At 43.7% G+C, this 137940-nt stretch overlaps 5 protein-coding genes across 10 annotated transcripts; all 5 read right to left on the minus strand.

Moving 5' to 3' along the window:
- Nucleotides 1-12659: 12659 nt before the first annotated feature.
- PLXNA3 (plexin A3) lies at nucleotides 12660-75909 on the minus strand. Of its 4 annotated transcripts, XM_063294199.1 has the most exons (32): nucleotides 75801-75909; nucleotides 71346-72587; nucleotides 70833-71015; nucleotides 61106-61234; nucleotides 59530-59630; nucleotides 57923-58046; nucleotides 56215-56365; nucleotides 55527-55626; nucleotides 48134-48248; nucleotides 45969-46169; nucleotides 39197-39293; nucleotides 37405-37595; nucleotides 36277-36422; nucleotides 33958-34078; nucleotides 33336-33472; nucleotides 32456-32629; nucleotides 31039-31132; nucleotides 29845-30084; nucleotides 28665-28808; nucleotides 27542-27776; nucleotides 25656-25798; nucleotides 24710-24966; nucleotides 24376-24442; nucleotides 23890-24036; nucleotides 22979-23138; nucleotides 22726-22829; nucleotides 21630-21726; nucleotides 19805-19998; nucleotides 18102-18271; nucleotides 17569-17781; nucleotides 14970-15120; nucleotides 12660-14218 (listed from the first exon to the last, which is right to left on the minus strand). In XM_063294199.1, exons 2-32 carry the CDS (start codon nucleotides 72528-72530, stop codon nucleotides 14123-14125), a joined length of 5667 nt encoding a protein of 1888 aa, XP_063150269.1. In that variant the 5' UTR covers nucleotides 72531-72587; nucleotides 75801-75909; the 3' UTR covers nucleotides 12660-14122. The 4 variants fall into 4 exon arrangements, with proteins under 4 accessions (XP_063150269.1, XP_063150270.1, XP_063150271.1 ...); XM_063294200.1 differs by lacking the exons at nucleotides 21630-21726; nucleotides 22726-22829; XM_063294201.1 differs by lacking the exons at nucleotides 19805-19998; nucleotides 21630-21726.
- Nucleotides 75910-84062: 8153 nt separating this feature from the next.
- On the minus strand, nucleotides 84063-96691 carry FAM50A (family with sequence similarity 50 member A). The gene is made up of 14 exons (XM_063294204.1): nucleotides 96612-96691; nucleotides 96142-96266; nucleotides 93935-94019; nucleotides 93694-93793; nucleotides 92428-92567; nucleotides 92188-92264; nucleotides 91822-91888; nucleotides 91632-91693; nucleotides 90706-90782; nucleotides 89527-89581; nucleotides 88650-88698; nucleotides 88363-88433; nucleotides 87746-87856; nucleotides 84063-84227 (listed from the first exon to the last, which is right to left on the minus strand). Exons 2-14 carry the CDS (start codon nucleotides 96250-96252, stop codon nucleotides 84219-84221), a joined length of 1014 nt encoding a protein of 337 aa, XP_063150274.1. The 5' UTR covers nucleotides 96253-96266; nucleotides 96612-96691; the 3' UTR covers nucleotides 84063-84218.
- A 2936-nt stretch (nucleotides 96692-99627) lies between these two features.
- Nucleotides 99628-112756, minus strand: GDI1 (GDP dissociation inhibitor 1). Its single transcript, XM_063294205.1, has 11 exons — nucleotides 112618-112756; nucleotides 109414-109521; nucleotides 107898-107997; nucleotides 107318-107452; nucleotides 106166-106364; nucleotides 105576-105707; nucleotides 104716-104815; nucleotides 102461-102632; nucleotides 101955-102099; nucleotides 101364-101418; nucleotides 99628-101220 (listed from the first exon to the last, which is right to left on the minus strand). Exons 1-11 carry the CDS (start codon nucleotides 112660-112662, stop codon nucleotides 101068-101070), a joined length of 1344 nt encoding a protein of 447 aa, XP_063150275.1. The 5' UTR covers nucleotides 112663-112756; the 3' UTR covers nucleotides 99628-101067.
- A 3877-nt stretch (nucleotides 112757-116633) lies between these two features.
- ATP6AP1 (ATPase H+ transporting accessory protein 1) lies at nucleotides 116634-127936 on the minus strand. Its single transcript, XM_063294206.1, has 10 exons — nucleotides 127788-127936; nucleotides 125863-125989; nucleotides 125133-125207; nucleotides 123048-123241; nucleotides 121969-122009; nucleotides 121464-121549; nucleotides 120187-120422; nucleotides 119569-119616; nucleotides 118187-118421; nucleotides 116634-117809 (listed from the first exon to the last, which is right to left on the minus strand). The coding sequence occupies exons 1-10, from the start codon at nucleotides 127883-127885 to the stop codon at nucleotides 117600-117602; spliced, it is 1350 nt and encodes a 449-aa protein (XP_063150276.1). The 5' UTR covers nucleotides 127886-127936; the 3' UTR covers nucleotides 116634-117599.
- A 2308-nt stretch (nucleotides 127937-130244) lies between these two features.
- Nucleotides 130245-137689, minus strand: TAFAZZIN (tafazzin, phospholipid-lysophospholipid transacylase). 3 transcript variants are annotated; one of them, XM_063294209.1, is made up of 10 exons: nucleotides 137563-137689; nucleotides 136323-136451; nucleotides 134169-134214; nucleotides 133967-134052; nucleotides 132657-132737; nucleotides 132459-132500; nucleotides 132316-132378; nucleotides 131642-131694; nucleotides 131425-131502; nucleotides 130245-130892 (listed from the first exon to the last, which is right to left on the minus strand). In XM_063294209.1, the coding sequence occupies exons 1-10, from the start codon at nucleotides 137624-137626 to the stop codon at nucleotides 130791-130793; spliced, it is 744 nt and encodes a 247-aa protein (XP_063150279.1). In that variant the 5' UTR covers nucleotides 137627-137689; the 3' UTR covers nucleotides 130245-130790. The 3 variants fall into 3 exon arrangements, with proteins under 3 accessions (XP_063150279.1, XP_063150277.1, XP_063150278.1); XM_063294207.1 differs by having other exon boundaries at nucleotides 137535-137689; XM_063294208.1 differs by lacking the exon at nucleotides 132459-132500 and having other exon boundaries at nucleotides 137535-137689.
- Between the last annotated feature and the right edge of the window lie 251 nt (nucleotides 137690-137940).

Here is a 137940-nt window from a genome sequence, read left to right on the forward strand (position 1 = left end):
ACTCAATTTATTGCCTCAGCACCCTCTTTTTACCTCTCTGCTATGTTTATTTAACAATATTTTGAATATACATAGCTGCTGTTGATGCAGTTTGTTTGCAATTTGGACTTTATTGCTTTATTTTGCATTCAATTTGTGCCACTCAAGGAACCTCTTTAGAGTCCCAAAGAAGAGTACAACATGCCTTATTTCTCTACGTAGAATGAGACCAAGTGTAGTTGAAAGCCACGTTTTAGTGTTTCAATCTGTTCCAAGGCAGCTAAAGAGTCTCTAGAACATTCCTACTACTTTTTCGAAAGGATTTGTTCCTCCAATATTTAATCCTTTCTTTACAGTTAGATCCTAAGTTATAGCATACCCAGAGCAGTGTTTCTGAACTCTGGCAACTTTAAGATGCGTGGACCATGCTGGCTGGGGAATCCTGGGAGTTGAGGTCCACGCATCTTAAAGTTGCCAAAGTTCAGAAACACTGCCCTAGAGGCCTGGAGTTGAAGATTTGACTGATTCTTTCAAATCAGCATGCAGATGTTGGCCTTCCTATCACCAGTGCAGCTGTTGTCCACGCAACTCTCCTCCCCTCTCCAACCTGGAATTTCAATCTTCTGCTGAGTCTTCTCTGTCCAACTAGTCCCTCAGATAACCAGAGGTCCTATTGGCAGAGGACACTTGTCTATCTGAAGGCATCAATTCCAAGTCTAAGCTAAAGATGAAGAATCATAAGAGAGGTGGGAGGAGTCTTGGAAACATCTGTCAAGAGGCAGCCCCTGGAAAGCAGATTGAGCAGGTACACAAGACACCTCATCAGGCTTCTCCACAGGAGGGAGTCATACTGTGTTTCTAGGTGAATTAGGCAAGGCCATCTTTCCTTCCTGGAGAGGGGAGGGGGGACCCCAAGTTACTAGGCAGTGTGGAGATTTGGGCTCTTCCCTGGTGTTTTGATGTGGGTGTGGGAGGGGGGAGGGTTATTTATTTTTTCTAACTGAATTTTAACCAGCAATACCTTATTTGCATGCTTCCTACTTCCAAATGGCAGGAAACTGTTCTGCTGATTTTTGGCAATTGCTCTAGACAAATCCAGTGAAGAACTATATCCTCCATTTTTTTAAAGTGATGCACTTCCTTTTTTTTTTTTTTTGCCTATGTGTAAGTAGAATCTCTCTTTCTTTCTTCTCCAACTCATTCCTCCAGAATGCTTCCACCATTGCCCGAACTATTTCACTGCTTGAAGTCCAAAACTCTTCCCTCCCTCAACATAAATGACATGCTAATGTCTCATTCCTTTAACTTCCCCCCTAATCAGAGGCACCCCACTGTGAATAGGCTGAGGGCCACATTAGCATCATTCCGGCAGCTATCAAAGGAGCCACATCACAAAAAGCCGAGGCAACCAGGCCCAAAGTGGGTGGGTCCACTGGAAGATTAATGCAATGCTTAAATTCTGTGTCTGCCCTACAGCAACCTACTTTGTGTTGCTACATGGCCAGGCCAGTCCTGAACCTGCTCACTGTAAACAGACCTTCTTTTCAAGGCTCTTTTGTCTCATCTTCTCAAGACTATTTTCTACCACCATTTTACTGTCATCTAGTCAGAGGAGATATGCTCAACCCCATTCAGACCACGGGTGATATAACTGCAGATCAAATGCATACAGTGCGCCTAGTCTCAGTCCTTTGCTTGGTTTGGATGGAGGGAGGGCAACAGGCAACATTTGCTAAGTCACCCTCTCTGGAATGCTCCTCCTATTTCGAGCAAAGCAGTGGTTGAGTTTTGGCAGATTGTGGTGTGAATCGTACCATTAACTGGTGAGGAAAGAGGAGCAGAATAGCCAGGGAAACATAGGCAGAGTGCAGGGATGGATGGGAAGAACTGTCCAAGGAGTTCAGCCTCCAAGCCCCACCATTCCTTTGGCTGCTACCACCAGGTCAAAAATCCTCTTGTGCAACACTGTTGCTGCTTTTGGCTGATGCAAAAGACTTCCATCTCACTTCCCTGGCTCTTTACTCATTGTCCCAGCTTTCTGCAAGAGAGTCTGGTTTTATTTTGCCAATCTCACCGCAGTGAAGGATTTGATCATTTCAGACTGGGATCCGCTGTAATAATCAAGCGTCTGGCTGACTTGGATTTGCATTTCCCACTTGACTGCCAGGGCTGGGAGGGAGAACCCTGAATTTCAACTGTAGAAACCTGAGCTTCACTGGGGTTTGGGTTGCTGCTCCACTGGTTAGTTAGAACCTATTATAGGCCAAGGAGCAAAGATGTCGCAAAGCCAGCTGTTTCCACTTGGAGCCCTGGATGCTTTGCAGGGAAGACAGTGAGGTCTTCCTTCTGATCCAGATTAATCTCTGCCTTTTCCCAGATGGGGATTCTGTCTCAGTAAAGTTGGGAGCAGGGAGGGAGAGTTGCAATCCATGACAGAACGCCCTCTCCTGAAATAAGCTGTAGCTAAAGAGCAGGAAAGTGAATTCATTCTTTCTTCCCCGTCCTTAGTCTTATTCTGAGATCATTGCCCCCTCCCCCCTCCCCTTTGCAGGATTTATATCTTGGCTCTTTTTCTCTCTGGATTTTTTTGAGACAGAAACAATAAAATTTCATTTACGAGGCCATTAGCAGTGGCTGGTGGGTGAAATCACCGCTGGGGTGAGGGGAGAGGGAAGGAGGGCTATGACAGGCCTTGGGTGGGATTGATGCTCCCCCCCCAGACACCCTGCTTTCTGCTCTTGATAAAATGTTATGTGTGGTGCTGCCAGCCACTAATGGACACCAGCAACTGGTGATGGCATGAATCACACATTGTGGCAATTCGGGAAATGTAACTACACAGCAACTCTTTTCTCTCCCCCCTCCCCTCCCCTCCCCTCCCCTCCCCAGGATGAAATAGACAGACTGTGAGTTTAGGGAAAGTGTTTTTGGAAAGGCTGACTCAGATGACGGAGGCCAGGTGCTCCTCACAACACCTTTTGCAATCTTCTCTGGCAAGGCCTGGCTCAGAAAGAGAATACTATATAAAGCAGGGAAGAGCAGCCAGCACAAAATTCCGGGGAACACTGTCTAAATCAGGGTTATCATATCTGAACAGTTCAAACTCAGAAAGTTTTGAGAGACAGAACAGCCACACTAGAAAACCTTATCAAAGCTCTGTGCTGCGTCTGGAACAACTTGCTCACCTCTCCCATGATTAAGAAGAGCAGGCATAGATTCTCACTCCTCACAGGGGACAGTAGGCTTGCCGAAGCTGCATTTTCTTCACTTATCCAGAAACCAATAAGGGTACAACTTAACCGTAGAAAGGTAACAACTTAACATTGAAAACTGTCTTTAAAAAATGTTTTAAGCCTATTGTGCAGGTTATGCTACTATTTTTGTGTGCTTTCTGCCTTAAAATCTAACATCTCATATCTGTTATACTTCAGCTTACCAACTGAGGCAGGACTCTTTATTCAGCTAACCAAACATCTGTCTTTATTCTTCAATTATTTGATTTATATCCTGCTTTACACTCAATCTGAGCACTCAAGACAGCTCAAACTGAATTCACATTCCCAGTGCACCCATGCGCACTACATCAGCTATAACCCACAGTATGTATACTCCCTCAGTTCATGAATAGGTGTGGTGACAGCATCTGCAGCCACGCTAGTACAAAAATGGGCTACTGTAATTTGCTCTGCTTTGGACTACCCCTGGAGACCAACTGGAACCTTCCGATGGTGTTATATTGTCATATAACACCAGCATTATAGGAACCTGCCAGTTTGTTTCTGGATGCAGTTCAAGATGTGAGTAGTAACTTCTAAAGTTCCATATGGTCCAGGGCCTGTGGTACCTTAGTCTACCCCAAGTTACAGTAACATCTGTTTACTGCTGCTCTCCTCTTTTCTACAGCTGCCCAACCTATCTATTGCCAAATTCCTGCTGGATCTATGGCAGCATTTCTCAACCTTGGCAACTTTAACATGTGTGGACTTCAACTCCCAGGATTCCCCAGCCAGCCATTGGTACTTAGAAGGTTCAAACATACAACCTGTAAATACAATTTGTCCATTAGTTGGGAACATGAAAGCAACCCTTAATTATGCCTTCTTTTTGCTTTTTGTTTATTTTCCCAAAGGGACAGGGCAATTCTACAGAACCGGAGTTAAGAGGAGAAATTCAGGCTACAGAGTCCAACCTTATTCTCAGTGCAGGAATCCAAATTAAAGCATCACTGGCAGCTGCCTAGCTTTCCCTTGAATATATCCAGCCCAGGGAAGCCTACCATCTCTCTGGGCAATAGTCCCATGGTCAAACTGTTCAGAGCTTTTTCCTAATATTCATCCAGAATCTACCTTTTCACATCTTAAATCCATGATTCTGTGTTGTGCACTCTGGAACAACAGAGCAAGTCCTGATCTCCTTCTGACCTCCTTTTTGAAGAGTGCTATCATATCTGCCCCCTCCGCCCGCACAACTTCTCAAGCCCCTCAGTCTATCTTCATAGTTCTTAATTTCTAGTACCTTGATATCCCTGTTGCCCTCCTCTAAATCTGTTCCAGTTTGTCTGAATCTGAACTGGTGCCCATATCTAGAGCCAACACTCACGACTGGGGAGGCTAACCAATACAGAATATAGTGGAAGTGTTACTTCTCATGATTGGAAATCATACCTCTTCTGATATTTACTAAAAGAGTATCTGTTAGCAACATCATGCTACTGATTCATATTCAGTTTGTAATAAATAACTATGTCAATATTTCTTTTCACCAGTACAGTCACCAAGTCAGGTATCCCCCATTCTGTACCTGTGCATTTGCATTTAATTAAATTAAAAGACTTGTATGGCCAACCATCTTAGAACCACACATAACAATTATATAAAACCAAACATCATACAAAAAAATAAAATTAAAAAAAGAACCAAACTCCAATAAAAACAAACCTGCCACCACAGCCAATGCAGCTAGCAGCACTATCTTCCAACTCTGATTTCACCCTGTCCCAGTGCTTGGGGGAAGAAGAGCCAGCTCTTCACAGCTTTCTGGAAGGTTAAGAGAGTGGAGGCCTGCTGGATCTCAAGGGGAAGGGTGTTCTACAGGGTAGGGGCTGCTACAGAAAAGGCACACTTTTCCCACTAGATGGCAACATTGAAAGGAAGGGCCCTGGAGTGAGCCTGCTGTATCTGATCTGGTGGAATGGGCAGATATCCTCAAGGAGAGGTAGTCCTGCAAATAATCTGACCCTGTGCCATGTAGGGCTTTAAGAGTGATAACCAGCACCTGGAGCTGCACCCAGAAGGACACTGGGAGCCAGCGCAGCTCATGCAACAGAGATGTAACATGGGAGAACCCAGCAGCGCCCAACACTGTGTGTCCTGCCACATTTGGAACCAGTTGTAACTTCCAGGTGGTCTTCAAGGCCAGCCCCATGTAAAGTGCATTGCAGTAGTCCAACTGGGACTACTTTGCTTCCCTAAGAAAAGAAATCTGCATTTGCCTTTATTAAATTTCATTTCTTTATTTTTAGTCCACTTCTCCAGCCTAGCAAGATGGTTTGAAAGTTACTTCTCTATTCCAGGTATCTGTATCCCATCCAGTTTGGCCCATCTGGAACTTGATCAGCATCCCCTCCCCCTATTAATTCAAGTAACTGGTTGAGGGCTAACCTTGTGGCACATTGCTCAATATCTCACTAGAGTTTGATGAGAATCCATTGATGAGCACAGCGTGAGACTTTTGAATGAGCTCTGTATCCATTTAATGGCCACCTAGCTCACACCTTTGCCACTAGTACATGATTCAGAAGAAATACTTGTAGGTAACTGCAGTATTATTTTTAACAGTGGGCTGGTAGAGGGAGCCTTGCAGTGCTATAGGAGAGATGTAGAGAGAGTGAGCACCCTAAGATTGTCCTGTTGGCTTCATGCTGGCGTTTCCCAAACATAACCAGTTTAGCCACTGGGTTGTATTTTCTAGAAGAGTGCCCCTTTTCTCTATCTAATATTAGCTCAGCTAAGTTTTTAAAACTGTCAACAGGGAGAGAAAAGGCACAGACAGTGATGAGGTAAGTGCTCCATTAAATAAAGCATAATCCTTTCATTTTCTGTTACTGAGCTAAATTTTGGTTTTCACATCTGATTTTAAAGATGTTCTTAGCCCTTCTATCAAGCAAAAGTAATAATGGTGTAAGAACATAAGAAAGGCTTTGCTGGAAAGCTTCTCACTGTGGCCAGCTAGATGCCAATAGGTGTCCTTCATCTTCCTGAGTCCCACTGAAACCTTGAGACCATTGTAATCTCCTTCTGAAAGCAAGCTCCTTCTCAGAACATGGGAACTTAAGTAGCCAAAACAGCATTGCCCATGAAGAAAAGGGTGATAGGAGCAGACAGACAGACAGACACACACAATACCTTTAAGGGGACAAAATCCTTGAGACACAGCCCAATGAGAACAGAGCATGCTCAGCAGTAATTAAATGATGACTGGGTTCTTGGGGCCTTGTGTATGTTCAGCTCCTTCCACCTCCCCATCCTTGTGTGACCCTAGCAGTTGGAACCAGCACTGGTCCCTCCCTCAGCAACCAACCCATCACTGCCTGCTTCGGCTGGTTATTAATTATTCATCCCCTCTGTGAGTAAACAGCTGACACAAGGTTAATGGATGGAGTCAGCAATGGGATTCCCAGGTCTTCCTCTCCTAATCCTCCACATAAGCCATTGACTAAAGTGTAGCGCAAACTGAATGTTGATACTGAACAGTTGCAGGGGGAAAAGTCTGTCCTGTCAGATGGAAAACTTGTGTTACTGAACCCTGAGTCATTGCATAGCTCTGTGCTCTTTGATGTCACATTGAGGATGAATCCCTGTAAATCTTAGCGAAAGCATGCTTGGGAGCCCAGGGCAAATCATTACACGGCTAATGTGAAGGTGACATTTCCCATATACTCTTACAGCTCTGACATGTCAACACTAGGGATAACCTCAGATTTCTGGTATCTTCTTCCTGGCAAAGCCTCGAAAGAAATGTTGAATTTTACAAGGCAAGTTGGGAGCTGCTTGCTGGGAAGATGGATCCCAGGATCCCAGCTGTACAGGAATGTAAACACATGGGCACAGATACACAATGCCAGTGCACAGCTTCCCTTCTTTCATCTTCACCCTCCCTTGAATTCCATTGTTTTTATAGACCAGTAGGGCTTCCTCTGCTTGGTGGACCTCTTGGAGAACAGAACTAGTAGATGCTGCTGAATGTATTCGAAATTACACTTATCTAGAAACACTCCTGGTATGATTAATGATGCTATTACATTTTTAAAAAGTAAATAGCTATGATTAGTTTATCATCAGACAAGCAAAGAAGAGATTCAGCAATCTTGTGCACATGTATGGAGCCATGCTGGATTCTTCTAGTGAGAAGAGATCGGACAGGCTCATTTTATTGATGAGAATCTGGAAGGTTGTAACAATCATAATTCCTTTGTAACTTAACACTTTGTGGGCTGGCCTCATCTCTTCACCCCAAATGCAATTCCAAGGGTGACTGCAGTTATTTAACATCTCCGCTCCCTTTCAAAACAGAAGTTCCCGCATAGAAAGGACGAGAACTTGGCCCGTAGTTGCAATGTTGTGTTTCCAGGGGGGGGGGCAGAAAGAGGGGTCCAGAGCTCAGCCCTGTCTTCAGCTAATGGGGGTCTTCCCTCTGCCACAAGGCAAAAGCTTTCACTGGCTGCATAGAAAATAACTTCAAAGAGGCTGGATTCAGACAGCTCCTACAGGATTAAAGGCAGAACTACTGCTTCCCCCTAATAAGGGATAATCTTGTGAAGGGAGGAAAAGCAGTGGAGAAGCAGAAAGGGGGAGGGGTTGTCACTGATGGGTTGGAGATGACAAAGAACATGGAAGATTTAAATTCTCTCAGCTCCAAGGATTATAGTATGGATGACTGGGTGGCAGGAAGCAAGGGAGAAGAGGAAGAGACCTCGAAGGAGGCTGCAAGCAAGAATGGAGGAGGCGCTACACGCAAGGAGAGGCATAACTGGGGAGAGGTCTGGGGTGGGAAGGGCATGAGCCACGCGGTAGCTGGATTCAGCTGCAGCCTGTCAGCCGAGCAAGTTTAATGGAACTGAGCATTTCATTTCCCTGAGTGGCCCTTTGTGGGCTGCGCTGTCAAAGCTGATGGATCCAGATTGAATTAGCTGGGGATGGGTGGTGCAGCATGGTGTTTGCAGCTCCCCCTTCCCTTTTAAAGCCCCAGGGCAAGAAGCGACAGGCACTGCCTTCTCGGCTGCACCCCTGGACCTTCTTTTTTAAAACAGGGCAGGTAGATAGCTACTGTTACTCCTCTTCACAGGTGGCACTGCAACTGGAAAACAATCTAGCAGCTACCCAAAGTCTGTTTCTTACAAGGAAATCATTTCCCAGGGTTAAGGGGAGTATCACCATCAGTGATTCTTAACTTATTGCTATAGATGCTGGTTATCCCTTCCTTGAGCCTTCCTAGTCTGGTTCCCTTGTAGGGGTGAAGTACAACAGAGCTGGAGGAAACCCAGTTCCAGGAGGCTGCATACTTAATGTTGATCCTGGGATTGGCAGGCATGCAAGGGAGGGAAGAGAATAGTACTCTTTAGAGGGATGGAATCAGCAGGGGAGTTGCTAGTTGTTAAAGATGTTAAGCTGAATTTTGCTGGGGTAAAGAAAGAAGAGGATAAACATGCACATTTATGGAACAGATCTGTTCCCCAAATATAACCACAGGGTTTTAGCTCAACAATCAGCGATCTCTTCCCTTTGCACCCTTTGAAAATCATAAAATAAAACTCTCCATTTTGCATGCAGTATTCTGTACAATCACCTTACAGATTAAAAAAGGGACACACTTATGCACAGGTAAGAAGGCTGCACCTCTCTTGTGCAGACCCCAGGATGGGTTGGCCAAATCAGAGGTTAAGGAGCAGAATGGGTACCTTAAGTCTTGCAGATACTTAAGACAGCCTTCACTCTGCTTAGAACTCAAACTCCCTTTCTCCCCAGAACTACAGACCATGCCCAGCCCTCTTAGATTATGGATTTTGACATGACGTATGAAACTTGGAACAGCCCTGAAGAACTTGTTCCTTGCCTTACACCACAGATGAATGGCTTACCAGCTGCATGTATCCCTTGATGGCTCTTCCATGGCCCACCAAAGCTATCTATGACTGCTTCCTCCTGCCATCAATTTGCTGCCACTGTTGATAACCGACCATTTTGAGGAAGAGGGTACAGCCAAAAGTCTCTTAGCTTCCTCTTTAGTCTAGCACAGTCCTCAAAGGTTCTCCTTCCTCCCTCCTCCAGTGCGGTTTCCCTGATAACAGTAGCCAGCAAACAACATTTCCAATCAGGGACACTGGAAATGCAGGGAGAAAGTCAGCTCCCATGCTAATGAGCATAATGCAGCCAAGACTGCTGTTTCCCTGGCAGGGGAGGGTGCAGGGGTGGGTAGTTTGGAAAGCTTTCATCCCACCCCTAGATCTCTGCTTGATGGTTTCCTTTTCCTTTCCTCTACCCAGACTGCATGGATATAGCCCAATCTAACATCAAGTCAAAAACATGGCCTGCCACTAGGATAAAAGAACAAAACAAACATTGGAACAAAAGACTCACCAAAACATACACAAAAAAGGAATATTCCTTGTGAATAAGTAATCAATGAACAAGCTTTCACTCCTTTTGTGAATGAAGAAGAGGAAGACAACTGACAGCTACATACCTGTCTGTGTAGTACCCATTTAAGAGAGGGCAGGTTCTCTATCATAGGCCTTCAGACTCCTATATATCCCTTCTTTCCACATGTTCACATTATACCTGAGTTAAAAATCCCATAATTCTCCAAGGCACAATGATACTTTGGAGGCACAATTTTCTTCCTGCACCCTGGAGCTTCTGTTAATGAGGCTCCTGATGCATCCATGACTTATTCATAAACTGCCACCAACAATTTCCTTTTATCTCATTTCTGTCTCCCCTACAGCCACCTTTCTGTGCACTGCTAGTTTGTTCATTCCCACATCCAAAAATAAAAATGCACACCACCTTCTTCCATTGCCACCACCACCACCAGACAGCTACAAGTGCCTGAGGAACCCATGATGCATCCTTCAGCACAATCCCTGGGCCCCATTCCTGAATACCAGTTTTAAAAAATAACGAAGGAAAAAAATGCTCCCAAATCTTCCCTTTTTTCAGAAGGAAGGCCTCAATTGCTCATAACTGCAGAGGCACTGAACCAAATTCTACAGCAGCAGAACTCAAGCTGGTGTCTTCCAAGAGATGGGGGCTATAATCAAATATAGCTGGAAGGCCCCAGATCCAGGAAGGATGTGCTAAGCATACAACTTAAAATGATGCACACTCACACCCTTTGGACACCACCGATTTGAAGTACTCCCAACCCACCCTTGATTCAGCAGGAAGCTGTTCTGGCATGAAATTTGCTCTTCCTTACGCCTATCCTAATCCTGCCTGTATTTCATGTTCCTGCCAGTCCCAACTTCACTCCAAGAGAACGAGTGAAAAGTCCTAAAAGACTTTGCACCTGGAGGCTGTATTTGGACCATATTTTATTTTAGCACGGTACACCTAAGGATGCCTTCAGCCTGTCTCACTGATGGGTTAGGGATGAAGTGAAGCAACGTTATATAGACAAAGCTGCGGGGGAAATGTTGCCAGGGCATGTTTATGCTGAGGTTAGGGGCAAGTAGGGAAAAGCCAGAGTCAAAAGGCAACAGATTTGCATACACTTGCCACTAGTTTATGCAGTACAGTATTGGAACAGCAAACAGAAGAATAGAGGGCAGTAACTGCTCCAGAAAAAGCTCTTTGAGTAACACAGGTTGCCAACTGACTGGAGGAGGAGGAGGAGGAGGAGGGAGGCAACAGACCAAATATTTTTTCCTCCCATTTTTTTAAAAACTGCCACTTCCACTACCAAGCTGCAGACTATAGGCGAACTGGGAGATCAAGTGCTGGATTCTGCTCCGTTCAACTATCAGAACATTTTATTTCAAGAGCTGACAACTATCTGTACAATTTTTGTGGGGGTCCCTGTTTGTATAAGCAGAGGTAGTATGCTTATACCTACTGTCAAGGTGAGCGTGGAAGTGACATTCCTTTCTGTAACATTTCATTTTCTCATTTTGAAACAAGGCCACAGCTTTGCTCTCAACCTTCTACACAGAAGTTACAACTTCACAACTGCCCTGACTCTTTGGTTTCTATAAATCCTTGGGATAGATAATGAAATATCTGTTATGAACCATACTGAAGAGCTGTTAGTTAGCTAAGGTTATCCATCCCTAACTATTCTTGCAAAGTTTGCTCTGTGGTCCTGTGCTCTTAATCGGTCGGGCCCAGAATGAATTGCCTTTTGCTTTTGGTGCTCAAATATTGCCCTTGGACAAACTGAAGAGGAAATTGCTACAAGACAGCTAGCAGTGCTATGCAGGATGAGTAACTGGTGCCCAAAAGGTTTAAGAGGGCTTAAAATTAAGGAAACGCCTGGATAACTAGTTAGCAGGGAAACTGTCTCAGAACTACTAAACAACAGAAGTGATGGCACCCCAGCAGCAATGGGTAACTTTTAATTCAATGGACACTGAACCAGCAAGGAAGTACATAAAAATGCTAGAAAAATAAACATATGGAAGCGCACAAACATCTGTGAGAAGAGATGAAAGGAAGCTACATTTCTATGTAATTGAAACAACTCAGATTGTTTTCACACTCAACCTCCCTAGTGCTACTGAGGAATTGTGTGTGTGTGTGTTTTTGCAGCACATGAAACTGAAATTAAAACAATGGTTCTACAGCACACTTAATTTAGTACTGTACTATATTCTCCCACAACACCAGTTTCTACAGCTTTAATTAGAAGTTTCCTCCTGGCAGTTTCTGCCCAATGTTCCAACTGCTGCAATAACAGTGGCATTATGTCTAAACATTAATTGTCTCTTGGTTTCTGTTTGGAGGTACTTTAACGAATAATTTTATTTTATTTTTTTATTATTATAACCCTATAAATGAACCAAAAGAGAGAAAGAGAAGTCAGCCATGAAGTTCTTCCCCCTTTTCAGGGAATAAATTATTGCTATTGTTCAGTAATGTTATCCTCACGTTGAAACAAGGAGCAGAAGCTGAAAAGGGGAGACTGCTAATTAAAGGCACAAAAGCACAAAGAACCTGCAGCACTTGATCAGTTCATATATCAGATAGGCTGGTCAGGCAATCACATTAAAAAATCCCCAACAACTAAAAGGTCTTTAAAAGGTGGGAGGGCAATGCAGGAATATACTGAAGTGTTGTTGGCAATTTTTATCGTTTGGGTCTCCACAGAAGGAGAGTGGATGACAAGCACCAAATCCAAATACAAGAATGGAAGCAACTTGGTCCCAATGTGAAGCGTCAAGAGTGGTGGAAAGCTGACCTGATAAAACAGGTTTCAGGTAGATGAACACTTTCTAAACCTGTTTTTTTTTTTCACTCTCTTTTTAAAATAACTCTTTGCAAACAGAAAATTAGCCCAGTTGGCAGAGCTAGAACTTTTGCCCTGCTGTGTTAATGTTACATTTTCACAGAGAGGTGTTTTATATATCGAAAGATGTTAATAAATTCCATTGCTGACCAACCATTGGAAGTGGTACAACCCATCTCATCTCAGCCCAATTCATGCAGTACTTGGAGGCCAGTCCAGCACTTCAACAGAGGAATTCCCAGTCCCCCTCAAGGTTAAACAGGCTCCCCGCTTTGTGCAGTGAACATGTAACCCATTCATGACCCATACATATCCTGAAAGATTCTGGCAGACACATTTGGAATGGTGACTAAACAGCCCAAACCAGCCCAGTCAATAGTGGGTATTTAAAGTTATATGTCTTCTTGTTCTGCATATATAAGCAAATTAGTGGCAGCAAACACGTTCAGTGATTAAAAAGGGTTAAGCACCTGGGAGAAAAGAAAAAAGATGATGCAGACAGATGGATCAGCTGGAATTGCACTGCAAAAAAGCAACATTTTTAATGCCTAAATGAATTGGCATTATCCCACACTTTAGGTGCAATTCAAAAGAAACACCATATATTTAGACAGTGAGAAGACTGTACGTGGGGATGTCGTGTCCAACATACCTCCTTATAACACTGGAATTCAAGGATGGGGCCTGTTTCCCTGGGAATCCTCTTTTCTGGCACTTCCCCCAATCCCTCCACATCATATCAAGAAGAACATTTTTTCCAGGCTTTTATTTAGCAAAAGAAAAAGTAATTATAAAATGAACCAATAAAAAGCCCATGCTGCTGCAGGGGCATTCCCCACCCCACCCCGATTCCTTAATCCCTGATGGGGGATTCTTATTCTTATTTTTAATTTATTTTATTTTATTTTTGGGAGGAGTGGGGGACTGAATCCCTCCAGGCTGCAGTGCAAATATTTACACAGACTCTAAGAACGAAAGGGCCAGGGGTGGGTGGGATGGAGGACTTTTTACACTGAAATCTCTACACCCAGGGAATGGAATCATTTACAGCCAATAATCTTAACAAGATGCAATAATAAATTAATGAGTAAGGCACTGCACCCAGTGAGGGCACAACAGGTGGGATAGGAGTGAATGTTTGGGAGGGGGGGAGCACTGTCAGGTAAGATTAAAAATATCCAATTGCCATGGTTACTGAAAACAGAACGAGGGCAGATTCCACCAGCTACCAATGAGGAGTGGGGGATTAGGGGATGATTGGCATGATTGAAGGGAGGGGTCCACAAACATTTGGGGTGAGGGGGTTTCCATTTAGCTGCCAGCTTGAGGGGGAGGGGGCATGATCAGGCTGCACCCCAACCTCATTGCTTATTCTGGGTGGCCCCTCCCAAGTCAGAGGCAGAGGAGTGGGTGCCTGTTATTGCTTCCAGACTGAAGGTTTGGGAGGGGAGGCACCGCAGCGGCTTTCTGCCACCCCAGGGGAAAAGGTCACAGGTTTCTTGCCCCTGGGGAGATTAAAAAGGTCAAGTCTGTTCCCCTCTGTGGGGCCGTAAGCCAAGTTGGAGGTAGAGTCCCTTCAGAGGCACCTATCCCGGATGCCTGCTGCCTCCTCCCTTTGCCCTCCTGCCCCCTCCCAGCATCCTCAGCTTGTTCCAGAAACAAGAGTGGTGACTTGCTCCAGCTTCACCCTCAGTTTGTGTTTGCGGCAGGCAGCATCCCGTTCCAACGCAGTCAGGATCTGGGGGGCGGGGTGGGGAGAGGGGGAGAGATTGGAAACAAAAGGTTCAGTTCAAGGGGAGGAACAGAGAGAGAAAGGCAAAAGAGGCCAGGAGGAGCTAAGCCCCAAACTCCCAGGGGCAAAATGGGATATAAGATCAAGGGATGAGGATGGAGAAATATCCAGCAAAATTGGAAAGGGATGTTGAAGGGCAAGGGGTAAAAGAGGCTGACAAGATTTGCCCGCTTACTATGATGGAGTTTTGGGCTGGTGTCAGAGCTTTAAGAGTGTTGGAAACCAATTTAAGAGAGGCTTCCTTCCCTAGGATAGATCCACAGATTTCTTTTGCTCCTTAGGATTAAACCATCTGTAAAACAAGACCCTCCCTCTAAAAGCTGACATAACTATTTACAAGAGGTGTGATAGACATAGAGGGGAAAGCTAAAAAGAAGAGGGAAATGGGTGGAAGGGTGGAGAGGGTAGAAACGGTACGACTCCATTTGTCACAATGTCTTCTCCAATGCTGTAAATCATCCCTTGGCTATTGAACTAGGAGGACTAATTTTATGAGAGGCATGAGTGTCGAACAAAAATAGAGGCTACCAGAAGTGGTAGCAGAGAACATGTCCAATCAGGCACAAGTTTGGAGGCTATCCGCCCTTGTGAGATGTATAGTTGGTAACTCCCTTGAGAGCAGATGGGGGTTTGCAGACCAGTTTGGAATGGGAAGGGGAGGGGGAAAGGCAAAGTTGTGAGCTAGCAATAGCCTCACCTCATCACGGTACCTTCCCACATAGCTGTAGAGCTCTCCCAGTGCACCCAATGTGTTGAACTCCCCTGCATGCTGACGGGATTGCTCTACTAGGTAGGCATCCATGTCTTGGTCACTAATGGAAGCCATCTTGGTGATGTCCCTGTAGTACCTAGAACATGGAGACAAATATTGTTTAGGACTTCATATACCTGCAGATATAGTAGATGACCCTGCCTAATCGACCCTCTCATCTCAGTAGAGGAAAAAAAAACAACACAGGCATAATCTTAAACAAATTGCTTATGAACATAAATATGACACAATTCTACTTTTCTTGGTTCATCGTAATTGATTTTTGCCTTCAGCACACCAATGGACAGCCAGAATACAAATTTAGCAAACAAACATCCTTGATACTCAGCTGCACTATCTGAAATATTTAGCACAAATAATGCATAAATGGCATATTTGGATAAACATTGATTTTAATAATTAGTCTGGCATGCAAACTTGAGGTGGCGGGGCAGGGGGACAATAGATGCCAAATTTGCTATCTGGCAGGGAGAGCTACAAGAGTGCCAGGAACGTTGGGATGACAGGACAGAAAAGCAGTCAAAAGGAGCATCAAGGAACTACAGTGCCACAACCCGGAATGATTCAATCTTCACTCAGCCCCCCCTACATGTTTTAGGCAATATCAGCTTTGGCCACGGCCAGTTGTCAAAGATAATGGAGGGCGTACTCCAAAAAACATGTGGAAGATACTGCTCTCGGACACATTCTTTCCTGATTCCTTAATCTTTAACACAACGTAGAGCATGCCTTTACAAATCTTTCCATATAGGTCTAAGAAATGAATTGTGTATATTTTTAATATGGTAATTCATTCCCCACCTCAAAATGAAAATTGTGAGGAAGAAATCCAGAGCAGTGTCTAAACCTAAGCAGTTAGCTTTCTCCAGTCATGACACTCTCCTGATCTGTGGAAAGACTTCAAAAATTCTCAGCAACGCCTACACCTGGTTGGCCCAGGCTAGGGAAAGGTGGACAGATTTATCACGGATTATGTGGATAAATTCTTTTGCTATAATTTCTGGACAGTGTCAAGCTTCACACAGCCATAGCTGTAAATCTTGGCTCTCCAGACAAGTAACCCCTTATTCTGTAATTGGCTTATTTGGCTGAAGGCTCACAAACACGACTCGGCAAGATTAATCTCCTTATTGCAGACAAGACTGAAGCCATATATGCGGATAAATCAAAGTTTATATAAATCGATACTCCAAGATTTAAACTCTAGGCTTTCTCGCTCTTACTTTTCTGAGTCAATAGATACTTGGCCTTCTCTTGATGGTCTCAGAAGGCACCTGATCTGTGCTGACATAATAGTTCTTTCTAGCATGGGAATTGTTGACGCCTGCCTTGCTAGCTCCATTCCCTACAAATGGGGTAACCTCTAGATTTGTGTTGGTGGCATTCATCATCCAGTCTGGGATAGGCCTTAGTTTACTGGCAGAAGACAAGCTTTGCATGCAGAAGATCCTAGTTAGCAGCATGTGATAAGAGGAAAACCTTTTGGCCCAAGTTCCTTGAAAAGTGATATTAGTCAGAATAAACCATACGAACCTAAAGGGGTTGTATATATGAGACTGTGTCTGTTGTTTTTCATAAGACTTCCCTTCTATTAGCACATAGAACATATGAACATAGAACAGGTGACAGGTCTGGTCTTTTTTTTTTCTTTGGTCTTCTTTTTTTTTGGTATTTTACAGCATATAGAGTAATTTTCATGTTCCTTATCTCAAAACTGCAGGAAGCCATTCCACTGATTCCTAACAACCATGGTTGGAGGAGGCTTGGTGTGCCACATGTGACTCTCAGGGAAAGGGTCCATGCATTCCCCAGAAACAGTCTTCTTGGATTAATTTTTGTTGTAAGCAGATTTCTCTTACTTAATAGGATGAATATTTTGTACAAACATAGAGAAAACTAACTGGATTGCTTGGTACCTTGTTCCTGTGAAGTCATGTAATGGTCCAGGACTACACAGACCATCAATGGTTACTCAGGAATCATCAGCAAGCTGCTGAGGACACTGAGCACGAGGCAGTACTGCCTTTGGCCAAGACATGAGTCCAGTTATAGTAGCCCAGCACCTCACACCTAATTCTCCTGCCCCGCTGCCTTAATTGCTACTGCAAAAGAGATCCCTTCCTTCTTCTATGCAATGGAAGGAAGAGGAGGCTACATATCACACATCTGTTAGTGATACAATCAAGCAGGATTGGATCTTGTTAAGCAAGCTGGTTGGGTTCACACAACATGACAGACTAAGCTAAATGCAATTGGCTAGTTTGTGATTCAGCATGTTGAGGAAACCCAGCCATTACTTTAGCATGTTGTGTGAACTGGATCATCATATTAATATGTAAGGTAGTCGAACAAATAGTTTGACTAGAACATATAATGTGAACAGAGCAATTGTGTTTTGTTAACCAGGAGATAGTGTGCCATGAAGATGGTACAATTTCCATTTCCTAGAAAGAGAAGTGACCTGCCAACTCTTTGCCAACTGTAGTGTCATCATCCATATTTTCCCCCTCACCCAGCAGCTCACCTTTCCACCCATCCTTTATAAACAGGAATGTCCTTGGCATACAATAGCTTTGTCGAAGGGGAATCCTTGCCCAGGCGGTGCTCAGAGGTAGAGCATGAGTCCATGAAGGTCTGGGCCACAACAGAAAGGCAAGCGTCCGTGATGCTGCTCTTGTGAATATCAAAAACAAATTGTGGGTTCTTGATGACATTCACCCAAAACCTCAAGGGCAAACTAGAATTGAGAAGAAGTAAGAAGTATGAGACATTGATATTGGAAGTACTGCCATCACTCTGAGCCAAAGAATCTATCTCAAGAAGAAGAGAATACAAAAGGGAGTTAGAGGCTGATGTTCAGTTCCATTGTTACACCAGATGCTTCTGAAGGGCAGAGTGGTTTTATTTTGTTTAAAGTTGGGAAACCCCTGCTCAATTCTGGGTTAGGTAGATTGACAGGTACTTACAGCCATGCTAGGCCTGTGAGTTTCCAGCTGTGGATCACTGATTTAGCGCCATAGCATGTGTTGACAAGGGACCAAAATGCAGAATTCTCACCAGTTGCTTTTCCAGGTATGTCGAACATCAGGATCACCAATCTGTCTCCGCTCTGCCTGTTCATCCAGGAAGTCAAACATGTATTTGATGGGCAGGGGAAGGGCACTGGCCCGGTGTGCTGTGCTGAACACTGTCTCAAACAGGTCATCTACAAACTTCTGTAATGTGCCCTGGAAAAGACAAATATTGTTGGAAAATGTCTTTTGAGGTGGTTGGAAAGAACAACTTGTTAAACTTGGGAGATCACAGCTACCTTTCCTAACTTCATCCCCCCATCATTAAGAGGTACCAAAATCCCACCAAACAAGAACAGCAGAAGTGATTAATAATGGTAAATTCTCCCTTAAACTAGGTAGGTGGAACAACTGGCAGAGTAGAGGCTGACCATGGTTTGAATCTAGGAATATCTATCCCAATCTGACTATGACATAAAGACTCAGCTGAGGAGCTCTTCCAGAATCCTGAAAATGGCAGTTTCATTACAAGACTGAAGTCTTCATAACCTTGGATAAAAATGCACACACCTGCTCTGGCAAAGCCAATTTTGCAATCAAGAGCACATTCGATTTGTCACCCGTTACTTCCACCAGATGCCAAACTGGCCCATTTTTCCATTGCTTCCTCAATACCATATGATCTTAATTCCCACACAATGTGTGGATCAATGCATATAAAAGAGCTTGCTAAATTATGCAAGGGGGAAATAATTATTTTTGCAAATTCTAGGGTCCTTTATCCCACAGTAAATAAAAGGAGTACACAGCTTTAAGAGAATAAATTTAATCTCAATATTTCCCAGAAATATAACAAGTCTCAGTATTCTGGTTCAGATATTCTTTCCCAGCTCCTCTTGCACTCTCTTACTAGAGCTTGACTATAAATCCATATCAAAATGTCCCTGATTTGGAACTATAACATTAATTCCTTCAAAATCCACAAGTTTAAATTGCATCTACATTTCAACAGAAGCCACTTTCACATCAATTTAAATTATTGCTGCTTCTCCCAAGGTACCATGGGAATGATTGCTTTGAGAGGATCTTGATAGCATCACTACATATTACCAAAATATATTACAACAAAGTAGCAGATAACAATAATGTAATTAAATCAAGCACAGAGAGTGACAGAACACAAATATACACAAGTACCATCCAGACCTCAAATGATACTTGCTTTTCTTCTTCGCTACCTGATAATTTACAGCTTTGATTTTGCCAGATCTGATGTTGCACATAGTGTCAATAAAGCATCTGAAACTGAATTTAGATGTCAGCCGGCAAGCACTGAAAGTGTGGCAGATTAGCCACAGGGCCCAAAGCAAAGGAACCAATGATCATGCTCCTGCAGCTAGACAGGAGGTAAGTTAAACAATGTTCTGTTCAGAAGGAAAGTTCAGGCTATCTATGTGAAGAGCTTGGCAAGATTGAACAAAAACTGAAACAGGGAAATGGAGAAACGTCTCTTCAGGAAAGTGTTGTTGAAGGCAAGAGTTATGGAGCCAACAGAGGCTGAAAAAACTCCTGGTCAACTATAAAAGGACTGCATCTGAAATTGTGCAATACCTTATCTTCCGAGGAAAGACATCAATTTAAGGGTTGATTTAGACTTAGAATATCTTTACTGAATGCCTTCATTTCAGATGTAGGGTGAAGACTAGACCTGTCTACTAACTCAGAGATCCAGTTCTCCGCCAGCCATACCTTGGTGGCAAGGAGCCGGGTGAGGTAGATCTCAGAAACCATCTTGCTCCCTCGCTCCCCTTCCTTGGGGTCTCCGAGATGCTCATGGTTCTTGACCAGATGCCAGAGACGGGTGCCTGAATCTTGATCTGGAGTGAGGATGGGAGCTCGTGAGCGTAAGCTCTCTGGGCTGCTGGAGGTACGCAACAAACTCTCTGCAGGGATTGGGAGGGTTAAGAAAAGAAGTCACCTTGAGTTTGCTCAGTTCAATCCTGGGCCCAAGAGCCTCATTTCCAGAAATCTTCTTCCAGCCCTGATTATATTTCAAAAAATCCTTCTCTATAGCCAGAAAAGAAAGGAAGGTTTTTTGAAATCTAAGCAGAACCACTTACTACCATCATCCTCACCCTCCAGAGGCCAAGTAAAGTATACCCCTTCCTCTCCAACCACAAAGTGGGAGTGGCTGTAAAATTATAGACATTCCATGCCTGGAATAGCAATGAAAATTACAGCTAGGCCAGGATAATGCTGAGAGGAAGCCCAGGGTTACAAAATTCAGACGTGGCAAGAGCTGCCTGTCAAGGACTGCTCATGGTAGTACTGATACCTCCTTTGGGTTAAGAGAAGAGCAGCAAGCCAGGGAAGATCTCAGGTTGGCAGGGCTGCTAAACACATAGGATGGAGATGGCCTTTCACATACAAAGAAGCATCCCCAGCACCATATAAAGCCTATGTGTATATGACAGAGAGAGCACATGCCTCTGCATGCCAGGTCACATAAAAAGGCAAAGACAGGAGACTTATCTGCACAAGGCTACAATCTCAGTTTATGGGGGCTCAGACAAAAGATGGAGGATAACATCATGAGAGCCAACAGATCAGGAAAGGCTGTATCCTGAAAACAAGTCCCAAATGCCGGAATATACAACAGCAAGGATATTGTTTCCAATTTCAAGGAGGACAAACATGCTGCAACTCAGCAGTAATTAAGAACAAGCCCAGAAGGTGGAGAATACAGCATCCTGGAATCTCAACTTTCTTACTTTCAAGCAAATTTCTAGTGCTTATGGTTATACGAATAGCTTTAAAAGTGTAAAGTAGTATCTGATCAATCTGAAGTGCAACTAAATAAGATTTTCAGTGGTTGCAAAATTACAAAAAATGAGAAAGGATGAAAATTTGCATAATGTATACAGATTGCAGAGTTCAGCTCCTTGATCAGAAAGTCTGGACTGCTCCAGCATACATTTTTAAACAGCTCCTGCAGGTTGTACCACACGTATGGAACATGTCCTGGGAACAGAAGTGGCTACTTTAAAGTGCCCTTAATAGGTGCCACGGGCATGCCCACATTTACCCCCAAGCAATATTTGAATCTGGATCTCTGCATAGTCCTGGTCTCTATCCATCCGCTTAAATCTTAATGGAGGTGGCCACATTCCCTTGGGAACCTGCTGAAAACTCCACTCTGAGTGAGGCCATCTACACCCATATTCCATCCCTCCCTCTGTTACCCATGCTGCTTTCTTCCTCCCTGGGCAAGAAAAACGGACTCTTCCCTTGCCTGGGCATCTTTTGAAAACACGGATAATCTTTTCCAAGAGTGCTTTGACAGGGGAAACCCACCACAGATGCCACTTTGGCAGAGGTCCAGGCAACATATAACTCACAGGCAGCCTTGCTATACTTTAGAGATGGTACCTCCAGACCTGAGCTGGATTAAGCATTTCTTTGCAATGTTATGTTACACTGTTGGAGAGAAATTCAGGGTATGCAAGTCATTCAGGGCAGACATGCATCTCTGTGGTGGTGAAGATCGGGGGGGTGGGGAGGTGCCATTCCTTACCATAGCGACTCAGCGAATGGGTGAAAGTGAAGGAGCTTGCAATATTGTAGCCTGATGCCTGCCTAGGAACCAAGGCCACCGTAGAGCCATCTGTTACCTGCATGTTAAATTGCAGGGATGGCAGGAGTGGAAGGGGGAAAAGGTGGGTTTAAAGATAAGATGGATTTGGGGGGCGGGGGAAGAGAAGAAAGAAGAATGTTGCCCCATTAATAACATTAATAATACTTAGCATTAATATAGCACAATTCAAATTTTCAATGCATTTTGCAGTCATTCTTAACTCTGTAGCAGAATCATTACTCACATACCAGAGTAAATGTTCAGTGGTGAGAGAAATTTTGTGAACTTTTAAGAACTATCTGTAATCATGAAATCAAGAGAATGCACAGCATGCCAATAGTTGTCAATAAATAATAGTTGTCAATAAATACTGTGACCTGCACAATGTGATCGGAGCTTCGTCTTGGCTGTTGTTTGTTTAACCACAGTATCTTTATCTACTACTAGGACTCAGATGACATTGTAGGTGACAGTCCTGCAGGACTGCAGATAGTTCTAAAGAGATCGCTAACTTTCTCTCATCACAGTATCCATGCACTCGCTAAGAGAGGCTAAGAGAACGCTAGTTTGGCCAAAGCCCTCTGATCACGTTTATGATGGAGCCAAAAGCTGAACCGGAGGCTTCTTCGTTCATAACTTAGCACTTCTCTGTTACACTAACTTCTAAGGAAATATGGAAGAACAAACCCCCAGCATGAAGATGATCTCTGAGGCATCTGAAGACTACTAAGGGTAACACCTTGAGGTAAACCTTACTCCAGAGCCAAGTGCCATTCTGTGGTCTTTACTCATAAAGGCTCAGCTTCCCCCTCTTGATCCCAATGGTTCTACTCTAGTGGTGACCAAAGGAGTCTTCATAAAGTGCTGGCTGCTGGCAATGACTACTATAATACAAGCTACTCAGAACTTGAAAAGAAACCTAAAACTGTACACTCACATACACCACTGAGGTTTTTAGTTTTGCGACAGTCTCAAACTGCAGCATGCGTATTAAGATAGTTAATTTAGCCCAAAAATGGGTAAGGAAGGCAAATACCTGATAATGTCCCAATGTGTTGAGCCGTTTCCAGTCTCCCTCAATTTTACTTGTGGCATCTTCATCCTGCAAGATGGTCCGGCCCCCAGCACCCTGACACCACTCTGGGATAAACCAGAAGACCAATGGGAAGACAGTTGGCTTTATTATTCTCTCTTCCTATTTAGCTACAATTTAAGCCAGTGGCTGATTACCCAGGTCCATTCCACGCTCAGAACCCCACCTGCTTTCTGCCACATTCCTGTCTTCATACCTAGCTCCATGTCCTCAGCTCGCGGGCGTTGCGAATAGGGTACCCCTCGATATACGGCATCCAGCAGCTTCTCCTTCACTTGTGTCACCGAGTCACAGTTTAATACTTTGACAGGCACTGCAGGTCCCCCAGGTGGCTCAGGAGGGGTACATAATAATGTCTAGCAGGGAAAATAAAACTGCTCATTTATAGCATAGAAAAGATACACATTTATGCACACCCACAGATCTGGGATCTGGAATGAGGAGTAACTATCCCACTTCTCCCAGCTTCAATAGCGAAGGGAAAATAGCCATTACACATTCAGGCCTCTGCATTTTAATGCAGCTCCGAATGTAGGTCTGAGAAGTTCAGTGTTTTAAAAATTCTACTGCTGCCAAATATGGATTTAGGGAACAGAACTGCATTTGGTGTTTGTGAAACTGAAAACAGAGGAGGCCTGTTAACAGAAGGGCAAAATACTCTGTCACTTTGTTAAAGAGCCTGTTCTGTCCTCCCAACCATTTGTCTGTAAGAAGCACTTGTTGTCTCTACCTTAGCTACAGCCAGCATGAAGCACCCTGCAGAACACCAGTCAAATCCCAATTCTCTGTAGCTTTATGGTATTTTACACAATGTAATTGCTCATGGTACATCACCCATAATTCCCAGCTCTATCCACAGCTCTGCTTCCTCTAGGCTGGTCCCCCATTTTGAAATTAAGTAAGCAACCCACTTAGGAAGGTTTCCAATTGTTACAAAATGAGAATACTTAATCTGGTGGCACAGATTCCTTCAAGCAGGATTGCAAGCTAGAATGACTTAGGTAGCAAGCCCCTTCTTACACATATAGCAATGCTGAAGTGGAATATGTGGTTGGCTCCTGGGCTGCAAGACAGCAAAATGCCTCTGTTGCCACCCCCTAAGCTCACCAAGGTCTTGTAATCAATCTGCTGGCGAATGAGCTTGTCCTCGCTCAACGAGTAGCGCGCCTCGCCTGTGATGGCATCTATTGGGCCTTTCTCCATCTGCTGCTTGATAGCACAGAACAGCATGAATAGTGGCTCCCCAGCACATTCCTAGGGAAGGAAGCGACAAACTTGAAGCAGGAAACCTAGGAATCTGCATACAGCAAGTTGGATCATTTGTACACCTAGTGCTACATTTTCTATTCTCATCAGCTCTTTCTGTTCTTTTTTAAGGGAAGCCCCAAGGATTAAGGTCTTCCACATTCAAGGCATATGTTCTACCACTGAATAGCAGCTGCTTCCCCAACACCCAGAATTTTCTCTCAAATTTCCCTATGTCCCACTGGGCAGAGGCTACCATTAAATTGATGTGGTTAATGATTCCAGGGTTGTAACAGAATAAGTCTGAGGACTCAAAGGTCCATGAACCCAGTTTTCAGGTACTCTTACCTTGAGGAACCTATGCAGCAGAAAAGTAAACCAATTGGTCAACATTTTTTCAGCCACTGACTCTGTCCTGGAACAAGAGAGAGACAGAGCACCGTTGCTTGAGATGGAAGAAGTTCTTTATGCCTGCAGTAGTGTTTTGTGAAGAGGAATAAAGAATCTGATCTCTCCACACCTCTATCACTGTATCTGAAACTTGTGTTCTGACTATCCCAAGAATATGGTTGATAATACAGACTCATGCACTGTTCATTCTTGCTGCCAGTTTAAGTATTAAAGAGCAGCATTTAATGGGACCAGGAGGAGAGGGATGTGGGAATCAAAGAAGGTCTCGCACCGACGGAGCAACAGCTTGGGGTGGGCACGGTTCTGCAGATTCTTCTCAATGAGGTCAGCCAGCAGCTGCTTCAGCACCCCAGTAGCATAGTCAAGCCTGCCCTGCAGGGCCACCATCGTCAGAGAAGCAACAGCACCTCTATCTCGCATGGAGAAACCTCGCTGGCCTTCCAGGGTGTGGATGAAGGTCAGCAGGAAAGGCCGAGTGTGCAGCAACTGCCCAAAGAGACGGAGCCCTTTCTCTGTGCTTGGTGGTGTCTGCAGAGGCAAGAAAACAGAAACCCCTCCCTAAGCCAATATGGCAACATGGCTAGCATGGGCAATGACAAAATATTCCTTGTAGCTTTCCACATGCCATAGGCTAGATGTTGCTCACAACTGGGAAAGTATTTTTATATGACCTCACACCCCTGTTCCACCTCTATGAACTTTGGAACATGCAGACTGCCTTGCTGGATCAGACTGCTTCATTTCTAGTAGCCCTGTGATCAATCTATCAATAGATAGATGATAGATAGGTTGAGAGATAGGTTGTAATATGGTAGCTTTCCCCTGTTTGCCTCCATCCTTTAGTACTATTAAGTATATTGCTTTTGAACACAGCCTTTGTAGTCCTAACAAGAGTGGAAATGACAATCAATAAGAAATTCAGCTTGATAGCTATTATCTACAAACTAGGGGGGTCTCTGTGCTGGTCTATGAAAAGCAGGAAATCCTAGATCCATCATATCAGGAGCAGAATCAGCCCCAATGAGTTCAGGAACAAGCATCTGAACAGACAAGTTCACAAGACAATACCAGAGATATTGAAATGTAAAGTCCTCAGTGTACCTCAGGATAAGCCGATTCCCTATAGCTCAGTTTATCCCCAACTTAATATTATAGTTAAGACAAATATTAAGGGAAACCACATCACCCAGGTCTCCTCCTCCATATCATGCACTCACACTGGTTTCTTGCAGCGCCGGGTGATCATCCACCCCTGGAAAGAGCACGCGCCTTGCATATGTCCGATAGTCCAGGAAAGGGATCTTCACTCCATCCATGTTGTTTGTCAGCTCGTTAATATCTGTCTGCAACTCAGCAAAAGCTGAAGAAGGTAGAAGACTGTTAAAAGTGTTGAGCTATGTGCAGGGTGGGCTGATCCTCTCCACTCTGCCCCTCAACCAGCTTTTGACACTAAAGGAGCCAAAGAATTAACCACCACACCACCCTTGACCTTCAGTAGCCCTGCCTCTTCAAATCAGGCTTGATTCAGATGCAGCAAAAATGAACAGGTATGTTCCACACAGCAAAGACTGTAGATCATCATACTTAATAATTGTATATGCATATTTTGGCAACTCACGGTTACATGTAACAGGCATATGCTAAGCTGCTTTGGCCTAATCGAGACTTCTTGTAAAAGAATATAAATTCTCAGGCTTCATTTCTCCCTTGAGACCACATGGCAACTGCAACCAGTCACATCTCTGAAACTACCATCCTTCCTCTATGCACATTAGGCTGGCTCAGGTACACCTTCTACCATTTCAGACTCGAATAATGGCTCATGCATATAATATTCCTCACAGTCTCTTCTCTGCTTGCTCTTCCTCTACTCCAAAACATTCTGGGCTGAAAATGGAGCCTCATCATTAGGAAGAGCTGCCTCAGACCAATTGTGGTGTCTTTTAAAGAAATTATTAGTGTATTTTTCCCTGCCAAGGAGGGGTATAAAGAGGCTTGTGGGATCTTCTGCCTCAGGCTGTCTAACAGTTGGCCTTGGATACTATGCATCTGAAGTGAGAATGCCATTTGATGCACTCCCTCAGGCAGTCAAGTACCTTGGGTTAGTCTGGTAAGATGTTCTCTTGGGACAGCATGCATGTGTGCGTGCGCGCCTGGGCTCGTATGTGTGAGGCATGAAAATAAACTACTACCATTGGCATTCTGCTTTTCAGTATGTGCTTTTTCCCTCCAAAATACACATTTTTATTTTTCCATGCAAATTTACAACACAGCCATGTCTGTTTTTCTTTTTACAAATTTAAATTGTGCTAGATAGAGATTTTGTCTAAGCAGAACCTTCCCACTGACCCTGCCCCCCCGCCATGATTTTCAGGGAAAAAATTCAAGGCGACATCGGACCATTTATCTCTTGGTATCATCAAAGCCAATTTAAAGGACTATATGCAATTGCATAGTAGAGTGTGGCAGATTTTGCTAGTGAAGTAAAGGTAAAAGCACTGCCACACGGCAAAGAAAAATATATTGGCTTGTCTGTGTTCACTTTGTGAGTCATACCTGCTGCATTTTGCCTACTGTCTAGTTTTGTGGACTGTTCACTTCTGTTAGTGACTGCCACACTGCAGAGAAAAGGATATTGGCTTCGATTTGTCCAATGTGTGAGTCACCTCTGGTACGCTTGGTCTGCTGCATATGCATGCGCATGGAAGTCAAGGCGCCTCTCTCCCCCTCCCCTGCTGAAGTTTAACTCTTGGGAGAGCTGAAGATGGAATGAAATGTTCAGAATTCTTCCAGGACCTTGTGGGTGCATGAAATACATTTTAACGTGGGAATGGAAAAAACAAAGGGTCCCTCCACAAGAATCAAACAAAACTAGCTGGAGGATAAGCCTCTGTGTTATAAGGAGCTGGGAAACATCCTAGACTATTTACTATGATGCATGTGAACTGCATCTATGAATATGACGCCAGTCAGGGCTGTATGCCAACAGAGACATTGATGAAATGCTCCAGCCTTGGAAACAAAGACAAGGCCCTTCCCTCTTTCTCTGACCACTTCTCAACAGTTTTATTGTGTTTCCTTCAACTTCCACTCCCCTCAGTACCTTCCTTGCACTCCAGAGCTACCCGTGACTCTAGGTTGTCCATCTGCAGCTGTAGGCGCTTCAGAGTACGATCCGCATCTCGTGTCTTCCGTTTATAGGCTACCAGCACCCCAATGATAGCCCCCAGAAGGAGGCTTCCTCCTGCCCCTAAGCCAACAAGAGCTGGCAAAGGCAAGGCTGCCTCAGGATAGATGTGGAGGGTGCCTGGAGAGAATGACAGACCTCCCACCAGGATCTGCAAGGAAAGGAGGGCAATATTCAACTTTCCATGAGAATCATCTTACTGGATAGGACCAAGGACCCGTTTATGTGCTTCAATTTCTAACAGTTGGCAGTGAGATACCCTCTGAATCCCACAAGTGGGTTATTGAGTCTTCATTGCTTATTCATCCTTCATCTTTCAACCAGCAACCAGTTCAGGACTCAATACCCACAGTTTAAGTGAGTACCTCAAGTTCCCTGATGACTGTTATTGGCTGCTCATATCGGAGAAGGGACTACCTTATGGAGCACTGCATCATCTCCACATCTAAATGTTTCAAGTACAACATTGCACAGATGTGAGTTTGTGGCTGGAGATTTGTTTGCGTTTGTGTTTATTTGACAGCGGTGGACATGACCGAACTCCCTTGTGTCAATCTGGAACCTAAGCTACATGTCTTTGGGAAAAACTTAGGGACTTTTCTTTCCCAAGAGATTTCTCAGGTTTACAAAATGTCATATAGGTAGTTCTCGCCATCTGAAGTTATGGCAGTGTAAAAAAAAAACAGCTTTGCGACCAGCCTTTGCATTTATGACTGTCTCAGTGTCCCACGGTCACATGATCGCTATTTGTGCGCTTCACAAACAGCCTCCAACAAGGAGAGTTAATGAAGAATGCAGAAGTAAAATCACAAGTCACAGTCACATGATTTTGCACTTAGCAACCGTGGTGCTTAACAACAGAGTTGCCGATCCCAATTGTGGTCGCTAAGCAAGGACTACCTGTACTAAGACTTGTAAACTGCCACCAAATGGACAAGTTCTGATCTGCCCATGACATTAATGATACTTCCCAGAATGGGGGAGAATGGCCCAAGCCACTGAAGCCCCTTACTTGGCCCCACCCCCAGATCAGGTGTACCATGACTGGCTGCTCTCCAGTTTGGCTTGGCGAATCACACAACAATTGGGTTTCTGAGACAGTCAGGGTGCAAGGTTCTCCACCAATCAGCACTGTGTAGTTGAGTCGCGTACTGCCAGATACTGCAGGGATCAGATTCCGGCCCTGAGAGGAAAAATAGAGGGATTATTCATTCATACCACCCTAAGTTTAGATTTGGGAGCTAACTTAATATTTGGGAGTCACTGAGAGACTAGGGGGAGAGACTAAAGGAGAACAGGACTGTTTTATCATCCCTGCTGAAAGACAGTATCAACACCCTCCTCCTCTCCATGAAACTGTATCTTGGGGGCTAATTTTAAGAATATTTACAAATTAGTGCCTGAAGTTGTATCCACACCCCCACCCTGGCATCCTGTTTTCCTACTATGCTATATTTTTTCGTTGGTAGCCTACGATCAGGCACTTTTTAAAAAATGGATTATAAGCCATTCAGGAGACTAAACAGTAGGATAAAATAGTGCTGGGGTTTCTTGTCCTTCTGACTTGGTAAGTCAGAGACATACTGGGCAACATCTCTTGCCCTGTATGGCAAGCCTTATCTTTCCATAGATATTCTGTTCTAAAATAATTTTCTGTGCAAAGGGCAATCAGCTCAGTGTCAATAAATGCTGCATTCTCTGCAACTAAGATAATATATCCAAAGGATAACTTGAATGCAATTGCATATTTTCCACAATTATCTTACTCATGGAGAAAGACAAAGAATTAGAGCTGAGTCCCTGATTCTTAGAATATTCTTTAGGTCACCTTGTACCAGATTCTAATTTTTTTCCAAAAATGCCTTTATATATTCATGACTTTTTATGTAGCCCAAGGCCTAAAAGTATCATTACACAGAAGGGAAGAAGTCACATACGAGATACTCAGAACATTAAAACCCAAACTCCTGATCAAATTTTCCATTTGCGTGGCTCAGTCTCAAAAAGGCACGCTTGCCATACTAGCACACTGGCCCTCTGTTCTTCTGGGTCAGCTTATCTCTGACCAAAAGGATTAAGTGCATATAATGTTGCAGAAAATCATCTGTCATGAGCTTGGCTTCCAGGAAGCAGGCTCTAGGTAGACTCATTTTTTAAAAAATACTGGGAAATTCATTACAATTACATTTTCAAAGCCCCAACACAAGCTACTTCAATACCTTGAGGACAACGTGGGATCCAGGTTTAATTTCCAGTATACCGCTGGGCCCAAATGTCTCAAAGGTGGGGTCTGGGTAGTATGTAAAAGCGGAGCGGTTCAGGGTACGGGTGGCAGCCACATCATCCAAGAGGAAGCCAAATTCATCAGGGTGAGCACCTCCAAGGGGCAGTGCTTGCTCCCTAGGGATAATGCCCGGGGCCTTGCACAACATTATGGAGTCATTTAGCACCTGGCAACTCTGCAGGGAGGCAAACCAGAAAAAAGCAACACAAGCCCCATCAAGGGCATCCATCAGCCCGACTAGCCCTGGACTTCTAAGAACAGCCCTCATCCTGATGCCCATTCTTAGGCAAAAAAAAAAATAGTCTTCTCTTCAGCTTGGGTCTTTGCTTTCCTCTTAGCTCTCAACTATTTTCAAGGACTTGGAAGGGAGGGCTGTTCCCAGCAGTCCAATGCTCTGGGCATCCTCTATGCATTTTGGATTTGAAACACATTTAAGAACAACATTTACTTACAGAAGCAGGAATCCATGAACAAGAAATCATATGGTGGATGGCCTTCTGAATGTATACGATTTAGACTTTACCAGGACCCATGTACCATTCAATACTTTAGCAGGATCCATGCCACATGAATCTCATCACAATCAGTTAGATCCTAAGGGAAGCCACCACATTCTCTGCCCCACTCCCAATTGTATCTTTGAGATATATTCTTTTTCTCTCGGGTCACTTGAAGAAAGCAATCTTATTTTTAGATCTTGTCATTTTTACTTCCTATCTGTCCTTCAAGGGAATCCCAAATATATGACATGGGCAGGTAATAATTTTTGGTCAAGGCCATTTTCACTTAGGAATAATCTATCGGAGGCTACAAAATGAGAAGGCAGGCTGTGGGCCATCCTGTCTCCCTTCACCCTCTTTCTACCCAGTGACTGCCTAGGTTAATTTTAATTTTAACTGCAGTGGGTTGCATATAAACCCAGGAGCACAAAATGCCCAGTGCTGCAATATGGTCTGATGTCACACTGAGCCTTGGAATAGTGTGATAACCGTGGACTCTGCAACTTGCCCCCCCACCACCAACAAATTAATCTATTTCTGGAAAAGGCCTCTCTTGTTCTATCTTTGTTCCTTATGCAAAGATCTAAGCTCAGATTCCACTAGGTTTTCATCTGCCACAGAAGACTCACATTGATAGTTTCTATCCCGCCATAAGCAGCTCGAATCCGTGGTTCTTGAATTGTCAAAAGGTGGGTCCCACTCACTGTGAGGCTGGTGCTACCACTGCAAATAGAGGGGCAGAAAAGATACCATGGTTTTGGTCTGCAAACACTAAAGAGAAAACTTAGTCAGAGAAGAGAGACTTAGCATTTCCAGAATGCGCCAGGCCAGCTAGTCCCCATTCTCATGATGGCACCATAGTAGGGGTACTCCCATAATAATGGGACCAAGGAAGCACTCGGATCTAGAATGCAAACTATACTTGGAAGGGCATAAATACAGTCCAAAACAAATGGGTAAAGGAAGTTTGCCTCTAATAAACTGATCATGAAGAAAGATTCTCAATATTTGTCTGTTTCCTCCATTTCATAATTCAATTTTCTCCAGAATGTACGGCTGTCTTTGAAAGTTCAGATTTTTAGGTGATGTGAAAAATAAGAATGTTACATTCCAAAAGTCAGTTGTGTATGCCCAGGCACACATAGGCCTGTCTACTGTGCATCTCTATTATATAAAATACAAAAAGATTCATATTTTTCAACTCAATAGATGTCCTTACTATTTGCAAAGTATTATTTTTTTCCAGCTTCTGTAAATTGCAATGTGCATCTATAATACTGGGATATCATTTTCTGCATTTGCAACACCATGCCTTGCATTTGGAATAAGATACCTCTGTGCACAAGTGTATACATGTCTGTACATATGTCTGCATGCATGTACAGACAAACAATATATGTGTGTATATGTGTATCCATCTGTATCACTGTAGGTGTGAGACATTTACTCCAATGAAAGAAGCTGGAAGACATAACTAAATATATAATATTTCCATATCACCCCAAAAGAGTAGGTGAAGCAGGAGATCGATGGCAAATAAACACCAAGAGTCATTTTTCTAGGTGAAATATATCTTCAGGATGGGGAGCGCATCTGTGTCCTTCCAATAGCCCTGGAGTGGAAGGAGATGCAAGACGTCATCAAGTTTCTAAAGCAGAAATAAAACCCAAAGGACTCCTTCAGATCAGGTTTGACTCCTGGTAGCTGTGTGGATATGCCCATGTTGCTTTTGTTCCAGCACTACAGAAATGGATTGCCAATGTCTTTTTCTGTGATAGTTTTGACTTCCCAGTCTAGCCGACAACCAGGAATTTCCTAGTGGCGCTCCATCCAAGTCTGGCCCTGCTTAGCTCTGTCCAAGATCAGCCAGAGTCTGCTAAGTGCTCTAGAAGCTGTTGCAAAACTCCCCAGAAGAGAACCCTATTTATTCAGCTGCCCTCATTTGAAACCCAAGGACCAGACCCTGGAAAGAACGATCTCCCTGAGGCAATGTGCTAAAGTTCTCACAGCACTACCACAAAGGACTGTTAGAGGCTTGTCACTTACTTTGCAATACTCCAAGCAGGCTCTACTGCTGTGACCACTGGGTCGGGACTGTAGCGGAAGGAGACAGTCCCGTTCGTGCTGATGTTGGCACGGTCAATGCGAAGACTGAGATTGGCTGGGCCTGGGCCTAACGCCGAGGGGGGAGACAGGCAGACAATCTCCCCTGCACTACGCCTTGGGAGGGTAAGAAAGAAGGGAGTGTTATGGTCGTTGCTCCTAATAATAGCCTCCTCCCGTAAGGCTGTAGAATTATGGTCTCCCTGCATCTCACACTTTGTCCAACAGTACATAGGCTCCACTGTCACCAGTCCCCATTTCACACCAGTTGGATCTCTATTTCCCCTCCCACTTAGACAATACTTAATCAGAGCACCCAGAGCTTCATGGCTGAACAGGGTTTGCATCTGGGCCTCCCCAATTTAGTGCTTTTCCTATGATGCCACACTGACTCTTAGACCATTTGTTCTCCAAGGAGACCAACTTCTATGAATGTTAAGTGGCCCAGAGTAGATTTTCTCACTGTGCTTTCTTGATATATTGGACTTCAGTTTCCATAATCCTTAGCTAGTATGACTTTATGTTTAAAATTACAGGCCTGATTGACTAGCACCGGTAACAATACAGCTGGGTCATACAGTCTGCTAAATTATGGCTTGTTGAATAAGCCATAGTGCCATAATTCATACAACATAGTTGCCCATAAACCATGGTCTGCAAACCTGTGTCTGGATTTCACACATCACATTAAACCAAAAACACATAAGCCACATTATACTTAGCACAATGCTAACCCAGGCACTGCAAGGTAACATTGTAATCTCTTCTTTTTTTCCAGTGTGATCAAGAAAATCCACCCCTCCTATTGAAACCTGAATGGTACCTGATTAGTCGACATGGTGCTCCCCGAACCGCAACTGTGACATTGCTCCCAGCATCCAGATGGTTTCCTAGGAGGCTGATCTTTGTCCCACCTGAGGTGGGACCTCGTTCTGGGTCCACCCCAAAAAAGCTGGGGGTCTACAGGGGACAAACATCAGTAATGAATTGCCTGCTGAGAGACACCTCAAAACATCCCGCCTTCTCCAACTAAATCAACCTACCTCCTGAGCAAAGCCCACTCTAGAACCCCCTGGGAGCCGTTGCTTGCATTCTAAACTATCCAGGACTTCTATAATTGGTACCAAATAATGACCCTAGCCCAGGATCTCTCAACCAGGGTTCCACAGAACCCTGGGGTTCCACGAGCAGTCACTAGGGGTTCCCTGGGAGATCACGATTTATTTAAAAAATTATTTCAAATTTCATTCTTTATTTCTAGTTTAAGAACACTGATAATGCATATATACAGGCCTACACATGAAACACACATAATAATTTGGTAACTTCTGGCCTATATTTGAGCCTGAATGTGCAGGGGTTCCCCAAGGCCTGAAAAATATTTCAAGGGTTCCTCCGGGGTCAAAAGGTTGAGATAGGCTGCTTTAGCCTATAAAATGGCTTACCACAAAGGTGAAAGGGGTATCCGACTGGGTCCGGTAGTCAGCACTGCAGTCCCCTACGCAGAGCTCCACGGGGCCTGGGGGAGGATCTGGCAAAAGCGACGGCTCAAGTTCGCACACCAGCCTGAGGGAAAGGGGTGAGCCCTGTCAGGAGAGCCCAGGCCCACGCACCCAGCCCCCCTTTACCATAAGCCCCTCTCCACCCCACCCTCCTTCTATCAGAAGGGGCAACCCTTTTGAGCAGGCCTTTACTCTCTTTTCACAGCCTCAGACTGGACATGCTTGAGACCCGGTTTGCCCCAGAGTGGCTTTCATAAGTCTCCATCTGCCTCACACCCCTGCCTAGGAGTTCTCTCTTAATGTTGTGGGGGACGTGGGAAGAGTTGGCACGGTTACCATTAGCAGGGGGTATAGTGTACCCTTTGGCATCAATGGCCCAGAAAGAGGATGCCAGGAGTACTCTCAGCTGGACTTACCATGCTGCTCAATCAACTCAGTCAGAGGTTGGCACAAAGAAGGAGACCTCAAAGGCCTGTCTATGAGGGTGGGTAGATGGGATGGCACCCTGCCTGTTACCCTTTTGCCCAGAGGGAGCTGAAGGGGTTCCGGCTATGAGGTGTAGGCTGCAGGAGAGGGTCCCTCCAGACGGCAGACTCAGGAGGGAGGGCAAAGTACATGTGCTGTAGAGCAGCAAGGGACAATCCAGGACTGACAGGACGCGAGCAGCCCCTCAGAATCCCAGTTGTGTTTCCTAGCATGCCAAACTGTGATAGCAAAATAGCCAGTTTTCAGTGTTACACCTTGGTTTGTTTTTCAAAACAAAGGATGTAAATGGAAGCAGGAGGAAACCATTCCTTTTTCTATTAACTCAAAGTCCCCCAAATGCCATAATTCAGTCATTTGAGCACTGTGTGTGTGTCTCTTTCTTTCTCTCCTTTATCTGCATCTCCTCCCTCCAGCTAGCAAGAGGGGAGGAAGAGTACCTCTTGCATTTCAAGGACTGACTCCCCAAACAAACACTGAGGCTGAAGATGTGACAGTCATAGAAAAAAAAATCAAGGAATTAAATCGGGTCCTTCCAAAGATGCTGCAGATAAACTGTGAAGAGGAACAGGTGAGTAAGAAGCCATTCCCTGGGTTCAAAGGATTGTACCTTTGCTTATTAAGCCAAGGCATACTGAGGCTTCCTCTTGCACACGTTAAGAAGGGAAGAGCAAAGGAGGCGTACTCAGATCACAGACACGGTCTCAATCACCCTCCTCCTGGTTCTAGCCTCAGTTGTTTAGCTGGGTGAAGCAGAACACAAACAGTGTTCCCACTCCGTAAAAGGACAATGAGTTGGTGTAATTCCTACCATCTACTCATCATGATCTTGCCTGCTTCAGATAGGTTTGATCATACTGCATGGCTGGGCGGGTCCAGCAGCCTCTTCCCACATCATTTAAGGTAATAAAACCAACCTGTCCTTCCCAGCGCTGTTATAAGGCTCACTGAGGGCAAAAACGGTATTACAGATAGATGTGCTTAACACACCCTAACTTTTTGCACATTGGTTTTCAAATGTAAAGCAAGAGCAAAACTGCAAAGGGGTGGGGGGTAGGGGAATTCTGAGGAGAAAATTTAAGGGCAAAGAACATATTAAGTTCTCCACCCAGCACTTAACTTCAAATTTGATCCCTCCAAGTCAATTCTTGTTTGGAAAAAAAAACAAAAAGCTCAGGGAAATTGTACATGCAGGACTGTTTGGCCTGAAGAAAACATCCATAAAGTGCTGTACACAAACTGAAGTACTAGAAACACTAAATGCAATCTATTACCAGTAGGCTCAATGTTCCAATATTTCTCAGCCTATTTTGTGGTAGTGGCTGCAACAGGTACTTATGAAATGTTAACCAAAGGGCACTACGTGACATCCAGGAACAAAGCAATCCATGCTAACAGCCTTCAGGCTCGGCTGCAGTGAAGAAGCTGAAAGACAATATCCAGGAGTAGATGTTCGCAGTCTGCATAGAAAGCACTCTTTGGCAGAATGAAGAACACCGAAAGAGGAAATGGGACGCAAGAGATTTTTCATGCGTGCCACTGTTATTATTAGAATGAAGTCAGGTTCAATCCATCTGAAGAACAGGCTCCCTATTTTAACCACCGGGCCCATGAAATGGTTCTGATAGACTGCACAGACACAGTAAAGCAGATCCTACAGACAGCTGACACAGCCTCTTCCTAGTCTTTTTGTTCCTGTCTGGATTTCCTTGTTCTGTTCTTAGACTGATCCCAGGTTCTACTCTACCCACTTTTTATTTTCACCCACTCTTCACCTACCTCTCGGCGCTGATGTATTCCGCGGGGAGAGAGCTACACCGGACACCTGCCACCCGTACACCGACCTCATAGAAATGAAGCCCCAGGTTCTCACCCCAAACTGTCACCCGAGTCCCACCTTCCTTGGGGCCAGTCAGTGGCAATACCTGCAGAAAGAAGGAGATGAAACAGGGAGAGCAGGAAAAATATTTGCTGGGGGGAAGTGAGGAGTTCCCAAAGACAAGGCAGGCTTTGCTCCTCAGGAACATGGGCAGTTGAATCTCTGGCTAGGCTTGCTATGTACCCTTTTCTATATTTTTCACTTTATTGATATAAGAAACCTTAGCACACAAAAGGCAAGTGGAGGGAAGCATCCTCAGTATGCTTCTTAACTTCCCTTTCTGATTTTTTTTCTTTTGCAAAATTTCTGCTGATAGGTGATGCAGGTACGAGAAGATTCTGACACTCACAAAAGTCATACTGAAAGCATCCCTAAACAAGTCATCCGAATTAGAAAGTGGCTGATATAATCTGACTCCATTTTCATCATGTACATTAACAGAGTGGAACTGGGCTTATAGTAACCTCCTAAACACTAAAAGACTACACCAAACATGTGTAAATTTGAAGTATTTAATGTGTACACCACAAAATGGGAGCTATGTTTAAGGGAACCAGTGCAAATGTGACGATCGGTGAACAGAAGTGATGGCAAAGTTGGATGGACTCTCACATTTCCATAATATTTAGGTTCTCCCCATTACATTTCATGTCTACATAACATTTCAAGATATAAAGGCAAAGTTGCCCAATTCACAGCTATAGGTTCAAAGAAACAGTTGCACCTTTTACTGATTTTTTGAGTTGTGTGGAATCTTTGTACAGTGTTATTCATGATTCTATTGTTTTAATCAGTTATGAATCATCCTGATTTTTAACTGAAGAACGTGGAAAGCCAGTCCTGTAATTTGCTAGATATGCTGGACTACAAATCCCATCACTCACTAGTCAACATATACAACAATCATGCTTGCTGAGGAATGAGACCAGGCTGAGAAAGATTAGGATATATATTTCCTAAAGAGCATATATTAAAAAACAAAAAACAGATGTAAAATGTGAAGATTTGCTGATAGGTTTTTTTCTTACCTGTGTAATACGGGGGTGGGCACAACGGGCCCCACGCCGACCAGGTGGCACCCAATTCTGCCGGGAAGCTGGACAGTGAGGGCGCAAAAGACAACGACGTTCGGGTACACACCAACCACACTCATAACGTGGGTCTGATTTGAGGCACAACCCACAGCTAGAGCGCTGGGCTGAACACTTGTACAAGAGAGCTAAGGAGAATGGAAAGGAAAAAAAATAGAGATAAAATAATAAAGAATCTTCAGGTTCCTTGGCACCAGCTGCTCTCTGATAATCATCCTATAAAATTGCTGTACTCATCCCACTAGAGAAGGTGCTGGAATAACTTGTAAGATAATGAAGACACAGTGAACATTTCAGCATGTTCAGTTTTCATGTCAACTTGTGTTTTGAATGCATCCAGGCTGATATTCACCACAGCAGGGTGAACTGGAGTTGTGCAGCAGAATGAAGTGGCCCATTTTGAGCAGCACTATAGCGAGTGGGGGGAGAGAGGGAGAGAGATGGATTTGTGTCTTATTGATGTGGCTGGGTGGGAGAAGGGAAGGTTTAAAATATTTCTATGTGAGGACAGAAAGCTGCTCTAGACCTCTGTGATCCCACGAAGATGACTGAATTCAGTAGCTCAGCTGACCTCCAGTTCAAAAACTGTAATCCAAAGTGATCCAAATATTACAAAAAGTGATTCAAGAATTGACCTTTTCTTTTTGCATTAGTAAAACTACTGGAGGAAATGCTTGCATCATCTCTCCTCCATGGGCATCAGCCATCAGCTGATCCTTTTAGCAGCACCTGAGTTGATTCAGCATGTCTGAAATTGACAAGAGTTTTATTTCTGCCTTCTCTTTGGCAGGGAACATGCTGAAAAACACTAAGCAGCTGCTGGAATTATTATTTTTTTCTTTCCCTTTTGTAAGGAAGGGGAGAGGTGAAATTTTGGTTACTTCCCCAAAAAGGAAATGGAGGCAGCAGCAAACTAGAAGTAGTTGCTATAATTCCTGTAGTCTAAAAAGTATGCAATCTGTTTTGAACTTATCACCTCCTCTCCCTCACTTCAACTGCCACCTTCACTATATTAAGATGTGTGCTTGGTTGCAGAATTGATGACCTGCTATAGTGCCACCTTCATTACTCCTCACCATAGCATTTTTAATATAGGATGAATGATGGCTTGGTAGCCAAGCAGTTCATCCTGTTACAACTATTCATATTTTTTCCAAACAACCAACACATTTAACATGTACTGAAAGTATGTGTGTGTGTGTGTGTGTGAGTGTGTGTGAATGAGAGAGACAGGGAGAGGGAGAGGGAGGGGAGATACTAGCAATTTCTTTCATTTATTTTTGTGTGGTAGGAAGAAGATAATATTTTTTTCTGTTGCTCCAGTTGCTTGGGTAAGGCAGCAGTTGAAGATTGTTTTGCAGATTCCTATTGGTCAACTGAAAAAAACAGCACTAATGGGCTTACTGTGTTTTTGGTATTTCAAGATTGGCAAGGGAAAAGAGGATAGGCAGGTCTGCTTCAGACTTCTTTGGAGAGATTGGGGTGTAGAAACAATGACATGTGGAAGTAACCTTAGCCTTTGGTTTAAACAGAAGAACATTCTGGACTTGCAGAATTGCTCTGACATGTTAAATCTCTGCTATTATTTTATTAGGATGTCTATAATCAAAATATTAATCCCAGGGAACTGGTAAACCAAAATCAATTAGTACCAGCTTTACAGTGACGAAGTAAGAGGAACTGTGTGTCCACTTAACACATGCAAACATTTGATACCCAGAGCTGGTACCTTTGAATCCTGGTGGCTTGTCAATGGCAAAATCTCCATCCCAAATGACATCAAAGTCCAGAGGGAGTTCCCCGAGCTCCTCACCATCATACCAGTACTGAGGAGGAAAGAGATGGGTCACAAATTATGAAGATGCAAAGTCAGAATGCTGCTCAGTTATAATAGGGAACCCAGTGAAGAGATACCTATGGGAAAACAGCAACAAAAGGATATACAACACACCTCCTCAGAGTAGAACAAACATTTAATTGCCCCTTCACCTATCAGCCATCTGCACAGCCCTGAACAGCTCTGAGTCAGCCAAGTTTTGATCTGCTCTTTGTCTGGATCATGGACAAGAAGAAGCTACAGTATTTGGTAATTGATTAAATTGGGGAATAAGTAAACTGTTTCATCATTGTGAACTTCTTTATCACTATTCAGTTCCTTTATTTCTGCTGCTTCCTGCATCCTTAGCTCGTTAGGTGGCCTCCACGGAGACATACCCACAGTTGCTAAGAGAACTAGAAGGGTTTCTGTGTCACAGAAATAGTGCACACGCAGCTAGGTGACATTATGTAGGCAACAATCCCGCGTTGTTCTGATGGTCCTTTTCAGTGCTATTAACAGATGGGATGAAAGTGGAAGAAAAGTAAAAGCAAACTTTCACGCTCATGAGTCCTAATGGACATGCTTTACAAACAGTAGCTTGGATAGAAAAATACTCTCGTTTTGTAGCCTAATTAAAAGCTTTGCTGAAATAGCGCAAAAAGAAAAAAATGGGAAAATGTATGGCTTCCTCTGATCAAATACATTTTTCTAAGACAGGGTGGTTAGATCTACAAACAACACATTCACTGATGGAGTGCTGCAAACTTTTCCTGTGTCTAGAAGATACTCAGCGAGCTCTAGCAGCCAAAACAAAAAATGATTTCAGCCTGGTTTCTTCATCCCTGTGGACCATATCAAAATAACCATGCAAGTTAAGAAAAAACCTAAATTATGCAGAACAAACATCCCCCTTGTTATAAACCAACCATCTGAACCTGGTACCCACCATATATATTCTATCAGTGACACATCTGGACAGTCCACATTAAAACGCTCTGGCTGTTCCTCAGTAGAGAATTCATTATTATTCTAATCCTTTCCTGGCATTCTCCAATATTCTCTAGCATTTTTGGCAGGTGTACCATGTACAATTGATATTTTGCTAAATATGATCTACACTGAACCTCTGCTGTCTTCTTTCCCTAATTGAAAATCAATAATGCAACCAACACAGGGATCTTTAAATGAATATTAGGGATAATACCAGACTGTGTCCTGGAGCTAAAGCCATCTCCAGCTCACTGTCTGCCCTGACGCACCATGGGGGTGGGGAAGACTTCTTTCAAACCACTCATCATGTACAACTAGTTGCTGATCAGGTTCCAGATATATAATATCCCCTTCTCAGTATATCTAGTACTTTGCATGTATATCAATATACAGTCCTGTCAGAATTTTGATTCTTGACCAACTGATTTTGACTTTTTGTTGATGCATCTCACTCACTTTTATTATGCCTGGTCATCTGGAATTAGTCTGCATTGTCTCCAAAACACCTGAACCCCTTCAGAGTCCATCCATCCTCTCTCACATTATTAATGCATGTTAAAAGTAAACAGAAGAAGTGCCAAAAACAAATCTCTAATATTTATTTCTATCAGTGCAAAAGGAGAGCTCTCAATCTTTACTTAAAGCAAACAGAATCCTACATCCCATCAGTATTCTAATACCAATTAACATATCAAAATGCAAAAATATTCATTAAGCAGTTAAGGAGATGGAAATGCAAGAAACAGCTTTGGTTGTCAAGTATCATCTCCAGAATGTCACATGGCACTACCCCAGATTATAGAATCATTAAGTGAAGCAAAATGAAGTACCACATTCCTAGCAATTTGACACTATTCATTTTACCACAGACCTTCGCTATTCCGTATGTCAAGAGCAAATGAACCACAAGGAAGTGTTTATTGGAGAGCAGCTTAAGCGAGTAAGCCAAGCTACATTACTGTACAAGAACTGCATACTGCAAAAAAAGAGTGACACAATTACTATGATATACTTATTAAGGAGAGCTATTGAGAAAAAGAAAGAAGACATTTATCCCCCAGCTGCAGTTAAGGGCAAGTTTACAAAATCATATTCAGACACTATCTTTTCACCCTTCCTGCCATTCAAAGAATGTTAGTATGTTGGCCAAACATTTTGACATATTTGAATAGCTTGCCATGCCCCCCCACTGAATATTTCAACACACATCCGGACTAAGTCCAAGTTCTCATACTATTTACTGATGAATCTTCAGATCCAAGCACTTCTGAAATTTTCTTAACCATGTAGTGTATACAAAAAGCAATAGAAATGGCTGCCTTCCAGAAATAAGCCAGTTTCCCACCAACACTCAACACCTGGCACTAGACCAGCCTATGTCCCCTTTACTGTAAAGCACCAAGGAGATCAAAATTTAACCCCAAATGCATGACATGTAAGCTTTCTCCATCTGATTGCCATTCCTTAGCCTGAAAATGCCCCATCAGCAGTTACAGCAGAAAAGTATGAGTCACTGTGAAGAAGTGTATAAAACCCCACAGAAAAACGACAGCCTAACCTCATTATAATAAAATGTGCAGAAGTGAGGTAGACGTTTGCCAAATACCAAAATTAGCAGAAACAGAAGTCACCCAGAGAAAATGCCAAACCTCAAGAAGCAACCCAATGGGAGCATAATCAAAAAGGGGGAGAAAACCGTTCTCTTCCACAGATGCATTCAAAATATTTCTGCAAATGGTCAGATATTAAGATGCATCATCACATTTTTGCTAAAGGTTAAATCTAAAAGCCCAACATTTGGTATTTGCACTATATCCAAAATGGCATCTAAGTCAGAGCAGATGAAAATGATTTTTTTATTGGAAAAATGCTTGGCAGAGAAATTTCAATGGTTCATTAAAATCACCCACGAGACCTACGTGCAGCAGATTTCCCACTCTTCAAAATTGCTCCCTGGATGGCTCTGCATAAAAGCAATGGTGGCAGAAAAACCATTTTTGTTTGCTGCCATCACTGTCAAAAAGAGCTCTGCTCTGCATTTCATCAGACCTATGATCAATTTTTTGTTGCATTCTATTCTCGCTGGCACCCCTGTTGCTTCTTCTCACCCAAAGTTCCATGGTTTTACCAAGCAGCTGGCCAGGCTCTAATCAGCAGGTAAGGGCACCTAGGATCAACTACATCAGATGGTCCAGATTGGTCCAGAATCACTGGCTGCCCTGTCAGAAGGGAGCATTACATTAAGCCATTTATGTGTGATGGAGTAATTTAGCCTCAACATCCTTAACAGCAACCATGAAGCCCAACAAAGTCAATCTGGCAAGGATGGCTCAACCCTAAGATCACCTCCATCAAATCACAAAAGGAAATTATTATACCAGCAGAAAATTTGTTCAGTCCAGTATGCCAAGCTAACAGCTACATGCAAAACAAGAGGATCTGAATAGAGAACCAAAATAATTCTTCTATTATTGTTGTTGTTGTTGTTGTTGTTAGTATTACAGCAGCAGCAATAGCAGCAGCAGTTATAGTAATAGTGATTCTACTTGCATACAGATTTTCCTCCCAGTAAAACCCAGTGCATTGCACAGAAAAAAACAATAAAACACAATTTACAAATAATAATAATAAGAAGAACAACAACAACCACCACCACCACCACCAATAAAACGTCACAATAAAACAGTAAAATTAACAGCATTTATCAATCAAACATGTAATATATTACTCAGGAACTAATCTGGAGGCAATCTGGTCCTGGGGCAGTTGCTTCCCTGTTAATGCCTCTTTTAAGCTTTCTTCTAAAAGTAGGCATTATAGGACCAGGCGTATTTCCCTTGGAAGGAAGTTCCAAAATAGGAATACCACCCCAGAGGAGACCACAAGCAAGACCTTCCCAGCTAAACTTAGACTAGCCTTCCTCAATCTGATGCCTATCAGATATGCTTAGGCTTCACCCAAAATTATAAGATAGACAGCCAGGCTAACCACTGAGCTGTAGCATCCTGTCTTCTTTGAGCCCTTACTCTATGTTAGTAGTGGACTGAGAAGCTGGAAGGACACTGTGGGGACAAGTCTAAGCCAGGCTGCTTCATCCAGCCAGGGGCAATAATACAAGTCCCCAGGAGGAAGCCTCAACAGACAGCTGTATACACATGGATAAATACAGAACTAGCTACAATATTCTTAGATTCCAGGACATGATATGGTGCTTGTGATGGCTGTAGATAGCAAGATATGTTTGGCAGCTGAAAAAGCAGGAAGGTTGGATGGCATGGAGAAGGAACAAACATGGAGAGGAATCATGTCAACCCTCACAATGTTTAGAGCTGTTCCTAGCCCTGCTGCTCTTGTGCTGTGGTTTCAACCCTATTTACAATCCAAAAGTGTTAATAATCAAAAGGACAGGACACAATACTGGTCTGGACAGCAGAGGGCAGTCTCAGTAAAGAATGATGAAAGCTCCATACAAGATTACAATAGTGCAGTTTTAGTGAAGGTGAAGAACTGACCAGGGCCAGGGTGGTTCAAGGCTCTTCACTCCTAGCAAATCTAATGTTAATATTAATTGTTTAGACCAGATCTCTGCCATTGGGGGCCATCTGGAATTAGCAGGGTCACAAGTCCTAAAATTCAAAGTTGGCATACTCTTGGGATTTATATGGGAATTCATATGCATGTCAAAAGATTTCCCTTTATTTTTTGTCTCTGTCATCTGAAACTCATATGCAAAAGAATAGATCAAGGTTCTTCTACTCCAGCATATCGAATCTCAGAGTGACCAGCCTGGTACCGACAAGGATGAGAATAAGTGTGTGCTGCTGGCTCCCATCAGCTGATATTCAATAGCATACAGCCTCTGAACATGGGTAGTTCCATGAAAACGTGATGATTAATGGCCATTGAGAAATGCACAGAGACTAGGTCTTTTGAATCTGCTTTAAAGCAATCTAAGTGATTGGCCTTCTCCACCATTTTGTGGCAATAAAATTTATCAGTGCGCACTGTGCAAAGAAGCACGTCCTTCAGCATGCCTCAAATCTCATACCCTCCATATAATTGGATGGCCCTGAATTCTAGCATGATGTGAGAGGGGTAAAAACTTCTCCTCCCCCCGCCCCTGTTTTTTCCACACCCAATATTATTAGTTGATCTCAAACTCAACATTACATCAGAGAGAAAAGGAAGGCTATCTGTCAACTCTCTTGACAGCCATTTTAAAGAATTTTTTTTAGTTTCTCCTTGTAAGAAGATCTCCTAACCCAAGAATAGGAGAATATGGCCCTCCAGATGGCGAATCACAAGAGATTACGTGTATTATAATATCTGGAGGGCCACGTGTTGACCACCTCTATTTTAATTTTATCTATCAATCAATTGTTTCTAAATATCTTCTAGATATGAGAAGACAAGAACATAGCATTTGGATAATTCAACGGTTATTGCAATGCTACTTTTCTTCTGCCTCTTTGAATGTTTTTAATGCTGAAATGGTCTTTTTTTTAAACCACTGCTACCAACAAATTGACATATTCAATTAATTTGCCCCGTTATGACCTTGTCCCGAGATAGCCATAAGAACAGAAAAAGAGTTATGATGAAGGCTCATCTAGTTCAACAATTTGTTCTTATGGTGTTGAACCAGATGCTTCTGCAAAGCAATAGTACCTTGTGCGATTTTCCCAAGCAACTGATTTTGACAGGCTTCTGCTTCTCACTGGAAATGATATGCAGCTGTCGTGTCTACAGCCACTGACAGCCTTATCCTCATAAAACAAGAATACAATACAGAGCACTTAGTATTGCCTACAGCATTTTTGTACAACCAGTGGGCCACATGTAGTCCCCAATGCCCTTTGTGTGGCCTTAAGTGCAAGCAAGGCAAAGGCCCTGCTCTCTTGCCCACAAGTGAGAAATCTGAGACCCTGACTAGCAACAGAAACAGAGGTTCTCTTCTGGGATGAACAAATGACTTCTTCTTTGATCACTTTTAGGATGTTATTAATTCCAACCTGCATTTAGTTACGTTCAGCATATAGTGAGTTCCACCAAGGTTTAACGTGGCACTATATATTTATGTAGGTAAGTATGAGCTGCAGATTGATTTGACAACTGGCTGCAATCTGTTTTTCCAATTATGCAATAGGACCATTATCCTGAAAAGTGGGCTAGAAAATGATTAAATAAAGAAACCAAAATAAATGCTACAAGGGTCAGGGAAGCAGGGAACTTCAGGAAAAAAAACAGCTTCTTTTAATTCTAGTGATGTGGTAACTCATTTATGAAACCGCACAGGAACCTATTGAGAGTGCCAAGTGTTTGAATGGATTCTTACATTCAGAAACACTGTAAACCAGGTTAGTATTCGCATATTACAGATAGACAACTAGTAACCAACCAACCAAGTCCATGGCTCAAACTGAATCCAACACTGCAACCACTGTGTGGTAGTATGAACTGTGATGTGCTTACAAATTCTGGCTGTTGCCCTTAATATACACAAGTAACTCCACAGATGTTCAAGAAAGTATTTTAAATCTGTAACTCATAGGCAAGTTGAAACAAAAGGAAGATCTGTTAGCACCTGCAGAAAGCTGAGAAGCTGTATTCTCATTTCAGGAAGTTCTCAGCCCTCCTGGTTGCAGAACACTAAGAGGGATAAAAATGTGGCTACAAAAGATGTGATTCTCACCGAGGTATTCTGGCACTGTATGCTGCTGGAGTTGAAGCGTACAGCTGGCACCCGCTGTTGGCGACCTTGGATTCCCAAGACACACTCGTAATTCTTCTGGCCTGACTGAGGTTGTGGAAGGTTCTTGGCACGCAGGGTAATGGGTTGTAACACTCCCACAGGAATCAAGATCTCCCCACCAGGCAGGAGCTCTGGGCAGCCCTAGTGCAAATGAAAAGATGCAAGCCATGTGCTCAGAAACCTGAAAGCTTTGGCAAGCGCCTCTTGTGCTATTTGCAGGCAGACACGAATGTTCTCCGGGCAGGACTGGAAAGGGAAAGGGTTCTGAACATAAACTGAGGCAGGCACTGCCTTCAAATTAGCAGTATAGGAAACACAAAACATTTTTTTTAATAATCTGATCCTACCCATGCTTACTAGAAGTAAGTGCATTGCCTAAAGCGATATGGCTTTCCAAATACTTTTTAGGACTGCCATTTGGGTTCGTGTGCAAAGACACCCACAATCATTCTTGGGGATAGGAAACAAGCCTCTCCCTCACGGGAACTGAGGTCCTTCTCCTCAGAAGGAAACAGCTGCCTAACCTTTCATATCCCAACAGCTCCACAGTGAACAGGGGTAAAACCCAGGAGTCTGGCTCCGGGCTCCTCCTCTGCCTGTGGTGGCCGCCTGAGAGAGATGGAGATGAAAGAGCCTGCTGGGCGCTCAGAGTTACCATGGAAACCAGAGTCTGGTTAATTGCTCCTTGGTACCAAAGGAAAGGTAGGCCGGAAAATGGGGGTGGGGGGAGGCGTGCTGGGCTGGCTTCTCTGTTTACAGGGCTAGCAAAGATGCAGGGTGGCCATGAGGCTGGCAAGCAATACAGGAAACGTGGTCCTGACCTGGAGAACAATCAAACCCCGGGCGCAGCTTCCTACGGAGGCCTAAGACAATGGGGTCAAGACAAAGCGCCCAGCCTGTGGGAAGAGGAGCCTGGAAGCGCCAAGCGATTTTCTCTTTTAGCTCTTTCATTCTCTAGTCTGAAAATATAGTCCACACATACTCATCTAGAAGTCCCAAGCACACCCTCTTTGCCAGGGCTCCTCAACCTAAGAGTCACAGGGAATGCTTCAGAGCCTGCTGTCCAGCCCCCTCCCACCCAGCCACCACATCCGACCGCAAACGCTGGCCCCTCTAAGGGAGTTGCTATCAATTACCTACCCACAAAGATCCCCGGGCGTCTCTAGGTCTATTGATCCCGCTGCCTGGGCCAGACGATTGATCGTGAGCCACTGGCCCCATTACCAGCAAACACTCTGGCCTCACCCATATCGATCCAGCCCCCCACCCGAATAAAGGCACTTTAGTATTATTATCGGTTCCCCATGCTGTTGATCTGCCACCTGCTGACTCTTTTCCGATTGCTTGGGTTTCCCTTGGTCTGAGATTCCTTGTACACAGGGCCTGTTGGGGACACTGCACACAAGACTAAACTTAAATGTAATGTGACTTCAGAAATCTTGCCTTTTCAGCCTGCAGGTAGAACCAAGTTTCTAGACCTCATTGTTATGAAAACAAGTTGTGATGTTGTCAGAGCTGGAGGACAGCATTTTAAAGGACAGGAAGAACTGCTGTATCTTGCGCATTCTCTTCATCCCTTCTTGTTACTCTTATTTCTTGTCCAACCCACCCCTCATTTGCTGCTTCTCCCTTTTTTACCCTATGCACTGGTCAGCAAAGCAATCTGAGCTCTGTACAAAGCCAAAACATTGCAAAGACACTATTAAAAATATTCCAGTTAAATGTACGCAAGCAGTTGCACAACTTGCATTAATATGGAAACAGAAATTTGGCACCCAAATGTTCACTCCAATGCTGGGAGAGCAGACTATGACATACAATAGCTATTTCTGCTCCTTATGCAGAAATACAGAGCCCTTGAAAACGCAAGGAAGGAAGTTGAGCCAGGGAGAGGGGAGATTCAAGGCATGTGGGGAGATCTCTCTCCTGACCCCTTCTGCCCTGTAGGTCAGCAGAGGAGTAAAACTGCTGTTGATTTCCCCAGTGGTTTCACAAAACAAAAGATTAAAAGGCACAGAGTAGAGATAGTGTTCGTGTCCAAAAATCATCCTAGGGCCTGGCAGGAAACTCTCTTGAGGGGGTCACACTTCAAGGGCCCTTCTTACCTCGGCGGTGTTGACTCGGCCCTCTAGGAAGAAGCACTTGGCCACGTTGTGGGTGCACGTATGCCTGTATTTACACCAGTGGCACGGATAGTGGCTGCTGACACAGGACAAGCACCTGTAGAGTGAGGAAGATTTAAAAAAAACAGTAAGGGGGAAAGAATGCATCCTCTGCTCTACAGATGCCAATTCTTTCTCCTCTGGCTTCCTGGATCTTTATTCCCTGCTGGTATTGTTCTTCTTGAGGATATGAAACTTGTGGGAAGCCAGGGGGAGAAAAGGGGAGTGAGACACTGATTGAATCGGCTCTCCAAATCCTGTCCAATCCATCTGCTTGCTGTGGAGACAAGCAGTAGGGAAAAGCAGACCAAACCCACAGCCACAAACTAACTAGAACAGTGTTTCTAAACTGTGGCAACTTTAAGATGTGTAGACTTCAACTCCCAGAATTCCCCAGCCAGCCATGTGTGACTTCAATTTCCCAGCCAGCCATGTGTGACTTCAACTCCCAGAATTCCCCGACCAGCATGCTGGCTGGGGATTTCTGGGAGTTGAAGTCCACACTTCTTAAAGTTGCCAAGTTTACACTGGACTAGATAGTGTAAACTAGGAGAGTCCCATAACTGAGAGAGGAAGGCAGTTCTTCAGAATGAAGTATCATGAGACTGTGGGGCATTTCCTACGTTACAAAAAGGATAAGGAAGAAGTACACTACACCCTGAGGGGGGAAAGCAGGGCAGTAGAGCTAAAGCAGTGTTTCTCAACCTTAGCAACTTTAAGATGTGTGGACTTAACTCCCAGAATTCCCCAGCCAGCATGGGAATTCCACACATCTTAAAATTGCTAAGGTTGAGAAACACTGAGCTAGAGGGTTGCATAGACACCTCAGAGCCTTGTTTCCCACAAGAAGTACAAGCCTGGCTCAAGCAGTCATGGCCTGTGGCTTGAAAGAGGGCTTGCCAACTAATCCAGGCTGCAAGTCCTAGTAAAAAAAAAATATGTTCCAGAGGGCAGAGGCCCCAACAGAGAAGGAAAACTTCCTAGATCCTATCAGATGATATTGATTAATGGATGGGACCCAGAACATGCTGATTCTGTCTGATCTTATGGGATGGGCAGAAACAATGGGAGAGAGAATCCCTCAAATAACTGGGCCCTATGCCATGTAGGGCTTTGTAGGTGACACCTAACATCTTGAATTGCACTCGGAGGCCTACTAATAACCAGTGCAGCTTGCAGAGCAGAGGTGTTACACAGGCCTACTGTGGCACATCTGTAATTGCTTATACCACCATGTTCTGCACCAGCTAAAGGTTACACGTGGTCTTCAAGGTCAGTCCGATGTACAGTGCATTGCAGCAGTCCACACACAAGGTGACCAAGGCACAAGAGACCATGAGAAGGTGCTCCTGGGTCCAGGAATGGGCACAGTTAGTGGATGAGGTGAATCTGTGTGAAGGTCTTCTTGGCCACAGTTATCACCTGCTCTTCAATCAGGAATTGCAAGTCCAGGAGAACCCCCAAACTACATACCAGTTCTATCTGGGAAAGTGAATCCCATTCAGAATTTAAAATGGGAAGTCCTCAGGCCAGGATGGTCCATGAACCCATAACCAATCAGTCTTGCTAGGTTTGAGCTTAAGTAGGTTCCTCCCTATCTGGATCTTTATAGCCTCTGGACACTGGGACAAGACCCTGACAGCATCATTTGGTTGGCAAGGACTCAAGATTTTTGTTGTTTATTCGTTTAGTCACTTCTGACTCTTCATGACTTCATGGACCAGCCCATGCCAGAGCTTCCTGTCGGTCGTCAACACCCCCAGCAACCCCAGGGACGAATCCATCACCTCTAGAATATCATCCATCCATCTTGCCCTTGGTCGGCCCCTCTTCCTTTTGCCTTCCACTCTCCCTAGCATCAGCATCTTCTCCAGGGTGTCCTGTCTTCTCATTATGTGGCCAAAGTATTTCAGTTTTGCCTTTAATATCATTCCCTCAAGTGAGCAGTCTGGCTTTATTTCCTGGAGGATGGACTGGTTTGATCTTCTTGCAGTCCAAGGCACTCTCAGAATTTTCCTCCAACACCACAGTTCAAAAGCATCGATCTTCCTTCTCTCAGCCTTCCTTATGGTCCAGCTCTCGCAGCCATATGTTACTACGGGGAACACCATTGCTTTAACTATGCGGGCCTTTGTTGTCAGTGTGATGTCTCTGCTCTTAACTATTTTATCGAGATTTGTCATTGCTCTTCTCCCAAGGATTAAGCGTCTTCTGATTTCCTGACTGCAGTCAGCATCTGCAGTAATCTTTGCACCTAGGAATACAAAGTCTTTCACTGCTTCTACATTTTCTCCCTCTATTTGCCAGTTATCAATCAAGCTGGTTGCCATAAACTTGGTTTTTTTGAGGTTTAGCTGCAAGCCAGCTTTTGCACTTTCTTCTTTCACCTTCATCATAAGGCTCCTCAGTTCCTCTTCGCTTTCAGCCATCAAAGTGGTATCATCTGCATATCTGAGATTGTTAATGTTTCCTCCAGCAATTTTAACTCCAGCCTTGGATTCCTCAAGCCCACCATGTCGCATGATGTGTTCTGCGTACAAGTTGAATAGGTAGGGTGAGAGTATACAGCCCTGCCGTACTCCTTTCCCAATCTTAAACCAGTCCGTTGTTCCGTGGTCTGTTCTTACTGTTGCTACTTGGTCGTTATACAGATTCTTCAGGAGGCAGACAAGATGACTTGGTATCCCCATACCGCTAAGAACTTGCCACAGTTTGTTATGGTCCGCACAGTCAAAGGCTTTAGAATAGTCAATAAAACAGAAATAGATGTTTTTCTGAAACTCCCTGGCTTTTTCCATTATCCATTGGATATTGGCAATTTGGTCCCTAGTTCCTCTGCCTTTTCTAAACCCAGCTTGTACATCTGGCAATTCTTGCTCCATGAATTGCTGAAGTCTACCTTGCAGGATCTTGAGCATTACCTTACTGGCATGTGAAATGAGTGCCACTGTTCGATAGTTTGAACATTCTTTAGTGTTTCCCTTTTTTGGTATGGGGATATAAGTTGATTTTTTCCAATCTGATGGCCATTCCTGTGTTTTCCAAATTTGCGGGCATATAGCATGCATTACCTTGACAGCATCATCTTGCAAGATTTTGAACAGTTCAGCTGGGATGCCGTCGTCTCCTACTGCCTTGTTATTAGCAATGCTTCTTAAGGCCCATTCAACCTCACTCTTCAAGATGTCTGGCTCTAGCTCACTGACCACACCGTCAAAGCTATCCCTGATATTGTTATCCCTCCTATACAGGTCTTCCGTATATTCTTGCCACCTTTTCTTGATCTCTTCTTCTTCTGTTAGGTCCTTGCTATCTTTGTTTTTGATCGTACCCATTTTTGCCTGAAATTTTCCTCCGATGTTTCTAATTTTCTGGAAGAGGTCTCTTGTCCTTCCTATTCTATTGTCTTCTTCCATTTCTGCGCATTGCTTGTTTAAAAATAATTCCTTATCTCTTCTGGCTAACCTCTGGAATTTTGCATTTAATTGGGCATATCTCCCTCTATCACTGTTGCCTTTTGCTTTCCTTCTTTCTTGGGCTACTTCTAGTGTCTCAGCAGACAGCCATTTTGCCTTCTTGGTTTTCTCTTTCTTTGGGATGTATTTTGTTGCCGCCTCCTGAACAATGTTGCGAACTTCTGTCCATAGTTCTTCCAGAACCCTATCTACTAAGTCCAGTCCCTTAAATCTATTTTTCACCTCCACTGCATATTCCTTAGGAATATTAGTGAGCTCATATCTAGCTGATCTGTGGGTCTTCCCTAATCTCTTTGGTCTGATCCTAAATTGTGCAATAAGAAGTTCGTGATCGGAACTACAGTCAGCTCCAGGTCTTGTTTTTACCGACTGTATAGATGTCCACCACCTTTGGCTGCAAAGGATGTAGTCAATCTGATTTCGGTGTTGTCCATCTGGTGAAGTCCACGTATAAAGCCGTCTCTTAGGTTGCTGGAAGAGGGTGTTTGTTATGCAGAGTGAGTTGTCTTGGCAAAATTCTATCAGCCTGTGTCCTGCTTCATTTTGTTCTCCCAGGCCATACTTACCTGTAATTCCAGGTGTCATTTGACTGCCCACCTTAGCATTCCAGTCTCCCGTGATGAAAATAACATCTCTTTTAGGCGTGTTGTCCAGTAGGTGCTGCAGATCCTCATAGAACTGCTCTACTTCAGCTTCTTCAGCATCTGTGGTTGGGGCGTATATTTGGATCACTGTGATGTTAGATGGCTTGCCCTGAATTCAAATTGAGATCATTCTATTGTTTTTTGGATTGTATCCGAGCACTGCTTTAGCCACTTTGCTATTAATTATGAAGGCTACTCCATTTCTTCTGTGGTCCTCTTGTCCACAGTAGTAGATCTGGTGGTCATTTGATGTGAAGTGGCCCATTCCGGTCCATTTCAGTTCACTGATGCCCAAAATGTCTATCTTTAATCTTGACATCTTACCAATAACCACATCCAATTTGCCCTGGCTCATAGATCTTACATTCCAGGTTCCAATGATGTGTTGATCCTTAGAACATCGGATTCGCCATTCACCACCAGCACCGTCGGCTGCTAGCTGTCCTTTCAGCTTTGAGCTAGCTGCGTCATCACGTCTGGGGCTAGTTGAACTCATCCTCTGTTCCTCCCCAGTAGCATTTTGACCATCTTCCGACCTGGGGGTCTCATCTTCCGATGGTATACCGACATATCTCTGGTTGTACTGATCCATTTAGTTTTCACGGCAAGAATACTGGGGTGGGTTGCCATTACCTTCCCCAGGGATCACATTTAGTCTGACCTCTCTGTCACAACCTTCCCGTCTTGGGTGGCCCTTCACGGTTTAGCTCATGGCATCATTGAGGTGCTCAAGCTCCAGCACCACGACAAGGTAACGATCCTTTGCTGAAGGGACTCAAGATACCAGCTGGGTATCATCAGCACACTGATGATAACTGATCCCATGTCAATGAATGACTCACAGTAGTTGACTTCTGTAGTTATTAAACAGGAAGGGTGAAAGCATGGAGTTCTATAGCACCCCCCACAAATCAAGAGGTTTCAGCCTCTTCTTTCCAGTCAACACTGATTGGAATCAGCCAAGAGAAAGGAGAACAACCACATCATCCCCTCCACAACTAGTCCCTATAATCTGAGTAGAAGATTTCATCATCAGTGGTACTGAAAGGCACTGAGATATCTACAAGAGCCAAGATGATTGCACTATTCCTATCCCAGTCCACCAAAGGTCATCAACAAGTACAAGCAATGCCATCTCATACTATATCTTAGCCTGAAAAGGGTCCAAATAATGCCTTTCTTCCAAGGCCCTCTGAAAATGTAGCCCAACCTTCCCCCAAAAGAGGATGATGGACAAAAGTTGCTCAAGACTGTTGAAACCAATGGTGCACCCACCCCTGCCTCCCTCATGGCAGGCAAAACCACCCCCTCTCTCAAAGAGGAAGTCACCACATGGACCCAATCACACATCACTTTTACCATGAGGCCTTCGCCAGCCAGGAGGGACAAGAAGCCAGTCCTGCTCACTTCCTCAGGAGTAACAGAATCAAACTTGTCCCAGATAACCAAGCAAGATAATGCCTAGGTGACTACAACCAGACTTGCCCAATCAAGAGTCCAACTACAAATGATTTTATCTGTCAGATGCCTAGAATATTCCTCACAGTGGCCCTGGAGATGTTCTTGCTCATCCCTCCCCAGCAGAGGTCATTTCGAAAAGGGCCATTGCTCAGTTATCTGTGAACACAGTAAGAGTGGAAAAATAGTTATGTTTTGTCACTCTTATTACCACCGTATAAATCCTAATATGGTCTCTTACTCATGTTCAGTCAGATTCTGTCTTCATCTTCCTCTAATGGCATTCTGGGAATCTCTTCTGACATTTCATTGCCTAGAGTTCCTTGGAAAACCAATTCTCATCAGTCCTAGCATGTGACCACCTGCGTTAGTTAGGTCCTGAATATTCTGGGCCAGTTCCATGGTTGCGGGGGTGGCCATGAACTCCCAAGCCATCTCCAACTCAACTCAGGTTAAAGTCTCCCAGAACTAGCCCTCGTGAGACTCCACCGCTAACTCCGCAGCTCAGGCAGGGATGTCACAGTGCAGCGCAGAGGCCAGTATAGCAGCAAGAAACCCAGCTGTTCCACTGAGCCCGGCTTCAACTTCAGGGTCTTACATCTGGTTATGTGCAGCACATTGCCTCTGAAAGCCATAGGGCTTCCCAGATGACAACTGCCACCACCCCCACCCACCCCTGGGTCACAGCTGGTGCCAGGTGGGAAACTTGTCCCTTCACTTCTGATGATGATCAGGTTCTTCTATCCCACATGAAACAGTATACAATGAGTACGCTATATAATCTGGAAATCTGTTTACAAGACAGGGAAAGCTAACTACCCAATCATTCAACAGCTGGATAACCAATAACCTCGCTAATTGTGAGGCTTGTTTAATGATGGCTTAGTGTGCTGTGTGATGTACTCAACAAGCTGTAATTAACAAAATCATATTTTAGTGCAACAATGTATAAACATATCATGACCCTATTTCTATCTTAGGATAAAGATGAAACCTACCCTTTTAAGCTGCTCTGCCTCTTATCTTAGGGACGAGATCTGTCTTCCTCATATAGTTTGGTAATGTATTTCATGCTAATGCAGAGCAGGTAATCCTCAGGTTATGACAGCAACTGGGGCCAGAATTTCTGTTGCTAAGCGATGTGGCCATAAAGTGTGACTCACATGATCGCATCACTTAGTGACAGCAATCCTGGCACTCCCTGTTGCAAGGACCATGGGTTGTTAAGCAAGGATCTCCTCACAACTTCCTGCCGGCTTCCAACAAGCAAAATCAGTGGGGAAGCTGGCAGGAAGTTGCAAGTCCCAGGTGGCTTGCAAGCAGGCTGGTGGGTAGGTAAGTGGCTGCTGTCGGGTAGGGGAGGGTGCACGAGTGGCCATCAATTTTTATTACTCTTTTATAGGAATTTTGACAGAATTCTCATTTTTGTTAGAGTGAAGTTTAATTAACTGTAAATTGTATGTTTTTAAAATTAACGATATCCTGATTAAGGGTTATTTTTTGTGAGAAAAAGCATGACAGTAAATCAGTAAACAAAGAAGCGTGTAAGTTTAATTATGAGCATAGTGAAAAGGTGAAGGAGAGTTTCTTTGAAGGTGGTAACAACAGCTGTTGACAGCTGAGATTAACCCTTATTTTGCAGCGTTTGTAAACAATGACCCTGTGGGTCACATTTCTTGTACATAAATAAACTGATGGGGATTGAAAAAGAGAGGCATTTCCCCCACCTTACAGCCTGTGCCCAGTTTCAAAACTCACGTGCGTAGAAGGCTGCAGTCGTAAAAGACAAAGTTTGTACTGGCAAATTCCATGCCAGTTTCCTTGGACAGAAGTTGGATCCTAACAGTGCGTACGTCACCTGAGACAGTTACAGGGAGACAGGAGAAAAAGGGGAAGAAGGAAGAGCAAGTAACATCAATCACAATGTGCTTACAAGATCATGTTCTTGAATTCTGACACAATCGACTTCTGGTTCCACATTCAGAATTAGGCAAAATTAAAATTCCATCACCCCCCATCAGCATAGTCTTGCAAAAGAGTGAAAGAGCCATTTGTTTACCGCTGTTTCAACATGTCAGTTATAACCATGCAAAAAAACGGCACTATAAAGTGGCAACCAATCTGATTAATGACTAAGGGAGCAGCATGTGAGCAGGAAGGCAAAAGGCAAACATCTTTGACACAATACCATTTGACTTATAATTCTTACTCCATCTTGAGCATCATCACCTGCTTTAGAACACTTCAAAGTATTTTACATACAACTTTAGGCTTGTTATGATTACTAGGGAGGAGAGGATCAGGGCTAAGGAGAATTTCTCTGAAGCCACCAAGAAGTTTCTGGCAGAGACAAGATAAGGACAGAAAGGTGGACTATGTCTTGATTTCTAGCTCTGTCCCTTCTGAATCCTACACTACTGTTTCCCTTCCATCACCAAGCACTTACCATATTCTCCAGGGGGCTCATCCCTCAAAGTAGGTGAAAAGCAGTGGATCCCTCCATCCATCTGAAGCTGTCCCTCGCTCTCACCAAGGCTCTCAAAGGAGCAAGTCACACCAGCACTCAGGTCTGGGACATTGTGGACAGTAAGCTGAAGCTGGAAACATGGCCCAGAAGAACGAAGTCATTAGACAGGCTAGTATGTTTGGGAATTATGTCAAAAGAAGGGAAACCATAATGTGTGCTGTACATACATACATATAATACACTTCTCAGGTTTTATGCCATAGAGTAGCCTAAACTTAGTAGCACAAATAAAATTATTATGGTTAATCTGATTTATTCTGCATTTTTTTCTATTTTGCAATTGTCATGGTAGATGAATGGGAAACAAAAAGCTATGTAGAACACCAAAACCCTGATCACTGACCACTGGAAATTTTACTCAGCAGTTTATCTGGCTTCTGAATTCCTACCAGGCACTACCCAAGCATATCTTGGCAATCATAAAGCTACTCTTAAAAAACAAACAAACACAAAGCAATGGAAAACTGTTATTCTTATAAAGCTGAGCAGTATGATGAATACCACATTATTCAGGCAAGGCTTACTCATCATTATGGTTCTGTTTGCCTAGGGAGGATCTTGTGACCTTCCAGATGCACTGAATTGCAACATCCAGCATCCCTCACCATTGGCCGTATGTGGCTAGGGCCCTTGGGAGTTGTTGTTCAGCCACATCTAAAGCAATGATAGACAGGCAGCCTTCCTGTATTGCTATATGTCATTTCTTATCAGCCCTAGCTAGCACAGTCAGTAATGGGAGGTGATTAGTTGCAGTCCAACAACAGCTGGAAGGCCACATGTTCTTCTCTCCTAAAGTAAGAGGGTCAAGGAATCCCTATCCCTAGCCTGGCTGATAGCAGAGGGACAGATCATGGATCAAAACTATCCTCTGCTATGCTTTTAGTAGCTATTACCGAGGCTGGGGATGACCTTGAAGAAGAGCAGTAATTACCTACATAAATACAATTTAGAGCACTAAACCAATTACTCGTTTCCCAAAGGATTCTATGCTCAAGGTAGTTTGCAACACATAAGAAATCTTATCACTAATCAAAGATCCTCGGGAGTTAATAAGTGATTTTTCATGGCAACTTCAAAATACAACCCCCTAATCCATGAGTCAATGGAATATAATGTTTACAGCCTTCCATAATAATTCACTTACTAATTTGAATACATCCAGTCAAAAAAGAGAGCCGAGACATATAATTGCATCTCAATTAAATTCCAGAATGACTGTAAAATTCTATATTCACACTGAATGATGGACTTTCTTACAGGAGGTGTATGACCCACACTTCGGTGGCAAAAAAGGGTTATTTCTTTAATAACTTGCCGACATTGATTAGAGCTACAGGTCATGGTCTTTCAAGACTCAGTTAAAGAAAAGTACCTAGCTTTCCTCTCTCCTAATACTCACAGACTAGTTTTGTCTGTGGATCAGACTGGGGTCTAATTTCCACTTTCAGAGTTGTAGCTGGCCTCAAAATGTTGAGGCTGAATTGACAAAGAACACAGAGGACGAAGAGACCAACAACAGAGGGAAGGTACAGTTAGAGAAAACAAAAAGGAGATCACTAACAATCAGCCAGCAGGGTTGGGGGAGCCAGATGTTCAAAAAGGCCAGCAGGAGGGAGCAGAGACTCACCACAATACTGGGCTCTGTCACTGAGATATTGCTGGGCTCAACCAGCAGCTGCACACATTGTGTCAGAGCTGCTGTGAAGCGGTGGGGCTCTGCAGCACGGGGGCACTCACTTTCCCTGCAGCACCTGAGGCACAGAAACCAAAAGGTGTAGGGAGCAAAATGAGAGACGTCAACACCACCTCACACATTGCTTGTTCCTCTTAACAGCTTCTCCTCCTGATACCGGCAGGGTGCAAAAGCTCCTAGTGGCCCACCAGGAGCAATGGCCTGGGGTGAGAGCCAGGGGCAACGAGAGAGAAATTGTATCAGAGGTCTCCAGGGGGGCGGGGGGGAGCTCACTGCACTTGGCAGCCGAGCTGATAACTAAACCCAGGCACAGGGAAGAAGTCTTGTGTGGGGAGGCTGGCAGAACAGAGATCAAAAGGGGAGTGGGCAAGAAAAGCAAGGGCAGGAACAGTAATTTAAGCATGTGAGAGTGCACACACCCGGGAGCAAGGGAGGAAGTCAGCCTGGGGACTGTAATGCAGACCTGCTGCTTCCGCTCAGGGGCCCTGGAGGCTTGTTAGCGTTAGAAGGAACCAAGGAAGCTTAGGGCTCTGGGGATGGAGGTGCCTGCCTGGAGAAAGGATGACAGCAACCATGCATTCGGAAGCAGAGCAGGATGGGGAGGGGCAGCAAGCAAATGACCCCCCCACCCCAGTCAATAAATAAAGGGGCAGTATCACAGAGATCATCCTGGGTGGAAGGAGATCTGGGCTTGAGATCCATGGCTTGCAAACAAGTGGAAATGCTTTAGCTGAGGATGGGAGGCAAAAACACTTCTCCCTTCTCGCACGTTCCCTGCGCCTTCTCCCCACCGCACCACTGCTTGAGGGGAGGAGTGTCACCTCTGCTTGCGCTCCCCCCTTCTAAGTGTTATCACATAGTTCTATATTAAGGAAGGAGGTGCAAGCTGCAGCACCAGGTGCTGCGACAGGAAGGGGAGACAGAGGGTGGGAAGAAGGGGAAAAAACATCTGCTGGGAGAGGCACGGAGTGGGGCTACTGCAGGGCAAGGAAAAGGGTCGTTATTCTCTTGGGCCTCAGCCTCTTCCTTCTCCCTCCCCACCCCAAGTTATGCACTGCCCCTTCCAGGGCAGAAACCCAACAGGCAAGGCAACGTTGGCACAGGGAAGAAGCACTGACTGACTCTTCTTTTGAAGAGAGCACAGAAACGTCTTCCTCGTCTTCTGCAACACCACATCCAGCGATGGGTTGCTCCAGCAGGGGGAGCAGAAGGAAGAAGAAAAATCCTCGGTCTCTGGCTCTTTTTCCAAGTTGGGGAATGGGAGCTTCGCCCCCCTTGCCTGCCCCTCCAACCTCCCCTTGCTCTTCCCGCCTAGTCAGCTGAGTGCTGGCAGCTTTAATAGGATTAAAGCTCCTGCAGGGTTCAGATAAAGGGGGCAGGGGAGAGGAAAGAGTGCAGCTGGCTGCCTCCTCCCTGCTTTGCCCCCAGACTTGGGTGAAAGCACAAGAAGAATGGCGGGTGGGGGTGGATAGGATGGGCAGATCATGGGTCCTTCCTCCCAGCCTGCCTAGTTGAAGGTAGAAAGGAGGATCATCTCTCACCTATTGTGCAGGACACACCAGCCACAGTGTGGGTCTCTGGAGCCCAAACAGTCAGCGCAGGAGAGGTATTGTCCACAATTCTCCACAGGAAGCTGCATCACCTGAGGGAAGGGCTGTATCAATATATATCTGAAGACCTCTCCCCCCACACCCGACATTCCCTTCCCATCCATCCACCTGGCCACGCTTCTGGGTTTCCCCAACAGCCTTCACTAGCCTGGCATCCTCTAGATATACTGAGCTAGGGGTTACGTCCCTAACAGGTCCATAAAGAGTCAAAATGAAGCCGAAACAGGTTCCTGCTATACAGAAAGGCACTTGTTGAATTCCTGCCTGTGCTGCAGGTGTGAAGAAGCACGCTAGCCTTCCTGGGGGAGGGGGTGGGAGAACAGGACTACCAGATCTAGGCTGCAAGTTTGAACAATAATAAAGATGTGGCAGGAAAGAGTCAGGAGTTTTCGGTATCTCTGTCTCCCTTTGCTGCCATTTACTAGTTGTCCAGATTTTTACAGTTCAGATCTGGTTATCCTAGGAAAACAGGTAGCAGATACACACAGACCATATTCCTTGGTCTCCCATTGCCAATGTTCCTCAACTCTCTTTTTTCATATTCAGCATCTGCATTTCCTTGTATTTTGCTATTTGAACAATCCATTCACAGTAAAGAAAATACAACCTTCACAGCAACCCTCACACCTTACATTTATAGGCATCTTGTCTACTGAAAAGAGATCTCATTGTGTACCAGGGCACCCTCATCTTACGCCCTGATCTTAATTGGCCATCACAGTGTGGAAAAGATTTTCCCACCCCACTTAGAAAAATGAAATAATCTTCACAGTTACTCTTCTTTTTCACATTTTAAACACATTGAAATGTATGCACAGTTATCTTGCCCCAATTTCTAATGCTGATCTAAAGCACACACTTCCCTAAAGCTTAAACTCATTTGGGCTGCAATGCAGCTATTAAAAAATAAAAAGGGAACTCAGATGAATTTCTAAGGCTCCTAAGGTCAGTATAAATCTGCTAAAAGAGAAAAAAAGTTTAAAAGTTCTGGGAGCAATAATTAATTTCAAAAATGCTATTATTTCTATGTGTATTAAACATATATAGATATCCCTGAATGTCTTTTTTGCATGGAAAGGTAGGGCAGAAATCCTACCACTAATGATGTTGTCTAATAATAATATTGATAACATCCTTATTATTAGACAACATCATTAGTAGTAGGATTTATAACCTGCCTTTCCATGCGAAAACGCATTCAGGGATATCACCAAAGAAAACAATTTCTTTGCAAGCCCTCTGCATCTTGTACTCCTGGAATAAAACCTGCCAGCAATAAATAAATAAATAGACAAATAAAACAAGCAAATAAATCCATCCACCCAATCCATCCATCCATCCACATCCCCTTCAATTCTTAGTGACCACATAGACAGGCCCTCTCCAGGATGATCTGTCTTCAACCAAGTTCCCAACGGTGGCTTATCCTTTAGTTCTTCTCCTTCCTAGCTAAGGTACAACAGAAGCTGCTGTGCCATTCTGCCTGCCCCCTCACCCTTAGGCTAACCTGTCTCTGACTGAGCAAATAGAGATAGCGCTGGTCAGGACTCAGGACCATGTCACGCAGCAGAGGCTCTCCAGGTATCACTGGCACAGACTCATAAAGGTGGGCCTCATCCGGATTGTCCACACGAACCTGTAGGGTGTAATGACAAAAGCGGCTCTTTTTTCCTCTCCAAATTGAAAGGACAAAGAGCAGGACGGGGGTTTTCCCCTTCCCTACCAGAAACGAGAGGGTCTCGTGACAGATGGCTTCTAAAGCCACTCTTCAAAAGATAGAGTGAAGCTATTTTGTCTTTTTCTTTCTAACATTTTCTTGGCAAGAAAAAAAAAGATGAAATAGGTTGGGGAACTACAGGATTACAAATGGAAAATAATATTGTCTAGACTTTGAGAAAAGAATAGGTCAGGGAAAAAGAAAAGTCTTAAGTCCAATATCTGAGGTGGGGGGTTACTAAAAATTAAGCCTTTTGGGGGTGAACTGTATGGTGTCAGTAGAAATATTTTTAAAAGGACTGGTTTAGCAAACATATAACTGGGGTGTTTCAGGACTCCCAAATTCTATTAGCCCATCAGTGTGACTTATAATTTTACAATTTTGATCATTTCTGACAACATCTGGGAGGCCACAGTTTCTCAATGCATGAAGTACAGGAAAAAGAGAATCGATTCAATGGATAAAACATAAAACCTAAAACTGGGTTCATTCTGCAGTTTACTCTTCATTTTGTTCAATTACATTTTACAAATAAATTCCATAACCTTATATTTTTCTACATCTTAAAATGAGAACAATGACTTGCCTCACAAGTTGTTATAAACACAAAACATTTCAACATAGCTAGCCCCAAGAGTTAGAAGTTTTACTGAAATAATAATGATGTAATAATGAAACATATTGCAAATGGTGGCAATTGTGGGATACAGCTTCCTCAATGAAGCTATGGACTCAGATTCTAGCAATCCAAGGATACTTGTAGCCATTTAAAATAAAACATCCTTTTTGAAATATTTCTTAAATACAAGAAACCAACTTACAAGTTACTGTACAAATCCAAGTTAAAATGTCTAACCCACACCCTTGGGCAATCCAGTTATCTCCAAGTTTGTTTATATGGCATGTTGTACAAGATCACAAAGTACACCCCACATTTGCTGTGTAAGTTAAAACAATGATGTGCATATACATGCAAGCAGCAAAAATTGTCATCACTCGCCACCACACTTTTGTGCGCTCCTCCTAATTCAAGGGTTGTATAAACCAGTGTACAAAACAGCAATGCAATTGGGCACCCTAAACCCAACCCTTGCTGCTAGTAGAAACAGCATGCCGTTGGTCTCCATAACAGCTCTAAAATACATTGGGCTCCTGTGAGATGACCTATTCAACATAGCCAATCTGCAGCTTTTAATTGTATTTCTATTGACTTTTGATTATTTAAACAAATAAATAAAAGTTTATCTATTTTTTATTTTAAAAAACTATACAAATTTGCTTTTTCTTTCCTTTTTGGGAGGGGGGAGGGTTGATCCTGTGGAAACTGAAATGGAGAGGTGTCCAAACCATCTCTGCAACATGGGGGTTCAGAAGGAAGTAGGCACTTGATACAGGTGAATAATTGGGAAAAGTGAGCCTCCACCATTTGGGTTGGAATTGTGAGGTGTTGAGAAGCAATTTGGAGGAAGGGCAAGACACTGAAAGTTGAAATTGCTATTTTAAGAGCCCTGTTGCGGTGTTTCTTAGTCATTTGGGAAACAGCATGGTTGTACAACGGAGGAGCAGGAAAATAAATGACAGGCATTGAATGAAATTATCTATCTATCTGGTTTGTTTTAGTGTGATTTAATTCAGCCCAGCAATCTTGCTATTTGCAGTGTTGCTTGGCTTGGCAAATTAAAACTAAGCAAAACATTTAGATACCAACAGAATTGCAGAAGTTAACCAAAGTGACTTCTGTATGAAAACAGCGGTGATTAATTCTCCCATGTTCTTACACTGTGCCACTTCTGGAGAGGAAGTAGTACCATGGGAAGTGAAAAACAGACTGTTCTTTACTAAATGTCAATTCTTCCCAAAACTTACAAAATCTGAATTTCAAGAGATTCAAAAGATTCGCTTCTGACACTGAAGTATAATATCCCAGTATTTTCAGAAATCCAACAGTGGGGCCCCATCCATTCTTCACACATTTCCTGTAAAACAGCAGTCTGGGACAAAGGCCCGTTTAATTGTTTAAACCAGAGCTGGGAAAAAACCACAGGTTAGTTCAGGTTTACACCATTGTTTGTAAAAAGATTTCACCTTCCAGTTACTAGCTATATATCACAAAGGGGAAGCTGTATGCATGCAGGAGTTGGCAAATTCCCAAAAGACTCTCTCTGGCATAGAATTCAGATGGAGCTCACCAGATAATTTTCAAAATGGCCCCAGAATGTGACAGTGGGACTCCAGGAAGCATATTTTTCCATTTCTTTTTGTGCCTTCAAGTCAATCTTGGCTCCTGGCAACTGCCTGGACGAGTCCATGCATTTTCCTGGCAATGTTTTTGGGAGGTGGTTTGCCATTGCCTGCTTCCAGAAAGAGTGACTGGCCCAAGGTCACCCAGCTGGCTTTGTTCCCACAGCAGGACTAGAACTCAGGGTCTCCTGCTTTCTAGCCTGGCACCTTAACCCCTATACCAAACTTGCTCTCTCAGGAAGCGGAGGGCCCAAAAACCATCTGGCAAACAAATACTCTTCTTCCAAGCTCCTAGAGCCATCCATGGGCCTTAATGGCCTCCAACATTGGCATGTTAACTGCTTTTTTATTTCTCGGTCATCTGATTTTGCTTTGGGCAGAGGAATACATCATTTAACTGAACAATATTTTAAAGCTACATAATACATTATAAAGCAAAATATCTTGCTTTTTATCTCTCCCTCCAAAGAAAAACTTCAAACAGTGGAGGAATGACAGGACTCTCTCACAGCCTCTTTGTCTCCTTCTATATTGCATAAGATAGCTGTAAGAACCACTTTTGTCCTTGTGATACCTTATTCTCACACTAACGATCATTACTTAAGCTCCCATCCCACTCCGTCTTCCTAAATCACACGGTGCAGAAGTGCTTTACCAGAGCAGCAGAGTCTATTCATTTGTCCTCTAATAAGCAGAGTCAGTTGCACAATCCTCAGGACTCACTAGCCTTCCTTAATCTGTCCAACCTACCCAGTATGATTTCAGAATTTTGCCTTAATTTTGCCTCTTTGGATGACAGAGAATTTATATTTTTAATGAAATCAGCTGGAACACAAATGGATTGGAACATCCATCAAGATGAAAACATCTCTGAATTTTGCACTGCCATCATCTTAAAAAAAATCATGTGTTTTTAAAGGGCAAGTTATTCAGAGAAAGTACCTACAACTGAAATGCATTTTTAAGTACTCTTAACTTGCACGTATTTTTCAGGACAGGACACATATGAAACTGACATGGTTTGGAAATACACAAATAATTTTATCCCTATGACTATATTCAGTGTACAGAAACACTGATTATTGTGCTGCACCAATATTGTTAATGCATTTACCCCAAGGAATTTTGTGCAGGGCTGTTTGAGTTCAAAGCCAGCACAGAGCAGAGTGCTTAGAAGAACCAAGGACAAATTGGCTGCAGTTGGCTACCACCTCAGCTATAAAACCAAAAAATCATAGCTTTGTTATTGCTTGGGGAGTTAGAGTCCCCTCCTTATCCAGAAAGTTTTATGTTGAAATGTTTTAGCTCTTTACTTGTCTGTTCTATTTATATTGTTTTAAAAATGTATGTCAAGAGTACAGCTATAGAGACTTCAGATTTGTTGCGGGCACATATAGCTTGCATGTAGTACCTGTTAGAAACACCTTAAAGCAGCTACATCTTTTCCTGGGCTCCTGTGACTGCCTCCACAGCCATCAAACAATCCTGGGAAAATACCCATTTGGTTTATGGCATTCCCAACAACGTTGTCTGTCATGTGCTCCAAATCACACTTCTCCCTTTGAATTTGAAGGGCTGACCTGCCCTAATAAATAGCCAGGCCTGGAATGTCTTCTGAACCAGCGTGTTAGCAAATGGAACATAATAGCTTCCTTTCCCTCAAACTTAATAAAAAAAGTGCAGTCATGCAATAGAGCCAAGTCTTAGTATATGATAGAACAGCTGCAACTTAATCTGATTCAGACATGTTGATGAGCTGGAGAAACTATTAATGGAAGGAAGAGCAGTTATTCTCTGGCGCTGTGTGCCCAGATGTGCATAACACACACATCAAATGCACAGATCCAGTCCTGAAAGATGGGAATAAAACTTGATGGACACTAATACAGCCTTCCACAACCTGATGTTGCAGATGTGTTGAATAATAGCTCCAACGGCTGTATCCCAAGATATCTGGAGGGTACCACTTCCAACAAAGCAAAATAGTAATTCAACAGGGAAAGGCTTTAAAAAGCTTCCCAATGAATCAAGACAGTATAAATTATGTGCTTCTTCAGCATCAAAAATGTCCAGCTTTCATGGCTGGGATAGATATTAGAATAGAAGAGGAGGAGAGTAGCATCATCTTCTCCTAAGCTTTCTTCTATTTTTTTTTTAAGTCTTCAGCTCTCCAGAGGTGTTGGGAGCACAGCACACAGACCTCCCAGCCACGCAGCAGGCATGGCAGTGACAAAGACAGGCATCTATCTGAGAATCCTAGAAGCTGCAACCTCAGCATGTGTGGGAGATACCAGGTTGAGTAAGGCTGGAGGAGAAAGAAAAGTTGCAATTCCTGAAATGTAGGCAAACTCCCTAAAATTACCACATAGACAATGGGGGAAGGGAGCAGCGAAGGAAATTAAGAATTCAATCCTCTTGGCCCAGGTTTGGGGTATCTATATTATTCTACTTTACTCAGGGCAGTTCTGTTTTTGAAGGGCGGCCCTGTGCAAACTGAGTTTAAAGACAAAGAACTTAGAACAGAAAACAGGGTGGGAGCCTGAAGTTGTCCATCTGAAGTCAGCTTTTGGACAGCAGACTGAAGATTACCAGGCTTCCCCATTCGGTATTGTATTTACGTTACAATAAATATTTCCAATTGGCATCTGAATTTCTAATTTAGCATATTAACGTGTTATGCAATTCTGCCCAGTTTTTTTTTAATGTTGCATTCCTTTCTTCTTGCAGTTGCATTAAATGGCACTCTAGCCTAGGACTCCATTTTGATAAACAACAGTTAACAGTATCCCGTAACCTTTTTCGATATGTTGATAGAAGCAAGTCTGGGGAGAAAGTAGCTCCCCTTAAAGAGGAGGTGGGTGACAGGATGCAGCTACTTTCAATACTGACCGTACACAGCATGGTATCTCCATCAGCTAAGGTAGAAAGTAAACATAAATGCCTGTTCTGCATTTGAAGGTGGTAGCGCCCACAATGGGAAGGAGACCCATACTGGCCCGGAAGAGAAAGCTCAAAAGGTCTTTCATCCTGTCCAACAAAGCTCCATTGAGCCTCCCACACACACAAGGACAAGACCCCTGGGTCAGTACAGTTATGGAGCTGGGGATTTGGATCCTACCCCAAGGAGTGGGATAATGGTCCTTTTCAGATTTGATTGAGGGAACAGGCAGGTCACCTCCAGCGTAAGGCTCCAGGCTAGGCAGCAACAAGGCAATTAGTGTAGTGAAGACAACAGAGGGAGATCTGGGAATGGCAAAGACACACGGGCAAGCTATCACCCGGCCTCCTGCCATCCTAATTGAATCTCTACCATTTGCAAGAGGAACAGAAGGGGGTCATGACCTCCCCTCATGCTCCCTGCTAGAGGTTCAAAAGTTTAAACAGCATTTCTCCTCTACCCCCATCACACATACAAGCAAACTGTAACTTAATTCCATGTGACCAGATGCCACAGCCTCCAGGGGAACTCTTCACCCCCCCACTGCCTTCAAAACTGAATCCACAGCTGGGGTGATGGGGGTAGAAGAGAAAACTGGAGGGCAGTTGGGCTGATTTTTTTTCCAAAACCAGCTCAGTCAAGAAGCCAAAAAATGTACTTTGGTCCTCCTTAGAGATAGTCCAAGCAGAATAAAATGCTAAGAGGTTAACTGTTAAAATCTGGACTGTCAAAGAAACTATATGAGAAAAACAGGCACATACCCAGCTGAGCCAGCATTTAATTTTTAAAATGAGAGATGCTGGGGTTCATATTTGCTTCACAACAAGCTGATCTGATGTAGGCTGAAGAACTTTCTAAGACACCTTAGACTATAGATAGTCTTTGCTCAACAACCATTTATTTAGTGATGGTTTGAACTTATGACAGTGCTGAAAAACTGACTTACGACTGGGCCTTGCACTTACGACTGTCACAGCATCCCCACAGTCACATGATCACAATTTGGGTGCTTGGCAACCAGTTCGCATTTATGACCATTGCAGCATCTGTGGTCACTTGATTGCCATTTTTGACCTTCCCAGCCGGCTTCTGGCAAGCAAAATCAATAGGGAACCATGTGATTTGTTCAATAACCACATAGTTTGCTTAATGACCACAGTGATTTGCTTAATGACCGCCACAAAAAAGGTTGTAAAATCGGATCCAATTCGCTTAATGACCGCTTTGCTTAGCAACCAAAATTCCGGTCCCAATTGTGGTAGTTAAGTGAGGACTACCTGTACAAACAACTGAACTGTAATGGTGGGAAAATACATCTCCGCATGTTCATGGGCACTAAATAGGTTCATGTGCTTCAGTGATGGAAACCGCCATTCAAAAGAGGCTCTGGAAATCCAAGACTTAGGTACATGTTAAATCCTGAATATGAAAAACTGTGGATAACTTCTACACCAGGTTTAGCTCGCATTCCTTTTCCTCCTCAGTAGCAGAAGATCTTCCACATCAGTCTCTCTTCTTCCGAACGGCTTCTCTATTCTGCACTTCCTTCCCACCCTCTCTCTCGGTCTCATACATACAGACTTCAAAAACAGCAAAATCAGGTTAGAAAAATGCTGAGTTCAGGACAAGGAAATTGCATTTTAACTCTGCAAGGTCTGAATTGAGGACTGCGCAAGGACAGTTTGTGGGCATGTTTCTGAGGGTTTGGGTTCCATAATGAAACAAAATGGGAGTTATGATCTGGATGCCGACGAAAATGTGCTTGGTCTGGGCAGAAGTTTTGTTGGGGGAGAAGAGCAGAAAAATCCAAGCCTGTTGGTGTGTATAGCCATTGGTGGCCATGGCTGAGGGGAAGCAGGGCACTGAGAAGATGGAGAGGTGGGTACTCCAGGGGGATATGCCATGCTGGGATCCTGTCTCCAACTGCTGAGACCACTGCAGGAAAGAACAGGTGCAAAGGCCAATAGAGAAGCAGCGGTGGAGGGAGGGAGGGAGGGAGGGAGGGAAGAAAGGCAGGCGGGCTGGGGAGATGTTCAGCAGCGGGGGCAGAGGAGCTGGTGGGCCATGCCTCCTGAGACATAATTGGCAGCCGCTGAGGGAGGAGGGGAAGGGCTGGGGCCAACCTGAAAGGCTTTGGCAGGACTTCCAGAATGCAATAGTTCGTTCCAGGTTCAAAACCAAAGAGATGTTTTCCATTTCATGCACCTCTTAGCCTGAACCTTCTGCCAGCCTTATCCACGACCCCCAGCTTCAGCCTCAGCCAGCACAATGTCTGGACTCCACGCCCCTCTTCTAGCTCTCGTGCAGCACGCAATTCATCTCCGCTCAGCTCCTCTTACCTTCCAGACGGGGGCTCCCCCTCCCAATCTATCCCTTGGCCCAGCTAGACAGGGGAGGGGAGTGCCGTCTCCTTCACCGCCCGGTTAATATTTAATGTGACAAGTCTGTTGGGCACAACACTGTGCAGAGTGGTAACTAATGGCAGCTGGGTGGGGGCTGCCAGGAACCACGACAACTCCTCTCTCGCTTGCAGCAAGCAGAGGGGCAGAAGTCCGAGAACAAGCATGCCAGGACAGATGAGTCTCTGGAACCTTCTGAGACTGGAGCTGTTGGGGCTTCTGTAAGAGTGGCTGGGGGAGACAGCGGCACCTGCTTGTGCCTGCTCAGCAGTTCCATGATCCGGGCCCCTCCCACCTGCAAGTTCCGTGGGCAGACTGTAGGACAGCCCGGAAGCTGCCTGGCTTCCCAGTGGGCATGGTCCCATTCCTAAGTATACAGCTCCAGGCATAAAAGAATACATCCTCTAGGCACTTCTTGACCAACCCACAAAACAGGAAATGGGCAGAAGGAGCACGATAATAAAAAGAGATAAAAAGTAAACCAGGACAGAGATTAAGGTCTCCTGGAAAGGCAGCACCCCAGGTGTAAGGGGGCCTGCTACAATATTCAACAGGGAGAGAAGGTCTTCTGCACGTAGACCTCCACCCGGGCTATCTGCCCTGGCATACTGCAAAGTGAGACACCAATGTCAATTTCACGTCCAAAAATACTTTCAGATCCCACAATTGCATTCTTAAAAAAACAAATAGCAGCTCAGTGCCTTGTTCAGCAGTGTGCCCATCTGTCCAGAAAAAGGAGTGGTAGAGTCCATCTTTAAGGACTAGAGAAGAAAGCTCATCAGTTTGCCTTCTGGGACATGAGTGCCTTGCCTACCTTGGCAGCCGTTTTGTGAGGGCACCCACAACAAACTTTCAGAATTGCAAGTGTATCACCAGCAACCCCCCTCCTCAATTTACCCCCCACCCCCTGCTAGCTTGGAGAATGCAACTGACTTCTTCTGTAAGAATCCACTTGTAGCACAGTGCCATAAAAATTGGCTCCTAATAAAGATGGCTGCAATGCCAAGGAAGATTTGTTAGGAGATGCTTCTGAGGAATATTAATTTGCAGAGTCCCGATTCAAGTTATTAATATTATTTATCACATGGTATGTGATAAGAATCTCCCTTAGTTATCACATTGTTCCATCTAGCTCAGTGTTTCCAAACCTGGGCAACTTAAATGATGTGTAGACTTCAACGCCCAGAATTCCCTAGCCAGTGTGGCCACGGCTGAGAATTTGTGTGGTTCAGAAACACTGATCTAGCTCAATTGTGTCTGCACAAGTTTTCCTCATTCCCCTTCAGAGAGAGTGGCGCTACAGCTTCTAGAATGTGTAGCCGCATTGATTGGGAATCGTAAGAACCATAGCCCCAGTGCATCACGGGGGCGCCAGATCAGGGACAGCTAGTCCACACTGACCAGCAGAAGTTCAGCTTACCTGGAGATTTAGGGTTAAAGCTGGGATCGTCCGTATGCAAAGTGCATGCCTTGTCACCAAGTCATGTATGAAGCTTTCTTGGAGGATTATAGGAAAAATCCATATGCTGGCATATGTGTTGGGGCGGAAGGATAAGTCTGATCAAATTGCTCCCTTAAAGAAAATAATACTACTCGGCCCACCCCACCATTATTGGTGTCTTCAGCCCATTGTAAACAATGGTTTTGCAGATAGGTGATAGGGCTTCACCGCTGCCAAGTTTCTTTATTCACCTTTCTCTCAGACCAAAGAGGGTGATGATGCTATATACTGGGACCAAGCCATGGTCCAACCATCACCAGCTGAGGAGAAACACAAGTTTTTTTAGTTCTACTGAGAGGTAACTAGAAATACTGGGGGAAATGAAAACCCCTGAACATTTGTATACACCCAGTCCTTAGTAATCATCTCCATCCTCCCACTGACTCTTTCTGGGCTCTGCCCCAAACCCTTTCCCAGGCATCAAGAAGAGCATCTGACCTTCTTAAGGTTGCCAGCACGGGTCCCAATAAAGACAACTGAATGGCCACGATAGGTATATGCAGCAACACTGGCCATGCCCTCGGTCTGTTCCTGAAGCAATGGGCGTCCCTCGATGACCTGCAGCCCTCCTAGGGGCTGGTTCAACACCAACCCACAGAAGTTGCCGTTGATCTGCATGGGCTGGAAAGAGGCAAAGAAGCGGGTATTGAGGGTCAACATCACACGGGAATGAGTAACTCAGGTACACACTGTTATCCAACAGGCGTCATCTCCATGTATGTTACTCAGATATTTATGCCTCAGTTATCAAAGAGTGGAGAGTATGTCATTAACCACAGGGGCCCCAACAAAAGTTCCCAGGTTTAAGCTGCAGTCTTGGGATAAGATAAGACCAAAGAGCAAAGAAAAGGGCAGGCCAGGATGGATGGCATCCTTATTTTAGAAAGGAATGGAAACTGGGAATTATTAGGTAGGAAGTGAGAAAACAGAGACTGCTTGATAGCTTAATACCGTGTTAATGCAGGGCAACTCTTTGTTGAGAAGCCATGGGAGGGAGAGTCGCCCTTCACCACGGTAGCAGGACTGGATACGCTCACGGATGCGTTGATTGACTTCGTCCAGCGTGAAAAGGCAGAGGAGGCTCTCCCGGGGTGGCGCCGCCCTGTTCTTCTGGCCTTGCGAGAAGGCAGCATAAAGCACATCTTGCCCTTCTGCAATGCCCAGCGATCGGGCCAACTGCCAGCCGGCTTTGGCCAGCTGAGCCGCCTGCACCAGACGGTATTCCACCCCGTCCTTGGAGCAGCCCAGGGGGAATTCCACGTACGAGTAGAACTCCGTGTCGTTGGCACACAGGCGCACAATCTTGGAGGAAAAGAAGCGTTCCCCACCGGTCACTCCAGGGCCGACGGGACCTCCGGCAGGCTCAAGGGGCGTCTGGGCGGTGTCCAGCTGCAAAGTGAGGAAGTACACAAAACCGCCAGACACAAATGCAGACACGTAGTAGATATCGAAGGCCGGGTAGAGCGAGAGAGTGTCAGAAGGGACCTTGATCTGAGAGGAGACAAACTCGTCCTGATACACCAGGCTGAACATCTCCGGACTGGTGGCATCAAGGGTCAGCCGGCGGCTGGAGAGTGTGGGGAAGTACTCCGACCGCCCTCCGATGGAAGTGCCCACAAAGAACTGGCTGGGCTCTCTCAGCTGCTCCACAATCACGCCAACCATGGCATCTGGTTCACGCCCCCCGGAAAGGTAGTGTTCCTTGCGCTGGTGGGGCTCCCCTAGTTTGGCCAAGTCCTCCAACCGCAAAAGCTGGCACACCCCCTGCCAAACGCTGCCACAGGCCACGAGACGGCTGCCAGCGTAGTCGATCAGAAGCAGCTTGTTGACATTGTCGGCGGGGGACAGCCGGTGGGCACAGAGCCGCACGCCTGGGGGAGGGTAGCATCTGGGGTCATCCGGCACCGGCCCCGTTGTGTGAGCCCGTAGTTGGGTCAGGTTCGCTGAGAGCTTGTAGATGCGGTTGACGGCGCCCAAGTAGACCTCCCCTGTCTCATGGTGCACCGCCAGGTGGGTAAGGGCCATGTCTGGGACAGTGAAGATGACACGGGTGGGCAAGATGCCCCAAACAGGGGGTGGCCAGGAGAGCAGGGCAGCAGCTATGGTGGTGGTGACAGGAAGGAGCAGCCACCACATGATCACTGGGGAATTGCCTGGGGTCAGGCAGGGCCAGGCACAGGCAGCTCATTCAGCCTGTAAGGGGGAGAGGAGGCAGAGATTAAGGTGCATTGCAGGTGAAAAGAGGAAAATACAGAAAAAGCAAAAACACAGCACAAAAGGCTGCAAGGTTATACAGCCCTGTCCAGCTGTCCCAGGTGACCAGGGCAGCAGGTCTTGCCTTCAGGATTTAGGATTACAAGGTCTATTGGGCTCATCCCATCTGCTCCGGGGCCCCTCTAAAGAGCTGTGTGTCCCAAGAGGTTCTGAATGCCTCCTGACAGCCCCACCACACCAAGCTAGGGAGCCCCATTTCTGCGAAGGAATGGCCACTGCCTCCAAAAAACTACTATTCTTGTTCCATGCAGCACCCCTCCACAGCTATTCATTAGCACCCACCAGCCTTGGCATGAAGCAACACCTGCAGGTGGCGCACACACACACCTGCAACAACTCAGAAAAGCCAGACGCAGCAGTGGCACCTGTCATGCCAAAAGAGCAAAGACTGCACACCTCAGCAGCTGTTCCCTTCTCCATTCCCAATACTACAGATACGCATATGTAGAGCCCCAGTTGCAGGCACCCCAGTGCCATGGCTTCTCAGCCTACACATCTAAATGTATGAAGCAGGAAGAACCTTCTTGTGCAGCACTGCCTGATGTTGTGTTCACATTTACACCAGGCCCACAGCTATCATGAGCGCACCATTCTTTGAGCAGCATAATTGCAGATCCCTGGCATGTTAGCAGTTCACATGCAACAGGTTTGTACCCAGTTTAGATGCTACACATGTGCACTAGCAGTTGTGCATTATCACAGTGGAAATGGGGGGGGGGTTTGCCTTCAATACTTTAAATGAGACCTCAAAGAACTATTCAGATATACAGCAACATTGCTTAATGGTTCCATCAGCAAGGGAAAATTTTGCATGTGTGAATGAACCATTAGAAAAATGCCACATTTTCCTATCCACTCCAACAATACTTTCCACTAAATTAGCTTTATTCATTCAGCTAGATGGTTAAATAATGTGAAATCAAGCAAGTTGCATGCTAATAGCCTTCAAAATCACTTTATGCCACTCAGATTTTTTTTTTCATCTCTCTTCTCACCTTTCCCAGTATTATAGCATCTTCACAAACACTTGGAAAGACATCTTTCTTCACCCAGTGTGGTTAAATTCACTCTTTTAAAACTTCAACTGCATTAATTCACAATACACATCGTCCTCAGATTTACAAAGACCACCAAATCTGACTGTGAACATTTGAAAGTAACAGAAGAGGGTGCAAGAGAATGAGAACAGCAGGGGTGCATTTCTACAAATTGGAAGTTAAAGTACAGTAGGCACTACTGTATATAGGAACCAGCAAACAGACAGTTGCGGCTCAGAATCCATCTACCCCAAGCCCTATCAAAGGTTAAGATGCAGTAAATATCATGCACTCCTTCACACTAAAAAAAAAAGTTTTCACAGAAGTCAGGAAGGATAGCAATCCCACTTTCATGTTCTTTTTCTCTAAATTCAATACCCTAAGCCAGTATTCGCCTAGCTTTCTGTAATCCTGGACCACTGAACAAACTTTTGGAAAATTCAGGGAACATGAACAACCCCTTCTTTATATTTTCATCTTTAAGAGCATAGGAATTCATACTGGCAAATAAATAATGATAATGTTTGCATTTGTCTATGCCTTCCTACCCCCTCCACACACCTGCATTTTAAAAGGCTTTTTAAAACTAAATGTTGTACAAAAAAATCTGAAATTAAGTATTTATTCAATTAAGTATTCACTTCAATTATTTTATGTATGCTATATAATATAATAACACCTATATAATAACAGCTCTTAGCATAAACTTCCTGGTCAAAAAGTTCTTCAGTAGATATCTCTGAGTACCAAGGGTCTAGGGGTGAATGGGTATCTAAATCTATTTAGAATTTATCAATTTATTTTCTATTTAGCCCTTTCATGTTGGGACTCCTTATGCAAAATTGCTATTAGCACAGCAAATGCGGACTGACGGTAGCTGCACTTGAGACCTGTTTGTTACAGTCATTTTAGTACCCACTTCACTTCAATGAACCAATGTTCAGCCACTGATCCTTCCAGTCAGGGTATGTGAGAAAGCAAGAATTAAGGCAGTGAGTGGACTCTTACCTGTGAACACAGGGAGACTGACCTCCTTGGACCATCAGTGGTGTGTGGACTAGGCAAAAAATCACTGCTCTAAACCAAGAGTCTATCACACAGTTTGGAAAAGAGCACAGAGTAGCTTCAGGGGTTTCAGAAGAAGACCGGCAGTGCAAACATGCTTTCGGGTACTCCAAGACTGAGTACCCACCCCCAGCCCATTGAGTAAAGAGGGGACACAGTCAGATTAGGATAGATCTCTCTGCTCTAGCATTGCCTATTCTAACTGGTAGATCACAAGCAGTGGTCACCTTAAATCTAGCTTTTCTATCCCAAATCATCATCAAATGTTAGAAATCAGGAATATGGGATCTTCCACCGAAGCAGACCAGTTGAATTACCAGCCAAATTTGGAGATGAGGAAGAATTTGAAGTTTGAAGGTGCTTGGAAGGATCCGTTGTGAGGCTTCTACCACAATATACAAATATGCACATACAATAAACGAAATTCACTGCCGCTAAGACTGCAATACTGTACACAGGCACAGAACATGCTCCCTTGCCACGAATACATTCACACATTAATACAGTACCCTCTGCCGCATTTCCATCGTGTTCTGGCACTGAATCCTCCACACCCACCATGGTTGCCCACAATAGATGCTAATAAATAACAACATCAGAATACACTAGGCTCTCAGTCTAAAGTTCAATACTTTGACTTCAGATTAATCTAGCCCACATGCACAGATTTTCCTTTTGATTCAGTGAAATGGCTCTACTACCAACAGGTCACTTAGATAAGAAAGAATTCCTAAAAACAGAAGTCACTGCTCAGGATATAAACCCTCCAACACACTATTTAAACCCAGCTTCTCTATTAACCACCTTGCAGTAAAATTCTCCCACCCAAATGTACCACATTTTCCTCTAAAACCCCTGTCCTTCCCAGAGAGGCCTGGAAAAAGCATAACCAAACCTTGGATAGAACAGCAGTTGTAGACGCCTTTCCCCCTTAGAGGGGATACCTGAAGATCCCAAATTCACTCACAAGTGAGAAACCCTGGAAACTCAAGATCTACCCATTTTTCTGTTGACAAGGAAGGCAACCAACCTGTTACATGTGCATTTCAGAGTAGTCCACTGGAACACACCAGACTGGGCAACCCAAGTTCACAACAGAACTGCAAGCAGGGCTCTTCTAGGAGGAACTCGATCTCTGATTTTCCCAGTCTGCAAAATGGGGATAATTTCATCTGACCCACGGTGTTAAAATAGGAAGTGCATCCAGCCACATATTTGGTTCTGGTAATGAGAACACCTAAAATTCTTCTCTTCCAGGAACACATCATCAATCCAGTTGACCCAATTCTCACAGTTAGGTGCTCCCTCCTCTTGAAATGAAAATAAATAAATAAATCCCCTTCTCTTAATGGTACAGCACTAGGAATGTTGGCTGCCAGCATAAGTTACAGCTCTATTAAGATAAGGCATGTGAACATTTTGCTAAATCTGATTATGGGTTTGGGGTTCGAGGAAGGATGGAGTAAGGAAGGATCCTCTTCTTTTTCTACAAAAACCAAGCACCAAATACCAAGAAACATACTGATTGGCAAATCCTGGGCAACCACAAGATTAGGGGGTGGCAGGGTGATGCATATGGTCGGCCAAGCAACCCCCCCTCCAACGAATCAACCCCAGCTGTAGTCTGATGGGCGTTAGCCAGCCTTCTCAACCCCTCATTGGGCTCCTGCAGAATAAGACACCAAGCCTTTGTGGGGAGGGAAGAGCAAAGCTCCCCTCCCTCTCCCAGATCCAGAGATAGAACCTCAAAATGCTCAAAACAGTCTCCTTATTTTGCATTCTCACACATATTACCTTACCTGTTCGCCTCGTCGTCCTGCTGCCCCCCCCCACGCCCCCGGCCCTGTTTCCTTCCTGTGACGGCCGCACGCTTGCAATAAAAACCTCTTTCCCACTCAGACGAGGAGGGAAACTAGAAATCTTCTTGAATGGTAGCATTAATGAAAGGGGTAATGGGGCGGCGGGGGGTGGGGGCAGAAAACCCGTGCAAAAACCCCAACCACAAAAGAAGAGGGCAATAGATGGGGCGTTTGCTCTCTCCACAGAGGCGGTCACAGGCTCCCCGCCCTGTTTTCCAGAGACCCAATGCAGGAAGGGAAGGGAAAGGCTCACCCGCCCCGCTCAGAGACCACCACACCGCGGACCCTCACAACCAGCTCCTCCGTTTACGGCGACCCTAAAACGCGTCTGCTTGGAATGGAGAAGGGACGGTCGGTGGGAGGATGTGAGGTGCGGATGTGCGTGCTCTATTCGTCCTACACTCCGACCCCCGATCCCCCCCGCCCCGATTCCTTTGCGACTTGCACGAATCCGAACTCTAACCTGCCGCCGCCGCTGCAGCCGGCTCCACGCCCGCCTGCCAGCCGCCCGCCCGTCCGCCCGCCCGCCCTCCCGCCTCCAGCCGCCGCGGTCGCTCGGCGTCTGCGCCCGTCCCAACCGGTCTGAACCCTTTAAATGTGGCCAGAACCATTGGAGGTGGGCGGGGGGGGAGGCGAAGGATAAGAGATGGGCGAGGAAGCCCCTCTCCACCCGGCCCTGTGGATCTCTCTTTCCTGACTCTCCGGCAGAGCCCCCGCCCCTCTCGTCGGCTAAAGGCAGGAGAATCTTCCCTCCCTTCCCCGCCAAATACTCGCCATGCACGCGCGCCCCCGGACCCCGAAATGGTACTGCCCGGGCATTCATTCATCCAGACCAGACCCTCGAGCTGAGGCCAGTAGGAGAGTTGGGGTGTCGGGCGCGGGTTTGCTTCAACACAGGCTGAGCTGAGCATCTTGCTTGAACTGCACAGCGGGGACGGAAGGCAGCCAGGACGGGGAGATGCCTGGAAATGCAAGAGGCAGCCGGGCTGAACTCTCTCACTGAGTGTGCCAGGGCTCTCTCTATCTCTTCCATTCGTTTTGTAAAAGGCCGAGGTGGATTCGGGCTTCAAGGGGAGACCTCCTCCAGCCGTTCCTTACAGAGGGAGACGGCGTCAGCCAGCAAGCTTGTTTGCACAAGGGGAGTATTAATTTAGCGGCATATCGTCTATTCTCCGATTTCTCTTTCTCTCTGGTTTGAATAGAGCGGCTAGCTAACAGGTCTCATTTATTTGGAGGAGGGAGCCTGAGAAAAGAGCTGGAAGCCCCCAAACCTCGCGAAGGAAAACGGAAGATGGCTGGATACGAGCAATGGGGTTGCCCCTTAGTTTATCCTTTCCCGATTACACCCTTTACATCCCATCCCACTAGTGCCGTCCTGGCACCGTCGCTGTGCAGAAGGCGCCTCCTCGCGGTGAAAGCGGAGAATCGGCGCTTCATAAAAGACACTAGTTGCACGGTTGTGTGTAGCTCAGAGGGCATACGCGATTGCGTCTCCTAGTACACCGCCCCCCCCCGTCTTTTCGTCACTGGATCCCACTCGAGCACCCCGTGGCCTTTCCCCGCCACGGAGCCCTAGTTCCTTCTCCCCCCTCCTCCGCCCCTTGCTAGGCTGCTGCCGCTGTTGGTGTACCATCCAGGGCACGTTGTCATGGCAACAGGAGCCAAGAGATGAGAGATGATGGACACCCCATGGGTGGCGGGGAGGAAGCAGAGCACGCCGGGCGATGGAGAGCGACGGGATGGATCACGGAGGGAGAAGGGAGGTCGGGTGGCGGGTGGCGTGGAGGCATTTCGCCACGGAGGAGAGAACAAGACGCTCCACTTCTATTTGACACACGCATACACGCTCAGTCCCATCCCAGCGCTGTCTGGTCTAGCACCCACTCCCGCCCTTCCTTTTTCTCCCCCAGCATTCATTCGCTCACGATGAGTCATAAACCGCGGGGCTCACGGGAGAGGCTATACTGGTGTCCCAATTCAGAAGAAACGGGGGAGGACCCGGTCCAGCCCAACCCAACCCGGGCTGCGATCCAAGGAAGAGAAAGGAAGGGAAGCGGTGGGGTGCGGGGGGGGGGAGAGTTTTGGCTTGGATGCTGCCTGGCATCGCAAACCCCCAGAAACCACTGAAACTCAACACTCCCGAGGCCTCTGATGGGAACCAGATGCCACTGCGCTAGCGCTACCGAGCTTGGCAAGGGCCACGTGCGCTGGAGTGTGTGAGGCGGCGGGAGCAAGCGAAGGGCTGCGGGAGTGCCTGCTCGTTTAAAAGCACACGGGGAGAGAAGGTGGGAGTCAGACCAGCCTACCTATCGGAAATTTGTCTCAGTTACCGTGCCCTGTTCTGGGGAGGAAAGCAGAGGGGAGGGGAGGGAGGTCGGGTCAGGTGGGTGCGAATAGAGAGGGGCAAGATTTAATTCCAACTTGGGTAGCTTAGAAACGTTTTCCACCAAAGGGTCAGCGAAGGAAAATTACATGCATCATTCACGAAGAAGTACCTCTGAACATATGGAGAGTGCATTCCTTTGGACGCTCCTATTGCACTTGATAGCTGTAGTTACTACCCACACAGAGTTGCAACAAGACAGAAGTTTTAGATATTAAATTGTCTGTATGTATCTAATTAAAAACGACTATTTTTACAGACTTGAACACCATTCAACAATGCCTGAAGATTAGTTAAACCAAAAAGAGTTGATGAAGGGAAATCAGGACTGTACACCAGAGACAGGCAGAACAGAGTCTATATAACAAAATTCTCATGATTCAAAATTAGTGTGTGTGAAAGAGAAATCCTCAAAGCAGTTATAAACACATGACAGCAGAATAGCATTTTTGCCTATACATAAAAGAATGTTCTGGTGGTTTTTCCCCCACTCTTGGTACAGTATGAGTTTGTTTTATTCTTCATGTACCACAAAAATGGGAAGCATCTTTCTCAATGGTGATTTGATCTAAAGATTGTTTGTTGGAAGCAATTTTGTCCATAATCAAAAGGTCTCAAATCCTTTCAAGCCAAGCTCAGATACATGGAGGACTGCACGGTACTGCAGACTGATATTTAGTGTAATCAGTAGCTGGGCAAGAGGATTCTTTCTCAGAGGCCTAATTCTCTCCAGTGCAGCAGATGTGAAAGTGTGTCCACTTTGTACACAGGATGGCCAGAGGCAAAAGAGATGGTGGCTTTCCGCTTTTCATCAATCTGCAGCTAAGTTGCTGTTCCTACTTTCTGAATTTAACTTCTATCTAACATCCCTGTTTACAATCCTGTCTGCAAACTCCACCCTATATGTCTAGCTGTAACTCAAGATTAACATTTCAAGCATCCAGTGAGATGGATGATATGTCTTAAAAGCTTATGCTTTTAAAATAGGATGCCACAAGACTCTTAGGCTCTCAGCTGGTGATTCACATGATAGAATACAGAAGATTCTAGCCTAGACCTCTTCCAATAATAATAATAATAATAATAATGACAAATATTTTTGTATGAGAAATTCACCCACATGGCCAACTTGCAATCTTACTTTTTTGTTTTTGCTTCTATATAATTTAAATCCTGGTGATAATAGTCTGTCCTTTGGAGCAGAATAATTCCCCAATTTGGGATTTCCTGGTAGTTTCCCATCTAAATTCTCAGCAAGCCTAACCCTGCTTCCCTCTTTGGAAATTAGCAAAGTTTGGCTTCAGCCAGCATTACTCTTCTTGCTTTTATCTAAAAGTGGAACACTTATTTAGATGTTCAGGATTGATAAGAATTGCAGTATTTAATTTCAGGTAGTGTTATTTGTTCTAGGCTTGCCATACGTTTCTTATTTTCAAGCGAGTGTTCTTTATTCAGTAATAGTACATTTTCATACAAAATAAGAAACAGGTGGCTAGAATAATTTGTTTCCCCAACATCCTGCTCCATAACTTCATCTCTGTTCCAATAATAGGAACCCTACAGCTTCTATATTAAGGAGAGAGTTTGTTCAACACCCAATCTTCCCTCCACCTCCCAAACAGCATTAGATCAGATCTCCATTTGTGGCCTTTTAATCCCAGAGGAGGGAGAAAATGGTGAACCTGGATATACCGCAATCAGGTAGATTCCAAAGGTAAGTAGCCCCCATTCATCCATTGCAAGAGAAACAATAAAGCGTGTTGGAGTGTACATACACAAAGGTAGAAGGCAGAAATGTCAATGGGAGGGCCAAAAATTCATCGCTTTACATGAGGTCACATTTATGACATTTCTGGCTGGGTCTGATAGAAACTGGAATCCAAACTTATGTGGATGGCCACAGATTCCCCAATCATGCTTTAGATTTCTAGAATCTTCCGGTTTTCATAATGCACTATTAAACTGCTGGCTAATACAGTATTAATTTCCAGCGTTCATCTGTTACAACAAAACCAATAAACAATCTTGAGGCAAAGGCCAACACATTTATTATGGTACATGATTTCATGAACTATAGCCCGCTTCATCAGACACAGGGGGCATTGTTAATCTGTCAGCAAAATATTCCATGCATTCAATGAAGCAGGCTCCTACACTGGCCAGGGAAGCGCATGAGGCCATGCGTTAGCTAGTGTTGAAGGGGCTGCAACTGGGGTGCGTGAGCTTTCATGTTTACAAGAGAACCGGCAGAGAACCTGGAGGCAACAGTGGTGGGTGATTTAGATATTCCTGGGTATAGATGCACAATGGAGGACATGCCACCAGTGTGGGAGCACAGGATACAAACATGTATACTGCTTAGCCTGCATGTGTGCAAAATCACTTAAGACATAATTCACACCCAGGCTGAAGCAAATCTCCAGCCTCTGGGTAAGGAAGAGAGAAATAGGCAGTTCAAATATTGCTGCACATTTTCCTCAAAAATAAATGAAAATAAGGGAGGATTTTTTTTAAGCTTTAAAAAAAGTTGTCTGAACTAGGTTGCAGTGTCATATTCAGATGAGATCATCTGTCTTCCCTCTTAATGCAGCTTGTGGCAACACCCTACATGAATTGCTTAAATACCTGCCTGTGGAGGGACCCATTTCCCTCCTGTGTAAGTGGCGGGAGGGGAAGGGAATGGATGGTTCCTGCACCATCACAGTGCCATCTGGTGCCCACACAGCAGAGGGGCTGCTAAAAGCCACTTTCCCTAAATCATGAACCTCTCACCAGTTTCAGTCTTCTCTGTCCAGAAAAACTGGAATACTGTCTGATATCAGAGAGCCACAAATCCTCACCACGGTGATTCAAGAGCACGAAAGCAAGGCTGATGACTCCCAGCATTCCACTGGAGCCTGTCATCTGCTTCAGGGATCAGAGTCTTGCTACAGAGCCAGCTCAAGCTTAACCACAACAGCTAGGTTTGCAAAACGCGTTGAACCCAAATTAGCTGAGCACATTTTAGGCTAGCGTGTTGTGCAATCCCAGCTCTAGTGTGCCCAGAAAGCTGGCTGAGTAAACCATGATTCTGCTAACCACTGGGAAGCAAGTCATAGGAATACCTACAAGGGAGACTGAGAAGCACAAAAAAACAATCCCGTTTCTTTTTCTCTGACTGTGGAATGAAAGCAGCAAATAAATTGAAATAGGCGTGAGCTTCCTGGTGTCCAAGCCCTTATTGGATTCACATATGTGAATGCACTGACCCAATAAAAGATATGCAGGGGCCTGCAATGAGGCAGCTGCTCAGTTACTCCAAGTAATGATGATTCTTTAATGATGCAGCTTCTGTTCATATAAGGGACTCTTCTTCTCTTTTTCAGCTGTGCCTCCATGTTTCTGTAGATTTCCTTTTTCTTCCCAGCATTGGAATTGCCACATCTGCAGAGTGACAATTCCCATCACAGCCAAGTTGCCCAGGGATCGTGGCAGCTGAAGCTCAACTCATTGGGAAAGCACCAAGTTGGGGGTGAGGGGACCATTCCATCATCCAACCCTCTTTTCCTTGGCTATTATTTGGTTCTCTCTTCCCTAGTGATGGCTCTGCAGCCACTTCCAGTTCCAGCATTTATGTTGTAGGGTTGTGATTATGAGCCAAGCAATGAAGTCATCAAGATTTAAGTGGTACACCCCTCCTTGAGTGGGACGCGGTGGCGCTGCGGGTTAAACCGCTGAGCTGTCGATCGGAAGGTCGGCGGTTCGAAACCGCGCGGCGGGGTGAGCTCCCGTTGCTCGTCCCAGCTCCTGCGCACCAAGCAGTTCGAAAACATGCAAATGTGAGTAGATTAATTGGTACCGCTTCGGCAGGAAGGTAACGGCGTTCCGAGTCGTCATGCTGGCCACATGACCCGGAAGTGTCTATGACAACGCCGGCTCCAAGGCTTAGAAACGGAGATGAGCACCGCCCCCTAGAGTCGGACACGACTGGACTTTACGTCAAGGGAAACCTTTACCTTTACCCCTCCTTGACTGACCCCTGTATCAAAGGTCAAGCCCGGAGAAGGCATATCCTTAGGAAGATTATGATAGAACCCTGCAGTTCCTGTGCAGAGAAGATAATTTTAGATAAAGGAGCAAATGGAACCTTTTTACCTGCACTATGAAGCAATACAGTGCCAGAAGAAATATACCACATAGTTCTCCCCATGGAGTTATTTGTCCGGGCTCAGATCTGAACGCAGGTACCTCAGGGCAATGCTACTTAACAGAATAAAGTGTAATCCTGTGATTATATCATGCAGTTGTTATAAAATTAGTATCTAAAAGGTTTTTTAAAAAGGCAATTGACTGTGACGACAATGATGCAAATCCTGTAGCAGGCTGATCTGCAGCAATGTCACAGAGAGCTAGACCATGGCAATCTTTTCTTCCCTATATTTCACATTGAAATTAGGGGGGGGAAATGAAACTATATCAGCTCCATAGTGGGCATAAATTGGATTCCAATATAGGAGAGATTGTATCGGAAATAAGGGGGCTTTGGATCTAACAGTTCTATGGCTCCAGCAGGTGTAACCCTAGCCCACTGCCAAAATATGTTCTTTCTCTTCTTTTCTGATGTTGGGCTTTCTGATGACCAGGAGGATAGGATGGGAAGGTCAGTATCACATTTCACCCATGGCCCTCAGACAGGGCAATTCAAACAATTCTCTGATCCCTTGGAGGTTGTCCAAAGGACCACATAATTGCAGACTTCCATCAACGTAAGAGTTCGTTAATCCATTTTTTTTACTTTTTGTATTAAACTGTTATGTAGTGCTTTCTATCTAGAATAAAGCAGTATAAAAGATCTATAAAACGACAACCTGTTCTCAAATGTGGCTTAGCAGTGAACAACAGCCTGCCTAGATTTTGAAAATGCTTCTCTATATCTTAAATTCAAAGGCCTTGCTTCTGAAAGCAGATTCCAGGACCAATTTCAACCCGTTTTAACTTGGTGGCTTCAGAGCCAGAGCAACAGATCTTACAAGCTACGAATAACCCTAAAGACCAACAAGACACTTCAGAGTTGGGAAAAGCAAAGTTTATTTCACTGAAGGTTGATACTATTATGCACAAGGTTTAGCTGAAGAGGTGAAAGGGCTAGAAGTACTGCAGAGGCTCTGGGGTGGCAAGAGCCAGACACCACACGCACACACGGAGCATCAGGAGCCCCATCAGTGGCTCAGCGGATCTGTGGGGGAAGGGGAGAGAAGCAGCGTTATTCCTGCCCCAGATCAGTCTCACTTTATCAGCAATTTGCTACCCCTGGTCCCTGGACAACCAGAGTAGAGTGCAGTGATGCTCTCTGCCTCTAAGTGCTCTCCTTGCTTAGGTTAATATAGTGGGTTAAGATGATTATAGAACAGCAAAATTAGTAATACAGAATGTGAAATGACCTCATCAACCACGGCAATAAACATGAGAGAAGAAATTATGCCAAAGGACAAGGCCATGGGCTTGTGGGTTAAAAATCATCATTTTTGCAGGCAACTGGGGAAGTAATCTAGCAAGAAACCAAACCTGCATAATCACAAGCCATCAATGGCATACAGTTGCAAAAGGAGCTTTGGCCGGTGCACCAGTTGCAACCCTATTTGAAGTGGCAATGGTAGCTCACACCTTTATCACCTCTAGGCTGGATTACTGTAAGGTACTTTACACAAAGCTGCCTTTGAAGATGATTCACAAGCTGTAACTGGTACAAATGTCAGCAGCCCACCCGCTGGAGGAGGAGAGTTGTTACAGCCATGTAGCATCAGCTTTGTGGATTCTGCACTGGCTACAGTATGTTTCCTGGGCTTAACCTACAAGGCCCCATTCAGCTTGGCTTCCAGATATTTTCAGAACTGTGTCCAAGTTGAATCTGCCTGCTCTGTTTATTTTATCCTGGAGGGGACCTATGGATGCCTTCTCTTTGGAAAGGTGGCCAGGGGCAGGAGGAAGGGAGGGGGCAGAATTTGATGGCAGCCCCTCTCCACTAGGGTAGCTTCCAGAGGTCCAGGTGTCATCTACCCTATCATCTTTTGAGAAAATGTTAAAAACAGAGATGTTCTGTAGCGTTTCAAGCACCTGATGGTGGAGGGATTGCTTGGTTGAATTGGACACTGTTGGCCAATGTTGGACTGGGTATCGTTATTATGGCTTTAATTGGTTTTATACATGATTTTAGTGTTTTCATTATTTTATTGCATACAGTGTTCTAAACTGCCTGAAGTTGAATGGAATGGGGTAGTATATAAAAACCATAAATAAAACAAACAAACAAACAAACAAAATCACTCCTCTGTTGAAGCTCAGAGCCTCAAATAGTTCTTCTGGGGTTTGTGTATGGGGGTCCAATGATGGCTTTATTTGAATTATTTTTATAGGTATAATTGCGTCTTCTATTTCAATTGCTTCACCCACCTGTTCAGCCTCAGTATCTGACTTCCTGGATTGTACACAAGGTTACCTTTAATATGTAACTTGGCCCTCAAATTCTTCACACCTCACTTGCTTCCAATATAATATTACAATATTGTGAAATACTGGGAGGGAGCACAAATATGTTTCAGAGGGTTCCTAGCACTGTGCGTGCACTCAATCCATTTCAAATAGCTTCTGGAAATGAAATGCAAGGCCTGAAGATCACGCTGTTTGTCTCCAGCGCCTGTTACTTAGAGCCATGAAGTTTCACCTTAGAGATGTGCCTCAAATCTCTATGAAACCTACCAGAATTTATGGCAAGAATGGGGAACTAGAACTGAACAATGGGTCAGAACTCATCTCCCACCTGACCTGCTGGGCTGGTTGATTAGAGAGGGTGGGCCTCTAAGGAAGGAACTATATCCTTTCTCAACAATTCCCCCCCACCCCCCTTGTTATCAGAAGGAGGCAGAGAGTGATGGTTCTCCATCTTCTCGGGTATAGAGACAGTGGTGCTATACGTGTGTGTGTGTGTGTCATGTGAATCATGCTGTTAGGAAGACCCAGCAACCCAGATGAAGTCCATGGGCTGGACATTCTCCTCCTGGTTTAATGAGTGTGGATCAGGATCTGCTCCACAGAACTGACTCCACAAGAGGCAAAGCGTGTATGTGGGAAGTATTTGGCTACAGAGATCTCTTGACTCTTATGAAGGGTAAGGTCTGCAGTTCCTTCTGTTTTTATAATGGTCAAAGATGCTTGAAAGCTCCTCACATTTGGAAGAAAGAAATCTCCTGATTAAATGGACTGATACCCTGTTGAACGAATCTGCTCTTCAGATGGGGGTTTCCTTTCTTCTCTACCCAGGCAATGGAAACATTGTTTTATGCTGGACAGGAGGCGAAAACTCTGCCAGATACGCAGTGCAAGTGGAAAGCATCACACAAGATTTCTTATACAGCACCCTTTCGTTGAAGGATTAGACCGGTGCTGTTAGCATGCATTTAAGAGCAAGGAAGAGGCCTCTTTGCTTTTCTAGGTCAAAGAAATGGCAGCAATCCAATTATTATGCAAGCAGCTGCAGCACAGATTAGGCCTAATTTTTAAATCAGTAAGAAATGCAGCTTTCTGCCAGAAATATATTGTCCACTTAGGCCTCGGTGTATTATTGTATTACTACAGTGTTTAGAAGGGACATAATCCACTAGGATCACAGAATCCTCAAATTGGAAGCAGTCATTTGGGCCATCAAGTGCAACCTCCTGGTCAGTGCAGGAATCCAACTGAAAGCATCTGAGATAGATGACTCTCTAGCCTTGGCTTGAACATACTCAATTAAGGGGACCCCACCCCCTTTCAAAGAAATGGTTCCCCTATTGAACTGCTCTTACAGTTAGAAAGATTTTTTTTTATAACATTCACTCAACATCTGCCTTCCTGTAACTTCAACTCATTATTCCGAGTCCTGCACTCAGGAACGGAGCAGATCTTGACCTTCTTCTATGTGACATCTTTTCAAGAATTTGAAGAGCACTATCAGAACTGGGCACCGTACTTGAGACAGGCTCTGGCTTATTGCTGGGATAAGGAAGACAATTTGTCATCTCCAGGTATTGCTAAACTATAGCCAACACCATCCTGACCTGAGGCAATGCTAGCTGGGTCCAACTGCAGTTAGATTCCATCATTCTTTGCCCTAAGAAATTAATGCTCTCCTCTCAGGTTGTTTCTGTATTTTTCAATGGTGCACAGGCAGGAGATTTCACTTGGAACTTTCTCACACCGAGAAACAATATATTTTGCATTATTAAATGATAGGGGAAAGAATGCACCAGTATGACTTCCTTAGAAGTAAGTCAAGGTCTAGAGAGAGAGAGATTGCAAACAACGGTTTGTGGAGTTGAAGGACATTCTGGGTGACAAGTTGGAAAGTCTGCAAATGAACTCAGCTGTCACTTTTTCACTCAGCCTTGGCACCCCTCTGAAATATAGGCGGAACAATGCTGGCTTATCTTGCAGACGTATTACAAATGAATATCCATGTATCCGCAGGGTAATGTATGAAAACAGCCATGCCTGCAAGCTTTTTGAATATTCACCAAAAATATGGATCTTTTTGTAAAAAAAAAAATAGAGGTGTTTTAATGTTTTAGCTTGTAACCTGATTTGGAAGTAAGCCATCACTGGCATATAACTTTTGAGAATAAAAGGACAGACATTTATGCTCAGATGACCTTCCCCCAGATCTTCCCATCATCTTTGGACACCATCCCACAGCCCAGGAGAGTTCCCTCCCCTCCCTACCGTGTATTTGTCCCACTTCTTCTCTGGATCATAAGGCTCCCATCGGCTCGCAGGGAAAATGTGTTTGTTTTTCTCATACCAGCTGCGAAGTACAACTTTACCAGCGTGGGACTGAAGAAGGGGGATGAGAGAGGAATCAGTCGAACTCAAGGCACCTGACAAATCACTTCCAAATAATATTCCCAGCAAGCTCAGATGGGAAGAGGAAAACTGTTCCCAAAGAACCAATGAAAGATAACGTAGAACAGTCAAAACAGAGAAAGGGAAGAATTTGTCCAGTGCAGATAATGGGAACAAATGCTTTCTGTTAGCTTGCCCATCAGCTGCTGGATCAATTAGGGTATAAACTATACCTTTCCCAGCTGGCTGGGGGTTAGGGATACCTTTAGACAGCACCGGATTGGGGAAGGTAGCTTGCATTTTTTTTAGTGGTAAGGGAAATGAAAAAATAAATGTGTTTGTGGGGGTCAATATGTCTGGGTAAGCAGAAAATAGGCAAATTAATGTCAAGGACATCTGTGTTTCTTTTTTTTTGAGATGGGTGGTCCTCTCAGCAGATGGGCTTGCAGAACCAAGGAATTCAGTGAGGCCAGAAAGTCACATCCCCTTTTCCTCACCTCATCTTTTTCCACTGTTGCATCACTCAAAAGCCGGACATCATCATGGACGTCGAAATTGAAGAGCGGCCCTGAATTGGGGAGGGCATGTATGAGGGAGGAGCGATTTACAGAGGCCCTGAGCTCCCACTTCAGTTTTCTCTCTCACTCCAGCCAGGGTAAAAGATCAGCCCAGTTGCCTGCCCTAATAACAGCCACCTTAGCAGCCACCCACTACCTCCCAGGAGGCTTCAATGGGAGGAAGACAAGAGCTGAAAAAGGAAGGAGGCACAACAGAAGACACTCACCGCTTTTCCCCCGAGCCTTGGTGACAATGAAATCGTAGAAACTGTGATGCTGGATGGGTGGGAAGAAAAGAGCTGAGGAAGATACATCACAAAAAGACCCTCCCAACTGACCTTGAGCAAGCCACCTGAGGGATTTGCTACATTTAAGGGCAGAAGGCAGCTGCTCCAGCAAGCTCTGAAAGAAGGCCAACAGCCACCAAAAGGAATTGTAATCATCGTGTTCGGCCTGATACCCTAAGCAGAGTGGTGAGACACCATCCTTCTTCTTCTTTTCTTCCCCCAAGCAAAACTTTAACTGTCTTGGTTTTTTCCAGCTAAGCACCGACCTTAGCCTATTTCATTTTGGATACCTGTTTGGGAGGCAGATCTCTCTCTCTCTCTCTCTCTTGATGTACGCTGTTCCTGAAGCAGGCATGGAGCTTTCCTAATTGGAAGCGTGAGCACTGGTGCTCGGGGAACTCCTAACTGGTCCCAAAGATGGGGGGGGCTGGGGTTAGCAAAATCCGTGGTGGCAACAATATATAGATTGAGGGGCAGAGTTTGGTTTTCCCTATGAGATAAAATGCAGTCTAAGTGTTCAGACTCACTGGTGGGATCCAAAGGTTTCATTAAATGAACAAGCCATACTGACCATGGGCTGCCTTAAATGGAACTCTCCCTTCTGCACTCATCCCCTGCCTGAGGTTGAATCACTTCTGGGCACTAGAGGAGGGCTCCAATCCCTTCCTCTTGTAACCAGGTAATAAGAGATACTGATTCGGAACTTCTAGACCACTGCAACAGTAAGAGCACCTCTTACATCCTTGGGGCATCAGGGTAAAGAGGGGAGCACTGAGGCGAGTGCAGGTAGCAGAGTGGGCCAGAGTCCTCCACTTACATGTGGGATGATGAGATCCTCCTTGATGTACATAAGCTGCTCCACACCAGCTGACCTGCAGGGAAAGACGTGCACTTAGCATCTCAGTCTTCTTGGAGATGCACCAAACGTTTTGTGCTCAGGCCACCCCATGTACAGAACAGACAGTATGTGGCCCATGCCCAGACCAAAACACACGTGTACTAGGCAGCCGTGTTCCAGGGTGGGTGACAGTGGGAAAAATGCAAGGCCATTGGGGGTGGTGTGCATTGGCAGCAGCAGCTAAGTGAAGGCAAGGGCTAGGAAGGTGCCGGGGTGCGCAGGCTGGTGGAGTGTGCCGCACTTTCAAGGGCAGCAATGGGGCGGTAAGGGTAAAGCAAGCGCTAGAAATACTGAGGTGAGGGAGTTGCTGACGGGCTGACCAGGGAGAGGGGTGGGTGGACTGGTCAGGTAGGACAGCTATGGGGAATGAAGGCACAGGGAAGATCAGGAAGACAGGTGTAAGGTCGGTCAGGTATGCCACACTGGTATTCAAGCACTGCTGACTTAGTGACCTGTCATTAAGGAGGGCAGACAAGGCCAGCCAAAGTGGAGGGGGGAGAGGCAAGGCATATCAGCCTTGCCCTACTTATCCATAAAACCCCTGAGGGTTTTTGTTGGACAAAACTCTGGATAACAAAATCTTCTGGGTTTCAGTTCAGCCAGACCGGAAGCCACTGGAATGATCTGGCTGAACTTGCAAGTCACAAGAGGCTTGTTTCATGAATGAAACGAAACACATTTTCTGACTTGTGCACACCTGTGTCTCCTCCCTTGGAAAGGAATATGTGTAAGCATATGCTCCTCCTGAGGTCTGCTAACTTTTCCACTGTGTATCTGCCAGTTGTGTTACAAGTTAGTGCCACTGATTCTCACTTACCGTCTATATTATTGGCCTTCATAATGCATGCTTCATGTAGCGACCTTCTGGATTAAAAAACTTTTCTCATGCTGCAATCAAGGAGCTGAGGCTGGTACCCTAAGTTGGCACAAGGCCAGGATCTGGTCTACCAGGGCTAACTCCGATATTCACCAGAAGGTAACAACTTGCACTCTCGAATGAATGCAGCATAAGAGAAACAGATAGCAGTTATGATGTCCTGCCAGTCACCTCCTCCTCACCCAGCTGCATGAAAAGTAAAACTCCACAAAGTCCTTTACCGAAGCTCACTGAAGTCCTTGCGCAAGATCTCCAGGGCCTTTTGCAGGAACTGCTGAATGGTGTTGCCCTTCTTCATCTACACTGAGGGAAAACAAGGGTCAGTTGGGGGTGGATTTCTCTCAGACACCCTAAACAACTATACCCCCACACTGCTTGCTGTAGAATGTGTATGTATTTATCTCAGTTTACTGTACTCCATTTACCTTTCACCCAAGAAACTCAAGATAATCTATTTTTCATCCTCATCTCAACAAACACTTGATCATCATATACTAACTCTGGCTAGTGTAAGAATAGTGACTCCTCCATGCTGCAACTTTCATGCCTAGCTGGGGAGTGGAATTTGGGACATTCCAGAACTACTCTGACACTCTAAACACTTAGCCAACTTGTGAATAATTTCTCTGTCTCCTGCTCCTACATGTTTATTTATATAAAAGATTTAGAAGTCTGGCCTTTAACTGAAAGATTAGACAATTAAAGCTTTACCAGATTTTGTCAGGGTGATTTTTCTTTAGTGGGGTTGTAGAGTAAAGGGGTCAAATGTTTATATGGGGGATTTTTTTTTAGTTTTGGCATAGAACAAAAATGACAAAAGAAACATTACATGTGTACAAGAGTATCCTTTTTTTTAAATAGCCATGATGCATTGCACATCCTGTTCCTGTCTTGAATTAAGAACAAACAAAGCCTAACACTTGACCTGGAGTGCTACAGAGACATGGGGTAGTAGTGTGCATTGGCCATTTTAAGAAGCTGGCCCAGGACACAGAATACCTAGAGGTGGTCACACAATAAAGTCAGGGTACTGAATGGAAGAAGCCAACAACCCAAGTCCTTGTACCCAGACCACACAAGTATTAAGCCACTCATTGGTTTTCCAAAGCTGAGAACAGAATCCAACTAGGCCGGGAGCAAAGCTCACCTTCACTGTTCGGCGGTGCCCAGAGCCATCCCAGTAACTGAATGTGATTTCAATTTCTTCACCTGGCCAAAGAGGAAAGAAAGAAAAGAATTAAAAGGATGGCAGACTCCTCTCTTTAAACACAATTATACTGTCACCCTTCCTCTTGAAAGGCATGGCAGACCAGCTTCACACTCCGTCATTCACTTACTCTTGATTTTTTCTTGTTTGGCCTCCCACTCTTGGCGAAGCTCTTCTCGCAAGCGGTTTTCTTCTTCCTGAAATCCAGGATGTGGAAAAGAAAAGGATTAAGGAATCTGTGGCCCTCCAGATTTTGGTGAACTCTAACTGCCAGCATCCATTGCTCTTGACCAGTGTTTTCCAAACTTGGCAACTTTAAGATGGGTGGACTTCAACTCTCAGAATTCCCCAGCCAGCCATGCTGGCTGGGGAATTCTGGAAGTTGAAGTCCACCCATCTTAAAGTTGCCAGGTTTGGGAAACATTGCTCTTGACTGTGGCAGCTGCGGCTTCTGGGAGTTAACCAGCACCACCTGCAGGACAAGGAATGTCCATACCTCACGGTCACGGTCTGGGAGGAAGCTCGTGTCCACATCTGGGTTCTTCCCAAGTTTCTTCTTTTTGGGGGGCAACTCTAAGGAAAGCAGGAGGATCAGGTATGAATGAGGAGCTGCCTGCACAACTCTACTGCTTGAACTCGTCATTGTCCTCCACCTCCCTTCCCTACTGCTGCTATCTTCACACGAGGTCTACTTTGGCTTCACTTTCCGCAACACATCCAGCCCACTATTCCTCACCTTCCTGCTCCAGTTCTGCTTCCTCATCTTCTTCCTCGGCTCCATCGTCTTCCTCCTCCTCATCCAGAGTGAAGGACAAGCTTGAGATCTTACGTTTTTGTTCCTGCTTGCGTTCCCGCTCCCGCATCCGCTCCAACTTTCTATGAGAAGGAAACCCAAAATCAGTTTGGCCTGAGATGCACACTTGAGGGAGCTCTTTAAATATCTCTGAGAAAGGTAGAGAATTGAAAAAACATTAAGACCACTGAAGCAAAAAGAAAAGAACAAGTGATTCTGAATGTCAGACACATTTTTGAAAAGGAGAAGGGCCCTTTTTTAAAGAACTGTTATGCTATCCAAAGGGATACCATAGTTGGTTACACTGACAATGAGAGCAAAATGACTTTTTCAAGGCCAACAGTGACTTATCACTACTGATAGTATTCAGACAGCTTATCTGTTGGACAAATCATGCAATTGTTATATTCCACTCCAGATCTGAATATGTCATTCTCAATTGAAAATTTTCCACATTTGGGAAATTGCTGTTTGATGAAGTATTTCCTTATTCTATTAGTGAAAATTCAGTTCTTATTATAACATTTTAATAAGCCAAATTACAGCAGAAGGAAAAATATACAGAACGGTCAGATAAGAGTTCAAAATTATTCTTAAAACTTAAAAAAAGGATGGACACCTGTCTCCTGTCATGAAATGTATCTGTTCTAAATTTAATGAAGAGTAAACTGTTGCCTAGAGATTTCATAGCTGACATAAGAATAGCATGTTAGATAAAACAGAAGATCTGCCGATTCCAGTATCTTCATTTTGAACTCTAGTCAGATATCCCTGGGATGGTCACAGGAAAGGCATGAAGGCAAATCATAATCCTTGTTGGTTTGTCTCTGGAGTTTCTCTGATTATTCTGTTACTTAGTGAAATCCTTTCAAAACTCATTCTAGGGTAGTTTAGTACACTAGGCAGTAAGTTCCATAAATCTGCAGGCACAGCATGAAGAAGCATATTTTTTTGCATCCTAAACCTATTACTGGTCATTCTTTTGGAGTGACCACATCTCCTCTATCACAAAAAATCAGTTTATCCAATAGGTAAACTGGTGCTCTCCAGATGTTTTGAACTTCAGCTCCAATTAGTCCAAGTCAGCACACTCAGTATCAAGGATTATGTAAACTGGGTTGAAAGAGCTGAAAGATACAAGATGCCCAAATAACAAAGATATTCTCCAAGTCATCCTGCCCAGAATCCATGCACACACCCACAACTTACAGTTGTAATTCTTTGGACTGTTCCTTTTTTGCCAGCTGCTTCTCCCGTTCCTTTACAAGAGCTTCTTGCTTGGCCTTCATGTCATTGAGGGTCACCAAACCTATTGGAAGAAACTGTGCTGGAAATAGGCCCAGACACTATGGAGGAGAGAAGGTAATTCATGCAAGCTAAGGAATAGAGGCCAAGACTTGGGGTCCTCCTCCTAAAACTTAGGTCTCTCTTTAACTACATCCACACTCACCAACAGTGCTAGATTTCAGCTCAGCTTCCACTGCATCATAATGGGCAGAGAATTTCTTATCGATGTTTGACTTCATGATGTTCTCCTGCAAAGAACAGATCAATCAGAAGATGTTGTAAACCCAGATGACATTTCAGTTCCCATTTCTGACCTGTATTTTTGGACTCAACCCAGTAAAAAATGCAGCTGTCTAAGGGAGACAACACAGGGATTTCAACCTCTCTTCCGCATTTAGGCAAAGCTCACCGACATCAGTAGGTTTATTTTCCCCAAGGGAAGAGGATTACAGCCTAACCCAACCACAGGGGTCAGGGAAGATTACCTAATTTTTCTATAAACTTCAATTAGCAAGGTAAGATAAAGAAACACGTTTCTTCTCACCAAGGATAAATGTTCATCAGGGGATGGGCAAATTCTCAAGTAGAACATACAGTTGCATACTGTATTATATCAGATTGCGTGATAAAAGACCAACAACAAAGAAGAGATGCTGCTAATGAAAACTGGCGAATCCTCAAGAATTGCCTTGGCAATCAGGATAAGAGATATATGAACACCAGGTTTAGTAACATTGGTGTCAAATAGGAGATTTGTTACTGCATTTGGGAAATGCCCAAAGACAAAAGCAGTAGGAAAGCACCTATACAGTGAAATTCTGTATTAACAGGGAATACAAGGGAGCAAGGAAAGTGAGCTCAATGCTGATGAAAGAAGCAGAATTATCTATCATTATCAGAACCTGGTGGGAAAGTTCAAAAGAAAGACTGGAACATCACTGTTTTACAGATTATTACAAACAGAAACATCCACTCTCCTGATCCAAGAGAACGTTAAAACTGTACGAATACCTGCTACAGACCTGCAAATTAATCAAAGGAAACAGGTGAGATGTTCTGAATTAGCTTGTTCCCCAAGAGACTGCAGAATTTAAGCTTTTCTGCTTACAGTGAAAATTCTTTTCTGATTAGTCACTTAGATTTAAGTAAAATGTAAACCTACATACCAGATTTATAACTTTACATTCCCATAACGCAGAAGAGGAAAACATCTGTGTCTTAATCCTAAGTGTGAGGCACACTTACAATTCTGCATGAAACTGCAGCATTAGACAGCAGACTATACAAGGACAGGTGTCAGCACAGGCAAAAGTAGAAAACAAATTTTCTTTTGCTGATTTAAGAGATTTAAAAGATATAAGTCTAATATAAAAATCATAAAACAGCAAGTTTATATGCAAGATAATAATAAGGGTCTATTGCAGAATTTTTTCTAAACTTCTTACAACTCTCATGTTTATTGAAAACGAAACAAATACAGACTATTCAAGAGTGCATTTGAGACTATTTTTCTCTTTCAGAAAGTCAATGAAATGACCAAAGGCTAACCAGAAAAGTTTAAGCTTGTTCTACTAGAGCCAAACCATCTGAAAATAGTAAATGTCTTGGGCAAATACAAGTATGCAAGACAAGATTTTTTAAATAAAAAAAGAGAATGGGCAGCAATATACACATTCAAGAGACTTCAGTAAATATAGTAAAAACATTCTTAAAAGTTAGGTGACAAAAGGTGTTTAAGAAGATGAGCAGTTTCTTAAAGTGACATTAAGTATAAAAGTTTAATCATAACTGCTTTGCAGGAAAATAAATAGGAAAAATCATAGGAGGAGACTGCAAAACGACTTGGAAAATCTAATAGGGACAAGAAGGCAGGTGTCTGAAGAAGAAAAAGCATGCTCTAGAACAAATATACTAAAATCAGAAACATAATGATTGGTTTAAAACCTGGTGTGCTGCATTCCCTGCATTTATTATTTGAATGTAACAGCAGGCATTTGATAGAATATCTGCTTGATTTTAAAACACTTCTCTTTAGTTTTTATTCTGCATGATGAAGCTTACACATATATATGGATGATCGAAAAACAAGGCAAAGGTACTAAAACATCTCCTTTTTAAAACATGCACACTTTTTTAAGAAATATATTCATGATTAACAGTGGCAGCTATTGCCCCAACTTTTTGACAATGAGGAAAAGAACATTTCCTCTATTGCCTTCTCTCCCATTCCTTCACTTAAAACCTCCACTCTTGCTTGAATGTTTCTGAACAAACACTCATACAAGCATCAACCCCGTGTTCCTTAACATCAGCATTATCTCCTGTAAGAATTCAAAAGCCAATCTCTCAGCGGTTTCTACTTCCCATCACCTCAGCAATGCGTTGCCTCATTTGTTCCATATGCTCACGTTGCCTCTCTCTCTTCTTCATCAACTGAAGGGCCCGGCCAGCCTCGCTGGCAGCTCCTTTGTATTGTGCCATGGTTGTTGATGGACCTGTGAAGTACAAAACACATATATGAAGCTGCTGTATATTTACTGCCTTCTCTGACAAGCAGCATCTGTCCAGAAACTACCAGTCCTACACTTATGATCTTCTAATTCACGCTGTGCGAAAGGTCCTGGGACCGTGTGTCTGTAAAGCAGATGATCTACCACTGATCATCAACGGTAATCGTAAAGACAATTCACAACAAAAAAAAAGAGATTCAAAGACTGGAAGACAAGGATGCACGAGAGAAACAGGGAAGACATACGACATGATGTGGGATTTCTGAATCTGGCATGAGAAGTAGTGAAACAGAAAGGGACCCGATACAGAGAGATCGTGGGGATTCTTGCCTGGTCAAAATACCGAGGAATTTTTTCTCAGAAAAACCTTCCTTCAACCGCAAATCCCACCAGCTGCTTCACCCACGTCATTAGCACGCGTCAGGACAGAATTGAACTCTGACCTTCTTCCTATTTCCCCACGACCGGCGATATACGGAACAAAACTCAATCGGTTCACGGCCGGAATTTCCGGTAGAAACGGATGGTTGCCATTGGCTATGAATGTTCATAGTCCTAGGGTCGCTCTAGGCCTTGATGTCTCCATGATAAGACACCTTCTATATTTGCATAGGCGGACTTATGGAGTGGAAAGTCGGAAGTGTTAGTCAGAACGGAAGAGGTGCGTGGTGCGGGCGGGAGCGCGATTAGTCTTTTGCTGCTTCGATACGCGGCGGCGCAGCTTCCTAGAGAAATATCAGAGGAAGATGAAAAATTACAACTTCATTGGGAGCTTCTCCTTCTTGATTGCGGTTCACAGAATCCTCTCCTTCCCTGTGAGACAATTAAAATATAGTCCTATTACAGAATCCGATACTTGTCTGTCTAGCAATTAAATAGGGCTGACTCTCAGATAAGTGAGTTTTAAGATTGCAGATAAAAGTGCCGATTTTTCCATGTGGTTCGTGTTTTTTTTTCCCTCGCCCGCTGCAATGAGGCATGGAAATTAACAAGTGGACCTGCTCAAGTTGATTTTGACTACACCTTCCATCAACCTCAGCCAAGCACAATCAGTTGTAAGAGATTGTGAGTTGCGGTGTAAAACATCGGGAAGGTGCCAGTTTGCTTGTTTTTAATCGTTAGCTTGCGGACGGGGTCTTGTTTCATTTTTCTATCATAAAGCAGTGCTTCGCCCGCCGTAGTGACCCAGTCGCTGCTTTTTTGTCATCATTCATAATTACATGAATAATACAAGCCTTTCTGAGTAACGCAGCAAACACTTTTTCAACTAGCGGAGCTTCTGTGAGGATGGGGAACTGAATCTAGGCAGTATACCTGTAACTCAGCTTTGACAAGCCCCTCTCCAGGTCAACAAGCGTGTTTTCTGCGTTTGAAGCAAAAGCATGGCAATCCTGTGTGTGAAGCTCTGCTATGAAAGGGGTCCCGCTAAGGAGAACGGCAGAATTGGCGTCAATCACTTTCTGGAAAACTGCGCTTCGAAAACGTTGCAACGAAACGAGTCCTTTGTTTTGTGTTCAAGCGTACTAATTGGCTAGTTTGTGCATCATGATAAGCCATAATGTGTTTATTAAATATGGCTTAGCAGGATACACGAACCTGGTGAATTGGGTGATGCATCAACAAGCCAATTGTAGATTGATAAACAGGCTACCGTACAGCGTCATCTGAGAACCCGGCCGCTAAGCCCAATGCTCTTCTACCAAGGCGACTGCCTACGTGGAGGATGTTATGAACTGCTGTTGGGAATTAGCAGTGAGGATTGTGTAAATTTCCCTTTTTAAAGAAGTGTTAATATTATCATGGTTGTAGCTGTCCACCCATTGGTCGAAAGGGTAAAGAAAAGGAACCAATAGCCTTAAGGAAGCTGGACTGCCAAACTTTGAATATTCTTCCCAGATGATTGTCCTCCACAATATGGATGGATGTGTTCCAGCAATCCTTAAATGAGATGTTCTCATTATTTGGGAGCAAGTTACGAAAAATGCTTTCTGATTTCATTATTTATTTTAAATTTGTTTGCAGTGATTGCTTATAGAAATTTTTTTTGTATTAAAGGTACCAAATGTTCAGCTTGCCCATACAGTGCCAAAGTTGCCAAGTTAATACATATAGAAGTGAGGCACATTCACCATTTTTATTGATCAAATAGAAAGCTGTCATTTTAAAGTTTGGTATTTGAAAAAAATCTGACCTCAGTAGGTACCTTCATGCCAGTTGTATGTTCAAAGTCCTGCACCAAATATTTTCAGAGGGCAGTATTTAAAAAGTTTAATTGAAATAATCACTAAAGCTAGACTTGCAGAGATTTTTTAACATCTTTTAATGTATAGCAGAAGCACTGTGCCAGAAGAATGAAAATCTAGCCTGTAAATACAAAGCATCTCTGAAGACAGAGCTACATTTTAAAGGATGTACATTACTTTCAGCGCCATTTTTTTCATGAATAAAGAGATTCAGTGGGAGACATCTTGAAATACCTTCCATGGTCATTTTATTTAGTGCTACCCAGGCTTTACAACTGTATAGCTGGGGAGGAGGGAGGATAACTGCAGGAAAAAGGCTTAAAGTTATAGGAGGGATCTGCAGGGAAAATAGAACTTCAGGATGGTATTTGTAAAGGAGAACCAGGCAAAGAAAATGTTAAGAACTACTTCCAATGATTGGTTCAGCAGTAGAACACCAGCCTTGCCTCCATATACACTTGGAAAAAGGTGTAAAATTGGTTAGGCTAAAGGACTTTATGGTGGTTGAAATGGTGGCAGTACTAACACTGAAACTAAACAGCAGTTGTATTAGATAGGGAATACCACTAAGGAACAGCATTAAATACAAAATAAAGTTTGGGTTGAGACTGTTTTCCCAAATCCTGCAGTTCTAAACTTTTGGTCCTTGGTGCTCTATGTGGACTGGCAAAATGGATGCAGTATGTCTAGTCTTTCAATTCTTCTAAGTCAGCTGCCAATAATTTTGATGGGGGGAAAGTGAGAGATCAAGGTATTGGCTGTACAAATCTGTACACAATCCCATGCTGTCTTGTTCTTGGCATCGTTCCCTTGCCTCAAGACTTCAAAAAAGGCGCATTATGTGACAGGCTGAAGCCAGAATCAGCTACGCAATAGTAGTAAATGTTTATCGTTCAAAACACCCTGGATTTTATACTGCCACTCTTTCAGAAAAGTTACATGACCAAATTGAGGTGCTTCTCTGAAATTCTTCCATTTTTCTTCCATTTCCTGAATTTGATGTGGTCTCATCCCTCTCTTTGGTGTGAGTTTAGGCCTGGACTTTACTCCCCTGCTCCCCCCATCCTTTCTCTGCAGCAATGGTACCAGACAAGAGCCAGGGCTAGACTAAGTGAATTTATTATCTTGAGACAACTGAGCAGTTGTGGGGTGGAGAGAGCTGACCCCTCACATCCCCCTAGAGTTACAGACAGATTGTTAACCATAAAGCTGGCTTCAGAAGGCAGGCAGGCTCTGATGCAGGATGGGCCCCAGGCCTCTTTACTCATGCCAGAGCCTAACCCCCACCCAAACCTCATTAATTGTCAGAAGTGCCAACAAAAGTTTAACCTGCTTCATTAATAAGTTACAATAAGTTACAGCAGGTGGCAGCAAGTGGAAAGGGACAGAATCATCTCCATGTCCCTATGTCCAGCACATGAGAGAGACATACACACATACACATACAAATCTTCTCACGCTTGAGGCTAAAGAAACTAAGGGGAGTTGGGGGACGAAACAGATGCAAGACAAACAGGCCTGTGGGCATCTGAAGTGGCAAGGTTGGGGACATGGGACCAGCTGCAGGGGCAGCGTGTGTGGAAGAGATGGTTCAGAATGGCTCTTTCCGCCCCCACATCCTCACCCTATTCCGGTCTCCTCTCAAAACAGAGGAATGCAGGTTCACATCATGATTGGGGAAAACGGAAAAATGAGGAAAGGCTGATTATACGCATGGCGAGACATGGTCCCAGATGGTCCATTGCAAGTTACGCAGCAAGCTGGTTCACTATGCGCAGAAAGGGAGAAATGCGAGGCCCAGAGGAGTAAGAGGGGCACAGCTGGCAGAGATGAAAGCGTCCAGCAAATGGAGGGGAAACAGAATGAAGAAGGGTGAGCAGATGGTAACAGCTGGAGATCAATAGCAAGAATTAAGGCCAAAACATATGTCACATGCATGCTTTTAAACGCCAGGGGCTGTTTTTCTTTTCCTTGGTTAGACTAGTGATGGGATAACCTACAATGAAAAAGTAATAGGTGTGCTTAATTCTGCCTCCTCTCAGGTATGGATTTACCTTTCCTTGTATTCGTGGAACCCACAGGGAGAAAGGAGGAGCAGCAACAGAAAAGTAGGCAGAATCTCCTGTGTCCAAAGATGCTTCTTCCTAGGAGGGGGCAGAATTCAGTCCCATGCAATTGTATGTAATACACAGCCTGGACCCAAATCCCTACAGGCACTGGAAAAACTGAACGAGGCTTGTCTTCAAAGGATTGAGATTGCATCAACTTGATCCAGCCTCAATCTTAGAGAGAGGATTATCTTGTTCTTGCACGCAGAAAAAAGAGGAAGGGGAAAAGAAGAAAAATTATTTTACAATTTTTTTCCCTTGTCGCTTACAAGGAAAGAAGTTACTAGAAATCTGGCATAGCCTGAATGAGGATCTGGAGGAAGAGCCAATCTCAGTGAGGTGTGGGAATTAAGCCAGTCCCTAGCTGGGAGTGTGGTCCCTTACATGAGAAAAACCCAGGGAGGGTGGGGTTCAGGGGAAAGAGAAAGGAAACGGTCACTGCTCGTTCTCGCCAAAGACATCATTCTGGCGCCGCTTCATGCTTTCAAAGTCAAATGGAGCCCCAGCCATGCGCCGGTAAATGTCTTTGATGTCGTCACATGTTGTCTCAAAGTGGGTGGTGGCATCATATGATCGTGAACAGAAAATCTGCAGGGGGAAAACAGAAACAAAATACAGGTTCACAAGCTGAAATCAATGGGAAGAGGAGAAAAAAAAAAAAAAGGCAAGATCCAGAACCAGTTCTGGAAAAATGCACTCTGAAACAATCCAGAAAAGCTGAGAAATCTCACCTGACTTTCAGTTCCATCATCAGTGGGTTCATATATATCACTGATGGCCACAAACCTGTAGGGAAAGAAAATTATTTAAAACCATTTAAATTAAGGAAGTGGAAAGCAGTAAAACAAGTTGGTATGGACACATTTATTTTCCTACCCTTGATTCTAATCACATCAATATAATTTAAAATTACTGTGCAAGGTTGATGATTAGACCACATCCCTTGTTTCTGCCATGTTTTCTTTCCTTCCCTGGATGGAACAATCCAAAATGGTACAGTTACAGGCCCACCACATCTAGCTGCTGTTCAAGAGACTCACTGATTTCTTCTCTATTATTGCAGGTTGTATTTGGAAAATTCACAGCTCTTTTCCTTAGGCTCTCATTCTCAACCAAAGCTGGAAAGCATCTCTCAGGAATTCCCATGTTCAGCAACCTTTGATGAAGTGCAGCTGTGCCCCAGTGCTCTCATCTCACCTTACTCCTTAATGCATATACAGTATATGTATCTTCAAGCCTGTGAACTGTCGACAGTCTCAGGAAATTGTCCCAAGTTATAGCACTGGACAAATAGCCATCCCAATCAACACAGAGTCACTCACTTTTGGTCAACAGGTTCAAGCAGTTCAAGAGCCGGCTGCACTTCGTTCTCAGGAGAGTCTGTCTCTACAGTAGTGCTGGCAATAGCAATGTACTTGCCTTGGGCAGCCACGTTGTGGGCAGAGGAAATGAGACAGACATAGATATCTGGGGTCAGAGAATGAAGAAAAAGGTTAGGACTGTTGAATTCACCCAAGTCTATAGCCCCCACTATAACCAGAAGCTGAAATGAAACTCTGAGGAACTGCTGCCAGTCGGTGTATAGTAGACAATATTGAATTAGATGGATGTGCCCACTGACTTGGTACAAAAGAACTTTGTATATCCCTAAAATGAGTATCTGGATTCCCACATTCATTAAGCCTACCCTATTTCACATGGATACTGCGTAGTTAAAGGTCATAAAAAAGGTACTAGGTGCACAATACACCATTCTGCAGAAGTAGCCCAAAGCATAGTATATTCAACACTGCCGTATCTCTGAATTCCCATATCTACAAGGCCTCACCAGATTTGCGTCCCACTTGATTTTGGGGAATAATGATTTGACAGGAATTAGCATCACTGGTGCCACGGATAGGGTGACTCAGAATGCAGATGACACGCACAACCTTCCCTGCTGGGCGCACTCGATCTGGCACGTAGCTGGGATCACAGATCAACTGTTTGCAGCGTGCCACCTGGAGGGAGAATCAGCATTAACAAAAGGAAAATTAGAGATTCCCCAGTTCTTCCCTGCATGATATTACATAAAGTCCTAGCCTTCTTTAACACAGTGCTCTCTAGAAGTTTTGGGGCTGAGAATTCCACCAGTTGTACTCCCAACACATCTGGAGGATGTCAGGTTAAAGAAAGCAGACTTAAATGCAGAATCCCAAATGTTTAATTCAGAAATTCATTTTCTAGCAATGTATGTGGGACACTGTGTCCCTGTGCAACTGCATGTAAGTTGACCTTGATACTGTGGATATTCTCATGCCTGCTGAAAGGAAAAGAAAATAATTTAGTTCACTATGAAAGAGCTATAGTATTCATTGAAGAAAAGCAAAACCAGCTGGAAGCATACCTGATGTTGACTACTGGAGGGTTTTTTTTTTAAATTCCTAATATGTTTTCATATTTTTAATGCTTCAGCCCTTTTCAACTAGATCAGCTTTCAGACAGGACTGGATAGGATGACTTCTGTGGGAATGACTGAGTTTAAGGAACTTAGCCCGCAGTAGCACATGAAAATGATGAACACTTAAGAAACCAGAAGAGGGCTTTTGTAGTTCTTGAAATGAAGACAGACAATACCAAGAGACTTCTAGGTGGGAACTCAGCTTCATCACTGATGCCAAAGTTCTCCCCAACACTCCCTGCCTACCCCCAGCAAACTTAACTCAAGGTGGCAGGAACAAACAGTAACAAGAGCAAGGAGCAGTACTGTCAGAGGTGCTAAATCAGGCAGCTTGTCACCATTGTCTTCGTTCCTACAGAATGTTTCCAAGGGCTGACATACACTTGGTATGGTGGATGTTGTGTCAGGAGAAGGGGAGTAGGGTCAAAAGGCTGAATAAAAAATTGCCAGATTTTTTCCCTTTAACTTGCAGGCTGGGGAAAGAAAGGCAGCATGGCCACCAGCTGCAGGATGGCTTTCAGGGCACTCACTACTGCCTCAAGATGCCATATACTGATGCTTGCTCTGAAGAAGAGGTGACAACGGTGCACTGCTGGTGCAATGGGAAGTGGCAAGAAGAAGCTAGCCACAAAGGTAAGCACTGGAAAAGATTCAAGAAAACAGAGCACTGACAAGGAAGTTCCCTTGTTCTAAAAAATCCTCATGCTTTGAGGCCTATGGAGAAAAATAGTTTAGTAAAATGACATCTCCTTTCCTCCTGTTCTAGGGTTCAGGGAAGCAGCCTGAAGGAAGCAGCCTGACCTCAACCAAGAGCAGATGGGAATCATAGCTCTGTGTTAACAGGCAGCACAAGCACATGGCTTCCTGAATCCCACCTGGTTAATAACTGATTTGGACCTATGCTCCATGGAGGAAGGCATGCAGCAGCTTTAAGACTGAGATGCTATCATCAGTAGTCTTAAGAAAGTTGTGCTCTTCTAAATATTGAACCATCCATGTATTATTGGGTACCCTGGCACAGGAAAATACATGAAATGCAATACGTACATACATACATACACACATACATAAATAGCAAAAAAGCCAAAAACACATGAAATGCAATAAACAAACAAGTAATAGCAAAAAGCCACCTTCCCTCACCAATACACTTATGAAAAAAGAAAAGGGGGTAGGATAGAGAAAATAAAAGTGTTGGTATTAAAACCAAATATCTGAGCACATACCCAGAGACATATTTTCCCATAATTCTCTATTAAACACCCAGGCCTGTTTTTATTGTCTTAGACTGCTGTTGGAGTAAATAAATGCTTAAATTTGTCCCCACGTGAAAAGCAACACACTAAGGATCAGGTTAAACTCAGAAGCCATGAGCTGAGACTTGAAGAAAGGAGGATTCCCCATTCCAACCGCTACCAGTCAATGTGGACCAGTAGGATTAACATAATGGGCTTTAATGAGAAAGAGAAGCCTCTAAATGGAGTTAGACAGCAAAGGTAATCTTGAAGTTCTTGAAACAGGAAGTACTTACATTACATCAGGAAATAACTTACAAGAACAATCTTCCCTATACAATCACCCTTCACAGCAATTTTATAGCCCCTTAGCCAAATTGAATGAAAATGCCAACTTCCAATTCTCACCTCTCCTTCTGATTTGACTCCAATGACCTTGCCACCTTCCATGACAATCTCATCCACTGGCTTGTTGAGCATGTAGGTGCCACCATAGATAGCGCTGAGCCTGATGGCATAAAGTGAATGAATGGTGAGGGGCACTGGCCAGACCATTTCCTCCACCACTGCCCCAAAGACACATCTTGCCAGCTAGCTGTAAAGGCTGGGCTATGCCAAAGACATGCGAGAATGATTTCCCCCTTTCAGTCTCATGTTATTCTCAACTCTCTCAAGTATCATGCTATGCGAGTTATTTTTTTTCAATAGAATTAAATCAACTTTCTTGGACCCCTCAAGTATATAGGACTGTAAGGCTATGCTCATTGAGAATTCAAAGAGTTGCAGTCCAAACACATTTGGAGAGAGCCAGGTTAGAAAAAAATGATCTAAAATGGCTCTTTCTTTTTAATGTAGTGTCTAGTTCTTGCTTCTAATGTATACTTACATCTACCCAGCATTACAAAAAAAAAAACCCCCCCACAAAACAATGCTGTTCTTGGATATGTATTTCAAGTTCCCTTATTTAAAGAGAAATGGCCCAAATACCCTCATGTACTGTATCTATTCTTTGACCACTTCTTCTGGAAACAAGCATTGTAAGAATTAACATTTTTCAAGAGTATAAATACTGAATTCAGAATAAAGCAAGCATGTTTATGTGATGTGTGCATATTACTGATTGTTCCAAGAATTTTTTTGAACAAAACTTGGGGGGGGAAATGTTAGCTGATAAAGACTAAGCACAATGACATTTTTATCTTCTAGTCCCAGAATAAAATCAGAGGCAAAAGCTGCCCCTGCTGTTGATCATCCATGAGATGAAGTACCTGGCAAAGCCCTGGGGAAGCTCACCCAGGCCATAAAGTGGGTAGAGGTAGGGGCTCTTCCCATAGCGGGCCAGGGATTCACTGTACAGTTTGATGCGGTTGATGGTCTCCAAGCAGGGTTGATCCAAGTAACTGTGAAAAGAGAACAGCCAATCACAGTCTTTCCCAAAGTAAGAGGGCAATAGGGGGCCCCCTCGGGGAAGAGTGAAGTGGAAAATCATGGGTTCATAGTGGTTATGGATTGTTTTACACACTGATGTTTTTATGATTGTGTTGACCCTGTATTTATATTAACACTGGGATCTGCTCAGCCTTTAATGATTGGAGAGAGAGAGAGAGTGAGTGTGTTTGTGTGAGAGAGAGAGAAAGAGAGAGATAAAGATTTTGTAGGACTTTTCTATAACACTCTCTCCTGAAAAGACTCAAGTAACCACCTGCAGTTCACTCTCAGCTGACCCAGCCATTCCCAGAGGAAACGTTTATTAGAAGAACTGTGGGGCCATAATCAGTGGGATGCCTAATCAGAAGTAACGGGGTCATGAAGACAGGTCAGCTGACTGCAAGAGGGAAAGTTCTGGTCAGTCACTCACTCATCAGTGCGGTAGAGCGCCAGTGCATGTCCCGTGAAATCAATGACATCCTGGCCCAGGTCAAAGCGTCGGTAGACCTCGCGCATGGTGGTGACGTGAGGATCCACTCCCTCCAAGGTCTTTGAATCATTCTCATCAAAGTTTGCCACAAACACCAAGAACTTGCGGAAGCGTCGCTTCTCAAACATGCCCATGAGATCTGTGAGAGATCAGGGGTTGGAGGAGGGATGGTAGACAGCAGGTTAGAGGGCTAAACGGAACTTTTATGGCCGCAGCTGGCAAAAGGTTCCAGAATTTGTCCCTGACTGGTCCAATTCAGGAGATCTTAAAATGCTGTCAACAGAATGCAAATGCACCATTTGCAATGGAGGAGAAAATGCCTCTCTTCCTCCTTCAATCTTGAAGGTGGATTATGGAGTATCAGAGCAACATTTTTGAGTCCATACACATATAAAGACTAGCATCAAAACTCCCCAATCTCAAGTAATACTTGAAATATGGCAAAAGGGTTTATAGTCAGGAAGGCAATTATGGCCCATATAAATATAAGTAAATACATAAATCTGCAAATTCTATGCTGCAAGGAATTAACTGTAAAATAATTAAAAGGATCCAAGTACCACCTGTAAAGAAAGCTGACTGGTGAAGCTCTGCATGATTTGCAGCTATAGCCACGCTTCCTTCCTTACAGCCTGTTAGCTCTACAGCTGCTAATATTTGGACCAGTCACTCCTGATATAAAAATATAGCTACAGATGTTGTCTTTCCTCTGAGGAGGCATGTCCACTCCACTAACTTGGGAAGAAAGAAAGGAAGTGGGTGGAGAGCAGATGGTTCTCCACAAATGACCTTTTTCAGGTGCAAAGTAAAAAACTTTATTCAGGAGAAAAAGTCCTAAAACAACCATTTCAGAATTTTGCTAATGTCATTATATACTGCACTGGTTTGAACTGCTTCAGATGAAGTCTGACAGTCCTTTGGCAGCTGCTCTATCTTTTTAAACAATTGCAGGGTCTATTATTGAATTATAAAGCAGACTGCGTAAAACAGAATATGCCTTTTAAAATGACGAATGCAAATAAACATACAACTGAAGTTTCCTGTAATTTCAAATACACCAGATTTAGCATTTATGAAATCAGGCTCACTTACTGGATGCCAGTGCTTCTGTCTCTGTCGATGGCACCTTGTAAATCTTTCCTGCCTTGTACACAAAGCTGCCCTCCACCACTTTGAAATCTAGGTAGCGTGTCACTTCTGTATACAGCAGCATCTTCACAAGCTGGCCTGTATGGAAAAGGATACAGATCCCTTAAGCTCTTCCACGTGCCTCCATTATAGCTCCCATACCACATGCAGGATGTCATACAATAGGCAGAAAACAAATGATTTGTAAAATAATAAATAAAATAACACATCAAAAGAAATTGCAGACAGGAAAGAAAAAAACTTGGACAAGTATGAGCTGAGCTATGGATATAAGGGACAAAGCTCCAAGGGCTGTTAAGCCAAGTGTGCACATTTATTCATCAGTGTAAATCAACGAAATGCTAAAAGTCCTGCCGTTCTTCAGCAGCATACATTTCCCAGTGCTTATTATGTGGGTTGCCCTAAACTAGTGTGGATTCTTTTGTAGTGATGTCCTTTGTTCCCTCATTATTATTCACCTTCAAGGAGAAGGTACTGTAACTCTGGTTAGTTGACCAAAAGATCCAAATAGAATGGGACTTACCATTGGCCATGAGGAATTTGGGGATAAGATCAACATTCCAGTCCCGGCCACGTCCCATGCACTCAGGGGGCCCCTCCGCAATCTCAAAGCGTTTGTAAAGCTGGCAATTGTAGAAAAGACAAGCTATGCATCATAAGACTTACAAAAGACATTTCCAAATATCATTATCATATCATATTATACTAGCATAACACAATATATCAGCACCATCAAAATATAGAAAGGAACTCTAACTCAGTTTTATTCACCAGAGAATATTTGTTATATCTCTTGGAGCAGAGCAGCAAAAACGTTTGTCAATTCTCTAACAGGAGACTGCGTGATAGGCATTAGAGCCTCATCACCCCAAACTCATTTTATTGTGACCACCATTATTTTCCAAGTTTCTTAGTGCAAGACCACTTCTCTCTTATATATCTTTCTGCCACTGCCCCTGTGCTATGGAACACTCTTCCCCCAGAGGTGAGGCAGGCCCCCCCCTCTCCTGGCCTTCCGGAAAGGAGTGAAGACCTGGCTCTGCCATCTCATGTGGGGCGTGAGGAGAGGTAACCAATCCTGGGGGTGGTTAGCACCCTGAAGATGCTCCCATAAATTAAGAACTTTTTAACATCTGTATCTTGGATTATATATATTTTTTAAATTTAAGAACATTGTTTTTATTGTATTTTAATGACTATTCTGGTTTTACTGTAAACAGAGTCACTCTTTGAATAAGATGGGCAGTGACTAAATTTGAAATATAAATAAATGAATGAATAGCTAATACCATTTTAGAATGAAAACTGGCACACAAAGATAAACTTCACCTTCACTTTTTCCCCCAGTCATCTCATTGGGGAAAAAAGCCTAACCAAATAACATTGTTACTAAGTGTTGGGGTGGAATAAGGGGATGCATTTTTTTTTTTACTATATTACTTCCATAATCCTATAACAATGGGGTTATAGCTACCCCATTTACAGCTATCGAAAATACTGATTTGGATATTTAGGAATGTTCACAGATACCATTCAGTTACTTGAATAACTGTCTGCCTTTCTGCAATATAATGAACCATACATTAGCCCAATAGGCTAGGTTTGTGCTAAGCCATACGATATTATCCAAGTGCCACATTTTGTGCAAATACAACTGCTAGATTTTTAACTGCTGTGGTTCAGTGTGTTGTCCAAGCACAGCCTATCAAGAATGAAGAACTTCCAGGCCACACATGGCCTCCAAACTTCTTTGCTGTGGCATCTAGAATCACATCACAGAAACTGGGCAGTGTAATTTGCTATTATTTTCCAGGGGAAAGCTAAGGAGATAGATCTGGATATGCTTAGCACATCTAAAACAGGGACAAAAAATATGAAAGGAAAATAACTGATTTTTTTTTAAAAGTTCTGGTTCTCTTGCCTGAAGTCAGTGTCCTGGATGCTGAAAATAATTCAGTAACAGTCAATGTGCAGTTTCCATATTCTGAGTTCAGTCTACTTCTAGTACAAATCTGCACAAGCAGAGGCTGGGTCCTCACCTCCTCCAGCGGGGTAATCGATGAGCTCTCACCCCCATAATATGGATTCCGGTCCATGTGCAACACCTTCTTGCCATTCACAGACATGATACCCGAAAGGATACATTCCTAAGATAGAAAGTAAGTAGGATTATGCCTTCTCCACAATAGTTCAGATGTACTTCCACCACATGTTAAGTTTCACAGTACCGTCCCTGAAGTGAGATATCAATGCATAAATTAGCATCTCATGCAATGGGTATCTTTTGTGTGAGTGTGCTTGAGACTATTCTGTCCCCATGACCATCCCAATCTATTTCATAGGAGAATGAGCTGACACCTAGCAGAATATTGATATTGATAAGAAGCTTCTCTATCCAAGTTGTGTGAACAAAAATCTGTGTTGGAATCTTATTAGCAGGTAACTGAAGTAAAACTGACACGGTGCTTCCGGGTCTTGACTTGAAGTCAAACAGTCTTCTGACGTTCTTTTGCCAATTTACAACTTACCATTTAAGGCAAATCCTGAAGATAAGCTAAAGATGAGTGGATGAATGTGCATGACTGTAAGCAAAAGAAGCTCCAAAAGGTATTCTCTATGTTGTGACAATCAGAGCCTGAACTTAAGTTATCAGATATACTTCATCTTGATGGACTTCCACATCATTCTGATAATATATTCACTAGGTTTACACATAAGTTCCACAACTCTGTGAATTTATGGTATACACACACCAATTTACAAATTTTCTATATGTATTGTTCCTCACCCATTATTTATCTAAAGTTATTTCTGCACCAGAGTGATAAGGATTCAGCCACAGGGTAGTGAAACAAGCATTCCTAATGTTTCAATCATATGTAACTCCCCTAAAAACTAATCATATGTGGTACAGACATTACTGAATATGTGCATGGGAACTATATTGCTTCTCATCAGTGACATCTCATGCATTATCCAAAAAGCGCCTGCATTTGTGCCCCCCTCAGCATCCCAAATCACAGCATGTCTCACTAACTTTAGAAATAATTGTATTTCCTTGCAATAATAAATTGTACTTTGAATGTACAATTGGGAATGTATAAGGGAAAGTGGTGATTAGATCCCTGAGATAACACTTATTAAGGATTCTTCCAAAAGTGTAATTGTAACAATGTACTGGAAGCGGGACAATACAGAGTAGCCTTCTTGCCACAAGAATTGCTATCACTTTGGTGTCATCAGTGGACCAGTGGCTTAGGAAATTAAAGTCTGTAGAAAGTATAGATGCAAATGGCTAATGAAGATTGAGTGCTTTTCTCTGCAAAAGAGCCTTTCCATTGTTGCTTGGCAATACAGGAATAAGCCAGTTCTGTTATGAAGGGCCATATCTCTGAGTCAGATTACCCACTCTAAATGTGAAATCTCACCGGTACAATCCCTGGCATCTTCAAGTTGAGTTAGGAAAGGCTCCTGTCTATCTGAAACCCTGGAGAAACACTGCTATTAATACAGACAATCATTAACCAATGCTTTGACTTGGTAAAAGACATACTGTCCTATGTTCCAGTGACACTGAGAAATCCTGCTTAAATCCCCTTAAAGGAGAAAGCATGAGAAAGGTGTGCAATGGATCAAACCCCGCTCAATTAGAAATGGGATACACTGCATGGTTACGACTTTTTATTCCAGCACTTGGAATGACATGAATGATGGGACCAGATAAGATAGTAAAATAAGGGCTGTATCTATTTCATATTTTGGGGAAAGGAACAGATAGAAGGCAAGATCTTTAAGACCAGAGAATAGAAAAAGTCATACAACAACCCTTCACACATGCACATTTTGTCAAATTAAAAGAAGTGCCACGTAGAAGGCAGAAAAACTGTCCTATGCTGACTTTCAAAGGAAAAAAAAATCCTATTTTGTCCAGTCTTACCAAAGGACATCAAGCAATGGGAAAGCAATTAACCTTACTGGAAGTATAAGTTAATCCAGTTGTACTAATATGTAAGTAGGCAACTCAAAAAAACAATGTTATAGAAAGAAGACCCAGGGGTGTTAAGAGAATACTGGCAGCTTGTCAGTAAAGAGAGAAAAATGGGATTATTGGCGTAATAAAGATGGCAGGAAGAGAAACAATTCTGTCCTTCTTAGACTGCAGAGATTTGAAGGGGGGGGCTGCTAATTAACATCAATGGAAGAAGCATTTACAGCAGCATTTTCAAAGGTCAAAGTGGGAAAAACCACAGATAGTTCGGTATTAAATGAACTGTATATGGAAGATGGATGGTGAACTGTCTGACTTTCAATGTGACAAACCCACATCTGCAGGGATGCTCAGGACAGGGCACATAATCCTGCACTGCAGACCCTTCAATCTTGGGCACTGATGGGAGACAGGATCACTGTTCACATTAGTACTGTAGGATCTCAGTCCAGGAAGCGTAACAGATGTACAAGAGATGGCCAAAAGGACACAGAAAGGTTGGAACCAAGTTGATACCATTTCTGCTTCCTCCTTTATTGATATATTGCCAATGGACCAGAATAATTCTGCAAGATAAGCTTTTTACAAAATCAAAATAAACACGGTCACCCAATTAATGCCTATATTAAATACACAACTAGAGAGTCCAGTTGATGAGTTGGTAAACCAAATAAAAAGGGTATACTTAAAGGAATTAAATGAACAAATGAAGATCCATGCAGTTGGTGCCTCTCATTTCCCGCTTTCGGGAAGAGCTGATGGCGGCGGGTTGCATCAGAGGAGCTGCAATGGGGCCAAACGCATCACTCACTATGGACTAAAGAACAGGATGAATGTAGGGCTGGGCAAAATAACTGCAGCTCGGAAAGAGATCCGGTGTAATATGGATCCAAATACACCGAGGAAAGAGCAGAGGAGGGTGCAGCGAGTGCAAGGAGACGCGCACAATAGCCCCCACCCCCGCATAATCTATGCTTGTGATGGTGTGTGTGTGTGGCGGCGCCGCATACTGGGTTTAGGAAAGCACTGCTGTGATACTTAAGAAACAGGGATCGCTTTCGGGAAGGCCGAGGAGAACTGCTTACAGGGCGATGCAAGGATTGCAACCCCACCCGGACCTGGCAGGGCTACTGATGACGGACAGGGATGTAGGAGCCGGAAGAAATGGGATGTAGAATGCACGGAGGGGCGGAGAGGGGAGAAGATGCCGGGATGGGGAGAGGAGAGGCAGGGTAAGTGGCTCCGAAGGACTCACGGTCAAGCCGGTGCCCAGCACGATCACGTCGTAGGCCTCGTCCATGGTGCCGGCTACAGAGCCGCCTCCCCCCTCCCCGAGAGGAGCCAAGATGGGCCGCCGCACCCGCAGCCAGCCTGGATCCCTCCGCCTGAAACGAGTCCCGTCGAAGAATCTCTCCGCCGCGGGGAACCGCCCGCCCAGCTTCGCTTTTCCTATGCCATAGACGCCAATGGGAGGCGGGGTGGGGGAGACGGGAGGGAAAGATGCGCGTGCGGTGTGGTTTCTTTTCACAGATTGGTGCCTACGCTTAGAGGCAAGAAAAAGAAGTCCCGGTGCCGGTTTCCCTGGGCCGCCCGCTTGGGTGGGGAAGGAGGTTGCAAATCGCGAGACCCTTGTCCCCTCCCGTCGCCATGGTAACGGTGATGGCACCGCCGAATTCCAATGCTGGAAGAAAATGGATCAGTAGTTCTGAGCAAAGGCGAAAATAACCCTCCCCCAGGTGTAGTTTCCCTCTCTCTGTCCCGCTTTCGAACCTTCGTCAGAAACATCTCAGAGCCTTGCCGATTGCAGCGATTCCCAAGATAATTCCGCCACGAAAAAGAGGTTCGCGATGGGGAGGGGGAAGGGCACCGGTTGGCCCCACGGTCGCTTCGGTACCGGCTATTTTCGCCAGTTACGAAGCTGCCTGCCAGACTCCAGCTGCATCCGAGCTCCTCGCCAGCCATAAAATGGTTGATAGGGCTTTGACTCAGACGAGCAATGTATGAACGCAGCCTTTGTGGTCTCTGCTGATACCCCTGGTTGCTACCAAGGAAGCCCCATTGACTTGCAGATTCATGTCTTAGTGTCTGAACGATGCAATCGTCTGAAGAGGTGTTCAGACGGCAATGCATATTATTTTTCCTATTGCAATATGTAGTAAGACAGAACTGCTCTGACGGCGGGGGAGCGGGGGCTGGGCAGCCCCATTTTGGACCCCAGCCTCTTCTGCGGATAACACTACACTTTGGGTTCAGAAAGAATTGGTTCAAACCCTGACCTCTCCAGTCAAGAGTGGGGAAAAGAAATCTTTATCTACAAACTAGAGAGCCATTCCCAATCGGTACATAGTGTTGAGGGTAGTGCTGTATCTTCAGTAGTATCACTCCTGGCCTCAGCAGGGCAGGCCCAGCACTGTACAGCTTAAACAACACATCAAGTGTCCGGTTAGTAAGTAAGTGTACAGCAAGAGGGAAGGGGAAACAGCTGACAGGTGTAGCAGGAAGGCATTTTATGCAGGGGACCCCTCAGTTCTAGTGGTATTGCACTTACATATGTTAGAACAGTATTTCTAAACTTCAGCAACTTTAAGATGTATGGCATTTAACTCCCGAAATTCTGGGATTTAATTCATTTTAATTCATTTAAATTTAATTAAAGTCCACCATAAGTTGCTGAGGTTGAGAAATGCTGTGTTAGGAGATGCTTAGAAAGTTCACTAGGTTTACTGTGTTAAAACAGATGCAACCATTTCCTCTCTTGCCCATGGCACTGTTCATGAAAATGCAGGAAATGACTCTTCCCTCTATCTTTCAGCTGCAGAAGTAGAAAAAAATCTAATTAAGTTAAAAGGCTCAGTATCCCCACTTTCCTATGAGATATATACAGAAAAGCACTATGTAATTTTTCATGGTACATTACACGAGGAATAGAGACCCACAATAGCTTTAGGTATTATAATTCTTTCTGCTGAATCCACTTGAATGTAAACAGACCTTTTTTTTGCATATTCACTCCCTGGGAAATGCATTTTTCAATGAAATAAGCATCCTATTCCTCAATCCCCTCATTTCCATGGTAGCAACAGCTGCTACATACTATTTATTACAGAAATCCAGGAATGGGGAACCTCTTTTCTGTTAAAGGCAGAACATGAAAAGTTGTCATTCAATTATATTACGTTCATCAGCTGCTACTCTTATTACATACCATCCTTGCCTGAGGTGTAAATTGATAGCATCTCAAAAACTTTTAAAATTAGGCCAAGAGCTACCAGTAGACCCCAATAGTACTAAATTGTGGAATCTTTAATTTTAAAATGACAGAATATACAAAACATTTCTAAGTGCTTTTAGTTGTATAATAATTTGACATATTCCTACAAATTCCAGCATTCCATTACCCACTTTTGTTTCTAAGGATCTAAGAAACCAACTTTCCCCATTTAATATGAAGCAGATTCATGGTTCATGAGTATAGTTCTATATATTTACCAGGAAAGGTGTCACGAGAATATCAATATATACTGAAGACCTGGCTACACAAAACTATACTAAATGTTAAACAATGTGCTTATAATAGTGCCAAATCTAATTAGGCTATTTTGAAATTATTCATGCCTTGTTTAGTGTGATGTACTTGCAACATGTAATGTTTCACAATGTTTTTTACAATAGTGAAACATATTTTAAAGGAAATGGGTTCTCAAATACAACCACTGCTGGAAAAGGAAAGACAGATGTTTGCTTCTAAGATTCAATACTTAATTTTTTTTAAAAAAAGTTATACAGAAACAGTTTTAAGCCCTGCATAAGTAAGTTATTGTGGCCTTACATGAACTGAAAAAGTATTTGACAACAACAACATACCAAAATAAATTTACTATTCATGGCCCATTGTATTATAAAAAATAAAATTATGCAAAAACAAATGCAGATAAGCAAAGCCTCTGAATCTACATTTCATAAGAAGGTAGAATTGCAAGTGCTATGTAATTACAGCATAAGAAATCAGAAAAATGACTAATTTCTATCTATATAATTAAATACAATGCATCAAAGATAAAGAGAAATACATGAATTGCAAGCAGACCTATCTTGTTATTTTCTGGCTGATCTAGTGACCTTTAGCAGGTCTTTAGCTCTTAACCAGCAACACTAAGAACATCACCCAGGCATCTGAGGAAATTGTGTTTTAATGCCTGCCTGTCTCCCTTATGTTGAAAGTCCATTATTTGCCGAAAAGCCAACAAATATTTCTTCTGTCATAAAATTGTACCATAATGCATGTATGAACTGCCTTTTTGGTTGTTGAAGCCCATTTCAGAGGCTACATCCATGTCAACAGTGAGAGCTGGAAGCAATGGGAAATGCTAGAGCTGTACGAAGCTGATACCACACATTCACTTTTTTTTTTCACACCCTACTTGCCCCTATTACCAGGATAGTCAACCAGCCTTTACTCTTCCTTTACTGACATATTTTACAGGTCAAAATGAAAGTTTTCTCATTGATTTTCTTCTGTCAGACAAGAAACTGTTTATTAAGGTGCTGGGCTAGAAACCAGGGGACAGAGTTCTAGTCCCACCTGAGGCATGAAAGCCAGCCGGGTGACCTTGGGCAAGTTGCCCTCTCTCAGCCCAACTCACCTCACAGGGCTGCTGTTGTGGGGAAAATAGGAGGAGGAAGGAATATTAGGTATGTTCGCCGCCTTGAGTTATTTATAAAAATAATAAAAGGCAAGATAAAAATAAACATTGCCAGATTTTGTGTTGCAGCAATTAAAATTTGTCAACAGATAATTAGGGAACTGGGTATGGGCAAACACATTGATGGTCCTTTTATTTAATCACTGTCATAATCAATGATAGATATTCTCTCAAACTGAGGTCAACCCTCTCAACTTAGATTTATTGCAGTTTCTTTTTATTAACCAAATAAAACTTACTGATCCTATGAAAGTTCAATTGTTTTTCTTAAAATTTCTTTGGAGAGTATTGGTTTATAAATTTCTCTTAGCATATTAATATTTTATTAGGCCCTTAATTTAGTTTTGAAAAGTGAAATAATTTTAATCAAACATATTTTATCACTGATACCTCATTTCAGTTCTTATTTTAAAGATTGCACTTATACTTTTGATTCCACTTATGCATCCATTTAAACTTTTCTTGGTTTTTAATTTTTCTTGTATTTTATACTTTCTGTTATGAAATTCTATTAATCACTGGCCAATGATTGTAATAAATTAGTATGATTATTTCACACCATAAAGTCTGCTGAGGAAGAGACTGATCTTTATTGTGAATTTATCACTTGTAAAAATGGATTTTAAGCTGGGGGCAACTAAAATTAGTCCAAGACTGCAAGTTTCTGTCTCCTGCCTTAATACATATCTAAAAATCAGTATGTCAGACTGCACACAGCAGCATTCATAATTGGCATTTGCAGTAGACTGTGGGAAAAGAAAAAGGAAGATTATATATTTTGAATAGTAAACCATTTTCCATGGGTCCAACTAAATCACAAGGTGTTTCAGAATCTGTAGTCCTTTCAAGCTCATGAAGAACTGCTCCTACCCCATACTTACATGCACACTACACAGATTCAACTCTTTCTCTTTATTTGCATCTTTCAAATTGCTGGAATAGCAAGTGGGTCATGGGAAGGAAACCCCACCCAACCTGATCACAAGCAGCACAGAGTCCCAAACACTTGAGTTATTATAAACAGAACTAATTACAAGAACCACAAATAAATAAGGACAAGGGGAGAACTACTTGGAATACAGCAGAATGGGTGCAAAAAGGGATCTGGGTAAGGCAAGGGGAAAAAAAACATTTAACCAAAAATGAGAAAATGTACACCACTTTACATTACAAGGTAAGGTTATTTCTGTCCACTAGAAATGTAAAGGGAATGGTTGTTTTCTCTGAAGAGGTACAGCCTCAGCAAACTTTAGTGCAGATAGTCTCAGCAGATGCAGAACACAGGATGTCCATCTCCATCCAGTATGGAAACTATACCTCCGTTTACTTAACAGCTCGTCTCCAGGAATATTAGGTTAAGGGGAGAAAAATGAGGGGAACTTTGAGTGAGGAGGTAAAGGCCCAGGACCAAATAGAATTTAGCGCATTGTGTTAGGGACTGGAAACATGGAATGACAGATGGAATGGGCATAATAAGGGTGTACACAAGCTGGCCACTTTTTTCAATACTACGAAGATGCACATGAACTGACCACTATTCTGTCTGGGGCACAGAGATGGTAGGCCCCTTGGGGTCATCAAATCGGTCCATAGTCTTGAGGCTCATGACCATGTGGAGGCCATAGGTGAAGACAGCAACAAGAAACAATGAGGTGAGCAAACCCATCCAGATTCCAGGAGAAAAGAACCCAGCACAGTCACTAGCCTCAGAAAATGTTTCATTTGTCAGATGGTAGCTTTGGATCTGCAGGGACAGAGAAAATGGTATTAGTGTTACAAGCTAGTTTAAATCTCCCTATATTCCCAACAGGATCTCAACAACTACAGTATACAAAAAACAGTTCTAGCCCAGTGCTATTTACAGAGTCTGCTAGAAGCCAGAGGAGGTGGGAGAATGGCCTTGACCCCTGACTGCCAATCACAGAAAGCCAGTAAAGCCCATTCTCCTCCCAAATACGAGAGTTTATTAAAAAGAAAGTTGATGTAACTTGTGATAGAGGCACAAAATGGAATATTTCTGGAAAAGTTGGACAGCTTGGCTTTACAAAGGACTAGAGCTTTCTGTCAGAAACTACCCACCATTTCAAGCCAGTTAGGATATATTCTCTCCGCTCAGCGTACCTGAAAATTCATGACCGTCAGTTTCCACTGGGTGGCATTTTTGGCAGGGACCAGGATGCCCCCCAAAGATGGTTCACTGCTGACACAAGCACAGCTGAAGGAGTAGTTGGTAGGGGCTGTGATTTGGGTAGCATTGAAGACAGCAGGAGGGTATCCAGATCTGACCAGTTCCACGGTGTGGAGGACAAACCAGTCCCGCTTAGAAATGGGATAACTGGCGTTTGTCATATGAAAACTGCAGTGGTGGAAGAGAGAACCAAAACAGGTGCAAAAAAGGATAAGGGCAAAAATACATAAAAATAGTATGGAATAGTTCTTCAAAACCTTAGTAACCTTCCTAGTCACTTCCACCGTAGTGCTCTGGGTCAATGCTTGAAAAAACCTAGCCCCAAGACTGCCTAGCAGTGGCAGGTTCCATAATGCATCATTACCTAATATCCACTAAAAGAGTTTGTCTCCCATTTTACATGGGATTTCTAAAAACCCCTTAACAATTTCATCAAACCTTAATACTACTGCTAAGAGAGAAAGGGTGGGCTGGTATCTTTCTGTGGCTGAGGATCACATTTAACATTTATGGGGGGGGTGGAAGGCTCCAGTGGACAGGGCTGGCTTATATATGTGGACTGGACTGCTTTTCCTCTCTGTTTTTTGGAGGAGACTCAGTGGGAAGCTCCATATTTTAAAAGCATTAGGCCAATTTTAGTACTTAGGGGATTGTTTCTATGTATTTCCCCTTCAAAATGGTGGGTAACCATGCTGCCATTTTTTGGCTACTGTAGTGAAAAGGGCCTTTAAAGGGGAAGACCTGAGTCAAGCTGAACTCCTGATGTCCACACAGTTTTCAAGGGCTTTCTCTGGCTGCGAGACCTCAGGTTAGCACTTTAGATCAGTGTTTCTCAACCTTGGCAACTTTAAGAAGTATGGACTTCAACTCCCAGAATTCCCCAGCCAGCACAACTGGCTGAGGAATTCTAGGAGTTGAAGTCCACACTTCTTAAAGTTGCCAAGGTTGAGAAACACTGATCTAGATCATAGGGTCAGCACCGGGAAGAGCTACAAAGTCTAAGCAACAGCACCTCCCGCTCTAGAATATTAACAAAAAGACCCAGCCGAGCCCTTCAGTGCAAACGGAACCACAAGAAATAACCTGTCATGCTTTTAAATGCTAGGCTTTAAACAGTGTGTTTGGTATCCTTTTTAAAAAAATATATATAGTAAGAATGGATTGTTACCTTTTTTGAAAAGGTGTCAAATTTCAAATCTACTGTAGGCAGAGAACAACTTGGTGACTTAACTCCCAGATTGAAAAAGACAAGCTTACAATTGGTAAAATATATGCTGCTCCAAGAACAGGATCTGAGAAACTGTGCCAACTTTACCTGATTTTTAACGGTTTCCCATCTATATTTGGATATTTCAGTACCAACCTATGGAGAGAAAGCATCGTTAGTTATACTGGGATTCCCTCTCCATATATACTAGACTTACATAACCTCCATGTTTAGCCAGTGCCGTGCAAACTTCAAGCATGATTCTACTAAGCCAATTTAGAATTTGGTACAGCACACAAAAACCCCTGAGGACTATTTCCCCAAAATCAAGTGTGTGTGTGTGTGTGTGTGTGTGTGTGTGTTTAAATCCCACTCACAGTCTGTAAAACTTGAGAGAAGCTTGGGGGCAAAATGTGGGCAGTTGTGGATGCCAGGCAAAAGGGAGCAATCCTAATAATATAGAAAGGCAGGGCTTCAGGATCCTCCACACACCATGACTAGCAGAAGCAGAATCACATCAAACAAGTAAATGTTTACAGATTGACATGCCAGCTTGAATGAGTCAAAGGTGAATCCCGTTATTTGTAAAAGTGCACTCCGCTTGGTTCTCCACACCCCTATCAGCCTGCAACCTCCCACCCCACCCATACACGCTTTCCTCAACGACAGCTCACATTCTTCTGTAATCACAGCCCTACCATCCTCACAGCCCTTGCCCCAGCTCACTTGGAAATGCTGGTGTTCTGCACAGACTCTCCCACATCAACCACAGCACCAGGCCCAAAGGTTAAGTTGGTTAGATCGTAATGTGTCTTGTTGACGGCCACTGAGAAATTGCTGGCCCAGAAGAGTATCTGTGGGATCCCGGATATGGGGTAACGAACTGGTGCAAATGCTGTCTCCTTCTGAAGCAGCTGTCGCCCTAGCTTCTCTGGAGCCACATCAGAAACATCCCGGACAACCTAGAGGGGAAGTTTCACTTTAGACGCTATATCCTACAACCAGTGTTCCGAAGGACAGCTTACAAACAGAATTACAATACCACACATCAAAAGTCACTTAATCATGGAGTTGAGGGGGGAAAAGAAAGGTGGAGAGAATACAGTGGGGTTTAAAAGACGAAGGTAAATGCTATGTGTTTGCAGACAAGGATAAAGCCCCCCTCTGCTCTCCAGTACTAGACCTTCTCCAAAAGTTGCTATCAAAGCGTAATTTTTATAGCAACAGCAAGGAACAAATTATTAAATATACAGGGAGTAATATTTCATTGCTGCCGCTGAATCTAAATGAATTTTTAAATTGATGTGTGCCGGGCTCTCCCATTCCTTATAGCACAGGTCCTGGAGCACCACTAAGAGGTCAAGTGGAGCTCTCAGCTGCACATCACCCTGGTTTAGGGTACCTCAGAAAGGCTTGCTCTAGAAAACCAGATTGACATAGTGGTTAAGGAGCTGAGCTAGAAACTGGGAGACTGAGAATTCTCATCCTCCCTTGGGCATGGATGACTTTGGGTCAGTCACTCTCAATCCAACCCACCTCACAGGGTTGTTGGCGTGAGGAAGACAGGAGGAGGGAACATGTATCTTTAATTGCATATGATGAAGGCAGGGTCTAAAGCTAGTAAATAGGTAAATAAATGCCCCCAGATGTCCAAACAGGCATCCATTGTCTGGAAACTGCTTTGGAGAAATCAAATTTAGCTCAGCTTCTCTTACTGCTAGCTCTTTTGGCAAAAAGAGTAATACAGTATTTTTAAAGAATCTTAAAAAAAAAACTTTTTTTACCCTCCTCCTGATTTCACCATTTGTGTGTGTATAATTTCATTATCACTGACTATATTTTACTTTCCTTTAACATTCGTAACGTAAACCGTGTGCCTATTACCAAGCTGTCTCAGACTCAGGCAGCAATTAATGTGGCATCAAGACAATCACATGTATTCCCAGGAATGGGGAGAGGAGAGTAGGAAGAGGAGCTGCAGGGCAATCAGAAGGACTATGTACCCTGGAAGGCCGCAGAGCAGTCAGGATGGCTGTGTAGGGAATATCCTCTGACTGCAGAGCGCTCAAAACCTGTCCCAGGATCTCATCTGCAAGAAGAAATTTTGTTAGAAGAAAAAAGTGGCCCCAATGCCTCCAATCTAAAGGCTAAAGCCCAGCCATGAAGCCACCTGCCTTCTCCGAATCTGGCCCAGCCGGCACACCTGCTCTTTGCCTCCCTGATTCACATAAGGCTGCTGCTGTCCTTTGTCAGAGAGAACTGCCTTGCGACTCCTCCTTTGTACACGCCAGTCCATTCAGCAAGGGGCAGACTGCTCTAAGACTGCCACACAGCTGCCTATCACAAACTAAATATGAGGCTGGCTTTAGAACCAGAGTCCCGCACTGGGACATTCCAAGCAGATACTGCCTCTCTCAGCAAGCGGTAACTCAGCTCTGCAAGCCCACCCGAAATGCCTTCAGAGGCCATTCTTCCCCAGTGGATTAAGGTTTTCAAGCTGTTGCTCACCATTGCTGGTCAGAACTTCCTTCGGGGCCATGAGACTAGAGCTGGAGTAGGGAAAAGGGGAGAGGGATGTGAGAGAACAGAACTTGTTAACAAAAGAGTCTCCAGTCTCCATTGGCATGGGTCGAGATCAGTGTGTCTCAACCTTGGCAATGCGAAGATGGGTGGACTTCAACTCCCAGAATGCTGGCCACACAACACAAGTTGCCAAGGTTGAGAAACAGTGATCTAGATTCTTCCATTAGAGTTATCCATATTCTCTAGTTGGAGAGAGAAAGTTTGACCACCACTTTCAGGAGCCACATTGTTTCTCACTACCCAATACAGGAGTCCAGATCAACCTTCTGGGACTGTGCAGTGGAGAATGACTGAAAAACCTAGGGGAAGAGTAACATGCCTGGGTCCTGATAGTTATGGGGAAGAAGGCAAGGGGGAAAGTACAAAAGCTGAAATACCAAGATACACTACACAGGAAGTGGTGTGCTCATGTAAAGGACTGGAAAGCTGACTGGGGGGAAGGTATGAGAGAGCCATTAAAGAAAAGAAATTACGCAGCCCTCAGGTAGAGGGACGTGTGAGAAAGAAACTCAAAATAACCCAGCTTTGGGTTAGTATAAGATGGGACAGAGAAAAACTTGAACAAGCTTTCAAGATTGTTGTCAGCCCTCTAAAGCAGGTCAGGTCAAGAAACAGGCATGGCAGAGATTCCAGAAATACTCTTTTATTATTCAACAACAGAATCTTGAAAGACTGTCCAACTTTCTCTCCCTGCCATTTTATACTAAACAAAATCAAGGCAGGGTTATTTTGAGCTCGTTTCTTCTATTTTTCTCTTTCTCAGGACTGAGTAATCTTTTCTATAAGTCTCCCCCCCCCATTAATGGCTTGTTCCTTCCTTCTTTCCGCCCTTAAGGGCTCTCTCATTCCTTCCTCAAGGAGGTCAGTACATTCCTTTATAGCCTGCAGCCCTGCAGGGGCATTACTTTTTGCACCCTGCAATATCTGTGTGCACACATGCACAAGGGGGAAGATACCACAGCCTTAGTAACAAAAACGAAAGCATTACAAGGCTGAATACCTACCCGGTGGTATAAGGCAATCGCACCATCAGTAAGGCAGGAAGGCTGGCATTGAGCCGCAGCTCCTGCAGAGTGTTCTGATCCACATGAAGAGGAGAAATGCCCAGCTTGGCCTTCAAAAAGGCAGGGACAGCACCAGCTGCAAACCAGTCGACCGAGGGAAGCACCAAGGAAGAGGGAGCTGTTCCCAAGGCGTTCTGATGGGAAGACAGTGAAACAGTCAAATCTATACCCACAGGGTTTCCCAAGGCATGTTGTTAATAGAAGGGTCAATGCTTCTTCATGACCTTGAGCTGCCAACTGTCTGTCTTTTAGTGCTACAACATTTTGCCTTTCAACAGCCACCAACACCATCTCAATACAAGCCACTCCATGGCCAGAGTTCACTTTCATATTCAGCATTCTAGTCTAATATTTCAGCATTACCATATGTCCTAAGAAAAAGATTAACTCAAGGTCTAAGGGTTAAATGCAGGTTAAGGGTCATGGGAGAGCCAGTTTGGTGTAGTGGTTAAGGCATCAGGCTAGAAACCGGGAGGCCCTGAATTCTAGTCCTGCCTTAGGCACAAAACTAGCTGGGTGACCTTGGGCCAGTCACTTTCTCTCAGCCCTAGGAAGGAGGCAAGGGCAAACCACTTCTGAAATCTTGCCAAGAAAACTGCAGGCAGTCTCCAAGAATTGGACACGATTGAATGGATTAAAAAAAAGGGGGGGGGTCATGAGCTAAATGCAGCCTTCCTGAAGTTACAATATAGCTCCCATAACTCATTTTTCATTTACCACCAAGATCTGGCAAGAAATCACATCAGCAGTTTTCAGTGGCTAACTGTCTATAAACAGCCTGTAGTTGCACAAAACAGTTAGGGGGGGAAAAAGTGATAAATGAAACATTTAGCACCTTTTTAAGCTTCCATTTGTAATTTACTGTCTGAAATAAATAGCATTGGTATGGGGAACAGGGCTTTCATTTGTCATTGAATATTCCAGCTTTACGTGAACTCATATGTGGAAAATTGTTGATTACTTTTACATTATTTTGAATTTCATACATAGGAAAACTGAATAGTAGATATGAAACAGCCATTTGTTGGACCTCAGTCTGAATACCTGCATCTCCCCTCTTGAATCGACATAAAGAGACCTTACCCATTCACTAGGCTGAATGTGTAATTAGATTTCACGACTAGAGCTAAAATTCAAACAAGTATGAATTTTATTCCTTTTACTTTCTAGATGCTCAGGCCAGCTGGAAAAAGTTATCTCCCTCTCCTATTAACGTTTTCTCACAGACATCATTTGTGACAAGATTAGCTGGAGAGAGTTTGCAAACTGCACAACTAAGAGGGAATCTGAATGCAGTTGTCAGGAGATCCTAATCAAACATACTTAAAATAATGCACCTCAGTAATCCTGCTGCTTTTTATTTAAAAAAAAAAACAGAAAAAAACTGCTTATCTTCCTTTCCCATTTTATTTAATACAGCAGCATGACCTATTTTTCTGGCTTCCAGTCCCTTGCTGCCACATGTTTAAAGTTAAAAACAAACAGCCGTTCCAGCTTATACTACAGACCAAAAAGGAAAGGAAAAAAAATTCTAGCTGGATATAATGGAAATTTTAATTCTATGACTGAGTTTTAAGGTCTTCGTACTACTTCTTGGAAGCAGTGGCCCAGTGGAAAAACACTTACAATGAAACCTCAGTTAAGGGAGCCTAAGACTTCAGATGTAAAGGCTCAAACTTCCATCCTGAAATAAATTAACAAATCCACTGTATTTGAAGGAGTCCAGCTGAGGCAGTCAAATATATGTTAATTTTAAGTTGATTTTATCTCATTCATAATTATTTATGGTGTCATTACACAAATAGAATTAGCATAACTTGATATAATTTAAGATTTAATAGACATTCAGGAGTAATAGACCCCCCTTTCTCAAATGGCTCATTAAATCAAGGCTTCACTCTATGTGTGTGTGTGTGTATACACACACACACAAATACACATATATGTTCATACACACAAATACATGCACAGTAGGAGAAATAGGTGGCTCAGCACAATTTACAGCTCCCACTTATTCTCACTCACCTCCAAATTGGGGAAGGCGCTGTCTGGCTTATTTCCAAATACTCCACCATACGCTGTGAAGTCCTCAATGCTAAGCTGTAAGGGAAGGCAAATGCTGTGTTAAACCTTCAGTTCTCTCTCTCTGGACAACAGGGCTTTTTGCACAGCATTTTTAACATTTTATGTTTTGACAGTAAGCCACCTTGATTTTAGTTCAGATCTACTGAACAGGTCAAAGGAAAAAAATGGGCAAAGGGAGCTTTCAAAAGAAGATGCTGCTCCAGGTTAGGGATAACCAACTTCGCAACCTGCATGTTTTATTTTCTTGTCATGTTAATATGAGAGGGAGGGAGGGGAGGAATACCCAACCCTACAAGTAGCTGCAATCAGACCAGTCAACCAAGACCCTGGTAAATACAGTGAAGAAGTGATCAAATGTCACAAGGTTCCCAGTTAACATGACTAAGCCAAAGAAGCTTCCTTCTATTGCCATGTGCAGTCTCAAGAAACCAGAAGCCTCCCCCCTGCCCCCACTGAATCACCAAAAGAACCAAAATCAGTATTCAGGCAATGGACTCTATAGTATTATTACCCAGTTGTAAAAAAAGTTATTTCCAAAAGATTATTCTACTCCCATACATTAGAATAGGAAGGATTTAGGAGTCTACATGAACAAGTTAACGTGCAACCACTGGCAAGGAGATACCCTCATGACATAAATACAGTGAAGAAGTCTGTCACCATAACTTACTTTCTCCTGAAGGAACAGCAGTACATTGTGAGGGCCACTGTCTACTGCTGAGTCCAGTAAAGATGCAAGCTGAGCTTCTGTCACCACATGGCCCTCATGTGGAGCTGCCAAAGGGGACCACAAGGAGCTATGCTCACAAGACAGAGGAAAAAAGAGTCAACAGGAGCAAAGCTACACTTTTCTTTCACAGCAACTTTTATAATATCCTTCTCTTACAATATCACGGCCTTTTTCAGCCTGTCTTCAGATGTACTGGACTTCAACCCCCACAAATCCCAGACAGCACACTGGCTGGACGTTACAAGCACCGAAGATCAACACATTTGGATGACACCAGTTTGGGGAGTGATGTTGACGCAGATAGAACATGCATGATGAAAATGAGCCTTTTGCTCCCCACAAGCCAACAGAAAGGCCCTATGAGATTTTAGGTTCAGTATTTGGCCACCTGCTCAGTTTCCATGAGTGTTGCATATCAACTGGGCTCAAGCCCATCTGTGATTCCATATCTGCTCAATGAGGAAATTTTTCTAGCTTGAGCTGCAGCAATGGTAAGATGAGAATAAGTCCATCACCAGTGATAAAAGAGCAAGAGAGCAAAATAATACATTACTGCATCTCTTATCCACAGCCAAGTTTTATGTCAATAAATAAGTTTTTTGAGGGAGAAGAGAATCTGATGCCAACACATTCTCACAGAATTTCCAAAATATGAAGTTTTTCAAGGTCAGAAAAACTGTTGAAGTGGAGGACTAAGTAGAAACCCCAAAACATCACCTGTTTTCTTGCATTAGAAGCTTTTTAGTATGTCCATTTACTAATTGCAATTGGTCACAATACAATTATATCTCTTAGGGCAAGGAAAACAACAGAACAAAGGGAAAAATAATCAAATGGGAGAAATGTGTTAAAAAAAAGGAGAACTAATTATGAGAGATGTAGCTTCTGGCAGATACACCAACATGATAATTATGGAAAGGAGAAGGAAAAAACCAATGTGGAATAACTGCCTTCTCCTATACCCAAAAAGCTGGTGGAAAAAAACTCTTTTAAGGGTATGAATGTCTGTTTTCTGTACCCTGTAACAGAGATGCAAAAAATCCTATAACTCTTGAAAAGTTCTCCTGGAAGCACGGAACTTTATTGATTCCTTTGAAAAAGAAAGCCATCATATGTAAATCAAATACTTTGTCCATGCAGTCTCAGAAATGTCACACTGGCACCTTGGAACTCAGATGTGATTTGTAAATGACACTTTTGCCAAAGTCCAAAACCCATTGGTAGAAACAATTAATCCTTCAATACCATGAAAACTAAGCTGTTCATTATCTCAGTTCCCCTTACCGTGATAATATCTCTAAAACCATATTTGCACCCTATACTGACAACACACATTTCAAGATCTCTAATATCTGAAGCATACTACAGATCAAAAAGCTGCATTTCACAATATTTTCCAGGTCCATATAGCAAAAGGGGGATTTCTTATTATTCCCAGAAATAGTAATCTCCGTTTTGCATAGAAGTGACCAAAAATACACTATGAGGCCCGTTTCACTCACAATCATGAGCCAGAATAGCTACTGATTGAATAATCTGCGATCATGAGACCATCTCACACGTTTCCCAGAACTGCACATGCAGTATAACTGCAGCAAATCAGGACTCACTTCGAGGCAGTTCAAGGGGGATACAAATGCATGCGTTTGCAGCATTGGTGGTTTACCTCTCAGGGATGCGCGTTTAAAATATCCAGAGCCGTAAGGTGTAGATAAAGGGAGGGGCCCAGAGGAACAAACAGAATTAAAGACTCCCTATCCACCCAAAGCAATCCCAAATGCATCCCTTCGGCCACCTCGATCCCCCATGACTCTAGTCCCCATGAACTCAGTTACCCACGCAGAATGTTTCAGAGTCCCATATACCTGTGACTCGACCAAGCCAGCAAGGGCACCTGTCCCGTATATGCGGCCACCATCCCCAGGCTCAGCAGCAAAACCCCAACAACCCGCTGCAACGCCATCTTCCTTCCTGTTCCCTTCGCCGATCGTTCTTCCCCTGCTTTCCCGGCCCGCTGCAGCCAATCAGAACCCGGAAGGGCGCTACCGGGCTTGGGAGAACATCCAGTTAGAGGACGGGGCGGGACCTCCAAGAGCCAATAGAGATCTCCTATATGCTGCCTGCCACTTCCTTTCCAGGGATCGGAAATTTGTCGGCTGTTCAGCAAAATTCGATTCTGAGTGTTTAAGGGGATAGTCCTTTTGAAGCCGAGTCGTATTTAGCACTGAAGATGTTGCCTAGTCGGGCAATGAAACGTCTGCAAGCAAACAACCAAGCTCAGAGCACCAATTCCACAGTTCAACCCTGAGCTACACATACTCTCTTCGATTGGTACATGGTGCTGTGCCCAGGGAGGACTCGTCGCAGGATTTTATACTCGTGAGAAAAAAGTGTCATTGCGTGTTAGGAGCCCCTGCCCTCGTCTCCAGGTTGTAAAAAGAAGGGGCTTTTGGAGGGAAGTGAGAGGAAGTAGAGCATAGCCTATTCTCTTTTCTTAAATTTCACCCTGAGACCGAGAACGTACCTTAAACATGTTCAGAATGCATTCTCCTGGATGTGGAGGAATTACATTGTGCAGAAAATTATATATACGTGTGCAACCTGTTAACGTTGATGTTTTGTCTGTAGCTCCCAAAGCCTCCAATCATTAACCGTTCAGTGGACACAGTGGTTAAGAATCCTGGACTGAGTGGGGCGAGCTAGGTTTAAATTTCCCCTCTACCAAGAACATCACTGAAAGATTTTGGGCTCATAACTATCCTGTGGCTTAACATATCTCAAAATATTGTAATGGGAGGGTCCATGGAGGAAAGTTAGGATAGTAATGGATTAGCATCTGTGTTAGGACCTTTAAAAACTGTTGTAATATGCTGTATATTGGGCATTTATTAAACATGCAGACTTTTCAAGGCCACCAGCTAGGCAGATACAGTAGTAGTAGGTATTTTGCATCAACAGCAGTAGCCCAGGGCTAGGAAGCATTGCTTCACAGCTGCCAAGATTTTCATTACCTCCTTCTGGCACACATTGGAGAACTCATTTACATGTCTACTCTAGCAACCACCAATGATTTTTCATATACCAAACTTTTCTGAATCTAATATCCAGCTCAGAAGCTGTTTTGTACATCCTGTTGAAATGAATGGAGTTTGTACACAGATGGACAAGCTAGGGGGCGGGGAGGAATGGTGTTTTTCTGCAGCAACCGAAAGCTTATGGGTTGATTTATACAGGCTTATCAAGTAGTGAGCTGCAGTGTGAAGAATTATAGATCATAATGTGCACTTCACCTTGTTACTCCCTTTTTTGATATGCTGAATTCCTGATACTATGCTTGTGTTGCCTAATAATAGATTCACAAAATACTCCAGGCCTGATGTCAGTTATAAAAAAAAGAGGTTGCGCTTGTAAATGGCATAACAGTAATTAACCAGTAGAAGCAAAGCCTTCAGCAGCCACTACAAAAAAAAGGGGGGGATTTCCTTCCCACTGTCCCTAATTAACAAAGCATACAATCCAATAAGAAGCCCCTCTCCCCTTATGCTAATTCCATTATATTCAGAGGCCTTACCCCACAAATTTTCCCTGGTAGCTTCTCTCCTATAGGTCAGTTTTGCCTGTCTCCCATTCTATCACTCTCACCACTGCCTAACACCTGCGTCTTAAGGTGTCTTCTCACTGGGTTGTGCTTCTAGGTAGGAAGCAGCAGTTACTCTTTAGGATTGCTTTTAATTGCTAGAAGCTGTTCTTGCATTACTACCTGAGAATCAGGAAGAGACCACCTTCTTCTCACAGTGGATATTTTCTCAGTATATATTCAGTACCCCCTAGAGAAGTACTGTACTGATCTAACTCCATCTTTTATGCTTTAATAAGGTCAAAGGTTGAGGTTTTTAATTACATTGTATGTAAATTGGCAGATCACTTAACAGCATTTGTTACTGTTCAGGGTTTTTTGAATAGCCATTGTTAATAGATAATTATCAGAGTCTGCATTTTTTGAATTTATTTTCCCCTGCCTTCAGTGCCTAAAATCCACTCCCTCTCCATAGCCATGGTACTTGTACTGTATGCTTCTAGTTCAGGATTATGTCTGATGTAGTTTACTGTAATCCAGGAAAGTTTATGCCAACTTGTTTTGCTTGTTTGTTTTTAAGAGCAGTGCCTTAATTATTTTTAGCAAGCTTTCTTCTCTACTAGTTGGCACAGGGAGGGCCTTTTCCTAGATACTGTAATGTGAAACATGTTCTTCCCTGAAGAAATCTGAATTATGCACAGGAAGCCTTAGTCCCCACATTACAGAACTTAGTCCAGGCTGCAATAGGTATGAATCATTTATTGGAAGTTTCCAAATATAAAACCATTTCCAAACCAATATTCTACAAAAAGAAATTCACAAAATGTGTTTTGTATTCCTCCAGTGCCCACTGACCAAGGCAAGCCACATAAAGAGAGATCATTGCAAGAATAGGGTGGAGACTTTCTTTCCCCTCCCCCATTCACTCCTCCTCCTATTCTTGCATCACCAGTAACTGCAAACATGGAGCCCCAGCACTTCTAGGTTCTAGCAAGAGGGAACACACAGTAGCCATTGCAAGTCCCTCCCTTTGGGAGGCAGATACCAAAGCAGTACAATGAGGACAACATGAGGGTCAACAAGGGGTACGAGGAGCCTTCACCCAATCTTCTGCATGTGATGCCACTCCTCCTGCGGCAGGGTGTGGATGGCAGGTGGAGAAATGAGAAAATTTAACTTAAAAGCTATGAGTTAAAAGTAGTCCATGCAAAGACTACATTCCTCGCCATGGCCCAGGACTGCATACTTCATGTTTCAGTAACAGAGCCTCTGATGCTTAGCCTAGTCAACACTAGCCCTGTAGCTTGAATGTCTGATGCAGTCTCTCAGCCTGTTCCTTTAGAGTCTGGATCTCCTCTTGAATGAAATCTGTCAGGGCTTTGCGCATCTCCATCTGCAAGCAGAAAGAGCCAAAATCAACAAAGCCGTGCAAGCGCACTCATAATGATTGGGCCCAAACACCATGTGAATTCATAAACAAGATTTAGGCTTTGGTTTGGCTGGGTACATACATTCCGCTGAGCCCAAACTAAACAGACTACCTTATGGCTTAGTATAGGGTATGAATCCAGCTAATGCCTTGCCACATCAAAACCCTGTTGATAACCTTTCCCAATCCAGTGCTTGCCAGATGCGTAAAGATACAAATCTAAGCATTCTCATCTAGCATGCTCATATTTCCAAACACTTGGTGTGAATCATACTGAGGAGGCCACCGTAAAGTCAGCATTGGCAACCTCTTCAGTGACTGGCATAAGATTAAAAAAAAAGTTGAAATTTCTCTTTAAATGTAATTTCTTGAGGTTCCATGGATGCTTCTGTGACTGTTGCCTATGGACATCATGCTGTCAACCTCTGCCATGCCATACTTGTCCTGTCACCACCTCTGGAGTGCAGCTCTCCAAGTACCTTCCCTCTGCACTCACCGCTGACTTGTTTTCTGACCGCAGCCGCTCTAGCAATGGGCGGACACTGAATGGCCTCCCAATTAACACAGTGATTTTCTGTAAGGAAGAAAATACCCTGTGATGACAACTTTCCTAGCGAGGATTTCTGGAGGCAGTGTTCTCCATTTTTACAATTTCTATGCCAACTGTAATCCTTTCTCCCCTCCCCCATCCAGCTAGACCAAAAACCCCTCACCTGTCCAACTCGGGGCACGTAAGGAGGTTCATTGGGGAGTACATCATTCATTCCTAGGGAAATTGAAAGACAGAATATTTATTTTTGATCCAAGACCTGATCCTTGCAGGGATGTCAAATGACAACATAAAACAGGAGTCCTACATATTTAATAGTTGCACAGAAAGGATCGTTTTGGCAGGGACTCAAAGAAGAACTTGCAGTTCTAAATCCCCAGTATTTCATGTTCCTAATGCAAATAGTTTACACAGATATATATTTCTATGCTCAGCTAATTGGGCAGAAGTTCTTAGAAGTTTTCCCCTAATGTTGTTATCCTGTTCAAACAGGATCACTGCAAACCAGTTTCTCTCACCCCACACAAATTGGCACTTACTCTGAACATTCTACATCAGGAGGTGGGGATTATGCAGTCTTCTAGGTTTTGCTGAAATCAGCTCCCAGCATTCTCATCATGACCACTGATTTCTGGGAACTTTAGCAATGCCTACACCCTATCCGATTCTCAGTAAAGTGTAGAGGGGTGGGATGGAGTCAAAATTGGCAAGACGGAAGATGGAGCACTGCAACGCAAGCCTTGCCCCATTTGAACATGCACATTCAAATGCTAATTCATAGCCACTGTGCAAATTTTGTTCCCCCCTCCCCTCCCCACACTCCTGATTGAGTCTCACCTACATGCCAGAGTGGCAGTATAATCGGGTGCAGACGGCACTCAGCCAGAAGACGCCCAATACCTGGAAGAAAGAAAAAGAAGCAGAAGTAAAAGCAATGAGGTTGCCCCAAGAGACTCCTCACTTCCTAGAAAAATACCTACCCCATTTGAAGCGCATGAACTCCTGAGTCATGTTTACTTTACCTGCAAAAGAAAGATGGAGAAAATGTGGAGCAGTTGGGTACACTGCAAGGCCCCCAGTGATGCTGGCAGTCCCACTAGGGCAGCAATATGCTCTGAAACACATCCATGCCTTCTAACCCCCAGCAAGCTCCCAGAACAGCTTCCAGATATTGCTACCTTCGGGGAACATGTGCACCCAGTCACCACAGTTGAGCTTCTCTAGTATATAGTCCATGCCTTTCTGGTAGACTCCATCTCCTGTGGAAAGAAGGAACAGGTCGAGTTTTTCCATCCCACCTGCAAAGGCAAGCTCCTTACCTACCCTGGGGCTCCTAAAGCATACATCCCCAGCCAGACTATTTGTCATCCCTGCCTAGCAAAAAAGACGTAAGTATCTGTAAGATTTTTATTTAAAGAGCCCTTTTCATCTGCAAAGCAACTGGTGATTTTTAATGGATCTATGCAGAAACTTTATGATAGGGCACTATTATTTTCATGGAACATGGCAAGTGTAACACTGGGAAATAAAGGTCCAAAGACCTCTTGCTGCCTCAATGTTGAGTGAGGATCTCAAGATGGAAAACTACTTTTCAGCTTGATTTGGGCACTTCTGACCTTGGTCCTGACATCACCTCTCCATCCCAAGAATTGCCTCGGTTAATGAATCCCACAAAAGGGGCACATGATTCAAATTTGCACTATTTGAAGTGATATTTCTATGGAAAATAGGGTAACTGGTTCCATCTCAATGGAAATAGGCAATGAAAAATTTTAAATATGAATGTTTATATGTATATTAATAAAATATTACAGTGATTTTAACATGCAGCTGAACTCAATTTTTAAATTGATCAAGCCAACCAACCCCAGCATTAAATGTTTCTTCTACTTCATTATTTTTTTCTTTCACTCTCTTCAAGAAACTTAAAGCTTTTTTCTGAATGGCTACTTTGCCAAGGGAAATGCTTTTTTGATTGCAATCCTCAATCCATACTGTTAAAAGATGCTCTGTTTCTATTATTGTAGCACTTCTATTCCTTGTAGATGTTTGCAAACCACAAAAAGCTGATGCAACTTTACCTTTTTCTTTTATTTCCTGTGTGTTTTATAATATTGCACACTGTAGAGTCAGGCATTCCAACATCTCGTCCTATTTTAGCATTGCTATGACCACGTTCATGTTGTTCAATTACATCAAATTTTTGCTCTAATGTAATAACGAGCCTCTTCTTTTTTTAAACTTGTGCTGTTTTCCTCTAATGGTATATTCCTTTTCTCCATTTTGCACCATGAAAATTAGCAGCATCTAAAACCCCAACCGCAACTGTGCATGCACCAGCTTCAATTGCGCATGTGCTAGCCTCGCATTAACTGAATTTGGGGTCACATTAAATATGACCTGGTATCAATTTACAATTCGCACTAAATCAAATATCACAGTAACCACAATCTACCTGATTTCCCTATCAAGTAAACCAACAACATACCCCGGCAGACAGGAACGCATCGCCCAAGGCTGAAGAAACAAGAATGCAGCTCCTTGGTGAAGCAGATATCAGCAGCTGTTGGAGTCCTGAGAGAGCAATAAAATATGTCACAATATTGTCGTATGTTCACCAAACCCACACAACCGGGACTGAACGGGGCCCCTTCTTTTTTCAGGGAACAGCCACTTTTCCTCATGATTACCACCGCATCTTCTGCAAGTTCCAGACGTGTCGTAATCTCAGGATTCCTGCAGGAGACACAACATTAATTATGGGACTTATTCAAACCTGTCGCTACCAGCCAGAAAAAAAAATGCAAACATAAAAAATCAGGCCATGTCGGAAAGCTGCTGATCTGGCTTTGCAGTTAATAATGGAGATTTATTTCGCAAATCGCTACTTGGAATGTTTTGTGATTTGGGGCGAGCCACAGATTCACTGCTTTGATTTGAGATGAAAGAGTGGCTTAGATTCTTTTTTTAAAACAGGAATGAAGTTTTCCTCTGACTACCTTTCAGTGTGGAATTTATGATGATGATGATGATGATGATGGTTGGTTGCAGTCAGCCAGGTGTTTAGACTGGATTTGGCATTTTTGTCCACCTATCAAGTCCTTACCAAGGACTATTATTATTATTACAGTATTATTATTATTATTATTATTTTATCATCCCGCCTTTTTTTTAATGTAGCTCAAGGAGGCAAACATACCTAATACTCCTTCCTCCTCCTATTTTCCCCACAACAACCACCCTGTGAGGTGAGTTGGGCTGAGAGAGAGGGACTGGCCCAAGGTCACCCGGCTGGCTTTCATGCCTAAGGCAGGACTAGAACACTCAGTCTCCTGGTTTCTAGGCCAGCACCTTAGCCACTACACCAAACTGGCTCTCTTATGCCTCACATTTGGTGGTATTGCAGCTTTGCTACATATTGAATTTTTTAAAGAGGATTTTGTGATAAAAATACCCTTGCTGAGACTCCAGTTTTAACTCCTGGGTGGCTGATTGCCCATCTCAGGAATTCATAAGTTGTCTCAGTCACAGAGATTGGAATCTTGAGGGCATGGCTCAGAAGTTTTACCACACTGAACCTTCTTGAAAGAAATATGCTTCTGTGGATAAACTATGATGGAAAGTATTATTCAAGGTGGGCCTGAACTTATTACAAGCAGTAACAAGTTAAACAACAGGTACCATGGACACATCATTCTAGTACAGTTATACTTTAAACCTTTGCTTCTTTCACTCATTTATACCTTTTTCATAGTCATAGTGAACATGATTTGTAAAAAATAGAGGCAGGTAGATAGCTAAAGATAAATACCAATATATCTGTATACTGAATGCTAGACATTGTTTGCGACAATGTACAGGAGTATGGAAATATTCTTGAAGAAGGAATGCAAGAACCAATAAGAAATGATAACTTTCCTGGGAAAGAAGAAAAGGAGAGAAAGAAACTCAGGATAAACCTGCCTTGATTCTGTTTGGTATAAGAGGGGGCACAGGGATACTCTGACAGGTTTTCAAGATTCCATTATTTATACCCTACAATAGTAAAGTAGCATTCCAGTAGTCCTGTTCCCTGACCTGGCTTACCTTGAAAGGCTGACAGACAATAACCATTGGTTCAGTGACTTAAATATGAGATCTGTTATAGCGTTTTTACCAAATGAATGTTTGATGTGTTAGGAAAAGTATCAGAGAAAATTTTAGAAGACAAAAGTAATTGAGATCAAATAAACTCTTTAAATCTGTTTCTATTTCACTAGCATTGCTTTGTTCAAGATCATTTGCACTGGAAATCCTCAATTGCTTTCTTGCTGCAAAAATAGCTAGAGCATCTAATAAATTTGCAAATGATTAAATATTTGGCCAAGCAAGAGCCATTAATTACTATGCTGTTTCCTATTCTCATTTGCTTTTGGCCGAACCCTGAATCACCTGCTTCTGCAACATCAGCAATGTAAGCTCCAGACCTCTGCAATTCTCTTTCCTTTTTCCTCTTTCTTTTCTTTCCTTTTTTTCATGTAAAAACAGTGCATGCATCAACCAATCTATTTCAATGCATTCATAAATTCTCCTTGCCTGAATTATGTTGCTATTGTTACTGTTGTTACTAGATGAAGTTAATGATAATCACGGCAATAGTATTATAATCCAGACTACAGGTTTACATCTCTAGCCCTTAATAAGAGCAAATTAAAAGACCATAATGCAAGTTCTGTGAAAATGGGAGAAGAATCCCCTCTTGATTGTTAGACTCCAAATCGCAAGAAAACGATGACCCAGTCTCTCAAAAAGAAAAAAAAGAACGTTTTCCTCAAACTGGCAGCCCTTCCCTTCTCATAGCCTACCCCAAAGATGTGGATCGTCCATGCAGGACTGATGATTGCAGACAGTCAAGAGGGGGGTTCCTGGTTGGCGCTTCTCAATCAGCTCATAAAGAACTTCTTCATTATGGATATTCAGCTTGTTTACATACCCTGAACAGAGGATAACAAGGCAACAGTGTGGAAGGCGGCAGGTACAACACTTTAGATCAGGGTTTCTCAGCCAGGGTTCCATGGAACCCTGGGGTTCTGCAAGAGGTCACTAAGGGTTCCCTGGGAGATCGCAATTTATTTTAAAAATTATTTCAAATTTGGTCAACTTCACATTAAAGAGGTAAGTTTCATTATTTATTTTTAGTTTAAGAACACTGTTAATGCATACATACAGACCTACACATGAAACAAATATAATAATTTTGTAACTTCTGGCCTATATTTGAGCCTGAATGTGCAGGGGTTCCCCAAGGCCTGAAAAATATTTCAAGGGTTCTTCCTGGTTCAAAAATTTGAGAACGGATGCTTTAGATAAAACACTCAGATGGATTTTATTTATTAATCACATTTATTTTATACAGTTCCAAGAATCTAATTCAGATTGGAGCAAGACAGAATCAGGATTTTAGATTTCTCATATTCTGTATACTTACAGTATTAATTACTATTATAGCATGTTTTGGGTGTTCAAAGAATTTCATACATATGGGCCCAGCAAAGAGACCAAGGTCATAAGCTAGAGTGGAAAGTCATAAAAGCATCCCAGAAGAAAGGAATGGAAAATTATCTCTTCACTGTTGCCAAGAAAACTGCAAACAAATGTCCTGGAGTTGAACTTGACCTGAGGAGACTCAAGTCAAGAATTTTGGTGACTCTTGCCCTCAGACAAGACTGACCAGTGGAAAAGGTAAGGTATATAAATCAATTGAGTATGTTGATCAATCCATCCCTGAGCTAATATCCACCACTTGTTGTTCTTCGCTGGTCTACTGGGGTTGCTAATCATGTCCAGAGCATGGAAAAATGAGAAGCCGCCTTCTCCAAAATCTGCATCATATACAGAAGAACCAAGACTTGTATCTCTACCAGTCACATGGAACGTGGGCACAACCTTAGGTTTTTGCTCTTCCTATCCTCCCTGATAATGTAATCAAGGAAGCCTGGGGTTACTGATTTGCTCAATCTGTCGAGCATCTATCGATCAGTCATCAGTCAAACAGAGTGGAGGTGATAAATACTCACTTGTCCAGAAGCAGCTATAGGTACCCACCAATCCCATGACCAGCCTGCTGGCCAAATTCCATGGCAGATTTGGGGCCTGAGGAAAAGGCCATTTCACCTCCAGGGGCATCTTTCCATCCCTGATGATCCTCTAGAGGCAATGCTGTCAGCTGTCCCTAAGAATGGAGAGACAGCAGGGTGCTTTTCAATCAATGATTTCCACTAGATTTCTCAGCTCACCGAGTTTGCTTGTCCCAAATCCTTCCCCTGCTAAGAGGTTTCTGTCTTAACTTGCAACTGGCACCACACCCCCACAGGATCATCTCTGCCCAAGGATTGCCACACAACCTTAAAAAACATTGCCCTGTATTTTGCAAGAACTGCTACAGCCATAGAAGGTTGGACCAAAAACACCAAAGACCTCTCT

The sequence above is a fragment of the Candoia aspera genome, chromosome 2 (assembly GCF_035149785.1).
Source record: "Candoia aspera isolate rCanAsp1 chromosome 2, rCanAsp1.hap2, whole genome shotgun sequence".
Taxonomy (NCBI): domain Eukaryota; kingdom Metazoa; phylum Chordata; class Lepidosauria; order Squamata; family Boidae; genus Candoia; species Candoia aspera.

Excerpts from the sequence above, each read along its gene's own strand:
- PLXNA3 (XM_063294199.1), bottom strand. The coding sequence starts at position 72,530 with ATGTGGTGGCTGCTCCTTCCTGTCACCACCACCATAGCTGCTGCCCTG. Across the intron at positions 58,047-59,529 it reads TGGTGTGTCCTGCACAATAG|GTGCTGCAGGGAAAGTGAGT; the intron begins GTGAGAGATGAT and ends TCTGTGCCTCAG. Across the intron at positions 56,366-57,922 it reads TGACAGAGCCCAGTATTGTG|CTTCAGCTTACTGTCCACAA; the intron begins GTGAGTCTCTGC and ends CCATGTTTCCAG.
- FAM50A (XM_063294204.1), bottom strand. The coding sequence starts at position 96,252 with ATGGCACAATACAAAGGAGCTGCCAGCGAGGCTGGCCGGGCCCTTCAG. Across the intron at positions 93,794-93,934 it reads GCTGAAATCTAGCACTGTTG|GTTTGGTGACCCTCAATGAC; the intron begins GTGAGTGTGGAT and ends TTCTTCCAATAG. Across the intron at positions 92,568-93,693 it reads CAGTCCAAAGAATTACAACT|AAAGTTGGAGCGGATGCGGG; the intron begins GTAAGTTGTGGG and ends TCCTTCTCATAG.
- GDI1 (XM_063294205.1), bottom strand. The coding sequence starts at position 112,662 with ATGGACGAGGCCTACGACGTGATCGTGCTGGGCACCGGCTTGACC. Across the intron at positions 105,708-106,165 it reads GCGCTCTACCGCACTGATGA|TTACTTGGATCAACCCTGCT; the intron begins GTGAGTGACTGA and ends CTCTTTTCACAG. Across the intron at positions 101,419-101,954 it reads CTTGAACCTGTTGACCAAAA|GTTTGTGGCCATCAGTGATA; the intron begins GTGAGTGACTCT and ends CTTTCCCTACAG.
- ATP6AP1 (XM_063294206.1), bottom strand. The coding sequence starts at position 127,885 with ATGGCGTTGCAGCGGGTTGTTGGGGTTTTGCTGCTGAGCCTGGGGATG. Across the intron at positions 125,208-125,862 it reads TGCTGTTCCTTCAGGAGAAA|CTTAGCATTGAGGACTTCAC; the intron begins GTAAGTTATGGT and ends CTTCCCTTACAG. Across the intron at positions 118,422-119,568 it reads GGGAAACCGTTAAAAATCAG|TTTTCATATGACAAACGCCA; the intron begins GTAAAGTTGGCA and ends CCACCACTGCAG.
- TAFAZZIN (XM_063294207.1), bottom strand. The coding sequence starts at position 137,643 with ATGCCCCTGGAGGTGAAATGGCCTTTTCCTCAGGCCCCAAATCTGCCA. Across the intron at positions 136,452-137,534 it reads CTATAGCTGCTTCTGGACAA|GGTATGTAAACAAGCTGAAT; the intron begins GTGAGTATTTAT and ends TCCTCTGTTCAG. Across the intron at positions 131,503-131,641 it reads ACGTGCCCCGAGTTGGACAG|AAAATCACTGTGTTAATTGG; the intron begins GTGAGGGGTTTT and ends TCTTCCTTACAG.